Here is a 132051-nt window from a genome sequence, read left to right on the forward strand (position 1 = left end):
AGTAATATGTGACACATCAAATTCAAACCAGTCATTCAACAGTGAGGACAGCTTCCTCATCTTGCTGTATCCTGGACACCAGCCATGGTTTTCAGCACCAGGATAAGGGAGATATTCTCCATGCTAACATGGAGAATATTTGCAGTGGGTTTAAAGTACCAATCCCTTTCCACATTAAAGATACATACATCTCTACTGACTGACAGGCATTTAGTCCAGTGGCTGTTTGTCTTATCTCTGCTTCTTATTTACTTATATCCCAGCTCAGTCACTTAGATAATTTTCTTACAAATTTAAAACACCAGGGGTGCCTGAAATATCGAACTTTTATTGTCTGTCCTTTGTTGTTGAATTTATGAGAGATAAAATAAAAAAAGCAAACTCAGTCAAGCCATGAAGCAAAGAGAGACATCAGTTACAAAGATTACATCACTGGCTGATTTTGTCTTCCCAAAACCAGAGCATATTCTATTGAGTTTGATGTGCCAGGACCAGAAATTGGGAAACATATCAAAACAAATATTTAAAAAGCAAATACACAATGTTGCACTGAGATAGGATTGTTTAAAATATAAACAGCTATGCAAATAGGAAACACATTGCCTGGAATACATGACATGCAATGCACAGTAACCAGCAAAAGGAAAATTGGGGAGTTGGGTCCGCAGTTGCTGCTTTGGCATCGTGCAGCTGTACCCTTTCCACATGAACTAAAGGTCTGGCCCAGATGTGAGAACAGATAAGGTGTGACTGTTCTTGGGCAGTATTGGAAACCTACAGTGCCCAAGGAAAACTGCTGGTCTGCATTTGCTGTTTCTTTCTTGCCTTGTTTATTTATTTTTTTTTCATTAATTATGATTTCTTCTCTCTGCCCAACAAGATTCCCTGGGCTCCAGCTGAAGCACAGGCTGAGTTCCACAGTGCATCCATCCAGCCAGTCAGAACAACAGGACCTGCCATCATTACATTAACCCTGACTTCAGGCTAGTGGCATTGCTGTTCTCCTGGAAAAATTGGCACATGAAAAGAGCTGGAAAAGTTAAAGCTACACAACCCTTCTCTCTGTGCCATTCCTTTGGATTTAACGCTCTCTACTGTGTCGGTGGAAAGCTCCAAAAGAAAGTAAACACAATTCTTTAGGCTCTATAAATAAGGAAGGTGTTGGGCATTGTGGAATGAACAGGAGGAAACCAGGAGGAAAAATTACAGGGTGTTTTCAGCTGCAGCTTCGCTGGAACTATGGCTTGTGAGCACAGCACAGGTGACTGTCTCAGACAGAAATGTGGATGTTCAAGCCTGATTTGACTGGATTATCACTGAGAGCCCAAGACAAGAGCTGCTATAAAGCCACTGTGCTCCTTTCCTGTGCTGCCTACCTCTGTAGCTGCTCCCAGCTGCCAGGCTGAAAGCGGATTCACAACCGTGGTCAACCTCACTCTGTAGTGAGGTTTTATATCTGCATATACCAAAGTCAGCTCAAGAAATGAACACTGCTTCTCTGACTGTGTGAACAACGTGGTACATGTGCATTAAAGGAAGTTGACAAGTTGATGTCACTAAGCTCTTTGAATTATGTTGGTGCCAAGAAAAGGGCAGCACAAAGTTAAACATGAGGCTGTAGCAAGGATCAGACAAAATTCATCCACCCCTCGCACAGCTGAGTTGAGCAACAAATGAACACACTCAGCAAGGAGAGTAAACAACGATAGTCAGTTCAAAGGAGACTTGGATCCATGTTTGTGGAAGAAACCAGAAGCTGCAGCCACCAATTGAACTTGTTAGTTCACAGTGGTGATGGATTGGTGGATTAGATTTTTTCCGGGTTAATAAGGGCAGGCCTCAATGGGTCAGTAAGTTTCTCACTTGTATATTCTAGTGTTAAGTAAACTAACATTAGACAGTCAAAGCAGGGAAAAAAAAAAACAAAAACAAAATTAAAAAAAAACCACCAAAAAACAACCAAAAAATGTGATTAGGATCTTTTGTTCCTTAATACCTGCTTTCCCTTGCCATGAGGTTGATGTGCTGAAGTGTGGATTCTGCAGCAAAGCCTGAATGTAAAACAGTGAAAGGGTGAAGCATTTAGTTTTGACCTAAGCACATTTGGGTGGTATAATGATGAAAGACAAGAAGTGAAAGTTTAAATGAAAAGCAAGGGAACAACTGAGAAATGTGAAAGCCCAAGGTCTCCACCTTTCTCCCTTCTTTTCTGAGTAATGATAAAACAAGTCACAAAGAACATGACACCATTCAAAAGAAACATGTCCCCCCGTGCATCAGGGGAATCCATTTATTTTACTGGAATCTTGCCTGACTGTAAATGGACAGAGTGTGAAATCAAAGCAGAACTGCAGCAGAAGATTCTCAAGAGAGACCAAAAAGGGAGAACATGCAGAAATAATATACCCAAGAGTGTTGGAGCACCCCAAAATTCAGACCTCAAGACATACATCCTTGCATCCTCCTCGGAGACAGGCCAGCAGTAAGTGTGGAAAGGAGGAGAATGAGGAAAGCAGCTTTCAGGTAGGCAAAAACCAGCAGAAGGTGCATCCTCTGGCACAGGGAGTGAAGAGAAAATAGGCACAAAAGGGGAAGGGCTGAAATTTCTCTCTGGTACAGAAGGAATAGCAGGTGGTAGACAGTAGCCAGAGACTTAGATGATGAAAAAGTAAGTCCAGGCTGATTTTCAGGGAGAGGGGCGCTGTGTTTGGTTCTTCAGTGGCAGAATCTGCCCCTAAATTGAAGATTGACACCCAGTAAAGGTAAACAAAACTTTTGTAACTGAAACCAGCTGCAGTCCTGTGTAACACAAATGGACAAAACAGAGTGCATGGCTCACAGCAGTGTGAAACTGAAGGGATTTTCAGAGCTCCACCCAGAGCCAACACTTATCTAATCTGTTCTTAAAAGATTCCAGAGAAGAATTTTCTTAAAATTTTCTCTTAGCAGAACTGCCCCTCATATTGGGAAGGCTTTCAGAACATGAAATTTTTTTCTATTAAAATCAGAGAGCAATGATACTTTACTTTCAAAGTAGTCCAGAATTTTACAACTACAATCTAATCACCCAATCAGCTTTATTTTAAAGACTTTGTATTACAGGAGGAAGCTCTGTCTTAAAAAAAAAAAAAAAAAAACACTCTGTAAAAAGTAACTAGATTCAGTAACCACGCTTCCACAGTTGATTCCAATTTTCTGTAACAAGGAAAGTGTTCCTGGAAATATGATTCTTATTGTTACTTAATGTTGATGAGTTACTCAACCAAAACTAATTAGTTTGAGAATGGAAAAGTTGTACATGTGAGTTAGGCACGGTCTCTGGAAAAAACGCTGTTGTACATTAGCCCTCCTTTATGGAATAAATGCAGGAAAGGCAAATAATCTATTTCTGGAGTCTGCAAAATGCAGCCAGGTACTACTGTGCCTTTACCTTTGCACCCTCTATTAATACAAGGAGAGAAGTGTAATTGCAGTGATTTTTTAAAGAGCAGACAGCAAGAACAAAATAATTACTTCCCAGTTTCAGAGAGGCCTTTGAAAGGTTTATGAAATGTAGGTAATTTCCAACTTGTCTTTCTTCAGTCTAGGCACCACAGGGCTGATCTATTCAAGTGATTTATGTCAGCAGGTAGCAACAGCCAATTCAGACTGTTACCTGCTCTGGCCTTGATCACACCATTGACTCAGTTCTATTTCAACAAAACAGGTAATCACCTCAGGATATTCTGCAGTTTGTCAAATTATGGTGAAGAGGCATGAAACTAGGCAACAGCTACTAGATATTTAGTAAACTATACTCCTGTAGTAAAGATGCATTGTCAGCCCTCAAAAACAAACCAGTGATCCACATCTCAGAACAGAAAAGCAGAATAATTCCCCAAGTAATTGATGTATCTATTCAGTTTAGTGTATAAAGAATTATGATTATGAAGAAATCTTAGACAAAAATAATCTGCTCTTCTAAGTGTTACATACTACTGCTTGATCTTTCATATGTAAAATTCCTTCCTATTAAGTTGATAAAGTGAAGTAAATAAATGTCAGCCTGCCTGGACAGTGGGCAGAGATGCACCAGGATCTGATACAGCAATCTTAAAATAAATTTTTATATAACTGAGTATAAATGCACTCGGGAAGGCCTTTATTTCACTTCATTAACCACAGAGGGTGCCTAACCTGAGCAGTTTTAAATGAACTGCTAAGTGTAGAGTGAAGGACCCATCTAAATTTACCAAAGTAGAAAAAAAAAATAATTAGGGAGAAAAAAACCCCAAAACACCACCAACAAAACCACACTTAGTGGGAAAGTTTTGTGGAAAACCCAAAAGCTGTAGTTAGGTCATCAAGACTGATCAGGTTAATTCCTGTACAGTGCCAGCAATGAAGAGATGGTTTAACTCAGAACAGTTTATTGAATGTAAAAACATCATGGGAACTGCAAGGAGACGTTTTATAAACGGCAAAACTTGCCACAGGCAAAGTCATCAATCGGCAGCCTGACCCCATCCAGGGACAGCTACACCCCAGAGGGAGACGTGATTCAATAAGTTCTGAGTCACCAAACTATTGTTACAGCTATTCCTGCTGGACCAAAGATTTTCCATTTGTGGGTTTTCCATGTTTCAGCAGGTTTGAAAGGTATTGTTTTCATGGCAACATTCTACAAGGGCCAAGGGGAGCAGCACTCCTATCCGCTCTCGCTGCAAGGAAGGAGAGAAGAGAATTTTAAAAAAAAAGAAAAAAAATCCCAAAAAGATCTGGACTGGTTTGGCTAAATGTAAGCATGGTTGAATTATATTACATCACTGAATCATTGGGAATTGTTAATCAAAGCACAGCTTCCCCCAAACAAGCAAGAGAGATCCCTGAAGCCACAGCTCTGTCTCTTCGAACACCAACTCCAACATGAAGCACCAGCACTGCTTGAGGTAGGAGTGAACACAAATTTAAAGTCCCTGAGATTAGCATTTCATCCAGCAATAACAGTAATAGAGGAACACCAGGTCTGAAACATGTAAACAAGGGTAATGTCCAAGCAGGGAAAACTGGTGAGGATCAAAAGTCACAGAAATGAATCCTTTTGCATCAGAAACTAATAGGATACAGGCAGAGAAAGAGGCCTGCACATCCAACTGGCACTGAACTTGGAATCTGGAGACTTTTGAAAATGCTGAGTGTCCAAACCCAAGCTCAAAATGAATTGAAGAAATTTAATTCAAGAACTTCAAACAAACAAAGTACAGATTCTCATATTTTTAATTTGTGCAAATGCAGAAAAACACCGTGAAATTAATCTGTTCTGCACTGGGTGGTACCCAAGTCCCCAGAGCTTTAAGCACTTTATGACCAGTCTTTCTGTAAATTATAGAAATTCAGCTCACAGTTGGCTGACAGGTGTCCTATTTTCTGACTGAAAAATTAATTAGGGATGAAGGAAAGAAGGAAGAGTTGAGACTCAAAATAAAATAAAAGAAGTAAATAAGCAAATAAATTGTTTTTGCAGAAATTTACAGAAAAATAGAAGTAAATCACAAAAACAATATCCAATGTTTGCCTTTTCTTTCCTTCCACAAGGGCCACATAGAGTTTAGAGTATAAACTCACCTATGCTAACAAAATAGTAAACTCAATGGAAGTGAAGGAAATGTCCTACAAAAATAAACAGCACTGGACACATCCTCAGCTGGTGTGAATTGAGGATGCAATGCTGGCTTCAGGAAAGGTTCTGATTTGCAGTAGATGTGAGTGTGTGCAAGAGGGAGATCCCAACTAAAATAATAATGGCCATAGTGGACCTCTAAAATTTTTTACTATTCCTCTAGTAGGTATGTATAAAGGATGGCATTTTTGGTCTATGCTGATGCAAAACTAATGGTCAGCAACAGAACTGATAGATTCAAAACTAAAACTCACAGATCAAATTCCTCCCTCAGTTACACTCCATTAACTGAAATGATAAATGTTCTGGGTTTGAAATCCTCATGCTGTCTGGCACACATAATCCTGCTCATTGTCCCTCTGAAAAGTACCAAGCATTGCAGAAAAATATACCAAAAAAAAGACCAAATTTCTGCTAAATGCAGCATAAGAGGGTGAGACAGAGATAACCTCTCCTGAGGCCACACTGGCAGTTCCAATAGAAAATTTGAAAGCTTAAATTGAAAGTGGGGAAAAAAAATCAAAGTGTTTTATCAGACAAAAAAGCAAACTAAATGAGCCCAATTACCTCTTGATTTTCACATGGCTGCATCATGTGCAGCAAAGCCTGTCAAGTAACCAGGTGACAATAAGAAATCAGGATAATCAAATCCAGTGAATTGAATAATCAAGATAACCAGTCCAAGCTCCATCACACTTGAGCAGGTGAAGAGGTGGCAGTGAGGGCTCAGAGTGCTGCACTGGGGTTTCCCACGAGCTGCTCAGTGCACAAGGAGGATGGAGGACCAGGGTTTAAACATGCACAGGGAAGCCAAAGGAGCAACACAATCAGCTCTGGCACAAATAACCAATGTTTCCCAAGATCTCTTCATTCCAGAAAAGGACCTGAAGCAACTCAGATCTGAGAAAAGAGGACTAACCAGTAGAACTGTGGAAGCACAAAACTGTGAAGTCCCATGGTCACACACAAAGAGGCAAAAGTCTCATCCAGTCAAAACACCTCTTCTTTACAGTGTGTATAAGTTTTAATCACAAGTCATGCCAGGACATAAACACACAACTGAAAGAGAAATCTGTTGTTTAAACAGCTCTTGAAAGTGGCTGAGAATATGATTAGAAGTGTTGGGATGTTTACACTTTCTTCCAGTGCAATTGTGCAGTCAGACACAAACCATGGGTGATACCTGTGTGACACCTCCCATTCATCCTATCCAGCTCATTCTCTTCTGCTAAAGGAAATTTGTTTTCTGCATGGCACAATGGTGTAATTCAGAGCTGGCACAACATTCTGACTATGGGTTTTGCTGATAAGTTTAAAACACAAAACACGCTCCAATTAACACATCAGTGCTTCAAATATGCCCTTCTGAGATGGGGAGCATTTAATTTTGACTGCAGTCAGTTTCAAGAATGAACAGCTGGAAAACTTGTATTCCCTGAGATTCTTTTAATGCAGAGTTGCTTGTTTGCCTTTTTTATTAAACTCATTGATTTACATTTTTTTATATAGTTGTATAGTAGCTGTGCATAACAAAGCAACTAAAAGCTTGTCAGATGGTGCAGGATACAGATAAATTTTGAAGTATTATATTGGAATTTATTACAAATATTTCTATTTATTATATTATTTATATGGTTTTATTATTTTTATTATTTATATAATTTAATATTTTATTTTTATTTTATTTCTTTATTTTTATTTTTAATCATTTTTTAAAATAATTATTGAAATGCTGATATAAATAAAGATTTATGAAAGAAAAGCTCTACTCATCTACCAGGAGAGATATATTTAAGTTTAGGTCCCACCTAGAGATGTGAATTTGGATTTAGTGTGTTTATCATATAGGGCCACCAAGAAAGAAGAGCAGGTGAGAACTGCAGCCTTGCCCCTCACCAACCCGCTCTGCTCAAGGCCTAAAGTTGGTCACTATGAGTAACCTCCCTGTGCCAAATTTAAAGGACTTTCACCCTCCTCAGATGAGGTGCATCTGAACTGACACCAATACCAAGCTGGAGAAAAAAGCTGGCTAATATCCTCCACATCCTGATCTTGCAGCAATGAAACAAATGTACACACAGAAGGGTACAGGATCAAGGCATACAGCTGAAAGTTAGAAAAACACATTTTTCTTTTTCCCCTCCTTTCCTAAAAATAAAATAAAATAAAAAAATCAGTACTTCAGTGTACTGAGAGGACTGTTAGGGGTAAACATTCCCATTTTGCTCACAGTTTCAAGACTGGAACCAAACTTCTCCATCCAACGGGGGAGTTTTCTTCCAATGACCACAAAATGAGAAGTGTTATTTTGTAGAGAGCTCCTGTGGAAGCCAGGAGCCCTGCCAGGCTGGCAGGCTCAGTGCTGAGGACAGATTACACTCCCTCTCCTCCAGCCCATCGGGATCAGCACTGATAAGCAAACATGAGAGGACCCATGCCAGGCTCTGACAGAACCACTCCACTGCAATTAACTCCTTCCCTCAATACACAGCAGTTTGGATGAATCAGCAAATACCAGGGAGGGAGAAGAAAGAAGAGACAGAAAATGTTTTGACAGAACTTCTGTATATAAGTAAAACCACATGACACTGCATGACCAAGCTATTTATGTGATTATCTAATGATCCTGTGCATCAAAAAGTTTCAAAGACTCCTTCAGGAAAAATGCTCTGCTGTAAATAAAACGAATACAGCTTTACTTAAAGCTATTTTATTTAGAGGGGCAGAAAAGATACCTAGAGTCTTTGCATTATGTCAAACCAATTTATTTTTCCCCTTCCCCTAAAAAAAATACTGTAGAACTAATTGGTTCATCAAGGTTGCTGTGGACCACACAGCATTTACATTTTTTGCAGGAGCACATTACCCCTCATGGGATGCCCTTTCCAAACCACAGATTTGTGTCTGTCTGTAAAGCCCTCAGTGTCCAAACTCCTCACTGTGAGCCTGGGGAGCCACACCATGAATTCAACACAGGTTGGACTCTGTTACCACTCTGAGACACCTCAGTGACCCAAGGCAAAGGACAAAGTGATCATTGTAAGCTTTTGACACTTATGCCTACAAACCTGCACCCAAGTTTAGTCCTCTTCAGACACAGAGGTCAGAATTATGTCATCAGCATACAACTACAAGGTAAGGAGCATTTTGCCAGGGCAGAAAACAAGCTACCCCAGCAAATATATTGGGCCTGAACACAGGCTTCTAAATGAGCCAGAAGAAAGTAAAATTTTCCTTTGACTTATTGAATTGATCATTTTCTTGTACACACAAGGACAAGACATGACAAGGACAAGACAAGCCACGTAACCTCAATTGACAGAATAATTTATCCATGTGTTAATTTCATGGCCCCTTTGGTTGCCCTTTGTCTTGGGGGATGAAAGCAAATATATGGCAGGGAGGGGGCACTGCCATCAATATTCACTGCAGTTTCATGTGCTAGGTCACATAGCATTCCCAGGCTGAAAAGAAGGCTCTGCTGCTAAGAATTCATAAAACAAGTTGAAGATAGTGTGCAGTTATAATACAAGAAGTTGTCAGTCAAAACTTACAGTGTGTTCCAATTTTATTTTTTCTTTTAGAATAACCAAAAAAGCTGGAAGGTCTCCAACTGTGTCATTCTGTTATGGAGGAAAAGAGTTTTTGCAGGGCTCACATTCATTTGATTCAAAACAAGCCCCCAGAATTTACTTTCTCCCAGGAGTATGAGCTCTTTTAATTTACTAAGCTTACTTACATGGCAAAGGATTTGCTATTACACATCCCACACAAAAAAAGAAAAAAACTATCAGCCTATCTCAGCTGCTTAGGTTTGTAGTACAGATTGCTGCACTTATTGAGTTCCCAAGCTTGGGAAGCAGGCTTGCTCAGGAAAACGTGGCAGCACGTGTTTCATTCCAAGCATGTGCTCCCCAAGTCCCCCTGCACTCATACACAGGACTGACAGAAGATTTCAGGGTAGACTTGTGTGCTCCTCTGAATCCAGGCCAGAGGTACTTGAACAGTTCCATAAAGTCATTTTATGTGCTCCTGTGATGAGAAAAGTATTTCCTTACTAAGTATCAGGCTGTCTTTGTCTATGCCTACAGGTATGCTGCAGATGAAGTGACAAAATTTGCAGCAACTGCCATGTTAACTAAGGCAGAGACATGTAGTGCCAGGCATATTTAATGTTTTCTGGAATGCAGCAGCAGTTTTCCATGCATTCGTAACTAGAGCAGAAGAATGCTCAATGTCCACAGGCTGCAGGAACACCCAGTCACCCAGTATGGATTTTAGGCTCCACATGGGTACAGAGAGCTTCACTTGTGGAGTTCAGGGCTGTAAGTAATCAAAATATACCAATAAGATTCTAGATGTAACTCACATACCAGCAAACCCCAGAATTTACACAGCCAAATCGACTCACTCCAGATTTACACCAGTATGAGGGCAGTACAAAATATCTGCCATTCTAGCTGATCCTGCTTATTTGTCAGAATTTTGGCATTCAGAGGAAGACAAACCCTAATACACTAAAACACATGTGCTGCATGGGCATACACATAGGCAAATAAAATTAGAGAAGAACCTAATATTTCTCAGCAGGAGTTTAATCAGATGTAGACGTTCTTGCAAACCAATCTGAAAGAGCTGCAGTACTAATTCACAAAGGCTGAGTGGAAACTGCAACATGCCTGCCTTTCAGTGAAGCCTTTCACAGAATATCTCAAAATGCTCAGGCTAAATTCAAAGTGGACGCCTCCCCAAAAGCAGCCCACACACATCAGCTGCAATGTGTTACAGAGGGCCACAAGAAATAGCAAAAAGTAGGGGAACTAAAGCAAGACCCATGATCTAATTGGTTTTAGCATGTTTCTTACTAGCAAGGAAGAAGGAACAAGAAGGTTCTTAGTGAGATCACCAGATGAGTGATGTTAATTCAGAACACCAGTAAGCAGAGAGAAAAAAAATACTAACCAAAGACAATTAATGAATCCCTCTCTTCTTGCAATGCTAAAACTTTTAAAGTTCAAGGCACTTACTAGCATGTAGAGCTGAGTTGCTGCCACAAACAGCCTCTCCAACTCCATTTCCCTCCTTTCCCCATCCCCCTTCCTTCTCCTGTGCTTAGCCTGGAGCATTCTGGTTATCTCAGCGGTGTAAATCATACTGCACAGCCCAGGACTCACCATGAATGGAGTTATTTTGGCTCTCCTATTCCTGTTTCACACCCCACACACAGAAAACCAGAGGTGGCTGTGAAGGAGACTGACAAGGTTACACATCAGAGCTTCTGGGAGCTCTGGGAGCCTGCACTCACACTGGTTTCATATCCAGAGCACAGAATGAGGTGAATAATTCTCACCTCATAGGCAGAGTGTTTACTGCCTCAGAAATTCGCATCATGGTATGTGTGATGTTTATCCCTGCCCTTGCCACCCTCACCACCTTCTGTTCCGGGAGCAGGCAGCCAACACCTCATTCTGTGGAGGCACCAAAATTGCAGTGCCTTGTCATGTTTCCTTCTGCTGAGGGAGGGACATGGACCTCTTATCCCTCCTTCTCTATGCACACCACTGCTCAGAGAGAGCTCTTGCTCGTCCTGCAAAGATGGCATTCAACTCCCAAGGCTGCACAAGGCCTTGTGCCACACTTCCAAACCTAAAACTTCTCCAGCTCCAGCTAGTTCTGGGTAGTCAGGAGGGCAGAGGGACGTGGCTGCCTTGGAGATTCAGAAACACTGTCGTGGCTGGGGATCTGCCTGTGGAATTGTCCTCCCTCGTTTCTTACTCATAAGAGCACCTGGGCAGGGATGAGCAGGCTTTGACACACAAAGGAAAATAGGCCAACAATGCCACCAACCTGTCTTACATTGGCAAACATCGTGGCTAACATTGACAAAGAGACATTTTTACTACTGCACAGAGACAGGACAGCAAAAAACCTCATCTTGTTGGCACACACAAACACAAACCCCCACACACACAAACACACAAACACCCACACACACACAAACACACAAACACCCACACACACACACACAAACACACAAACACAAACACGCTCACAAGCACACGCAAGAACGATGAAAAATTTTTTGAAGAACATGAGGTCTTGTTGTTAAGCGAGCTGTGAATGTTTCCAAAAAGCCTAAACTCCAGAAAATAGCAGCACATTGCTGAAGAATTTTTAAGGGATTTAGGCTGATCTGATAATTGCTTGGTAAGACAAAAGCAGAAACAGCTTACAGAAATAAAGGACATGGGTCTGAAGGAAGTTTCAAAGAATTATCTTTAATTTTTAAGATAATATGGCATACACTACAAAGAATAAAAAAACACTGACTGCAAGATAAAAACAGCAAAAGATCTTCTGTCAGGAAAGCACATTTACACAGCCTTTCAAAGCACAAAAAGAAGCCAGAATTCTGTGTTTCAAAGAGTCGGTCTGCACGTTTGTTCCAAGCTCTAACAAGCCACCCAACTCAGAGTGATTTCAATTTCACATACTCCAAAGTCAGGAGCATGATGTGAACACAGATAACTTGAACTTTCATTTTTCCACTCCAAACTCTGTAGATGAAGCAGCCAGGACACGCATAACATAGACGAAACACTGATTTGTGCAAGAACTGCAGCTCTGGTCCTGTCAATATAGTCAAAACCATTTAAATCGGAGTTGGATGAATCGAGCAAAAGTACATCTGTGAACATTTTCTGGCCTGTTGAAAAGCTTGTGCTCATCCCTTCCACATCAGTGTTCTGCACATATCCCACCCCCACATTCAGGCAGCAGGAGTGGCCTCTGCCTCAGATGGCCCCGTTTGACCAACAAATCCCTGAAGGCTGAGCGAGTACAACTGAGAAAGCATCACCTTATGCCTATTATCTTCCTTTGGCACAGCTGTCAGGGACAGAGCACTCTGAGCTGAGCCAACCTACTTCTACACACAGTCATGCTGGTAAGAGGGAAGCAAGTATTAGTTTTATGAGAAGGGGTTATGCATAGCATCAAGCTCCCTGCTTGCACACACACCAGAACACATCCCAGCAGGAAACAGGAACAACATCTGATCCTTTATCCCAGACTGAATAGATACAAAATCTTCCTCTGAATATGGACAGAATTAAAAATCTACGCATCCCTAAAACAGTCCATACGCAAACATGAACTCTACACACTTCAGAAAACCCAAATCCTTAACCTTGTGATTCCACTAACAGGAAATGTTAATGCATATATGGAAATTTATTTGCCCCGCTTTGGCTTTGTATGCACGGTAAGGAAAAATCAGAGCCTGAGAATGATTAGTGTGCTCAGAGAGCCCTGTGAGCAGCCAGGGGCTCTGTCATGCAGCCCTGTGTGCAATGTACCCAGGCACTTACACACAGGATACACGTGGGCAGCGTTAATGGGAGACCCTGGCTGAGGTTAAAGGCTGGGAAGATGAACACGTGTGCTACCCCAGAGCACTGTGTCACAGCACATGCAGGGCATCACTGAGCACTTCAGCACTGCTCTTTTTTATTAACCACAGCAATATGTTCTACGTCAGAACTCTTATTTTTTCAATACTTATTAAGCAGGAGAAAAATTAATAAATCAGATGGTAGACTAATGTGTTCAGTAAAACTCTGAGCAAAGCTTGTGCAATATTTTAGCAAATATTTACTGCGGACATAGAGAATCCCACATTAGGTTTGTGATCAGCTGTATTCACCATTCTCTATAAATGAAACGTACACTTCAATTAGAAACTGGTGAAGAATAAATACATACAAAACATGGACAAGGCAAGGACTCTAAACTCATTGAACACACAACCTGTTTTTCCACTAGAAGCATTTTAATTACATTTTGCAGATGTTTTTTTCAATCTTTTGCCATAGCATATGAAATTAATTTTTGAGGGGAGGGAATGCAAGAGGAGCTTTTCTATATTTACATGTTAAATAGTATTTGCTGGTCTAGGCAAAATGCATTCTGCTATTCCAGGGAGGCACTTCCCAGGGATACTATACTCCAGTTCCCAGGTCTGAAGGATTCAGAAGCAACAGCATTCCACTAGGGTGGGTATATGCATACACAAATTAGTCCTTTGTCTTAAATTCAGGGTCTCTGTGTAGGATGAATTCCCATTCTTGTTGCACCAAAGCAGAAGCAAAAGCCAAAAATGTTCATTTTTCACTCTCATTTTAAAGTTTATAAGATTTCTCCAAAATTTAGAAAATATATATTCCAGCAACAAATGGATTAGAAGAAAACAAAAGAAAGAAAATTCTTTTTTCTTTACCTATTTTAAGCAATACTCTGATTTATTGTGAAGGTAACGGTTGAACAAGATAAATGTGTAGATCTTCACTTGAGATCTTGGCAGCAGAGACAGTCCGGTTCATTTTGCAGAGTATTTTGGTTTAAAGAGTTCAAAGAACACTTTCTTCTTCAAAGTCAAATTTCACCACCACTGGCCGGGTCATGTTCAACTTCTTATTTCGATTCCTATCCTCGATGAACTCCTGGTAAGGATCTTGCTTTGAAACTGCTTTCTTCGAGCGTACATAACCAAAAAAGACAGTTAATGCCAGGAAAGAGTAAAACAACATGACAAAGAGGATGAAGAAATAGGCGTTGTCATATGGTTTGTATTGTGGCTCTTTTTGTTCTGTAGCGTTTTTCCTTGTGTCCAGGTTCCTTTCCAGAAGTTGCAGAACACATTGCAAGATGAGAGAAGCTAAAGCTGTTTGGTTCATTTTGGGGAGTTAAAAAGCATGTCAGAAAATAGAGGGGAGTGAGCATCGAGGGGCCCCAAGTGATGCTTCATTGAAGTGGGACTCTGTCCACCAGCTCTGGCAGGGTTGGATCTGGCCTGGAACCATTTCCTCTTTTGGTAAGGAATGCTGTTAAGCACTTATTGGGTCTCAGTCATTTGATAATGAGGCATTTGGCTGATAAGCCTGCCTTGTCTGTGAAGTCTGTGAATAATAACAATAATAGAACAATAACAAATCCCTGAGACACACATCTGCCAGGCAGTTTAGAATGTGTGATTTTATTTTTTATTCCCCTACCCTCACAATATTTGGACAACAAATCTGCTCAGGTTACTAGGTGAAATGACTTCAAAAGCACCAGCGTGATGTGATGGAGGGTTAGGGGGAAGAAGAAAAAAACCACGGTGTTTCAGTCAGCTGTTATCTACAAGCTGAGCATGAAAACTTAAATTTGAACTCAAATTTGACAGCCCTGGAGCTTCAGCATAAAGTTGAAACTTTTAATGTGTTTGCATTAAGCATTAGGACTGGTGGTCTGTAGCTGTGTGCTGCCAAAAATACGTGCCACACTGGAAATATGCAATATCCAAACAGAAAAGAATTGCTTATAAAGTCATTCTGGAATATGAAACCTTTGACTGCCACTGACAAGTGGACTATACTGAATATTTTCAGACAAGGAGCAGGGAGGTTAAGTCTTCTCCAGTGTGGTTTGTCACAGGTCATGTCTACTTGCATAATAATAGCAGAGCAGTGCTCCGTGGATTCCTGCTTCCTATTGTGTTTTACAGGCTGGGTCACTCTAAAGTAAATTGTTGTTTTACAAAGTAGTGAAACCTTATCTTGCTACAAAAAAAAAACGTCCTTACTGCCACAAACGACAATACCAGCTGTTTCTTTCTGTGATCTGAATTCTGGGGAATAAGCACCATGACTTTGAAGTGGAGAGCACATCACCAGACTAGCAGTTTGCCAACTCTGCACTGTTTCTTTAGGCCTGACCCCCTGAACTGATTGTATGATGACTAATTCACATGCTAAGATTGCAGTATATCGGTATCACTAAACAGCCTGCATTTGTCATTAAGGGTTTCTTGTAAAAAGGAAGATGAAAGTGAAGTCTGTAATTTTATATGAGCAGCAGACTACGGTATAAGTGCATTTAGAATATGCAACTTCTAGAAGAAATGCTCTGCTCCACATTTTAACTATTTGTTTTAAAATCAGCCTTAAAAAAAAAACAAAAAAAAAAAAAAACCAGAAAGAAAAAAGATTTAAAATTCCAATAAAGAGCAATGCCAAATCCTGTTCTGGGGCCAAGTTATAGGAGAGATCTCATTTACCTATTCTTCTGGCTAAAGGAGAAGAGATTCAGGGGACTTAATCTTGCTTTGAGGGGACAGAAGAAAATTTTTATCAGCAGTCTAACTACAAAGAAAATACATGCATTAAACTAGTATAAAATCTTCAGGGGAACTATGCCCAATATATATTCATGTAACTGGAAAATGATTTTTATTTAGGTTTTGCAACTTTTCCACGACTCTGTAAATTCTTATTGTTTGTTTGATTTTTAAAAAATTTGCCTCAGTAAAAGAAGCCTGCAATTCTACATAAATTAAGTTGGACACATGCTAATCCATGTAAATTTCTTGCCTGCTTGAGAAACACATGACCTCTGTCGGCCAGTTTCTGGGGCTTTTGAGATTGGAAAAATAAAATTTAAAAAAAAATTAAAGGAGGTTTTGAGAAGTAGGACACCACAAGCAAGTCAAGAATTGAGTGACAAAAATCACACCAGTGAAGTCACAGTGGCAGTTTTGGGTGTGCAATGAACAAGGAATGCTGTGCTTCACCTTGCCTGTATTAAAATGTAACTTCAGCCTGATTCTTGACATGCAGACTCATTATCTCCTAGAAATAAGTGTTTTAGCTCATCTTATGCTATGCAGTGTGCTGGCATCCTCACATGTCTAAGCAGTTTTTTAGTGCTCAATGAAAGGCACAAAAAACCTTCTTTCTCCAGCATTCAGTCAGAGCCACATCAGCCTAAGCCTGGAAGATAAATTACTGTGTTAACACTGGGCCATGCTTGTGTGGGCTTCATCCCACAGGTACCTCACAAACCCAGAATCCTGGCCCAACAAGCTCAGTGTGACACATTTCCTTTCAGACACACTGTGACATGCCCAGGTCACCCAGGGGAGAGGCACTCGAGGCCAGAGCACTCCATCCTTAGCAAAACTGATGCTGCATTTCAGCAGCTCCCACGTGGCTGCTCACAGAGCTCTCTCCACACCGCCTGAGAGAGGCTGATGCACCGAGGAAGACTTACTTGGGGCAGGAATGGTGTCCTTGCAGGAAAGGTTTAAAGGGTTTGCATCCACACAGCACAGCTCATCCCCTCATGGGCTCATGGGCAAAGCACAGAGCTCACCTGTGCTGCCCTGCTTGGCCCCTCCTGAAGTGTTCTTGCCCAAACACACCTCCACCAGGAGTCAGAGGACGTGATCCAACCCCTGCCAAAGGCAGATGTTTGTTCATCCTCCTGCTCATCTAAAGTAGATGAGTAGATGAGTAGTAGTCTGGTCTCATTTTAACTTGGGGTGTTCCCAGACACAGCGTTGAACACATCAGTGTTCTGCTAGGTTACACAAACAAACATTGCTTCTAAAGTTGCTTTTTCTCTCCTTTTTTTCACCCTCCCCCAAACAGTTAAAAGTACATAATGGTGCTTTGAACAAGATCCTAAAGACCTATTTCCATAAAGTGGTCCAATTCTTTTTAGAGATGTAAGTACATGAAATTCTTCAAATGCAGGGGGACAATGAGTGAAGATTAAAAAGAAAGTAAAAGATTAAAAGGAAAAGACCATAAGAAAAACTCAAAGGGAGGGAAAAGATCAAAAAAGGGGATTAACCATGTTACTTGTTGTTTTTCAGAAATTAAAGAAGTATGGAGGATAAGGCATTTGTTTCCTTTTGGCCCTAGAAAAATGCCAATTATGGTAGCTAAATTGCCAGGATCACATATCAGTATGCTTTGGAAATGTGAGAAATGGATGGGAAATATAAACACAGGGCAATAGCTTACAGTTATGTTATGAATTAAGCCACAAAAATATCAAGATTTAGTCACTGAACAAGCTGCCAAAGTTAATCTTTCCTGATGAACTTGAGCAGAATCAGAATAGAAGTAACAGAACTGTAGTTTCACAGATCAAAATTGCCTTGTTCACTCATCTTTGCTATCTCTGGATCCTCACACACCTAAAATTTCCACTAAAAATCAAAGGAAAATGGGTGCACATGGGCATAAGATTGAGTTCCTTATCTATTTTGTATATTCTTTTTAGGAGTTTTTATTTTTTATACTTAACAGTAAAAAAAATTAAATACTCCAAGTTCTTCTTTGGCAAGAGCACTTGTGATATTATCCACACTAGTAGAGATTATATTTTCCTGTAGATGGGAGGTGGAGAAAATGCTTCCTTCCAGATCCTTCAAATATCTGGCATTTATATAGCCCTTTATGAATAAGGATTACAAAATTCCACAAGACTGATGCATGCCTAAACCCCAGAAATTATTTACCAGAATCTACAGGGTTATTTTAGCCAAACCAAGTAACTCAAAGGTTTTGGTCCTCAGTGAGGCAGAGCAGGCCAGCCCTGCACCCTGTGCCTGTCCCCAGGGTCAGCAGCTGGCTGGGACAGCCTGGCCACCAGCACGATGGGCACACCTCCCACCTGAGCCTCCTTCAGGATGGGCACACACCTCCCACCTGAGCCTCCTTCAGGATGGGCACACACCTCCCAGCTGAGCCTCCTTCAGGATGGGCACAGGCCTCCCACCTGATGATCCTTCAGGATGGGCACACACCTCCCACCTGAGCCTCCTTCAGGATGGGCACACACCTCCCACCTGATGATCCTTCAGGATGGGCACACACCTCCCACCTGATGATCCTTCAGGATGGGCACACACCTCCCACCTGATGATCCTTCAGGATGGGCACACACCTCCCACCAGAGCCTCCTTCGCTGCCTCAGCACTGGCAGGCACAGTCTGGATCATGAGTGGGTCAGATAAAATGCTCTGAAGCCAAAGCCAGCCTAAGGTGAAGGCTCACAGGAGCTGTCTGCCCTGGCAAGTGCTGTGACCAAGCAAATCCCCAGGAGATGCTGTTCCCCACCATATCCCATGGCTGCTCACATGCAGATCACCTGGGACCTCTGCAGCACTGGCACAGCCCTGCCATGGCTCAGGGGCACTAAAGGGAGGGGGATTTAATTTTGCACAGTGCTCCATGCACCAGGAGCCAACTCCAGAAATGGCACATGCTGTTCCCAACCATTCTCAAAGGATAGACTGAGCTCCAGCCAAAGGCAGCACCTCTGGGAAATCCTCTGCCCTGGCTGCTTCCCTCTGCCACCCCTTGCTGACCCCACACATGAGAAAAACGCACTTTTAGGGGTACTGAGGTGCCACAGCACCATGTCCCCTCCCACCCACCCTACACCTTCCCTGGAACAGCAACACCATGTGGAAAACTGTTTGAGCCTAACCCTCAGCAGAAAGAATCCCTCAGGTCTGTCAGAGGATTCCCAGCACGGTTCCTGCTGTCTCCCCACCCAGCCAGAGGGAAAGCTGTGCTGTTTCCTCTGCACATGGCATCTGGACATCCTGGCACCAGAGACAGCAGATGGCTCACACACCAGCGAGCCCGGCCCTCCACCAGCACCTCCTGGTCGAGTGCTGTCCCCTTGATGTTCCCCAGACCCAGCAGGTCAGAAGCTGCTGCTGGCAGAGGCTCTGTGCTCTCCCCAGCCGTGTCCTCTCAGCTGGTGAGGACCACGCTTTGGCTGCTCCTCACAAACTCTGCAGTTGCCCCCCTGGCCCCCCACCGTCCCCACCCCATGTATGGTCACACACACTGCACTCAGAAGGGTTTCTGGCTCTAAAGGAAAAGCTGGACTCCACCTTAGCTTTTCACACACATTCATTGTCCCCTCTTCAAATCAGGCAGCCCTGACTGCAAATATTTCCCTGAGGTTTCAGTGCCAGGTGAAAGAGCGATGTGATGTTCTGGGTGTGCTGCAGTTGGTGCTGGTGCTGCCGGTCAGTCTTTGGGAAGAGCGAGTGAAGGAGAAATTCTACTGAGCTGACACAGGCACTGGGATAAAAGGTGTGGCTGTTGGACACCTGCAGAGTGGCAGGACCCAGGTTTGTTGGAGAGCCACAAGGGAAAGGGAGTCAATGAGGAGAAGCCATGACATTGAGGGCAAAGTGTGTCTTCCACCAGCTGGAGGCTTCAGATGGGGACGATGGAAAAGGGGTTCAGTCAAACTCTGTGCCATGAGCTCCACAGAGGGGCAAGACCCCAGTGCTGCCCTGTGGCTCATGTAGTGCAGACCCAGATGGTTCCTGCAAGCCACACCACCCCCAGACCCCACAGACCCCTCCCCAGGATAAGTGTGGCCAGAACAGCATTTCAAAAAACTCAGGAGATTTGTACCCTTAGCTAATTATTCTGGCACTGACCATGGGGACACTCACACAACAGTGGCTCCAAAGACATTTTTTCCATCTCAGAATTCCTGAATTCTGAAGTATCATGGTTTGAGCATGCAGAGTACCTGTAACAATCACCCTTTTAAAGATAACATTTTAGAGGTATGTACATTTGAGATCATTATGAATAAATGCATATGTATGGGGAGAAAAATGTTTGTGTAAATAAAACTGAATCTGTGAGAAAAGAAAAAGGATAATTGTACACAGACATGAGAAGGACGGACACCGTAATTGTGTACAGCATAAGCAAAGATACTGGTGTGAGTGCTGAAAGGAGGGGAGTGTGGGGAGGAACAAGTAGTTTAACATTTGGTTATGGCCTAAGGGACAAACTTTGCTGAAGATGAAGACACCAAATGGTTAATAAAGCTTCTGAACTGTTTCCAATTCTCAGACAAGGAAGCAATAGTTCCGCTCCTACCAGCAACTGCTCTTTCACATTTGTGTAGCAAGCTCGCTTTATTAAATTATTCAGCAAAGGTCAAATGTGATGTGTCTTCCTAGTTTTATTATGATTTTTCATGACATTGCCTGAGTAGCTGAATAATAAACAGTGCATGTCAAAGCACTGTAGTGCCCGAGCTGCCCACAGCCACCCTGGCTTAATCAGTGACCGGTTGTGAGGCGATGGAAATGCACTAAACAAAGATTTAAACTGTGTGTGAACACTGCAAAGTGGTGTTTGTGGGAACCATGATGGCAAAACAGAGCCAAGTGCCAGCACTATGTACACATCCTGATTTTGAGTTTGTATGATAAATACCTGAACTGGAGTTTTTGAACCAGACTAATCCCCCTGCTGTAGCATTTTTCTCCCTGAGGCTGATGAGAATTTCCCAGCCTGTGATGAGCTGCCCAGAAGTGCTGGGAGAGAATAAGGAGTGAAAATCTGACAGCTCAAATGGTCTCTTACCTGCAACAACCACAGAAGCAGACTACAAGTTTTATTATTTTGCAATAGACAAATATCTTGAACAGATTCAAATCAACTCATGTGTTTCTTTAAATAACCCTAGGACTCTCCAGTTGCTCTAGGGAATATCTAGATGTCAGTGGAAAAGTGAAAATAAATTAAAAATGGGATCTCCTAATCAGGATTCAGGTTTTCTCGCAATTAAGCAGAAGATTGAAGTGAACAATACAAAGAAGTTTATAAATTCAAGCTGTTCCAGGTTTCTGATGGCTCCACTGATATTGCCTTAAATTAATTTCTTCTTATTTCATCCAAAGCTATCTTCTAGTAGTCCACTTTATAGACTTTAAGGATAGTAAGAAGACTTTATGGAAGACTTTAAGAAGACTTTATGGATAGCAAATGTTGAGAATATTCATGGTTACCAACACAGCAAAAATGTATGCTTTCCTCAGCAGTAACCAGAGACAATGCATTTCTTATATATTCTGTAAGAATATATCACAAATTCAGACATAACAAATAGTTTACATGCTGTTCTCTGCCATACTTCTGAGAAAATGCAGACATCCTTGCTCCCAAAAAAATATTAGTAGCATGTGATAATTTGGGGTGGGCTTTGGAATTGCAAAGTTAAGTAGCTTTGTATTTTTTCATTACATTTGGAGATACATGTTACAGAACTGTAACCAGATATTTTGTGTTTTAATGTGCACAGACCGTAACCTAGGTATTAAAAACCTAACTCTAGGTTAGGTGCACATAGGTGCAGAAACAGATTTCTGAGGACACAGAACATGTTTGAACATCATCTATTTTCACTGCAGGTTTGTAGATTGGGATAGACATTTTGTGCCTTTCAAAATAGCCCAGAAAGGTACACTGCAACAGCATCTGTTATTTGGATAGAGACTTTTGAGCAATACTGAGTAGAAAATCCTGTGTGATTATTGGAGAAAAATGTTTATTTCTAGCTTTTGTTTAAATGAGAAACACTGAAATAACTCAGGAAAAGGATAATAGCTGTCATTAAAAATTATTCTTTTCCTAGCTCATTCCTTAATGCTTGGATTAAGGAATAGTGATACATACTGAAGTATGCCAATATATTGGCAGTATGGCAGTATGAAGTATGCATATACTGGGTATTGTGATGGGAGTAGAGGTCATTTCTAGATAAAGTAAGACTTAATTTAAAAATCATGGTTGTGACACAAAGAAAAAAAATTTATGAAAACCTGTCTCTCAACATCTCCCAGTTCTAATGAGATGACAGATAGTCAGTTAAGCAGCTCTGGTGATTTATTTCCATCTTGTAAAACATGCACACTCACATACAGAAAAAGGAAAATGAGAGGAGGGACCCTGAGACCTGCCCTTTCTGCACTCATGAGTGGGGTTTGGACTCCATTGCTGTGAGCACATTCCTCCCAGCTATTGCGTGGCTTTTCTGTCAAAGGCAATATCCATGGCAGGCTCATTCCTCTTGGACTTTCTGAGCATTCAGAATTCATATCCCAGAAAAACATGTGGTTCCCAAGAACCTCTTCAGTCTTGTCAGTGATAACAAGAAGGGGTCAACAGTATCCCAACTTATCCTTGTAGCTCTGTCAAAGATCTCTACAGCACATGATAAATTCAGATACTGCTTAGTCCCTCTGCACCAGGCTCCTCCCTTCCCATGACAAGAGCTCATCCCAGTTCTTCACTGCATGGCTTGACTGTGAGAAGAATGGATGATTTTCAAAGAATCATAAAATGGTTGAGGTTGGAAGGGACCTTAAAGACCATCCAGTTCCAACCCCCCACCACAGGCAGGACAGAGCCTTCTCTATCTGTCTTGTTTCCAGTCTCTCTCTCTGCACAAGAAAGTGCTTGGGACACCCTTGAGAAGAAGATGGAGCAGCCGAAATTCCCATTCCCTAATGTGAGGTCAGTAAAGCACCTGAGTGGGATTGAGGGGACAGGAGAAACACAGGTCTCCCACCCCTGCAGTTGCTGGAACACAAAAGGAAAGTGACATTTTTCAATCACCCTGTGACAAGGGTACACTCCTGGGAAGGAGCACCCATCACCCAGTTCCAAACTGTGTAAGCGAACAGGATTCTACCCAGCAGTTTACAGAAAAGGGATTGCAAGTGGGAAATAGAAGTTTCCATGGCCTTTGCAGCAAGCCCAGGACATGAGACAATTGCCAAGGGACAAGTCCTTAGAAGCAGCGTTGAAAAAAATCAGAAAAAATAGCAGTTTAGAGCAGAGAATGGGTGTTAATAAGAGAGTTTCAAATTTTAGTTGCCTCAGAAATTAAAAAGTGTATCAGAGAAACTGGAAAGGAAAAAAGAAATCTCCTTTCCCCCTTTTTTCAGAATTTTTAATATCCTCTTTTCAAGAAATGTTTTCCTTCCTTTTCCAATGGAAGAGAGCTAGACTTAAAAGAACAAAATAAAAATAAAATGTACATAGGAAAAATGCAGAAAGAAATTCAAGGTGGTTACATCCCCTACAAAACAGTGAGGAAATTAAATGTTCACCAAACAGGGTGAAGCAAAATTCCCTTGCACACTGATATGGCAGTAAAATTTACTCCACCCATTCTGAAGGGTCTTCCCCATGTTACAATCAGTTTGTGTGCAGGCCTATTAAAAAATTCTTGAGGTTTCTTAGGAAAAAATTATAATTCAGGACAGATACCACCCATTACAAAGTCCCTGCATTTTCTGAAGCCATCCCAGTTGCCCTGCTTGTGCTGAGTTTAAACCTACGTTATTTTCTTTTGTATGCATGGCAAGGGCTTTTCCCTTGTTGAGAAGTTTTACTCCTGGTACCCCCAGCACTGGAGCAAAACTCACTGTCTCACACACACCCAGACACACCCAGAGCTCCATGTGGCATCCCACAGCCCAGGATGTGTGCAGAATACACTCATATAATGAACACAGTCTGCATCGAAGATAACATGGTTTATTTCTTCATGATATTCAGATTAAAATGTATCAATGTATTTATCACAATACTACATTTTAGGACAAAATCATCAGTGCTTTGCAAGTCTTCATAATGTTTATTCATTATAAATAGTAAATATTTACTGAACTTTTTACATGAAAGACATTTGTTTTTTTTGTTTTCTTTTTTTTGTTGTTTTTTTTGTTTGGGTTTTTCTTTTTTTTACAACACATTCTGTTGTAGAGGCTGCAACACAAAGATTTTTCCATCACCCTTAAGACCATTGTGTGAACTAACCTCTGTACTGAACCTAGTCTAACTCACTACTTCATAGTCCTTAACTCTAAAAGGAATGTATTTGTGTTCTGCCTCCCTCTTTGTTCCAATAGAGAGAAATAAATAATCCCACCTTCCATCATCCTCTTCCTCTCAACATCACAAAACACAAATTTATTGACATTCTAAAATGTCACGATGCAAACTTCTTGTAAACCTTGGTTCCTATAATTATATTTTCTATATTGGATATCACTGTATAATTTAAACAGGTGTGTCAAATACAGGTCCATCTCTGTCTATGTCCTGTACATCACTAAAAAACATGTAAACGTAATAATTTCTTCGTATTGTTTCCTGAAGATGACTTTTAAATCATGATTAACAAGCTGGATTTCAGTAATCCAGTAGACTGTAATATTTCTGTATTCTATCATCAGGAATTATGCACTGCAAAAATAAAAGTACCTGCAAAAATATAGTTCTGATTCTATATCTATGACTTTGGATGATCCCAAAGTTTGTGTGAGGTACACGGTATTGCACATTGCTAGGCAGTTATGAAAAATCAGTCGCATTGTTGGTGGGGGTTTTGTCTCCCATGTTTGTTTAAAAAGGTAAAACACACTGGGAAAACACATACAAAAAGGTAAAATCTGGATTTCATGTTACACAAGATCTCCTCTCTTGGTAAAGCAGAACCTGTGAGTGACATTTATTAACAAGGTGATTACAAAAGCATGGTAAGGTAACCAACGAGTTGCTCAGGAAGTCTTTCACTCTTATCCAGCTTCCTAGGGACTGTGACGTTTCCTCTTGATGACAATTTCCAGTGTGTACAGTGAGAGGCTCTCCCAACCTTGCTTCAGAAACTGAGCTGTTTTATAGTTAGACTAAAGTCAGCACTGGATGTCAGATGAGTCAGAGTATGCAGAGCTCAACTGCTCTAAGTTTTTAGTTTCAAAATGTTCCATTTGTCCCAATCAATGCACATTAATTTCAACAACAAAAAAATGGAATGTTTGCCAGGTTGTGATGTTAAATACTGCTCTGTTTTGTATACCCACTCATAATGAAGCATGTCACATTTATTCATTATTGCTTTTGGCCTTTGTCTTCTGTATAGCTCTGTGCAGCCTTCAAAAGTCTACTAAAAGCTATGACTGGAGAGAACATAACAAGCATGTTTCTCTCAGTGGGACTGCCCCAGTTTAGGCTGCACTGTGTTGAGAAGATCCCTCATATCCAAACCTTGGAGTGAGACCGGAAAACGAGACAAGCTTTAACTTGAAGTGGACAGTTCATTTACGCAATATCTGGCTTCAGATAATGAAAGGCACCTGCAAAAAAGCAAAAGAAGCTTTTTAAGTCATGCTGTGACAACCTCACAGCATGGGGCCATGCCAACTACAGGTTGACAATGTCATATTTAATAGTGCTGTATCAAAGGAAAGGGACTAATATTTTTATTCCTAGGACAAGTTTGACAAAACTCTATGTATCTGGGATTATATAGTGTAATGATTCTTGAGCTGACCTCATTAAGAACATGTGTTTCTAATAGTGGAATGCCAGCGGTTATTTCATTTTGGACAACCCTTATGTTTTACCTAATGGCAATCAGGTTTCATGTCTCAACAATTAATAACATCAAGATGTTGTTGACATCACTTAAGAAAATAATTATGCAGCAGAAACCCTGCTCGAACAATCAGCTATCTCACCAGTGCATGGCTTTGAGGAGAAGTAGCAGCGAGCCCTGAGGATCTCTGCTCAGAACTCCCTTCCTCACAGACAGACAGACAGACAGACAGACAGACAGAAGGAGAGCACAGGCTGTTGGTAGCTGGGTGTGTGTTCCATACTCACTTTGGCCGTACTGGCCGTACTGGTAGCCCGTGACGGGGTCCATGCTGTATCCCGTGGTGCTGTAGGTCGGCGGGCAGTAGGACTGGGATGTAGGCAGGCTGTCTAAGCTCTTCATGTGATCTAACCTCTGGCTGCAGCTGGCTGACACAGTGGTGGTGGGCTCCAGGCCCCCAGTTAGAGGGGACAGGGCATAATCAGTTTGGGGCTGGTGAGGCACGCCACCGTGGTTAGTCAAGAGTCCCATTACCTAAGAGGTAGAATAATAGAAAGAGTTAAAATATACGAAGAACTACATTGCTTACAGAACCACAGAAGTTCTCAAATCTATAATTTGATTTCCTAAACCAGGTAGACTTGATACTTGAATTGTGCTTTGAGTAGCTTCCAAGAGGAAGTAGAATTTGGTTACATCATCCACCAAAATAAAGTCTGATGGCTAACAAGCAATAAAAAGTGATACTGGGGCAAATAAAGAATAATATTTTTTAAAACTTTTATGGTTCTAGAGTGCTTGATCCCAACTCCAGCTGGGAGTTCTGCAGATGTTTATTCCTTGAGGGCTAAATTATAACAAAATTTTAAGAGAACAAAAAGCAAGTAGTGGCTGTGTAACCATGATGTCCTGCATGATCTACAAACATAAAAAAGCTGTGAAAAAGCTCACACAGTTTTCTTCTCCAAGATCAGCAGCTATTCCAATGAAATCAGTTGGGAGCAGATCCCAGTAGCACTACTGATGGAAGTCAGAAAAAACCCCACTGAATCCTGATGTTCTAGGTGCTGGGAAAGGGGCAGAGCAGTGATCCCCCCACTGCTGAATGCCCTGTGTGCTGTAAAGAAATTTATGTGCAAGAGTAAAATGCTGGTCATAGCACCACTTATTTATTCCAAAAACTGACTTGCAGAGCACAACAGAAAGGGTCAGGCACTCCAGAGCTCAAGTCAGCTGTGACTCCTTTATTAAGCTGCTTCTACAGGGACAGTTATGAAATCAGTAGCTGAAAAGAGTTTACTGGAAAATACATGTTTGTCCCTATAAAAGCCCAGCCCTCTAGGCCATAATTTCCAGTAAAGAGCAAGAAAAAATTTCAAAAGCATCTGTGTTTTCAAGCACAAAACTACAGTGAAAAGTTCTTGTTGTTCAAAAATCTCTCCCACTACAGGTTGGTGAACCTTTCCTTTCCTGGCACACCAGTATAGAACACTTTGAAAATAACTGTATGACTGAGATTTGCTTACTTTTGCTGAATAAATTGCACTTCAGAGCCTGATAAACAATCTGCAGCTTCTAACAGATGGGTGACATACAGCTGCTGCCAAAATTGCGTATTGTGATCATTTACAGGCTGTCCTTGCTCCAAAAAACCATTACAATTATCTGACTTTATATTTGATAATCACACTGCTTTGCAGCAATTCTTGTCATAAACTAAACAGAGTTTTTAAAAATTTGAGTCTCTTTTTTAAAGACTTAATTAAACCCCATAAGAACATATCTGTTTCCTAAAGTTCTGATGCTCCTCCTGGAATTGTACTTATTTTCCATCACAAACTAAAAGGTATTATTGCAGGGAGCTTGTTTTTGCAGCTCAGAGTTATTTGCTTTTTTGTTGGTTTGGGTTTTGTTTTTGATAAATAGATGAAACAAGATCCAGGGATAGTGATTTAGGTAGGAAAGAAGACCTACACAGTTTTTACATGTCTGATTAAGAAAACAGCAAGAGATAGAAACAATAATTCACAAAGGGAAACCCAGACCCCCGCATCAAGAACACAAAATATGTTTGCATCAAATGCACCCAAGATATCTCATTGAAAAAGAAAAAAGAATGCTAAGAAGCTCAGTTACTATATATAGCATTGGAATGTTCACTTCTGATTCTCTAAGCTGAAAAACATGACTTTAACCAGTGGTATTTGCTGAATGTTTCACAAACTGAAGCATTCATACAGAAAGAAATTCCAAAATATATGCAAAGTCTGCATTCAGATATTGAAATCTTACAACTTTTAATTTATAAAAACAAGATGAATTTGGATTCAGGATGTAAGATATTTTCTATTTAATTCAACAAATACATTAAATGCTGTTACAAATAATTTGTGTTTAATAATAAAAAAAACAACTCTGAAATCACTACAGACTGAAAAATCATGTTATCTGTACATCATTTTATTTGATGTACAGATATTATTTTATTTGACATCATTTTATGTCAAAACTCCCCAAAAGTTGAAAATACTGGGCTCTCAAGTTTTTGTTCTAAAAATTTATTCTGAAAACTATTAAAATTTCTATTATTTTAGCAAGTTTTTCAGAAATTCCAAGTATTTTTCTTATAACATTTGAATTTGATATTTGATATCCAAAATGTAGCATGCTCAATGACTGACACTGCATCAGCAGCACACAGTATTGGAACCTGTGTTCATTCGGGTTATATTAATCCTTGTCCTTTGAAATTAACACTAATAGAATTAAAAGAAGAGAAAGAACTACAAAAAAAAAAGATAAAAGGGGATAACTTAAATATTTACATTGAAAATTACTACTTTGGGAAATATTTATGTTGGCAGGAGTATCATGGTTTTGACTATGGTTTAAAATGTGCAGGGGTTTATCAGAAATCTCAAGTGCACAAGCCTTTCCATCGCCATGTAGGGCCAGTGTGACAGCAATATTTACAGGACTGCCCCGTGTTTTGTTCTGAGTTCAAGAGCAGAGAGAAGGGGCTGGGCTGGGCTCATGTCACAGGGGAGCTCTTCTCTGCCTCAGGGCTTTCACATCACTCACTGCCTGCCAGCACTTCTTTTTAAACAAATTTAAAAAACAATTTTTTACCCAAATTTGCTAAATTTGTTAATTTAGGTAAATAACTATTTTATCACCAGCGTATTTTAACTAGAGGTTTGTTTGTTTGTTTGTTTGTTTGTTTCAATTTAACATTTTCAATAGAATAAAACCCAAGACAAAATTATTTGGACTTTGCCAGCAAAAAGAGTGAGCTCAAAAACTTTTGGATTGGAAGCTTTTTGTAAAATTGGAGATTTGTCTTGAAACTGAAACCTGGGTCCAGACAGAGTCGCAAACGCCACTCAAACATCAGTAGTAGCAACTCTATTTGGATAGAGATTTCATTTCTTTGACAAACTAAAATTAATGTTTGGTAAGATTAACTTTTTTAAATTAAAAAATAATTAAGCATCATTTTATTAAGTGGACGTGCACCTAGTAAATATTCTGGAGCAGAACTGACTGAGGCATCTGTCTCTGAGCTGGAGAAAACTGAAAAGTAACCAACTTCCCAGAAATATCTTCCTCAGAGGCCTTCAGAATCATCCTGCAGTTGATTAGTATCTAAATAATTCGATTTTTGGACATGTCAGTTTTGAAAGCTCTAAGGGAAGTAGCCTCAGGGCAGGAGTCTTTGCTGCGGTTTGTGCCATGACCTTCTCACCCATACAAGGAGTTACAGGAAGGGCATGGCTAACTTTCACCTAATCAATTAGAAATCCATTAACAGGCCAGTCTGCAAAATGCTCAGCACCCTCAGTTCCTCACTGAACTCGAGACACACAAGGATCTGGATTTTGCAGCTCAGAATTTCTGTTGGGTAATGAAGCAGTATAGTTCTAAGGAAGTAAACAGATATGATTGCTTTATAATAATTAAGGTATAAAATAAATTTATTCAATCTCTATACCATCCAAATTACTGGAAAAAATGTGCTCCCCTCTAAATCACTTTGGGAAAGGTAAATTAGTAATTATCAGCCTCACTAACCCAGAATCCAAGGGCTGAGTTAACACCACATTAAAGTGATATGATAATATCCAATTTATTTTAGAGCAGAACTCCTATAAATATGAAAAAAAAAATCAGATTTAAAATTTTTAGCTACATATATTTTGTTCTCACCTTTTGCAAAACACACATAGGAATGTTGATGCACAGCCTTTGTGTTTATACAATAAAATACAATATAACAGATAAAATCATTCTATTAGAAAGCAAAGGTGAAGTTATGAATAAGTAAACAGAACACAGTAGAGTGCAACAACCAAATTCTACAGAAAAGTTTTTCTGAGAGAACACATCTGAAGCAATCCAAAACATTCATTAGGACAAATCCCTTGCTGGTGGAGTCAGCAGAGAATCACCAGCTGAGGATATGATCGAGGAAGGGAGCTCGAGCGATGAAAGCCTTGAAGGCATGAACACAGTGTCTGGTCCATTATCAGCTGTTGGAAAATACTTCTATTATTGCCAAAATAAAGGATATTAAACTAAAAAAAAAAAGTTTATTTTATTGAAATGAAACATTCTGTCTGTTAACATGGTTAATATTCGAGGATGTAGGACCCTCCATAGGCACAATAAAATTCTCATATGTTTTAATTCATTTACGCATGCCTGTGTTTAATATGCTTTGTGACCATGCCTGCAATTAATATGATTTATGAGGAAAAGAACATGTGCAGTATTTTTTTGGGTACAGTGATACTATTTTCCCCTCCTGTGAATGAAAGATTTAATGAAACAGCTCAAGGAAAATGGTTGGCAGTTAACATATTAAGTTGAACTGACAGAACCATGAGTAAACTTTAGCGCAGTTAATGATATCCTCTTATCTGACCCTGACACATTTGCAGCATGTAATTTACAGAAGCTCTGTCCAGGGAATCTTGACAAATGCTCCTAACGATGTCAGGGCAATGTTCCATTCTAATGTAAAACAGATGTGGGTCAGATACCCTCATTCATCACTAACACTGAAAATTTCAAACTCCTTCCGAGATGAATGGCATTACCTGCTGTTAACTCTCTTCACTGTAGAGAAATCTCTGAAAAAAACCAAAATATTGTACAAGAAAGAACACCAAAAGGATTGTTATCATGCACTATAATGAGAGATTTTAGAGGATTAATTAATTAGCTATATGGATCTATATCTATAGGATCCTAGAACCACGTTGCTGATTCATTTTATATATATGAATATTTCTATTGAAAACCAGAAACCTGACAGAAAGCAATTTTTTTGCCAAATGGTAAGAGCTGGTAACCACATACTTGGCTGATGAAAATAAGAGCAACTGTACTGATTTTGGACATTGATGATCTGACCCTCTGCATACTCATACCAAATGAGACCTCATCCTGATTTCACACCACCAGGTATCACTGGTACCTGCACAGGAGTTAGAGAAGGTGCACTGGTGCACATTTAGGGTGATTAGTAGGATAAGTTAATTATTTCATTAAATACATTTTTTACTTACAGAGAATTTCCAAGCATTATTCAAAACATCATTACAGTCTGTCACAAAACTCATGTCTTTTTTAAAGTCCTATATCACAGAGTCCCAGCACTTAGTAACGTCACCAAAATAATTCTAAGATCAGCTAATTTTTGAGCCCTTGCTATGAAAAGCAACCAAAAATGACAGAAAGGTAAAACAAAAAAAGCTCAAGGATAAACATATAGTCATAATTTATGAATATATAAGCATATCTATACAATGAAACATCTCACAACTATTTCAGAAAGCCTCAGAAACTGGAGTCGCATAATTTTAAATGTTCAGCTATGGCAATATTACTCAAAAGAATTCATAACAAGCCTAAATTTGGTATTAGGTTGCTCTTTGCCTGTGAACTCTCCTCCTCCCACCTTCTGTTCAAACTCCAAACACAAAAGAAGGATTCTGGCCAGTATGAACACCAGCCCAGCTGTCACTAGCTCATCTCTCACACACCTTCCCTCAACAACAGGGATGTATGGATTTGTTACGGCTGAAAGCAAAACAAACCAAAAGAAAAAAGTTAAGGTGGACTTTCAAAATCCTACAGTCACCTGTTTATTTTTTTCTGCTATATTAATGTATTTAGTACATTTTTATATTATCTATATGTGTATACTTATATAAAATAGAGAATATTTTATATAAAATATTAGTATATTTACAAAAGAAATAATACATGTTATTTTTACACAGTAGCAATTACAAAACTATTGAATCTCATCTATTTTAGTCACAGAAACAAAAAATAATCAACCTCATTGTCTGAACTTCTGTTTTTAAATTAAAAAAATAAAAGAAGAACAAAAACTCGTGTTCATGAAAATTATATCATGTGATTTAACTTTCTTCCTCACAAAGAAATCCATGCCCTGTCTCATGTTCTTGGGTCATTAAGCAAAGAGCTCTCAAAGCCAAGTGCATTGTGATCATGATCTTCAGATCATGAGCTTCGCATTGCTGTGGGGCTTGAACCCAAAGGAAATGTTTCTGTAGGCAACCAGTTCAAGGTAATCCAACAGAATGGATAGGGAAAAGTATCATGAATTAATAGTTGCTTTTCTTCACTGCTCTTGTCCCTCTTAATGAGGGAATGAAAATTTTTAGCCCTGGTTCCAGTGTCTCCCTTAAAAACAGAATTAACAAGACAACATGAACATATCCAACTGATTCGACAGCTGCTATCAGTTCCATACGTCAGGTTAATGAAAACCAAGTGCTCTCAAAGACTTAAGAGAAGTGCATTGCCTAAGATCTATCTCACCAAAAGGAGTCACAGGGTAACTCTTAGAGTCAGGCAGTGAAATGTTTTGACAGTAGAAGAAAGAAACCCTGAAACAGCTTGCATCTTTACTACTGTTCATGGAAAAGTTTGGGATTTTCTTATCAAGATTATTCCTGAACTCCAGGTAATGGCATGAAACTGCAAACTTTGTTAAAGACTGTTATGATCTCCTACACAGACCACTCAATACTCAATCTACTTCTCATTTTAATACTGCAGCCTTAAAGCTATGGGTTTGATTCAATTAAGAAGGAGGAGGGGGAGAGGCAAGCAAGAGGAAAGAGTAGATCTGACAAGTTTCTAGAGGGCAAGGAGGAAAAAATATTATGCCTAGCAGGAGACAGGTTACACACATTTGTTCTACTCCCAGTAAAATCTTAAAACTGAAGTACTGTTTAAGCCTGGATTATCCTACAGGTTAAATATCCTACAGGTTAAATACAGGAAGCACATGGCCTCGTGGGCAGCAGAGTATTGCTGCTCCACCTGAATCCACAGCAGCCAGAACAACATTCTCCAAACCAGCAAACTGCCTGACCTGGTGTAGGGCAAGCTCTGCTGCTCTGACACTAATAAAAAGCACATGAGGAGGTCAGGGGATGCCGATGTACACCGGAAAAGACTTTTTCCTTATCTTAAATGAAGCAGTTCAAAATATTGATATCCTGTCTTTGAAACAATCTGCCCTTTACTAAGACCATACACCTGCAGTTGTGAGACAAGTGTTTCTGCAATCACTGTTCTGCTTCACAGCAAAAAGCCAGCCATGGCCACTAATCATAAAATGCCATGGCAATCCAAAAGCATGCCTAAGTCCTGTATACATACATTAATGTCCAGATATGCTATCCCCTCATAATTCTGAGTTAAAAAACATTTGTTAAAAGAAAATTCACTGAGCAACTAAAACCTAATTTGAAAAGGAAATACAATATTCCCATAAATGTATGCATGACAGGCAAGAATATGCATAATAGGCATAGAAAACATAAAAATATGCAATTTACATATATTACACACTAATAATCTCTTTTCTGACATTATATTCAAAGAGCTCTGGCTGAGATGGCATGCTTGCAGTTGAGTTGCTTTTTCATGAAATACAAACACTCCAGGCTGCAAGCTCCCCAAGACATTAATCCTTGACTTTTTCCAGCAAAAGTCAACCCATTGCATGCCTGCAAGACAGAGGTTCCCTCTATTCCCTTATATTTTTAAATAGGATCGACAACTTTTCATCACCCAGCTTGCAAAACAGGTATGTAATGGAGCATTCTGCTTCCTAGAACTGAGAAATACAGTCTCCTCTCACCCCGAAATTCAAGGCTAACACAATAAAAATGAAATTACATCACCCTAGGTATCTCTGCTTGTCCTCTGCCTTCACCAGTGCCTGCCTTAGACACCATATTTGTCAATCATATTCAATAAAAAAGTTAGAATTGTTTCATTCTACATAGAAAATAACTGTTCCCTGACAACTTTGTGTCAGACCATCATTTGCAACAAATCAATGACAAAGAGGAGAAAGGCTTAAGTCTGCTAAGAATATGATCCTGTGTATCTTAGATTTTGTTCTGTATGTTCTAAAGGTGTTTCTTTTTAAATCACAAAATATTATCTGGGCTTCAGACAAAGCCCCCCTTCCCCCTCCCTGCTACAGCCACCACAAATTCAGCTTTAGACTCAGTTTGTCAGGAGCACTTGCCTGCAAGAGACACATGGATGGGTGGAAACATTATGTTAATTGCACACACACACAGATTTATTGTGGTCAAAAATGCACTGGCTAGTAAATAGACCCTCTTTCTTTCTCATCTAAATTCCATGCACACAGGCAGGGCAGTGCAACATGCCCACTCAGCAGCAAAACTCCTGTTTCCCTTTCCCATGAAACCCCAAATGCAGAGCTGGCTTTCAACTTTACCTCACCTCAGCCTCTCTTTCAGGACCTCAGGACAAACCCTGAGGAAACATGGAGAGGGGATGCACAGTGGCACACCCCAAAGCTCAGGGACATTTCACACACCAACATTGTGACCAGCAGCTGAGGCTCCTTAGGGCATCAAGAGTTTCACTGGTCTGCTACACTCCCACAATTTGTTGCACATAATTTACATGTTTGAGGCTGTATTACTGCATCATATAACACAAAATCTGAGTGTCACTTTATACATCTCTACATTTTATACATGTCTCTAACTCATTGTTTAGGCACCAAAACTGATATAGAGGAGCTGTTGGTAATGGCACATGAATTTAAGTCTGGGTTTTTCATTTGTTTGTTTGATGGAAAGATTTTAAACATCTGTTGAAGGTAATCATTCAGTTGCCAAGAAGCTGTTTCAAATCTAATGGATATAAGTAATCTTCTCTGTGCACTGAGCTATGATAGCATGATATCAGCTTTAGAGGGATCAGCATCCCCCTAAACCTGTTGGTAGAGCTGCTGGACACAGACAGAAGCTAAACACTGAGTTAGAAAAAGGTTTCAGAAGTCTAAGGAAAACAAACAAACAAAATCACAACAGAAGTCTCCTAGTGTAAAGACTGGGCTGGTTGTAAAAAAGCACAGAATGTCCTTTTGATTACATCAAACCTCAAATCAGCAAGACTTTTACAGGAGGAGACCTGGCCTCACATTTTTGTCCCATTTTTCCCAGCCATCACAAGATTTCTTTACTGTTGTGCTCCACTTCTGTGTCACAGACAATAAAAGCTTTGTGAAGGGTGGAAAAAAAAAGATCACATTTTCCACAGCCAGAACCAACACACATTCAAATGGACACTAACAACTACTTTTTATGGATTAACATTGAAAACCAGATAGAAAATTATGTCAAAAATATGGAAGCCTTGCACACTATGAAACTAGCCATTAAAAAAAAAAAAAAAAAAAAAGAAAGAAACAACTTATATAATGTAATGGATTTTGTTGAAGTTTGCATTTAGAAATCAGAATTCTTTCAAACAAAATATATTCAAGTCTTGTTGGAAGTACATCCATTTGTTTTTCTGGTGGTATTTTTTTCATGGGGTTTCAAGCCATAAAGTTTTGTACCCCACTCTATGCTATAGGAATCTGTGAATCTTAATTACATTTACCGTTACAAAAAAGGGTTTATGAACTTTTGCCTTTGGGCAAAAATGTTTATTTCATTGCCTTTGTTATTCATTCTTTTCAACTCCAGTGCCTTTGAACTTTTCAGCTGCACAGAGTTATCACCGTTGCACAGGAACCAGGAACTGCACTCCCGAGATGCAAACCACAACTTGAAGAAAACGAAGGAGGCAAAGATATACGAGTCGTTATTTTGGCCACCCTTTGTGCCATTAAAATCTCATTTTCTGCCTATTAGAATGCCCTCTCCCTGCTTAGGCAGTGGTGATAGTCAGTGATTAGTGTGTAATTGAGTATAATTGTCTTTTCACTTTTCATTTGTGTCATTCTGAGCTTCTCTCTGTTTTTCTAACCACTGAGAGGAAAAAAGGGTAGAAAGCAGATAAAGCTGTTAAAACTCTCACTTTCAGCCCTGAAGAGATTCCTGATTGTAATTATAGATTGCATCCTCTTTGTGACTCCTCAGAATTTAGTGGACATCTCTTTCCAAGCACCTGGGCAGAGCTCTTGCTAATAAAATAAACTACCATCTATGCAAGCTTTAACTAATAATGTCAACTTCAGACAGATGCCATGTGTAGGAAAATTTAACCAATCTTTTGACACTCAATTATCGAGGCAATTTATTAACCTGATTTCCTTAAAAGAGCTCACGCAAATTAGAAAAACAATTATGGTATTCATGCATTTATATATTGCCAAAGAGCAGTAATACTGCTAATTTATGTATTTATAACTCGATTATAGCTCATCTCAATACACATTTCTCAGTCCTTGGAACCCTCTTCGTACAACTTGCCCATAATTTTCCTGGACCACTTGGTAAAATCTTGATGAGGTTATTTTAATGGGATATTTTATTCAGAGAAAAAAATACAAGATCTGTTTTCTGTACCTAGCCTTGGATCTTCAGGAGAAGAGTAGTACATTACAAATGCTTGATAACTGAATGCAAACACAAAGTCTGCATGATTGCATTATAAATCAGTTGAAATTAAATATAAGCTATGACTCTTCATTCAGCCAGTAGGAGGAAAAAAAATTAAGAAAAAAAAAAAAAGGAAACTAGCAAACTGAAATCATGTGGCTTATATAAAGAATACATTATGGTTTAAATTTGGCAATTCATTATACTGTGGCCTGAGGGAATAGACTCTTTGGTTCTGGTATACAGCAAATCCTCTGTCTGAAAACACAGGACTGACCTGAGGTGAGAGGCCATTGCCAATGGCAGGGTTCATGGGATTGGAGGGCCCGGACGGAGGCACAAAGCTGTCTGTATAGCTGGAAAATCCATGCCTGCTGCTGGGGAGGCAATAGGCAGAGCTGCTCTCTGGGTTCGAAGGGAGGCTGCTTTGGTGTACAGTGCTTGGAGGGAGAGGCTGAGGTCTATGGACGGTACTGCTTGGATCAGACACAGCTGGAAGCACAAGAAACATGTTGATATGTTTTCCTCCTTTACTTGTGGCATAATAAATTCATTATGTGAAGCTCAGCTTAAGAGAACTGCATCAGAACCTGCATCCAAATACTGGTTAAGTAGAAAAGTAAATCAATGATATTGCTGGATATTTACCTGGCCTGTGAGTTTACACAAAAAGTTTTTAAACAGACTATAAATATCATAACAACAGACATGTGGTTTTCAGACAACCTTTAATGAGCACATAAGGTCAGCAATATTTTTTTATATATGTCTATAGATAAAAATAAAAATAAATAAAAATTTATTTACTTGTAAGACCGGCTTTCACCTCCTGGTCACAGCTCAGAAATCCCACCATGGTTTGTATCAAGTCAAGCAATGGATGGGAGAAGCCCTGGGCTTTGAAAAATTCCCTCAATTAGAACCTCCACTAAGAGATAGGATCCAAATCTCAAAGGAGGAAGCAATAAGAGCACATAACTTTTATAACATAACATTTTATAAAATCTCACTCATAAGGTTTTTATTTAATAGTAAAACTTAACAAAGCCTAGATTTGAGGGTCTGTTCCCTCTCACTCAAATCCAAAGTTCACAGAATTTCTGATAACATTAAGAAAATGTTTACCCTACTGAGACTGGCTACCATCTGATGTGAAACAAACTGTTTTTTCCACCATCAAATAAATATTCAGAGTATTTACAGAAGTTCCAATGCTGATAGCCACAGCAAGGAGAGAGTGCACCTGTCTCCTACATCACACCAGACACTTCCAGCAATGCAGGCCAGTGCAGTGGCAGGGCAGGGATGAGTGTCCATCATTTCACCAAAGATGCATGTCTGCTGGGCAGAAGGTAATTATCTCTCTGCAGAGCAGCCTTCACATGGAACCACCCCATTGCTGTAGCAAAACAAACCTGAGTTCTTACATGCTTAAAGTAAGCAGGCTTGCAGATTCCTCCCTGAGTCAGGCCCTAAATTGGCCAATAAAGAAAATATTTCTACAATGGATGAGCACAGGAAACCCTCCCAAAAACACTGTTTTAACCAAGTACCTGTGGGCTACTGTACCTTGCGGTATGGAGGTGGGTTGGTAGGAGGGCTCAGAGAGCTGGTACGTTGGCAAAGTCGGCATGGCACTGGGTGGGAATCCTCCAGGGATCAGATGGTTGAAAGCCATCAGTTGGTTGGCTCCTGCCTGTTTCCTCCATCTGGCACGACGATTACTAAACCAGACCTGCAAATGTTTTAAATATGAACTTTTGATTTTTGCACATTTAACGCAGATGTATCAGAAATAATGGCATTGTATTTCAAACACACTCAGTGTCTGACATGAGACATGCAGAAGATGCACGCTGAACTCAGTGCTCCTAGACAAGAAAGGTGTCCTTGGCACACATTTCCATGGTCCAGCAGATTCAACACAGGAATTCTGATCCCTAGTTTCATCTCAAATACAGCCTCTCCTGAGGAAAAAACTGGCTATTCTTTCAAGCTTTAGTGTTTTAAATCACTATCATTACTGTGCCAGATTTAATGAGAAAAGGGAAACCTCTCCATTTAATCTAAGTGCCAGCCAAACCTATTTAGTCTGTACTGTACTGTCTTTAACTTGCTGACAAGTTAGTGGCATCGCTTAATGCACTGTTAGAAGTGCACATACTTAGATATTGGGATACTATATTGGTCTAATGACCAACAGAACTTCAAGCTTTTAATTAGAAAAATACAAGCCCCATGTACAAAATACACAAATCCCTCCCAGCAAGTTTTCATGTGTTCACATATGTACAAAACATCTCTTAATAAACTTACAACAGTAGGTCAGAACTTTAGTACTAGATTAGCATTTCAGAACCACTTTGAAATTCGTTCCCAGGGAAGCACAACAACCAGATGGGGTTTGGATTTGTGGGACATATTAGCTATAAATCTGCTTTTCTTCACGTCATTCTCAGTTCATGTTTTAAGTTTTCCAAGTCTTGGATGTTTCTTACTACATCCAAGTTAGGAAAATACAAGATATCACAAATGCAGGCATAATAGGAGTTGCAACACACATTTATTAATATTATAGGGATTCCACACATCACAAACTGGAAGGGAAGGAGTCAGTGCAGGGGTGCCTGGAGCAGGGTACAGGCACATTGCCTTGTTGCAGGGTCAGAGCAGGCTCCTGATTACAGCTCTCAGCTCCATGGGGGAGCACTGAGGGAAAGAATGGTTGGTTAAAGTAATAGAGACTGCACACATTTGTAAACAAGCAGCCAGTTGATCATAATCCTACATCCTGAAGCAGCTGCAGTGCTCATCTATAAATACAATTAATTAGATAAGACTTCAATTCTTCCCTCCAAGGAAGGATGAGTGTATTGTTAGCTGGCTCACTGTCCCCCACACTCAACTGAGTGCTAACATCTGATAAAGTAGATTTGCTCAGCCTGTAAGGCAGCCTGGCCTGAAAGCTGCTGAGGCAGGTTAGCTGAAGAGTCACATATAAATGTATTTGTATAAGATGGGGCTCAGATCTGTAACCCTTCCAGTAAGCAGCCCTTGCTGGCTTATCAATCAGGTATCACAGACTGGGACTGTATGTGTGACACCATTTATAAACCATGAGTGGCCCTCACACAGGAGGGTAACAACATTTTGGGCTGCACTGTGGGCTTTTCTTCTGCTTGCTGTTTCATGACAGGAGTAGGGGGACTCGCTGGGCCATCTGGTTTCTGACATAGGCCATCTGTCACCATGTAGTTTGTTCTGACTTCATCCTCTTTTCAGAATGAGATGCTCGGTTCACACAGCTGCCTCTTCCTTTGGCCGCAACATCTACTCCTCAATTATACACTCCCACTCCAGTTTAAGGTCTAGGACAGAGGGATAGGTGGAGCCTCTGTTCCATGTCACAAATCCCTCTCTTGATGTTTTGCTGTACATACTAACCCCCTCCTCTGTCTCCACATGAACCATTTCTGAAAGCAGCTGGCAGGGACAAGGCACCGGGGTGGAGAAGCAAAACCTGCAACGAGCAGTGGTTGAGGATGGGTCTAGATTCAGCCTGTAGAGCAAGAAAGAGACCTTGCTAAAGACCCAAAGCACACTTAGGAAGGGTAATGGAGGTCAGAGAGTGATCAGGGAACAGCAAACGATTGTTGTAATTAGCTGACCCGGGTCATTAGCTACGCCTTTTTTCCTTGACACTCTCTCTTCTTCAGGTCGAGAGGGTTATCTTATGATCTCCAAGTGCTTTGGGAACACGAACTGAACTACACTATGTGAATAGATTTCATTCAGGAAAGTGAGGTAACAAGATTTTGTTTTCTCTACAGATAAAGATTTGCCTTCAAACTCCAGGTCTTTATTAAAATGAGTCAGGTCCCAAACTTTAATTCAGCAGTAAGTGATTTACATAAATGCCAAGTTTTATATTTTTATCGACAGATAGATTTTTGGCTCATTTTGTAGATTTTCATTTTTTCCACAACTGCAGCCACGTATTAGACATCTCTGAAAGGGACACACTCAATGCTATCAAAAAGCCTGCAGCAGCCACACAATGGACACCCTTGCACAGAGCTTTGTTGCCACCTGGAGCCCCATTACATTAAGTGGGACTCTGCAGGAGTGCAGAAACCTGGCTGGGCTGTGCAGCATCAAGGCTGTGTATTGCCACCTCGGTCCTATGTGACTGGGATGGGCTAAATGAGTGCTGCTTTTCAGGCACCCATGTCACATGGCACTGGCCTCTTGCTTTCCCCAGTGGCAGGAAGGCAGATGACACCTGATTAGCACCAGAGTTAGTCCAAAATTATCTCACCAAAACCCCTTGAACAAGTTCAAAACTGCAGGAAGACTATTGCCACAAATTCCATACAAGTTCATCACTACAGAATGGTAGAGGCACATAAGAAAACAAAAGTAAAAAACCCACTAAATCAAGAAAACGTTACAAAACTAAATAACTGAAACCTAAATAACTCAAACCTAAGTATTTTATTTACATTTTATGTAATGCCTATTAAAATTAGTCAAATCCCAAGCTTTATTCAGAAGTTTGTTATTTTAACTGAAATTATTTGGGTTTTTAATCATAATATTTCCCTTAGACTACAATCAGTTGCCTTGATCTATTTCAAGAGTCCAGATTTTTTTTCATTTCTTAAATCCTCAAGTATCATGAACAATCCATGTACACTACTACCACTACAGAAATCTTGAAAAACTTTGCTAATCTCAAGCCAAGACTTAAAAATAAATCCAGTCACCACAAGCCAGTGTGCCTGCTTAGAAACATATTGTAAACACCTGGAGAAATATTTTCTTTTGTTTGTACATTTCCAATATGATTTAAATATAATGTCTCCTTATGAGCAACAGATTTCAACTTCCACCAACATGACAAAATCCTCATCTTATGAGTGGCCTCTTCAAATCTAGCAGGTCCCCATAGGATTCTCCTGCTCTCCCACAACCTCCTTCCAAGAGGCACAATCACCACTTGGCTGCAGGGATGCTTCCGGTACAAAGCAGCCCCTGGAGGAGATCCCAAGTGTCATCCTGTGAGAAAGCACCACCCTGCAGTAGGCACAACAGAAATCAAACTCTAAACTATCTAAACATGGACAGAGGAAACATGACTTGGCTGAGGGACCCAAGCATTCAAAAACGATGTCTGCACAGAAGCCAAGTTGCCCTCACCGTAGTAAGGCTTGGACTCCTTGGTTCCTGTGTCACTTTCAAAGCTGGAATGTAAATGATCCAGATGATTTGGAAACAAATTTGAATCCCAATGTCTGGCCAACATTTATATCTCAAAAATAGAACTGAAGAGGGTGAAATATAGACCAAACCGGGGGAAAGTAGCACTTTAAGTACTAGAGGCTCCAGTTTTTCAAGCACCTGGGACTGGACTGACCAAAAAAGAAATCACTCTGCAACAGAACATAAAAACTGCATTTTGCAGCAATGTAGATGGATAAGGTGAACAAATAGGTTTCTTCCATCTTTATTTCCTGATATTTGGATCCTGCCTCTTATTATCATTTTTTCTTAAAGCAGTTTGCAAATGATCATGCCAATATCTTATTTTGTTGATCTCAACAGGATATTCTTTAGAATATGCACTTATTCACTTGGGAACACACTAGTATAATTAGCCTTGACATTTCGACAGTCTGATCATAAACACAGAGTGTTCCATGTGCTTTTAAGGCAAAAAGATCTCTGATTCAACAGGGCAAAACATTCAAGATGTGAATGTTGCAAAAAACGCGTGTATATTTTGTTATACAAAGTTCTGACCGTTGCAAGCACGAGTGCCAGAAACACGAAAGTCGAAAGACTGATGAATTGTTAATGGCACTTCTAATTTTAGATGTATTTTAGGTGGGGGGAGGGAGGGGTTGGTTCGGTTTTTCCTCATGATATTTTTTATGGTAACTGCCTCCCCCACCCTACAATTCCCCACCTCTCCCTTCCCACAAAATTCACATGTTCAAAACAAAGTCTGACCATGCCGGAAGCCGGAGTTCTTGGCGGATGTTCCACCAGGGAAAGAATGTGGGCTGTGCCAGAAGCAGCAGGGGTGCCTCGGGAAGAGGGGAGGCTGAAGAAGCAAACTGCAAACAAAGCTGAGCTCCACCAGCCCAGGCAGAGCTGGTTCTGTCACCTTTGCAAAACATGGCAGCGTGTCTTCTACAGACACCCTCAGTGTCTGCTCCCGCAGTCCCTACAGATGCCAGACCTCGCTAATTTCAGCAGCCCTTCGAGGATGTGCACAGAAAATAACTTTATCTTTCCTTTTCTTCTTTTTTTTTGCAGCAGGTTGAGTTGCCATCCTGGCTCACCATGGTATCAGTACAATGAGCTGCAGGGAGAGTACTGCTGGGGAGCAGCCATAGGATGAAGAAAGAGTAGAAACAGAATTGCTTTTTATCGCAACTAGCTGAAAAATCAGCTTGACTGTGACATCTGCACACTCCCAGCCACGTAGGAATAAGGTCCACCACATCCAGATGCACACCATGTTCCCTCACAGCATCCCAAAGCTGTGCCCAAGCCTGCTGAGAGCAACCTGCCATGGCCAGCGCTGGGAATGTCACAATGCTGAGAGTTCCCTGCTTGCTGAAGCCTGCTCTTTATGGGCATGGGAAGTGATGTTGTTTAGGACACTACAAATTATCAGTGTGCTAGAAACCAGAGTTCTTTGAAAACATACTGGGGAGGAGGGAGGGAGTGAGAATAAAAGGGAAAAACATACCAAACAACACCCCCCTAAAAAGAAATAAAACAAAACAACAACAAAAAAAACAACAAAACAAACAAAACCAGAAAAAACAAACAAAAAAAACACCCCAAAATAAAAAAAAGTCAAAATAAAACCAAACACACCACACACAAAAGAAAACAAAAAAACAACACAGACCAAAAAGCCACTAGACTGTGCCAAAGGGAATAGGAACTTCCAACCACCTCCCAGTGTGATCCAACATACTCCCATCTCTTAGGTTTCTTTGAGAAGACTTTGACTCGGTCCTACAAAAATACTTCTAAAAAACTGCAGCTGAAGAGTTCTGAAAATTATTGAGTAATAAGCAAATTGAACTGCGTATTTATAAGTTAATGTGACACTAATTAGAGCCCTTAGGCAACAGGGACCAGAAAGAGACAATCAAAATCACATCCCTCTTTTGCTTTATATTTAAAAATGTCCTCTTGGCCCTGCATATGAATGCAGTTGGTTAATTTACCCATAAGAATTTCCACTTTGCAGGGGAGGGGGGACCTGCAATTACAGAGTAATCTACTGCAAGGATGCACATAGCATTTTCTTTCTTTAGCCCTTTTATGATGCAAGAAGTTCAGTCTCAAGAAAAGACATCAGAAATTCTCCATAAACCACATCAGGAATAACTATAAAGATCTGATGAAAGGTCTTGAGTGTTCTTGAATCCATCCTACATTCCTTTTCCCCATCTTCCCATAGGACTGGGCAGTTCAGTGTATATGCTCAAACCATTTCAGAGGAGCTGAAAAGCGAGACATTTTTTGGCACAGATTCCCCCTCCCCAGTGATTTCTCAGGGAGTGCTTTTCACTGTTTTCTACTGAGAAAAGACTATTAAAGCTGAGAAATTGGACTTCAGAGGCTTTAAACTTTACCACTAGCTCAGGAATTGTAACTTTGCTCACCTTTCCCCTCACTTCTCCCCAAACTCTTTCCCTGTACCACAGTGAAGCAAAGAAAATAATATGCAAGCACAACACTTAAAATATATTTTTTTAATAATTTTTCTTCTAGCTACTTAAGACATCTGAGCTCTTGGGACTTATTTGTTGAGGTTATAATAAGGTTTTTACAATAGCTTACAAGCTGATTACAAGTTTGACATGGGAACATTCAATTCCATGCTAGTAGCCTGGAGAGATCTGCCTAAATTTTCAGAAATGCTCTGTTGATAAACAAGTTTGAAGGTTTTTTTATGTCTTCAAGCAAATCAGTTTAAAACTGGGATTTGGCTGAGAAGAAACTCTTCAGGGTGGGAAATAGTCATGATTCAGAATTCTTCCTGACTTGCCCTTCTTTTTCACCATTATTCATGGATGAAAAAGAATCCAGACAATTTTTTTTCACATTGCATTCTGGAATTAAACAGGGAGGCCATGTGCCAGCTGCTTTTCACAGCAGGGCCTCCTGCCCCAAGGATCCATACAGCTGGGGCACTCCTTAACATGGTCCAGTACACAAGTCTCATACACCACATTTCTGGTAATTTGGGATGCCTGCCATCAACACACAGCCCCAAAAGATCTGCCTGCATGACCAGCTCCAGTTGGCCAAGGTGGGTTCCTGACCAGCCACAGGAAAAACCTGGACCTTATTTAAAAATCCTTTGCCAAAAGATTGACGTAAACACTCCCCACCATCAATCTGAAACAGGCCCCAAGCTGCTGCCAAAGCTTGCCCAGTTCATCTAGGTCTAAAAACAAGGAATCAGAGGTGGCCAGAAAAGATACTACACTTCATTCCTGATGTACCATTTGTTACAGAAACCATAATTCCACAGCTCTGAAGCTCAGAAAGAGTCCTTGATCCATACTGGAGATAAATTCACTTTCCAAACTTGCCTTCTGACTGTCAGTAAAAACAGGCTTAACACAGAACTTAAGAGCTTGCACTGCAACATAATTATGGTTTTAATGAGGTTCTAAGCTGGACAGGTAAAGTACTGCAGGGTTGCAATTTTTACTCAAAATATGCAAATCTTTAACTGCACATTCCCAGAGTATCACTTTTTTTTTTAATTTTAAAGGAAGGGTCCTCTTTTGGAACTGTGCTTATTTTTATGCATTTTATATGATAAACTCACAAGACCAAAGAACTCTCCTCTTCCTTCTGCATCTAATATGCAGACAAGAGCAAGTGCCTTTAGAAGAGGCAGTAGAAGATGTTGTCCTGGCTCCACATCACATCTAGGTTCAAACACTGGTGGAAAGGACACAACAGTCCTTGAGTGGAAAGGTGCTGCAGGAGGAACTGCAAGAAGCATTTTAACCCTTTATTCTACCCAGTGTTGAAATATTTGCCATGATTATAGTTACACATCTTGTGACTCCTACAATGTGGAGTTTGTTGGAACACTTCTTTCCCCAAAAGCCTTTCCTGTTCCCATGATTAGGTACACAAATAACATTCACAGTGTAAAGTCTGTTTTCAGTTGCTTGTAGCTCTCAAAAAATTCCCCTTAGGGGCTGACATGTTCTACACTTGATCCCAGACCAGAGGCAAGTTTTTTTCCCCACCTCCAAGCAACCAGGTTAGGAACATGTTTTTGGCTACCCTTCAGCAGTGGGAAAGTGAGAAAAAAATATGGTTCAGTGGCATAAAACTCTTCCTTTCATGAGAGTAATAGACGGTCTCAGGGAACAGAAGGAAAGGGTGGCAGGGTAGAAAAAACAAAACATGAGGTGCAAGTACTACACAGAGAGACTGAGGGAATAGCAAGGTTGACCCAGTTGTAACCAACTAAATAACTACCTAGACAATATAAAACAACTGTACAAAATTGGACTTTACATCTCCAAAGAAAAAAAATAAATTTCTGGGCTTAGTTGGATTCAGGCTGCAAGAGCCAGCTCTTTTAGATAATGCTTTATTGGGAAGCAGTCAAAGAGATCTTTGTGTATATATCCATATAAAATTTGGTATCTCTGATCTCTGTCATAATGTTACCAGAAAAGAAGTGTGACTAAGAAAGCTTGAATGCTACTTCAGTATGGCTATCCAGCCCTCTCAGCCTCAAGTCTCTTAGGGTTATTTTCTTTTCACAGGTCATCTTTTATTTCATGCCCATCATACGTGGCTATTTTAAGGGGCTACAGAGAGGTGCTGAATGCTGATAAGGCAAATCCTGTATCCCTTAATCCACTGCTAAATCATTCTGCCAGCCTTCAAGTGTACCAGACAGATGGAGTGCACTAGGAAACTGCCCACAGGCTGGTTACTTCAACCCCAGCTCATCTTTAATCCAGAAAGGTTTTGTTCTGGTATTTTAATCACTGATTGACTGGGAACTCTCTTCCATGCTGGGTTAGGTAAAATATCCATGTCAGAGGTACTGGGGAATTCATGAGGCTGTAGATCATACGAGTGGTGTGAGACAGGATGCGTCTCAAGGGAACCAAGGAAGCCATGAGGAATGTAAAAAGTCACAGGGTTAAAGCCACATTAAGACAGCTGTTATGTTAATGAGAGTTCTGCTTTTCTTCTAGCTGTGGGTCATTGATTTAGAAAAACATGAACAAGGTCTTTTTCATTTTATCGTATTTTGCCACTGAAGCTAACATAGACCAAAACATCATCTCCTAGATCCCATTCATCTTGCTAACAACACTTGTGAAGCAAGTTATCTTTGTTATGTTTGTGTGCAAATGATTCCTGAGGCTTGATTTGGTCTTACCTGGCCCAAATCTATCTGTGGAGCTGTTTTGCAAGGATTTCACTTAGTAAACATGTTAAGAAAGGAGTCATGCACAACTGAGTTTGCCTTCCAGACAAATTCATCCACGCATCTGATTTTCTCCTACAGTCATAAGTCATAACAAACACTTACAAGAAATGTGGCATGAAGTCTTCTGCAAAAACATTTAGTAGGTAAAACGTCTGAGCCTTTCAAGACAGATGCTCAATAATACAGCCATGCTGCAATAGGCATGATTGTCCTAAACATTAGAGAAGGGTGGTTTTGTATTGCTTATTTCAGTTTGCACAGCCTGAATGCCTCAGGCTGAGTTTTAAAGGTCAAAACATAATAGAGTTTCACCAAAAAAACCAAATTCACCTGTATCCTTGGTCAGACCACAAGTCACCACTCATTTCTCTTCCTTTGTTAGATCACAAGCTTCAATATTTTGCTTGTCACCCAACCACACATTTGCTTAGTAACACTTGCAACTCAGACCGATTTAAATGAGGTGTACTTTTCCCAGCAATTCGTAGATGTCAAGTGGAAAAAGAGCAGCTAAAGATTCTGCCTGCAGTATTAAACTTTTCACAGCATGTGTTTCTTTGCCATTAAACAGGATAAGTCCTAATCAAAACTTGAATTCTGGGGTGCAGTTTATTCCAGGGTAATTTGGCTGCTATTTTCCTGGGTTTAGACAGATAAAAATCCAGGTTCAAGCTTTTTTTTTAAAAAAAATTAATCTACTCCAAGGTACTGCTCTGGTACACTAGCTTGTTTTAGACAACCCAGATCTACATGAGGCTGTGAAGACTTAGAAGTTATTTGAGCACTTATTTTCTTTTGGATTAAACTGAGAGTGGGGATAAAAGAGATATTACAGAGTTTATACCAAGTCAACTTCAAAATCTAACCTAAAAGTGAACTGTAGATACTGCACCAGCCACCTTGCTCACTTGCATGGCTCTGTAGACACACTGTCCTATAAAAAATGTTTTTCTCTCAATTTTTAATGCCTGGAAGACCCAGACAACAACAGATGAAATCAGTTAAGTAACCATAAACTGGGCCAACATCTGACCTGATTACATGCAGAGTGCTGTCAAATGCATAAAAAAAGAAAATGGAAATATCAGACCTTCTTCTTCTTCAAAGATTCTGTATTGTATTCATGGTAGGTATGGAACAATTAATGGGAAAGACACAAAAGTTTTTTCAAAGCAGTTCTCTTAAACAGTTGTAAAACCAACATCCATGTACAGATGTAAAAACTCTACAACTGTAAACAATGTTGTTTCACATTTTACTTCTACTCCAGAGCAGGATCACGTAAGAGTATAAAAGGACTCACATGCTAACCGAAAAAGAAACTCCTTTCATTAGGCAGCTTATACTGTACATACCTGGACACGAGCCTCTGTGAGTTTGGCTCTTTGTGCAAGTTCTTCCCTGGTGTAAATGTCAGGGTAGTGTGTCCTCTCAAAAGCTCTTTCCAGCTCTTCCAGTTGTTCTGCTGTGAAGGTTGTCCTGCTGCGACGCTGCTTTCTTTTTAAAGGTAAATCTGGTTCAGAATCAATGTCAGAGCCTTCATCAGACTGAGGTGCTGATGCTCAAAAAAAGAAAAAAGAAAAATAAATAAATAAAAAGGCAAAAATTAGCTATTAGCTTTAGTTAAGGAGAAAGAATGGCAAAATATTGAATCAATCAATTACATCCTTTCATATGGAGGCTGTCGTGGACCAAAGGCCCCTCACAAACCCTGAGTCAGAACTTGAGAAAAATCAGCAAGAAACAAACCACGTACAGCGTGACCATGACCCAGGAAGGGGCTACCAACTCTTACAATCAGCAGTTTATAGAGAATTCAATATGGAAACTCCTTCTGGACGTCACAAACATGGAGATAAGTGAGGTCACAGGCAAGGCCAGCCAGGTCCTGGCAGCATTGCATGTTTCCCCTGGCCATCAAGTGAACTCCAGCTACAGCTGAACCCAGGGCTCTAACTGTGAAGGCAGCAGAACCTCTTCCACTACCCAACCACACTCACTTTCTCCATCAAACCATAATGAACCAAAAACATAGATTTTCAAAGCCAGTCTTCACTTGCATCAGCTGCTGTCCAGGCAACCAGCATTCCTTCTTGCCTGAGTCTTCAAGGGAAACCACCTAAAGAGGGCAGACACTCCCCAGCGATGCTGAAACTGCTTGTTCAGTGGAAATACAAGCATTGCTGCTACTACTTCAACAATGCCAAAGAAATTATTGATATAGACATTGATTTAATATAACCCTTTTATTGCACTTTATTTGGAAGCAAACAGTTTCTCAAGCTCCAGCTAAAACCCCCCACTAGGTTAATTTCTAGCTATGTTACATTTCCAATTTCACTCAAGCTGTTTCAGCTAATAAATACACCTAATCTATTTACTTAGAGCATGAGAAATACAAAGTGCTTTTTCAGACAATTCAGCTGAAAAGTTTATTAATTTCTGCACACACAAAAAAAAAAAAGAACAATTACTGCTAGACCAGTGACTCTTTTGTGAAAGGTGTCTTCATTTTCCAGACAGCATCAGTATCTCGGACCCAGCATACACAGACAGAAGGAGAAACTCCTGTGCATCTCTGTGTCAATATACTGAACAAACATCAACTCCCAGAGTCTCTTACTTGCAGAGAAGGTTTGTCCCAAGAAAGACTGGACTAAGAGTCCATTCTCATTCTTGAGAATATTGTTCTCTAGAACAAAGGAGAATCACCACAAGCATCCTATCCTAAGCAGTTCAAGTTCAGTCCTTATTAAACAATCTAGAGTATCCCAAAATTAACATAATACATTATCTGAATTAGTGACAAATCTCAAATCTTCTCATCCAGGATCCCAAGTGATACCTGTCTTCCCCAGCAACTGCCAAGTTACAACCCTCCAGGATGGCTCCATGCTGTCATTCAAGAGCAAAAAGAAATATAGGATATTTTATATATGGCTCCCCAATGTCACTCTTGGATACAAATCACCCACCTTAAGCAGAACAGCTCTTATTGGCCAAGTAGGCTGGAGGACAGCACATCAGCCACACTGCCAGGGTCATACTGGCTACCACTGCACTCTGCCTTACCTGTGTGGTGAGGTCTGAAATACAGTTCAGAAATGGCCCTTTTGGAGACAACTTCTATGACAAAAGCTGCCTTTAATCGTGTACAATGAGTTTAAAAGAAAAGGAAGTCAAACCCCAAGATGTCAGGAACTCTTTCTATGTCCTTTTAGGATCCACATGTGTAGAACTTCTTCAAACATCTATGTATATGCCTATAAAAAGCCAGCTTAAACTGGGATAAAGGGGATATTTATTGATAAATTTCTGAAGTGAACTCCCTCACCAACTGAGTGGGAAGTATCAGGAGAAATATCCTTATCTTTTTTTAAAATGTTTTATAAAGACAGCAAAATCTTGAGCTTCCCTATGTTCTCATTCCTTTCTGCAAAAGAATGTAGAACTGAAACCCTGACTTCATTTCATTTTCACTTTATATTTCATTAAGCAGTACATGAAAGGCACAAAGGTAAACCAATTTAAAAAACCCCAAACTCTATAGTATCTAAGTGTCTGGAACAATATGTGTAATCAAGGGCAAGAATTTAAAGAGAAAGTAATAAAATTAAAGTAGGGAGAAAATTAATATCACATGAAATGACTTTCATATCTATCTGCTTTCATTGGCATTACTTTTTGCCAGCCCTGACTGCTATGTGCAGCTTTATTGAAAACATTGGCTTCTTTTGTCTTATTTGCCCCGTGATATTAAAGTCAGACAAATGTAATCTCAAGGGATAACTACATGTCTGTACTACAAAGTGTACTGTTTTTATTTTTACAAAGTATTTGTAAATATTATCATCAAGGAAGATTTTATTCTTATTTTTTTTCCTATTAAAATACCATTATTAGATTCTTCTATAGATGAGAAGGCAGACAGAGTACTGCTAAGCACAAAAATTGGATACAGCTCATCCTTTAGACAAGCAATATGTATTTTATATATGTTCAATAGTCACAGTGAGTTGCCCTCTCTCTAAGCAGTATCTCAGTAACATGTCTACTGACTTCCATGATACACAAAGATATTATTCAGTACCGGCGAAGCTGGTGAGATTTTAGCTGGGTTATTTCTACATCCATCACCTCCACAGACACAAAACATGCATATCACTAACCTTTACATGTTTCCTAATGATCCTAATTTTCCAGCCCCTCAAGTTATAAATAGAAGGAGACTCACTGCCGTGGGAGATTCCCTGACTGGCTTCCTTGGGATCACTGGAAACCCTCTTATTATACAGCTCAAAATGGGAAAGGCAGCCAACAGCGCTACCAGTTGTTGAGTCACAAAGAGTAATTAAAAAATAAATTGCAGAATTAAAGAGAAATTATTTGTCCCTTAACTGCTCATGACCTATGTGGTGGCCTAAGGAAATTCTGCATGCAGATTACCACCACAAATGCAAAACCCCAGTGCCCAATGTCACAGCATTTGGTCACCTGGAGTTCTGCAACCATCCCTTTTCCAAACACTGTAAATAGACACATTGGGGCAAAAACCAAACAACAAAATGACACACAAGAGGTCATTCCATGGGCTGTTCTTCCTCTCAGCAAGACATTTCATTTAAATAATTAAATAACAATAACATGACAACCATTTAAAGCCCATGCATAAGGGCTGCAACACAGTGCACCTGACAGAGGCAGGCAGAGGGGTTATCATGGAGAGGTTATCATCTGTGACCCAGGAAAGCAGAACTACTCTCACAGCTCTTCACACACCACAACATTTTAATAACATTTAATTTAATTTAATAACATATTACACTGTCTCTTCCTCCTAGCGTGGCGGTCAGAATGAATTCTGTCTAGCCATAGATCTCACTATAATAAGGCCAATGAAAAAAAATTACAAATCGCAAAGGCAAGGGAGGGTTCTGGTAGTGGTTTATTAGCTAGCTACCCTCCACACATCCATCTTCTCAGTTCTTTATTTAAGCAAGATTAATTTCACAGGGTGTCCCCCTTGCACGACTGCAGCTCTGGAGCTCTCTGGGTGTTCATTCTCTCAGCCCTGGGGCTCTCTGGGTGTTCATTCTGCCTGCCCTGGGGCTCTTTGGGATGTTCATTCTGTCAGCCCTGGGCCTCTTTGGGGTGTTCATTCTCCCTGCCCCGGCGCTCTCTGGGTGTTCATTCTCCCTGCCCTGGGGCTCATTGGGGTGTTCATTCTGCTGGCTCTGGAGCTCTCCGAGTGTTCATTCTGTCAGCCCTGGGGCTCTCTGGGTGTTCATTCTGTCAGCCCTGGGACTCTCTGGGTGTTCATTCTGTCAGCCCTGGGGCTCTCTGGGTGTTCATTCTGTCAGCCCAGGGGCTCTCTGGGTGTTCATTCTCCCTGCCCTGGGGCTCACCGGGCAGCAGTGGCTGCTGGCTCCCGTCTGATCCCCTCAGCCATCCAGGCCGAGGCGAGGGGAGTGACCTCCTCGTGTTTGCTCGGGTGCAGGCAAGGGGAGTGCAGCAGGGCCGCCACCCCCACACAAACCCACAGCAAATGACAAATGACACTTTCTCTTTGTGATCTTTGGGATTTTTGTTGACTTATTTGGAGGCTTTTGTTGGGTCCTAAGAAATGGCCTGTGGCTGAGGCCTATTGGGCCGATTTCCACGCTCCATCTGTGGTATCCATCAGTGGGGCCTTTGCCCGCATTCAGGGCTCTGACACCTGCCTGGCAGGATGCGGGAGGCACAAAAGCGGCTGCCGTGGAGGCGGGGGCGGCGGGCCGGGGGGCTGGGGAGGGCAGCCGGGTGAAGGGGATGCACAGCAGGGGTTAATCCAGCTCCCCCTCCCCAAACCTCCGCACCTGGAGGCGTCCCTCCAACGCTGCCTCTCCCCACCAGAGGTGAGGGGCTCCAGCGCGGCCCTCCACCACTCTGAGGGGGAATGACGGAGAGCAGCAGAAGTGCCCCAGGCTGAGGGTGTCAGAGGATCCGAGGCGCTCCCCAAACACACCTCTGGTGTCCCCAAACACACCTCTGGTGTCCCCAAACACACCTCTGGTGCTGGCTCCCTGTGACAGCCCGGAGCAGCAGTAGGTGGCCAGCAGGGCATTCCTGCCTGGATCCTTGTTTGTGTTGGGGTAGGCTTTCAGCAGCTGGCTTTCTAACAGTCGACAAGATAGAAATGCATCGAGCATCCTTTTCTTCTTCAAAGTACAGTCCACAGGAAGCTAAACCAGCATCCTTATTTCGTGCTAACAGCCCCCCTCTCAGCAGTCCTGTTTAGGGGCAGGCTCTTGTATCCATACAAAATATAATGAAGACTCTAGAGCACCTCTCTCCCTCCCAGCACATCAGCCCTTCATTTTTCTGTGTTTGCCTGGGGAAACATGACGCCAGGCTCCCCCCTCTCCTCCTCCTCCTCCTCCCAAAACCTCACTGTCACAGCGAGGAGCCATTAAAAAGAAAATACGCCCTGCCAGGTCTGTGCTAATCAAACCAGGACAAATAAACTCTGACACTCAACAACTCCCCGAGTGCCTGCAGCCCGGGGAGGAGACTACAGATTAGTTATGAATATGGCAGGCAGCAGGGGACGGGCTCAGGGGTCCCGAGTCACCCCACAGCCACCTGTGAGCTCTTCAGATGCTGCAACTGAATGCCGTGTTTATCAAAGATAAAGCATGCTGCAAGGAACATGGAAGGAGCACCCCTCAAGTTTAGATTCTCCCACCAAAGCGCTTTTGGGCAAGGTTACTGATACTCCGTCGCAATTTTACCCAACTCAACATTCATTTTCTGCGCTTCAACATCTGTGAGGTTAAGAGGACAGAAGGGAGATTTGGACACCCCAAGTCTCACCTTATGAAGTCACAGCCCAAAACTTGTTATCAACTGGACTCTTTTTTTTTTTTTTTGAGAGGAAAAGCAAAATCAAATTTCAGGAAACAAAGAATGAAACAAGCAGCCACAAAAGTTTTCTCAGATGGGTTATGATAAAACATGCTAGTGCTTCTACATGCTTCCTATTTTCCTATTAAAAATTTAGGAATCAGCAAATATATAAAGAAATTCTCAACCTTGCTAGAAAGCAGCAGAGTACCTGGTACAATGTGAAATACCCACAAGTAGTAAAACTGCTTTTAACCAGTTCTACTGGCATTTTGACTATGATATATCAAAGAAGGAGAAACTAAACCAAAAAGAAAGCCTCTGTTCCAGACAGGAATATCGTTCATCTAACAAGGATTAAGTCACACTTCAATTACTCCTTTGAAAACTGCTGCTATTTGTAAAGGGCATACTTAGAAAAAAAATTGTGAATTACTTTTTTTAGGTTCACAGGCACATTAAAAAATCTGCAGTGGGAGAATGAGAGAAATGTTGAGAAAATATGTTGCTACTTAAGTAAACTCATTAATAAGAGCAATTAATCCGTTGCTGGAATTGGAAAAGAGCAAACCCATATCCTGTGAGCTCTAAGCTGGAAAGTCAGCACAGAAAGGAAGCAATCATCACAGCAGTGATAAAAGTGATCTTCTTGAGAGAAATGGATGGTATTTTTGTTTTGTTTGGGCTGATTCACATAGAGAAATGTGCTTTGTACGGCAAAGTGAAAAGGAAAACAGTAGCTGCAGTAAAAGGAAATGGCCAACAGTGACTTTTATTTACAATTACCAAGAGACAGGCTATTATTGACCATATGTGCCACAATCGCCCTCCTTATCATGGGTTGGCCATCATGTCCACTGGGAGCTGTTAATGAACTGGGTAATTGAGCTGCTGACATGTGTTACCAAAACAAAACAATAGGAAGAAGAGACAAATGAACATTTTATTTGCCAATCAGAGTAGGTTCCGCTTTTCAGAGAACTGTGCCTAAGTAAGTGGCTGAATACATAAAACAGTGCATTGAAGGCAAGCAGATGCATGCACAATAATGGTTAACTGACAGCCTATGGCCCATCTGTGCTTAACATTTTGTTAAAGAAATTACTTGACTTGCTAAAGAGACAAATCATACAGCTGCCCCAAGTGCTGCATTATAAGAGATAAATCATTAGCTAAACTGTTTCATGCTTAAAATGACAATGCATATTAACAGTTATGCAGGGACATTTTGTCAGCACAGCTTGATGCAGTTATAAGTGACAAAAAATGTGACAGCTCATAGCTATTCAATGATTTCAACTTAGAAGAGAATGACAACACTGTGAAAACAATTTCACCGCATAAACAATAGACAATTCACAGGCTCTTCTTTTAAAAAAATATATCTAATTTTTTTTGCAATGATGAAATAATATGGAAAGGAAAAAAAATGCTCAGTGTCTAACTGTTCTGCACCATTAATCTGCTAGCATGTACTTCATTCAAAACCACAGAGCATCACATTCCATTTTAAATATCAAAGACTGCATCGCCAGCACTAAGAATAAATGGCTAATTCTCAGCTGTGCATGAAAGGATAAAGAATTTCTAGAGTGAAAGGAAGGGAAAAGGAAACTGCAAATACAACTACAAAAATCTCTTCTTATTCCCCCACCTCCTTTGCCAAAAAGAGATTTGCTTTGTTGATACAAGTAACGCTCAAGTACTTAACAGCTTTGCATGTGGGTCTGATCCCAACTTTCGCTGCTGTAAATTTGCACTAGGGGATTACTATTATTATTACTATTACTGACATTATTATAATTATTATTATTATTAATAATAATTATTATTATTATTATTTTACATTGAAACTAAATATAAAGGAACTGAAGTTAGCACTTGAATTCTATGCTCCAGGGAGTACACACACATGTGTGTGTATTGTAAAAATAAAGTTTAAAAAAAATAAAAATGAAGCCAAATAAATAATGTGATCTGGTAAAAGCCGTGTAGCCTGTGGGAGGTTTCCCTGTGGTTTCAGAAGTTGGTATTCACATAAGGGTTAGCTCACGTTTAATGGCTAAATAAAATTTAAGTTGCTACAGTTTTCCCCACGAAGCCAAGACTTCCTCGCTGACCGTGTTTCCATTCACTGGCTTCGAAAGGCTGCTCTGCTGATTCTGCTGGTACACGAGCAAAGCTGGATCCAGGCAAGCTGTGACCCTTGCTCAGTCTCCCTCCTTCCGCAGCAAACGGGAGCGAGCCGAGCCGGCGCTGCGGTGCGGAGAGCACACCGGGCTGGCCCCGAACACAGCCCGGCCCCCGAGCACAGCCCGGCCCCAGGAGCACAGCCCGGCCCCAGGAGCACAGCCCGGCCCCAGGAGCACAGCCCGGCCCCAGGGACACAGCCCGGACCCCGAGCACAGCCCGGCCCCAGGAGCACAGCTCTGCCCCAGGAGCACAGCCCGGCCCCAGGGGCACAGCCCGGCCCCAGGAGCACAGCCCAGACCCCCGAGCACAGCCCGGCCCCAGGAGCACAGCCCGGCCCCAGGGGCACAGCTCTGCCCCAGGAGCACAGCCCGGCCCCAGGAGCACAGCCCGGCCCCAGGAGCACAGCCCGGCCCCAGGGGCACAGCCCTGTCCCAGGGGCACAGCCCGGCCCCAGGGGCACAGCCCGGCCCCAGGAGCACAGCCCTGTCCCAGGAGCACAGCCCTGTCCCAGGAGCACAGCTCTGCCCCAGGAGCACAGCCCTGTCCCAGGAGCACAGCCCTGTCCCAGGAGCACAGCTCTGCCCCAGGGGCACAGCCCGGACCCCCGAGCACAGCCCGGCCCCAGGGGCACAGCCCGGCCCCAGGGGCACAGCCCTGTCCCAGGGGCACAGCCCGGCCCCAGGGGCACAGCCCTGTCCCAGGGGCACAGCCCGGCCCCAGGGGCACAGCCCGGCCCCAGGGGCACAGCCCGGCCCCAGGGGCACAGCCCGGCCCCAGGAGCACAGCCCTGTCCCAGGGGCACAGCCCGGCCCCAGGGGCACAGCTCTGCCCCAGGAGCAGCTCCGCTAAAGCGACGAGGCAAAAGCAAAGCTCGCTGTTTTTCTCCAAGAGCTCCGAGTGCCCGCGTCTGGGGATTTTTCTAGCCCTTCCCTAAGGGAGCATCCCTGGTAACGCTGAGAGCACGAGTACTGTATTTAAGCATTGCAACATCTTGTCCTTTCACTTTCAAATACTAGGACTTTTCAAGGAAAAACTTGCAGAGGATTAAAGAATTTTGTCTCCTAAATTTAAAAATAAAAAAAGGGGAAGGAAACTAAATACGCAAATCCAAATGTGGTTTTCTCCCAAGAAACTTAAGGAATTTGATATTTTAGGTGATATTTTAATATAAGACAGGGAGACCTAGGAGGAAAGTGAGATCCCTCTTGCAGAAATGCCAGATCTTAAGAAAAGATTGGTGTCGTGTCTTCAAGCCGGTATCAGGTGATGGAAGAGCTGATTGATAACCAATTAAGACTGAAAACATTGGGTATCCTGGGAGATGGAATTTGTCAGCTGAGAAATTAAATAAAGCAAATGAAGGAGTCTCTGGATAAATAACGAGACTGTATTAGTGAGTTAAAACGCTGCAAATAATTGAGCTGTCAGCAATCTGTCAATTGTGTATGGCAATGTGGATTTTTCAGAACAAAAAAAAATCTATAAATTGTATTTGCTTCAATCCTTTGCAATAACACCATGCTGACAGAACTCCTAAAGTTATATGAGCTGATCAAAGTACTGGGCACACCAAGATGGAAAAGGCTTACAACCATTTTTCAGCAACACGTGTATTTCTTTACTGATTCCACTTGTAGAATTGTTAAAACATTTTTGAAGAAAACAGAAACTGTACAGATGGCTAAAGTAAAAACAAACAAACAAAAAAAAATTAGAATGTTTTAATAAACTTCCTATTTGTCTCAATTAGTTCTATCACCTAAATTAATAACATCCTTGATTCCAAACAAACACTAGCAGAGCAAGCTGTTATAGATAGCTTCATCTCCATGACATGATTATAGTCCTCAGAGTCTCAGTGGGAAATCAAGTTTATCATCTCTTCTTAAACCCACAGCTGTAGCCAGACCACCCTTCAGGCCACTTTTACCCACTGCAGAGGTACACTGGCTTATATGACCATCTCAATTTATAACTTTTAGGACTTGCAATGGCCAAAATATTTCTAGACCTTTTTTTTCCTTAAAAAAAATATTGGACTTTGTCGTTGAATACAACTCCATTTCCTCTAGAAATCACTTAACTTTGCAGAGGACTTTTGTGAAAGAGAACTAAAAGTACTGACTTTTTTCCTCCACTTTTCAGATTTGAGTCAATAAAAATAGCTTATCTTTTGCATCAAATGTTTTTCCTGTGATTGATTTTTGAAGACACTACCTATTCCTGCCAACTACTTCTTTTCCAGCCAAAGCTGTTAGTAACTCTAGGTCACTTCCATCACAAGCACATAAGAATTGGGGTGCTGACCTCAAAATCCATCATCTTCTGTCATGAAACCTGGTCCTTCTGGGCTTTGAGCCCTCCAGTCCCGCTGGTCAAAGACAGCCCCTGCCTTTATGGTTGTTCCAGTGTTTGGGATAAAAGGACCCTACAACAGGATAGCAGCAGGGTGCTCAGTACCTCTTTGTGTTACTTCCTGTGGGGTTTCTCATTCCAGCCCCTACCTTAGGTGCCAGCATGAGGGGGAGGGGGTGTGCAGGACTCTGTGCCCAAGACTCCCTGAAGCACACAATGATGTTCCATTCATTGCAGCGCCTGTGATGATGTTCCAGTAATTACCTTGAGTCCATCCAAGAACTGGTCACCTGCAGATGCTCCTTGTTCCTCACCCTGTGAGGTTTGCATGCCCATGAGGCTCCTGGCATCATCCTTTAATTACACTTCCCGGGGACTGTCTCCTACCAACCTCACAAAAGCTGTTGGAGCTCACAGATGTCACCTGACCAGAGCACTGCCATAACACAGACATAAAACAAACATGAGAAAATACAGCACACACACAGTGCTCTGAGGACATGGACCTTGCTATTAATTAGCAAGGTATACAGCTTGCTACCTATTCCAAAGAAACAGGGGGAGATTCATTTCCAAAGAAACCTCACAATTTTTCAGTCCAATAAAAAAAATCAGGACCAAGCCCCTCACCAGCTGACCTCAGAGCTGTCAGTGAAAGGGGTGATGGGCTGTGCTGGGCTGCAGCCAGCCCCGCAGCACCTTTATAGCATGGAAAATGTGCCAGCTGGGAGTCACTCTGGATCCAGTCTCTACACCACAGACATGTGTAATTCCCATACATTTGCTCTCATTTACTACTTGTTGACAGACGTTGATAAATGTTCTTGAAAACTTACAGGAATGATGGTTGCTGGTGAATGCCTAATGGTAGAGATGTCAAAAATTATTTGACTAAATATACACATACTTAATATCACCAAGCTTTGAAACCTCTACATATATTAACCAATTTATAACTGTCTCTCTGAATTATTAGCAGTCCCAGAAACTGAAAAGTAACTCTGCACCAAATTTAGTTCAATAAACACAGTGGTTTCTCTTAACTATTCACCATACCCATAGAACAGAAGTGGCAGGATGCTTTTTGATGAGTCCTGTAGGCTTTGCTTGGACACTTAACATTATAGAATGTATTTCTGCTCTTTTCCTTTTTTTCCCCTCCCACAGTGTCCCTACAACATAAGCATCTAAAATTTCAATGACTTAAAGTGACGTGATTGTCTAAACAGAGAGTATTTAAGTGATATATAAGGTACAACTCATTTGCTCCTTGCTATTCCCAAAGAAAGAGACTCTGAAGACTCTAGTTCTACATTCCCAGTATTAAATGCAAGTCACATTGTGCCAGTGGTCTTTGGATCCAGCCTCTAGACTCAGATGTGGCCCTCACCCACCCTCAGGCATCAGGAATGTTCACACTCAGAAGACACAAGGTTTTTTAAAGAAACTTTAGTTTCTTTTACCCAAATGGGGAACCCAATGAAAGTTCCTGTGGGTTTTTTTGGACCATGAAGAGAAGCTTACTTTTAGATGATCTCTCACACACTGAAAATCAATGGTTTCATTAAAACTGTTAGTTTTACCCTCCAGAAATAGGGCAAATTCTCAAAAATAACAGCAAAAGTGGCCCCAAATCAGATTTGCAGTGTTTAAAATTAGGGAGAGAAATTGCCAAAATACAAACAGATGAATCTAGAAAAGTTAAAATGCCTAGTTTCTTAGCTACAGTCTTTCATCTCAGTAAAATCAGCTATCTCAAATTGTTAGGCTGTAGGGTTAATTGATAGCATCTATTTAAAGGTTCTCTCTGTTTCCCCAGAGGTCCTCAACATTTCAGCAGGAAGCAGGAGATCTGGAAGAAGCTTTATGTCAGCTATAAAAATCTTGGCTCCTGCTTCATCTTTCCTTACAGTGCTCTGGCACCACTCAGAGCTCTTTTTTTCTTCCACTGTACTCTACTAAGAGGACCACAGCCTGCAAAGGCTCATACATGCACTGCTGGGTACCCAAGGAACATCACAAGTGAGAGTCCTAATAGCTCCATCACAAAACATGCACCAAGAGAGCTTTCTTAGGTGGGAATAAAAGTAGTTCTTGTTTCTAATTTCTCCTGAACACATCATATTATAGCACATTCAAAACCAAGAGGGCTTCTCAAAAGCAGACTCTCCAGAGTGCTTGGCATTTTCCTGCCACCATATGAAAACATAACAGGTCCTAAAATGGAAGCTTGAGTATCTGATCTTGTAAATCCAGCCTGAAAGAGAAATACATCTGTGATGAGTACTGGAAGAATAGCAACTACTAACACACAGCCTGCCTTCACTGCCTATGCAAACAAGTAGCACATATTTTGCTGAGCTTTTCTAGGAAGCTTAGAAAAGTCAAGCATTTAAAACCAACTGAACTTCAGCAAAAATCATGTTCTTTCTTTTTTTATCTGACAGCAAATTTTTAAAATGCTAATTTTTTTCTTCAATTCATACCCTACGGAATGTGAGTTGTGATTCTCTGCCTGCTTTAGGTCAAACCCTGCTGAAAGCCACATCAAAGTGGTTAATCCAGATTAGGAAGTCAAAACCTGGCCTGCAACCCAGCCGGACAGAGCCCCTGACAGATGCCCCAGATGCATCCAGGGGGAGCCTACCAGAGTGAACTCTGCACAACAGCAGAGAGACAGAAAAGAATAAAATCTGCCTGCTGCCAGCCAGCCTCCTGTGTCTGCAAAGGGAAACTGAGATCAACAGAGAAACCAGCTCTTGGCAGCTTTTCTAAGTGGCTTCCTTTTTATTGTTCAACAAGCAGGACAGGGAGATCCAGGGTCCCAGGTTTAATCCTGCTCAAGGGGATCACAAACCACAGAAACAGAGGCAAGAGGTCTACCTTGTGAGGGTAGTGACCTTTTGCCTTCTTCTAACTGTTGGCCAAGTAATCAGTGTTCCTCTGTGCCTGGTGGCACATAAATGTTGTGCCTTTGGGCTCACAGCAGAAGCCTAGAACATTTGTTGCCTCAATAGATGTCAAATGAGACAGGAATTCTAGAGGGGCTTTGCTACTGTGACAGCTTGTCAACATCTGCTGCAGTTTGGGTACCAGCGAGCTGAAACCATGCCCATCACAGAGCTCTGTAGTCTCCATCTTTACTTAAAAGTCTAAACAAATCTGTGCACCTTCATGTGCTTAAATCATTAGTTCCTTTTCACAGAGATATCCCAAGATCTGTGTTGGTACAGCTCCCAGCACAGTGGCAGTCCATGAGCAGGGCTCCTGTTTACCATAGAAATACAAATAACAACAAGTGGCTGAGTGACAGATGGCCTGGAAACATTTCTGATGTTTTCAGTGACAATTACCTATTCAGACACTCCAGTCAGACTTTCCAAATCAGAGTCTAAGGGCAGCTGCCAAACAATATTTTACAAACAAACTTTGACCCAGGCTGTGTTCTAATGAACACTCAGTTCTAACATATATGATCACATATAAATGGATTAATTAATATGTGCAGTGGATAACTTCACAGTGAATGCTCAAACTGGGATCTTCAAAGAGAAGTCTGCACCTGTTATTAAAATTAAATAACAGTTATACTGCTCTGCTCAGGTACTAGATTTATATTGCCAAAATCCTTGCAGTTTTTGAAAGTCTCCTTCAACTCGAAAATTGTTTTGCAAAATTCAAATATCCAGAGTTGTTTTTTTTTCCAATCCAACTGCTGAGGAAAAGAGTTTGCAAAAAGTGTTTCAATCAAAACAAAATCTCATCCAAGCTTCCATGCTTTGTTTTGCATTTTTAATCCCATATCACTTGGAATTATTCCTGTACTGTTCTATATAAGACACAAAACCACTAGAAGTGCCACTAAGATTTTTTGGAGCAGGATCTAACCCAAGAAACTTAATTACAACCAGGGTCTGTGTAAGGAAGGGTCTAGACCTTCTTCTGTCCAACTTGCAGCAAGTGGGACATCATTGCCTGACTTTGAACAGTAACACATTTAACTAGAAAGACAAAAATCAAGAACCTTTGCCTCCAGGAATGTTATTGCATTGGAGTCTTCAATTTTCATTATAATCTGGGACCATCAAGGTTCAGTAGGAGGTTTGTGATCTTTCTAAGCAAACCTGGACTTCGTTTTGAATAAAAAATGGGCCTATTTATGGTTTTGCATCAAAGTCATGTGAAATGTCTGGTTTTGCATGGATTCAATTAGACACAAGCCTAAGGCACAAAAAGTTCAGATCCTGATCAGGATCCAGACCCGCCCAAAGCTGAGGGACATTTAGACTGAGTGACTTGGTTCTTGTCCATCTCTGATTCCAGCATGAAAACCAGGTGGGACTCACTTTCAGCAAACCCCTGGTCCTCCCCACATTTTTGCAGCTTTTCCAGCTTGGCATGTCAGCAGCAAGCAGAGGGTTCCTATGACTTGTGATGGGATCTGAAACCCATAAGACGCTGAGTCCCTGCAAACCAAAACCATGGCATCTTCCCAGCTCTCACAATTAAGCTTTAAGCCATAAGAAAAAAAGAAAAGCCAAATTAACAGCCGTATTGACAGTTTTATAGGCCCCTGAGGGCTCTGCCTACATCCAAAGACAGTGGGGCTTTTCTAAATTAAAGTGAATTAGCAATCAAGTTCCTAAGAAGGATTCATTTAATAAATTAAAGGGCAGAATTCAAAACAATTTCAAAAGTAATCCCTTGGATGAAAATCATTCTCTGTACAGTGGAAAAATGGAACACTGTCATTCTGATGCTTGTCTTAATTGACATTCAGTTGTTTTCCTCTTTTAAAAGTAATTGTTTATTATTTTAGTGGTCACCATCTTGTAGTAAACTAATGCTGTCATAAGCTTTGCTAGGAACATGATAAACTCCTAATTTTGTCTGATAAACTCATGTTATTTGGTTAATTTTTGCAGCCAGAATTAGGGAGAAAGAATTAGAAGCAAATTTGATCCTGCTGAGCCTCTGAGGGAGCCAAGATTCCCACAGTCCTCCTTAGCCTCAGAGTTCACGAAGACACTGAACAAACTTTTGGCTTTCTGAATTCTGCACCGCACGTACAACATGGTTTCAGGAATCTGTTCCCATGATGCAGCTCACATTTTTTAGCAGAACTCTGTCAGGACCAGGCTCTAGCATGAAGTATTTTACAGAGGTTTCAACTCTCAGTTTAACAATACAGATATTCTCACAAAGCTGAAGTCAACCCCACGAATCTCCTGAGAGCTTATATCAAACTCAATGCAGCTACCATTAAAAGTGACGACTTACAGACTCCCAAAATGCCGTTCCCTTTAATACGATTTCCTATGGTAACACACAAGTCACTGGAAGGCCTTTGCACCTATTTAGGAAAGGCAGACTTTCAAATTAACTTCGGTGGAGCCATGACAGATTATAGCAGCAAAGGTTCAGCTGCTCTGCTGTTTGGGTATGTTTCCAATTGATGCCATTTCATGCTTTCAGACCATGGTTGCAACTTGGTGAGAAAGGGAATATTCGCCCTTCTCTTTATTTCACATTTCTCCTTGCAAGGTTTCCAATTTTTTTTTTTCTCCCCGCCTTCCTGATTCTGTGCTAGTGGAAAAAACCCAAAATCTAGTTAAAGTCTTTTGTGAAAAATGGAAAGAGAGAAGAAATAATCTGTCTTGTAGAGGGAGAGGCATGTGGCCATGGCACTCACTCAGGATGCTTTAGAGTGGAGACTAACTGAACAGTCTATGAGACCTGCAGCTCCTGCTCTATTTCCATTCTTCAGAAGGTCCAATGAGAACTTGAAAAAAGACAGATCAAAAAACCCACCAAACCAAAACCCAACACACACCCCAAAATAAGCCCCAAACACTTGAGTTTGACTCTCCCACACTCCTAATACCTAATACAGTGTAGCTACCCAGATGAAGTGGAGGAACTCAGAAGATCTAGAGAGGTCTGGTTACAGCTTTTACCTCAGTGCCAGGGAGACACATTCCCTTCCTAATGCAGGGACATGCCCTGCTTACAGCAGACAGAACAGGCACTTTCTCCTGTACTCCCAACCAGGAATTCCATCTAAAGTCAGGAAACTTCTCCTAGCAAATATGATGTGCTCCCAAAAGAGTTTTGTCTGACTGCCAGGGTCCAACAGGAAAAGCATTTTGTCTAGAAAACATCAAAGTTTGACTCTTACAGCTCAAGGGTTTTTCTTAAGACTTTCCTCATATATTTTACCAACACAAAATCCAGAAAAATTTACTGAAAAACTTCATTAAGAGGCTGGAAGTCTTCTGTTATAACTGAAAAGAAGCAAACACATGAGTATTTTCCTGAGCATGCCAAGGCTCTCCATTATGCTGATGTCTCTAGAGCTCAGGACTTCCCAGTGCACAACGTATGTACTAAATGCACAATTCAGGTCTACGATATTGACACTATACAAGTTAAAGTCCAGCAGATAATCTCTTTTCTGTCACCTCTTGTCACACTGGTTCCCAGAAATACTCAGTTATCATTGCACAGTATATTTTAATCGCCATTCAATGCAAACATAATGGGCTTTAGTGAACAGTCATATTTATTATTCCTACAACTATGCCCTTCTCTTCCCTTCCAAAGCATAAGCAAAGTTGCACCGTTCAAACACATCTCTTTAGAAAGTCAGGCAAAGTGCCTCCTAAAGGCATCAGAATAACAGTTTTTAAAAGAACCGTATTCCATTTTTTCTTTTTTTTTTGGCTTGTTTCAATGGGGAGCATCTTAGCGTGGAACTAAAATAAGTCAACACCACGAAGCACAAAAGATTGCAAGGATTTTCTGCAGCATGGGCTTGTCAAAGCAAGTAGGCAGCCTTTGTGTGCTCCGGCACAGCAGGAGCATTCCTCCAGGTCTGAGTGGCGGAGTGCCCCCGGCCACGGCTGCCCTGGGCGCCAGGGTTCCCACACCCAAGGCGGTGGGAAGAGGAGAAAGCAGAGCTGCAGAAGTAGCGTTGTAAATGGGATGAACTGGTCAACGCGCTTCTTAGGAAATCCATGGCTTCCAGGAAGGATCACGTGGAAAGATTTACAATACCTCCACATCAAAGGGTTTGACATTGGCTATACTGGTCCTTTCAAAAGAAAGACATGTCTGTCCCCTATAGCATCAACTCTGACTCAGGCAAGAGCGCAAAGACATTGCTGAGAATCCTGCATGTCCATACAAAAATAAGTTTTATCTTTGGATTTAAAAAGGAATTGAACAAAAAACACTACCAACAGTAATTGAAAGAAAATTTCTGTTTTCCTTTTCTCCATTAAGGAGGTTCAATTTAAGTCTTAGTCTTGCAAAGCGTTCAGATAAATCACCAAGTTTTTCAGTTAAAACTTCATTTTTCTATTTTCCCTTTGCACCTTGCGCCAAGGCAGCTTTAAGGATAACGCCTGTGTTAGGAGCATGAATGGATGACCCTCCCATACACACTGACCCAAAGATAAACTTTGACCTGATGTTTGCTAATAACACTTCTTCTTAAGATGCCTTGTTTCTTTTATGAACTACTGCTTGACTCTAGGATCTAGAAGCTGACACGCATTAATATACATCTCTGGGTGCCCTTTGACTTGGCCATCAAGACCCTTTGACCCCAGACTTGATTCCTAAACCCTGTCAATTGTTTGCAAGTGGAAAAAACTTATTTTCTAGTAATAATTAATTTTAGACATGTTTTATTAAGCATTTCTCGCCTCTTTTTAACTTCTTGTTTGAATTTGAGTACAATTGATGTTTTCTTCATTTAATGGGTTTCTAGATTTTAAAAAAAACAAACCTAAAGATACTCCTTTAGAGTGTAATCTTTTGTTTCCAAGCTTTGTAAAACTCCCAGTAACAGTCAAGCTCTTTGATATCACAAAAAACCTCCCCATGAATGATAATATATTCTAAAAAGCCTCCTTTCGTGCTTTTCAGATTTGTCTGTGTATTTCTGCAGCTTCACAACGTTTTTCAGATTATTTTACGACATTTTTCAGCTGCAGTCCCACAGCCATAAAAACCAAAGGCAAAACTTCCACTGATTCCCATGTCAGCATGATCCAGCCTTTTGGCTGAGGCACTCACAACCACTTTCTAGCTAACACTTGGTGTTATTAGACTTAGTTCTTGGAAGAAGTTTCAGAGTCCACAAAAAAAACAGATACATTTATACTGATATATATTCCTCCCCTCTGTGTCCTCTGTTCTTGCAGCCATACACACACACTGCGCACTAAAGGGAGAGGGTGAGGAGCCCACCGCCAGCCCATCCCCGCCGGCACGGGGCGTGCTGCCGCTTCCTGGTACATTCAGAGTTGGACATTTCTAATTCCTGGAATCATGTTACATTACGGCAGGAATTGCTGCACTTCTGCCTGTTTTACATCAGGCCTGAGAGACTGCACAAAGGGAAGGAACGATTTCCAGTGCTTAGATGATGTATCGAGTGTACGCTGCACACACAGCACTGCAGCAATCAGCGTCTGGGAAGGAACACCAGCAAATAAAAGACCTCCAGTCTCAAGGAGAAGCACTGGGACTCAGCAAATGAAGGGTTTTAGCAAAGCAAAGAGACTACCCTTTATTTTTGTTCAGAAAATACAGTATAGCCTCAGCAATTATGATGTTATATTCTAAGAGCTGGCTCTGCTTTCTTGCTAGGCAAAAATATTTCCCAAAAGCTCTGAGAGAAAAGCACCTTAAAATTAAGTTTTGCATTTATAAAGCTAAATCCACATAGCACAAACCAACACACACTGAAGAAATCAAAGATGACAGACACATCAGGTATTTGCACCAACAAGGAAAAACAGGTGCCAGTTTCATGGAAAAGATGCTCAGGTTCTACCTCTTGCTGCACAGCTAAATTAGACTTTAGTTTAGTTGGGTGGGGGAATAGCCAGACAAGAAATTTTGTTCTTTCATATATCCCACTACCCCCTGAGAGTTGCATCCCAAGCACTCACCCCACATCTCAAGTCCCCTGGCTGACAATCAGGAGTGGCCCAGGGCAGTGTCCAGCCTCAAAGCACACTCATCTCATGGACAGAGGGGACTCAGTCTCACACACAGCATCTAGGAAACTCTACGGGCAAGCAGCAATAATCAAGGATTGGAGTTTTTATTAAATCTTTATACGTCTGAGAAAACCTAAAATGTTCTTTTCTCTTCCCAAAAGAGAATATACCCTAAACAATGTGGGGTTTGAAGTAGTCTTTTTTAAGGGTTTGGGGTTTGATGGCTCCCTTGGATAAGGCAATTGGACAGATTTCTGTAAGACAAAACCATGAGTAGAGACAACTGCAACAAAGAAAGAAAACCTGTTCCAAGCAAGTCCCTGGCTGCAGCATCTGTCCCACCAATGCATGTTGCAGCCAGGGCTCACTTGGTTTGAAACCAAAATCTAAGGAGGAAACAAAGCTCTCCAAAATTCATGTGAATGAGATTTGGGCAGATATCCCAACACTCGAGTTTCCACAGAACAGGGTGCTCAAACCCCAAGTGGTTTGCTGTATGTTCAGATAATAGATAACACACGTCATGGGACTTCAGTGCTTTCTATTTTCTCTGTCAGCTCAGCTGACTCCATCCAGCCATCCATCTTTTGCCCTGGTCATAACATGAAGACTATTGCACCCTTTTGCAGTGCTACTCTCCCAGTTCTACCTTGGCAGAGCCTATTAAACTGGTATGCTATCCAGCAGGAGAGGGAACCACCCCTCTGGCACATGTGCTGACCTTCCTCGCCCCAGGCAAATACAGCTACCCCAGGGGGTGAGAACAGCTCACTCTCCATTTGCAGCAGGAGAAAGAAATTTAGATAATATTGGAAACAGCTTAAAAGCAAAGGAGGGAGATGATGCAAACAACAGAGCTAGCCAATTACACCAAACAGGACTGCCACTGCCACAGATCCTGGCCCAAGCCCAGCTGGAGATACAGGCAAGGCAGCTTGCACCAGTGAAGGCTCTATGCTCCTCGTGAAAATCCTCTCGGTTTTCAGCTGATGAAATGACACTTTGTCAGTCTTGATATATTCAGAGGGATCCTTATAAAGCCTTATCCCTCCTGTAAGACGAGAACCTTTTAAAACCAAACTAATTTAATTTATGGCTTTGACTCCAATAGACTACAGATAAAACTCTATGGACATCAGGAGGGACCCATACAAAACAAAGGTCACTGGTTCTGTACAGTTATTCCAGCGGGAATTCTTAGACAGTGAAGTGTTCACACAATGCCATTTTTTCTATTACTACGTAACTTCAAAACTGTGCTATGCCTAACATATACAAGAATTCCTCTTTTTTCTGCTTCTAAAAAAGAAAATACAGTGGCCACTTTAAAGGAAAAGATGATATTTCTTCTTGTATGATGGCAGAACCCTTCACACAAGCACAACCACACTGAATAGCCTTTTAGATTATTTGTTAGACTGAAGTTCAAAGGAGGGTGCAATGTAGCCAGGAAAAAAAAAAATAGTCCCTCTGGTTAAAATTTAGCATGCAAGATCTCAACAAAAGTGATTTTTTTGACTGTGCCAATGCTTTTGTTTTCTCAACAACAGCAACAAAAAATTGTTTCTTCCTTCTCCTCCACAGTAAACCATTACCAGCTGTTGATGGAGTATTTTTTTAACATGCGTTAAGTCATATTGTATATTGTCCATTTCATGTGTGTAGAGTATTTTTTGCTAAATTCTTTACCATGTTAAACCGAGTGTGCCACCCAATCTTGCTACACTGCTTAGGGCTTGTTACCACAAGTGGGATCCCACCAAATGCTGGACACTGAAGTTACATTTACACAAAGGTGGTCACAGCAGCATCCACAGACTGATGCAAACCTGTGCAGCAGATTTAACCAGTACAAAGCAACTGCCACTCTTTCCAATTAAAATCCATTCACATTAAAAACAGACAAAAAGAAAAAGGAAAGAAAAGAAAAAATATCAAGACCAAAAAAACACCTCCTAGATGCAAGTAGCTCAGTAATGTTACAAAACTTCACATATTTCAAGATGGCTCTTGCCACACACTTCTGCTCATGTCTTATTATACAATCTTCTTCGTCATCTGGATCAAGGCCAGATCACTTTTCTCACATTGCAAATTCATTGTTATTTCCTTGTTTCAATAATTTGACAATTTACTGCAACTATGAAGATAAGTTCAGGAATCTTTTCTTATGCCAGGACTTTAAAATATGCCTGTTTTTGGGGACATCCATTTAGGCAAATAAAATCATGTATTTGTTTTTCATGTGCAAATTCGGGCCAGTGGAAAATCAAGCCCCATGGGGATAATTTAACCAACAATACAAAAAAACTGTGAGGCAAATGTGAAACTTTGTCCTTAATTTACCCTGTTAGGGCAAAATAAGGCAGGAATCTCGTACCATGTGTGCTACATCACTTAGGTACAACAGCATATGCTAAGTAAGAAGAGTTGCAGTTTTGGCTCTTAATCTCATTGTTTATTGTGGTTTAAAGTCTGACCCTTAACATTATATGTGGTTTAAAACTACATTTGGAGGAAAGATCGAAAACAACGCTCCAAGGTTTGTAAATGTGTTTGTCTTTAAGGTTTGTTCCAGAGGAAACCATGCGTGTCTTAGCTCGCTCCATAAGCAAACCCTTACACGATTTTTAAACATGCTAATGCTCACATTCTGCATCTCAGGTTAATCGAGAAGGGTTTTTTGTTGGTTTTCTACTAGCAGCTTGCCTACAATCCACCAACCCACCACTCTTTATGTATATATGTTGAATAATTATGAAGCTGTGAGTATTTATCACCTTTTCTGAGCAGTAAGCAGAAAGAAATACAATACTATTACTTCCAGCTACTGGCTTTCCCAAGATAATTAGATAACACAGTGGACTGAAGCCTTGGTTAGCCCAATGCTGTTCAAGTTAAGTGATTGACATGCCTCTGTCTGGCTGCTCTATTAACTGTTTCATTTTGTTGCTATTTGCAGTTTGCTTGGCTAATACTTCGAACAAATACAGACTGTTTCTTTAGCCCCTTTTTTCTCTTTGACCTTCTCCTGCCCATTTTCTTTGAGTCACTTCAAACTGCCTTGAAAAGGCCTGTTGAATGTGCACAGTCCATCAGAGTCCCAGGTTCATCCCATTCCTTGCCCTGAATGCTCTACTTCAAAGATGGGCCGCATTCTTTAATTGCCCTTTGAATTAATATCAAAGGGTCACAATGCGAGTGCCAGAAGAGAAAGAGGCTTTAATGAAGCAAAGAGCTGCCATTCATTTGCAGATAAGCACGTTTTTATGCCTGACTGGTCACCATGGCTAAATGCTGGGTGAAGAGGAGGCAGGGCAGGCAGAGAGGCTTTTACTTAAGTGGTGATTAGTTCAAACAAACAAGAGTAAACAAATAAAAAAACAACCCAAACATCCCCACGACAGAAAATAAGCTAATATGGCTGAATGTGTTAAAAAAGCATCAACATCCCATTGTGTTCATAAGGCCTTAACCCTTGGCAAAATGCTGGGGTCCAGCTCAGCTGCTGCTTGCTCCCCTTACCCTCCACAAAAAACACTTTGGGGTTTAAACTTTCACCCTTACACTCAGAGGAAAGAAACAAATAGTTTTCATACGGTTCTTTCCAGGGTTATAAAGGAAAGGAATCAGCAAGCTAACTTTGCTTATTTTTTTCTGAGACAAAGCACGTTCAGTAGTTTGCATTTTAGTGCCTAGGGAATAAAAAACTCTTTACGTAAGTGATTATCTATTTACATTTTCCTAATGAATTCAATACTGCGTTAAAATGTGTGGGTGTTCAACTTTCTTAATTGCCTTAAGGCCTCTAATATTTTGTTTTAAATTACAATACTTTGGGATCTTGCAAGGTTGACTTGCTAGTTTTAATTGCTTGAGACTTATGAAGCTGCACTACGAAAACTTATTGAACTTCTTAATTCTGCCTATGAAGTCTTCTATTTTCTCTTTAAAATAGCAAGAATATAAAACTGAAATGAGAAGCTTCAACATAAAATATAACATAATATAATTACAGCCACAATGCAAGTACACAGAAACAAGAAGTTTCCAGGTGTCCTCTTTATAAATTCTGACTTATTATTTATAGACTCAGACTTCTCTTTACACAGAAATAATTTACTTAACAAATACAAGGTTGTTTCCTTGCAGAAGAATTACTCCTGCATGAAAGAGGATTAGCTATACTCATAACAGTGTAAAAGTGACTTATGAGTGCATTCACACCAGGAATTGTGCTGGTATCTCCCATAACTAAGAAGGTTGTAGGAGTACAAACAACCTGGAAAAACACAGACCACATATTTAGCCTCACTTCTTCAAAAAGGGTTTCTCATTAATATTGCATCCACTCAAGCCTAATTCTGTGTGCGACCTGTCACAAGACTTTCCCTCACCAACACTTCCTGGGATTTATTTTTTTTTTTTTACTCCTCCATTGCTACCCTATCCCTGCCTTGCTTAGAAAGAGTGTTCACCATCCCAGTCCTGGATCAAAATCTTTATTACTCACCAGAACATGAAGAACTTTGACCTTAAACATCCAGCTGGAAACTCAGTACTGGCAAACTCTGGAAAAGCATCTTGCATTTGTGGAGAGAAGCAGCACAGTAATGAAAAACATGCAGCAGAAGGAAAGGTCTCAGCTGCAGAAGAGGGACGGAAGAGACTTGGAGGTCTCAGTGCCAGCACCAGCATGGTTAAATTGTTTTTTTCAGAATACAAAGCCATATGTTGAGCAGCCTGCTAGAAAACTGCTCAACTGTACTGCATTAAATTAATGGTACTACTGAAATTTGCATGGGGTTTTTTTTGGGCTACCCTGGTTTGCAATCTTGCTTTAACACTAGTCAAGACCCTCAAAACTCTGGATTAACACTGAGATTTATTTCATTTAATGTCAAACCCCACTGCTGCGGTGCTTCTCTAACACCTGTTGCTCTTCTGTTTCAGAAGTGTTATATTTTCTAACATGTTTTTCAAAAAATTTTAGCTGGCTTATTTTCCCTATATTTTCCATACTTCACATTATTAATTTCACTCTTCTTCATATATTCACAAGCAGCTCTGTACATTAGGCTAGATTACACTATTATAGCTGTCAACATAAAACATTCTGCCTCACTCGAATTCCTCTTGTAGAAGTCACAGTCTCGGAAGGGCACTGGAAGTAAAACTGCGTCACAGTACGTTTAGAAATAGTCATTTACATGCCACCTCCACTCGTAGAGCAGGGATGTTTCCCAGATGCAGCGCACTTCAGAGCAAGGCTGCAGGGACAGTGGGGACAGCCAGCTGAGCAGCAGCCTGGCACATGGCAGGAGCTCAGGGCTGGAGATGGAGAAGCTGTTCTCAAGGGCTTGCTCCAGGCTGGGGGGCTGCTCAGCCAGCTCCCAGCACTGAGCCACACACCCAGCAGCCTCCTGCGTGCCACAGCCTCACACAGGGCCAGGTTTGTTTGCTTCACAAGGCAAGGGTGAGGCTCAGATACAGACAGCAGGGGACCCCAGGGCTGGCACAGCCCCAGCCTCACCAGCAGCAGGGGTGAGGGATCTCACCCATGACAGACACTACGATGTCATTACAGGAGATGAGAGCTGCATTTTGACCCCCATCAGGTCACACTAATAAGTCAAATCTACTCACCAATTACCACAATTATTTCACTGGTGAATCGAGCACCAAACATACAGACTGTCCTTGACTAGCAGTACAGCAGGGTTTGCAGCCTGTAGAGATCTTCTTTGATACAAACTGTTCTTATTCATTATATACAGTCTAGAAATACAGCAAAGTGTCCAAATAATTCATGACTATAATGTACAGATTACACATGCAATGCTAAGGCACAAGTCTCCAACAAGGATACCTAAACTTTCCATTTGGAACATGTTAAGAATCAACCCAATAAAACGAAACAAATAGCTTAGATGCTTTCCATCTTTCAAATTTTGGTAAATTGCTTTACCCTTATACATTAACCCACCACCACCCAAATGCTAAAATGGGGAAAAAATGGATTTCCCAATTAAATTTATGCTGGATATCTGGATCTGTCCCTCCAGCCCCTAGCAGTACATAAAACATATGTAGTGTTATGATAATAAGGGTTCTAGAATAGTCTAATGCTGGGCAAACCAAAAAAATATTAGCCAAGCCATCTTACATATTCACTACCATAAAAACAGATAAATCGCTCTGTTTTGTGAACCAAAGGGACCATTTATTATTGTCATTATCATTATTGAATTATCAAGAACCACCATAAAATTTGAAACATAAGCAAATGGATTTCTTAGTGTTTTGTATTACATCAGTTCTTTGCTGATACAAAGCAGAACAGAGCCATTCATAGAGACAAACCACTTCACGCTGGACAGGGGCAGGCACACAACCAGCCCTACTCCCCTACAATTAGCAGTCCTTCCAGCACTGCCTGGGGCGTGCGTGCTCCTGGACAATATTTGCCTCAAAATTTTGTGACAAACACCACAAGACCGTTTTGTGATAACTGGATTCAGCTATTCTCTGCTTTTCGTCATTTTTTAATATTATTTCTGGTTTTGGTTTTCATTTAAATAGCTTCACCACCACTCTTGAAAGTCTGATTATCCAGGTTTTTTTACTATCTTCAATTTCAGTAGTAAATCCTATGCAAAGTAATTTAATACTGGCAGTGAGTTTATTACTGTTACTAAACAAAAAAAAAAACGGGGGGGGGGGGTGAGAAATTAAATACAAAAACTGAAAAAAATAAGCTAAAAATACTTTAGAGCTTAATAATCACCATCTAATCTTATCATCAGTGAATTGACTGAAAGTAGACAAATTAAACTTTGAAGAACAGCATTCCCCTACCACCTATGTCCTGTGGGTGGAAATACAGTCCCAAAAGTCAGACAATCTGCTCTTTGTTACCAAGGGTGCCACAATTTCTGGGGTTTATGAAGGGCTTGATGCAGATGGGCACATCCTCCTTCATCTCCTGCCCAACCCCAACCTGCTGCCAGACATTTTATCAAAACTTTTTGGTTGACTTTAAGAGCCCAGGATGTTTCTGGACAGAGGAGCAATGAAACCAAGTCTGGCTTTTTTTTGTTTGTTTGTTTGTTTGTTTTAAGAAAGAAAGAGAAAGAAAAATCTTAAAAGATCACTGAAGATGAAAATCAAATCAAATCTTAGAAAACATATAAACTCAAAGTCAAATTTGAATTTCCAGTAAAACTCCAGTCTATGGGAAAACACCCAGATAAACTGAAGTGTGCTGTCAGCATTCCAGCTCCTCTGCAGGACAGCTGCTCTCCCAAAGCTGCTAGTTCTAACTGCAGAGTCCTAGGAAGCACCAAAAGATTTTGGACACATTTTATGAAGCTTTCTGTACTGATTTTTTTTTTTCATAAATTTCAGTCTTCCCATTTAATTTCAAGGCATTCTAAAGTTCTGAAGAAAGGGATTTATATGTGTTTAATTTTTTTTTTCCCCCCTACAAGTTTCATACTACATCTGATTAACCTTAAGACTAAATTAACAAAAGGGTTTGGAGGTTTTTGATCTGGAAATGTTCACTGACAAACTTTTCAGAAAACAGACACCTCAGACAGTTACAGAACAGGAATGTCTAGTTTTCACACATACAACACAACCTAATTTTCGTAAGGAAAATTAAAAGCTATACAAGAGAATAAAAATGTGACCATATGTTAATTCTTTAATCTTAAAAGATCACTTGTATGGCCCCAAAGCACATGTTCTGATATAATCTGTCCTGTGCTCAGCCCTGAGGGGCCAATCCTACTCCCACTAAGGCAGCAAGAAGCTCACATTGACTTAGGCAAGAGGAGGATTCTCCAGAAGCAGCTCCCAGACAAGGATGGCAGTGCTGAGATGGTCTAATCGAGCTACCATGTGTGAATCCAGAGAATATTTCATTTGTCCCTGCACCAAACACAACCATCACTTGAATCACCATCATTTGATGAGCTAAAGGAGAAGCAGGAGAAACCCACCTGAAAAGCTCTTCTCCACTTACTACCACAGCACAGGCACTTTACATAAGCCCTACTCTTGTTTCCATAATTAGACCCCAGCAGATCCCAAAACCTTGAGGTCACTTTTTCTTATCCACCATAAAGAGCAAGCAGCAAGTACTGTGCAAGCTAACAGGATTTAAATAGCAAAATAAACAAGATCCAAAGAAGATTTCCAGACAGTTATCTGCTGAAGGTCTCAATAGAAAACATTTGCTATGAAGTAATAAGAATTTGCATAATTTTGGGGAATACTTTGTTTTCAAAGTAATTCTCTTTTTCACCTGCTTAGGACTTGACCATGTATGGCTTTAGTTAAGTTTTGTTGATGGCAGCTCATGTTTAACCAACTGTTTTTAATTTACAAATTAAACTTGTCAGAAGTAGAAATCCTTCCCTTGGAACCCTTCCAATATGTCAAGAATTAATTCTAATGAAAACGGCATTGCCTAAATGCAGGATGGCCAGTTACTTACTTTATTTACACAAAGTCCTTCTCAGTTTCTTTGATAAAAGCAGCTAAATCTTTTTCCTCTTTCATGTTTTGTCAGCACTTGATTCCTTTTGTCCCCTGGCTATTTGCCTAGCTGTGGACAATAAGGCAGGAAGAATAGAAGCAGATTGTTGGAATGGCCCTCAATAAACCTAATTATGACATGTTGACTGCACTCACCATGACATATTCAGGAGATCCAGGCTTATTCAATTACCCTTGCCAGGTTTCTCTTTCAGACCTAAAGTTATCCTTTGACTGTTTGTATTTCTGAACAGTATTCATGTTCATTGTGAAAGAAAATCCCCTGGACTTTGAGGGGCTTCTAAGTTGATGCTGTTATTGTAGCTAATTTTTATTAACTGAATGATAACATGATAAAGAAATAGACTTTTGTTATGTAATAAGAACAAATCAGTGTGTGCTTAAAGTTACACCTTTCTTTCCTTCTTTTTCCCCCCTGCAGAAGACTGACAGCACCCATAACTTGAGTTAATAAACAAAACTCTTTTCTCAACCTGTATTTAAATTTCAAAGGCACTGAATATAACCTCACCGAAAACTTACAGCCCCAGAAATCTTCCAAAAGCAAAAAAAAACAAAAAACAAACAAAACAAACTCCACATCCTTTTCCCCACAAACCTTTTTATCCCCAACATCCAAAAGCCACAGAAGTGCTCAGTACTTTCAGCACCAGACCATCTTTCCACCCACACCTTCACACCAGCAGATATTTCTTCATCTGTTTGAAACAGCGTAGACAAATCTTTTAATTAAAAGTCAGGCTATACTTTAGGGGAGCAATTTACTCCAAGGAAAAACTGTTCAGGGATCATGCCAACAGTTTCTGCAAAACCACTTTAGAGAGGCTGTGTGTCAAGTGGACAAAAGAATGAAAAAATGAAGGAATGCTAAAAGGGAGAGAGAGAAAGAAGCAGCCCAAATCAAACTCAGCTTATACATCAAGCAGCTTTAAAAGAATTAATATTCATGTCTCTATTTCAAACCACTGCACAGTTCTGCTTTGCTCCTAAGTTGTCTGCTATTTCCCTCAACAGCCCCTGTGATTTTAAATTAATAAAACTCTGCTAAACAAACAAAAAAAAAAAAAAAATCACAATTGTTGCGTAAATCGCTTCTTTCTAAGCTAAGTGCAAACCAAATTTGCTCAACACTAACACTGCTCGGGTGGGGAAAATGTGTTGCTCTGGTGCAAATGAGTACTCCTACTGTTTGCTGTGACAGCCTCTGTTTTCCTGGGAGAGACAGTCCCAGCCGGGGAAGCCAGAGCTCACAGTCCGGCTCCTTCCTGCGGGCTCTGGTGCTGCTCAAGGCTCACCCAGCGCTCTCAGCTCACCCTGCCAGCGGCTCCAGCTCCTCCTGCCCATCCCAGAGCCTGGCTCTGCTGCCAAAAGCACAGGCTGCATGGCAGAGAAAAGCCAAAATATTGGTTCTGCCATTTCTTCCCAGTCAGCCCTCTAAAGGACACCACGGAGCGAGAAACGGTCCCCAGAGAATCTGAGGATCTCAGCATTTGTTTAAGAGAAATCTGAATATGTCTCAACAGTAGAAAACTGCAGAGGAAAATTATTTTTAAATACATTAATTTTGTCTCAAAACAAAATAATAATCAAGTCTTTAATCATCATTTTCTAAGAACAAAAAATCTAAAAATTACAAAAAAAAATTTAAAATTAACAAACAAAAATATTTAGCTCTGCCAGAAAAGAGTGATTTTATGTAGCCTGAATTCTTCTTTTTGTTTTCTTTAGAACAAAATGTTGCCATAATTGTCATGATTTGACAGAGTTTCGTGTTCAATGGACTGATATCTTCCCAGCAGAAAAAAACAGTTCTGAGATCTCCAGAGCAGCACAACCTCCAAATAGTATTTAGAAAGACAATAGCACAAAGTAACTCAAAGGATATTAGCAGTGTTCACATGGAGGGGTGCCAGAAGATGTCTTGAGGATAAAACCTACTTTACTAAATTATCTACCACACAGAGCATATTTGTAGGATTGATTTTGTTTGAAATTCAAGGGTTGGTGGGGGTTGTTTGTTGTTCCATTTGTTTGTTTTATTTTTATTTTAATTTAGAGACTTTAATGGGTGCTGACAGCAAGCCCTCTGAGCAGTAAAAGAAACGTTTCTTAATATGCATAAAATCCTCCATTTGCATTCTTTTACTAATAAAAAGAGGTACAGCTTTGCTTAAATAGTTACAAACTCATCATTTGTACCAAGTACATTAATTTCTTCTGGCTGCACAAACAATGTGCCTGGTCAGACCTAGCTCTGCTCCAGCTCCACAGTTTCTGTGTATCTGCAGAATGTGTGTGAAATGTGACACACACATAGAACAAGCAGAAGTGACTGAGCATCATTCCTCAAAATCTGCAATATTCTTTAACAACACATTGAGGAGGCTGATATCAATAGGCACATACATCACATTGAAGTGTGCTTTACCACCTTTTTACAGAAGATGTATTAAAAGGGACCAGAAATCATTCAAATTTTCCCCAAAATACGGTATTGTTGATTCAATAACTTGTTTCATATTATTAAATAGAACGAGATTCTTTATAAAGAGCAAATATTATCCCCAAAGAAAAATTAGAACAATAACTTGACCTTACAACACAACTAAAACAATATCTGGCAGTACATCCTACATGCCCCTGCTCAGGAAAGAGTTCTCATTTATTTAAACTGCAGAATGATCTGTTAGCCATATTGAGATCTCTCTTGAAATCAAGGAACTTCAACAAAGGAACCACTCTCATTTGATGCCAGTAGGGTCCAGAAACTGATCTGAAAACAATTCTATACTGTAACACTATTTCCTGTTTGTTTCAGTTTATTGGAAAATCTACCTGAAAGTATAAATTTGTAATTCCTCAATCCATTATTGCTTGTTCTACAAGTCACCAAGACAGTATCTCAGATTATGTTGGTTTACTCTTTGTAACCTATCAAAATAAACAAAGGGAGATTAAAAAATATTCGTTTACTAAAATTCAGTTTAGGAATACATAGCAACTACAGAAATATACAGGAACAAGGAGATAATGGCTGAATGTATGTGTACTGAAATGAGCTCTTTAGCCAGCTCTCCTCCCCATGCAATCAAGGGCAGAGACAGACAAATGTCCAAACATCTCCTGAACATTTGTGTAACAGAAACTTGTCAGACAAATTTTCAAGTTTGCATTCTATTTTGATACTTGTAAAGACTCAATCTACAAATGCCTGTGGCACTCCATGACTGATGAACATCTGATGAAAAGTGGCAGCAAAATAAGAATCTCTCCTGGTCCTGAACACTGCCCATCTCAATCTCTAGCAAAGAGAGAATACTTTAAACTTGGAGAAGGAATAGGGTAAAAGTAACACCCTGAATTTGTCTAGAACTTTTCCAGCAGGGAACTCAAAGGACATTTATAATTTTATAAAAACAAACACTTTGGAGATAAGAATACAGGGACATTATCATGGTGAAAAATGTTCCATTCACATTGCAAGAGTTTAAAATTGTTCCAGGAAAGTGGGAACCAAATTCTTTCATTTCCCAAGTATGTTTTAGGCACTGTACAGCTGATGCAAACCAGGACTATTACCTGATTTCCACAAATGGTCTAAGACTGTCAGCCCACAACACAACAAAAAGCCAGAATGATCCTCTTTTCCTTACTTTTGAAAAACTAAAATCCTGCTGACAACACCCTACCAAATTCAGGACTATTGTCCAGCTCTAAATCCTGTTCATTCTTTCGCCCTTTTATCAAAATGAAAGATAAAATTCATTGTAAGTGAATGTTCATAGACTTGATTTTTCAGGGAGATAGATGGCATTGGGTTATGCTGAAAGTAAAAAAAAAAAAAAAAAAAAAAAAAAAAAAAAAAAAAAATCAGTTGCAGGATTGCACATTTGAAATTTATTATAAAGTGCCATTGTTTCAAACGACCATTTTCCACAACTGCACATCCTCATTGTGTGAAACACCCCTTTGCTTTGCTAAATGAAATTTTCTCAGCAGTGAAGCTGAACTCACCTGAAGTCATTAATGCAGCAGGAACCCAACTTTTTTTCACTTAAAGAATTTCTCCTCAGTATGTGTGCAAATACTTACACAGAAAATCTAAGCCAGCCAACACTAATCTGGCTTTTCTGTCACCTTCCACTGATGGCTTCAAAGCAGCCCATAGACTGTGTCTAGATAAGTCATGCAATGCACTCCTAGCAAATATCACAATTGCTGCTGCTGTGGGCAAATCATTTTTTTTTTAACCTAGCCCTCAGAGAAACCCATTTCTTTCAAACAGCCTGACTGAAGCCAAGGATGCCCGAGCACGTACGGCAGGCTCGAGCCAAGACAGAGCATGCAAACACAGATCTTCCACATCATCCCAAAGACTCATTTTCCATTCTTGCAGCCATCAACTCCAACACACCATGAAACAGTTACTGGAACACAGTATTGCCAGCTTGCTCATAATTACTGGTTCTTCTTCCCTGCTGAATGCATAGCTAAATGAATGAGGGCTGTCATGGAAAGGGACTCAAATGTTAAGTCTGGCAGAGCTGGATGATCAGGATAGGAACACAGAGAAAGCACACAAAAATCCCACAGCCTCATCTCTGCAGCAATGAAGTCCAAATCCAGGCTTGCACCACAGACACTTTGAGAACATTCTACGTGGCCCTTCCCTGAACCTCAGAAAAGCTGCTACAAATATCCTGGGAAGGGACCCCCAGCGCTCTGCTCCCGCAGCTTTGCTCAGCCCCGGGCTCTGTGGCAGCACAAGTGGCACTCACCGATGCTCACACACTGCTCGTGGCCACAGGCTGGCAGAGGGGTTACCTGCTCACCTGTACAAGCATTTCTCAGGTATTAGAGACAGGATGCTGCAGGGTTTCTTTTGTTGCAAAAGGGGCTTGCCCTTCCCTACCCCACCCCTCAGAAAGTGAATAGCCCTATGTGCATCAGCAGGAGCATCAGCCCTGTTTGGGCTTGCAGTACAGACTGCTCTGCTTTGTGCTCTTGGGAGCTCAAAAGAGCTGCTTTCTCCATCAGACATCCTCTGGTTACTCTGTTGTGTCTCTGCCTTTAACAAAGACTGTTGTGACACACACAGTTCTCTAAAGTAGTGCCTCCAGAGCACAACCTCATGGCTAACACTAACACTGCTCCTTAAACTCATTTTAAAATGAGATAAATTACCCTAAACTTTATTTAGCATAAATAAATTTCTAACCAAAAGAAAATATTTTAAATTTCATAAAATGAAATTCTTATATAAGGCCAAGTTGAATAGATTTTTCTGGATGCTATTTGGAGTTTCTCTTTCCTGTATCAGAGAAGCATCTCCTTTACCACTGACACTCTCCATACATACTTGCAGATATGAAGCTTCAGTTGCTGTTTTAATGCACAGCAGTTATAACTTTGGACCACTTATATTAAAACACATTGGGGCTGGTTTTCCACCTTAAAGGCAAATTACAGTGTATGAATAATGAGTATTTTTTGGAGGCAGAGAAATGGGTCATCTTCCCCCTCCATCTGGCACGGTGCCTTTCCAGCAAGGCAGAAGTGGAATTCAAAACCTCTTTATGAATAAGCAATAAAAGACTCATGAAATGGGATGGTTTAGTAACTTCCAAAAAGGCAAATCAACTGGAGACAGAGATAGCTGAGGCTGGGTACCTCAGTTTGCACATGATTTATTACCTCCCCTGCTACAGGAGGCGAGCTCCAGTTCCCAGCACAAACAGCTCTCCCCATCTTACCTCAAGAAGAACCTGTCAGGAAAGAAAGAGCCTAGCAAGTTTTCACATTGGCCTTTGAAGTTCTTCCTTGGCTGACTGATGCTCGTCCATACATAACTGGAAGAAAAGACTTCCATTGTGCTGCTCTTTACTCCAAGCGTATTATTCTCCAGACAAAAGCTTTCGAGTCTTAACTTTTAAACACACCTCTCTTTAGGGTGCACTGTTTCTAACCCATAAAATCTCTTTTCTGTTCATTAAAAAAACAACAAAATAGCTTTCTCCCCCTCAGGCAAACTACTCTGCTTGTTAGTTTTTTGCATTATTTTTTGCAAAGAGATACCACAGAGCAGCAGAACAGCCAGCTCTCCTTCCCAGAAATACAGTATTTTCCCTCAACACTGTCCCAAATGGCTTACCCAGCCCAGCTTTAAACATGAAATCCAGCCATTGTAGGAACTCCTCGGTTTTAGACGAGACCTGGTGAATAATCACCCTACTGAAAACATCTCCAACATCTGGCAACTTGCTGCTATTTGCAGGGGCTGAGCGCCGGGTCAGGCAGGGATGCAGGAGCGGGGCAGGGGGTTAAGCAATGAACATGCTCAGCACCTGCTTGCTCTCTGCCTGATTCTAATCAGTATTCTCCTCTCATGCCCAGGAATGCTAGAATTCCTCAGTTTCCTCAGAAAAAACTCCAAACTTTTTCTGCCTCAAGGAAAGGAGAGGAGGGGGGAAAAAAAGAAAAAACAAAGAGAGAGAAGGAAAAAAACCCTTTCTGTTTAGGGTCTGACCAAATTTCATTAAAGACAATGCAAGTCTTGCTATTAAATTCAATAGGCCTTTTTTCAGATTTATGAGAAATCTCACATGCTTGACACTATTAATTAGAGGAATTAGTGGTGCTAAGAAAGAAGAAAAAAACACAAAACCGAACCCATAAATTTACTGTTCAAGGAATAGACTTTAACAATATCATTTTCCTTGAAATTTTAGAAATCAGTAAAAGATATTTGTTTCACCAGCTCTAGAAATCAAATCTTGCCTTACTGCAAGTTGTACTGCAATTTTAAATCTAGAAACTTTTTTTTCTTTAAGATCTGTTGACAAATTTAAGCCAGTCTATCCATTACAACTGGCTCTCCAGTTTTTTGGCTCATAACTTCATGTCCAAGTTGCTGGATTATTTCTCTTTGTCAAGAAGAACGCATATAAAATAAATTACAGATTTAATTTAATAAAAGTTTAAAATTAAACCAAAGTAGTTCATCTCTAGTCAGCCTGTGTAACAACAAAATCCCACCACTGAAAAATGCATTCTCTTGCATAAGGATGAAAAGCTACAGTTTTAAACTATAAATACTGGCAATGTACAAAAAAGAATGTTTAAAGCATGATTTTGTCTCCTTTTTCTGCTCAGTGCATGTTTCTGTTTTAATAAGTACAATAGCAAAAAATAAATATCATTTAAAAATAAGAAAAAACGTTTTAACAGTTATCCAGAAAATACACATTTTTAGTGACTGCAGGAGCAGTTGTAGAAGAGAAACCAGTGCAAGCCCTGGGTACCCAGTCACAACCACATAAATTTCAAGCATTGAATATTTTCTTAGAACCAATGACTATTTTTATGTATTATTGAATAGATTTTTCACAACACATATTTGAGAGAATTGCAGGGTATTCATGGGAGACTCAGCAAAACCAGCAAAAAATATGCATCAATTACTGCTGTACTCCAGAAAATACATGGTGTCTGAGAGCCTCAGTGTAAATTGAGGTAACACCTCTGGGTTCATGGACTTCATCCCAGACCACACTACCTACTGACCTGCTGTAGCTTTAAAAAATAGTAATAAAGCTAACAAAAATAAAGGTGCAGAGTCTTTATCACTTCACCAAAGCACACCCTTGCTGCTCTGTTGCAGGGCTTGCTGCATCTGGTGAGTTAAGTGGTCCATACCGTGGGCCACTGGACCAGAGGGTACCCACTGACCCCTCTACAAACAACCCCTGGTGTTCCCAACTCTGCAAACCCAAAAGCTGAAAGCCCAACTACTCTTCCAAGGGCAGGCTGCAATCCTATCTAGCCACAAACATTCATTCTAAAGTATCATTCCATCTGGATTTGCAGCTTCAGCAGATGAATGATGACAGCTGAACCTATGGAACACTTTTGATTCCTGCACACCAGACATTTGGAAATACCATTGAGGGAGGAAAATATCATTGGTCCCATTTCTTTAGGGAAAAAAAAAACAAAAAAACAAACCAAAATACAAAAAAACCCACAAAAATAAAAAAAACCACCACAGATACAAGGAGAAAATTTAACCACAGAGGAGCAGCAGAGCCCAGTGACTGGGAAGGAAGAGCAAGCAGTCCTATCTCAGCTGGCTCCAGGCACAAGCAATGCAGAAAGTCACTGCAAGAAAAACACAGCAAATTGTACCAACTCTAACCAGTTCCCCTTCAAACTAAAGCCAACTCTTCCAGCACCAATTCTGCCATAACCACTTTTTTCTTGTTTGTTTGTATAGAGGTATCAGTTACTTATAAACATATTAGTCACCGAGATCGCTCCCTCCTACTCAAAAGGGGTTTTAAAAAAGATCCCCTAGGCCAATCCAAAGATGCAGAACCACACTCACCACAGCCCTGCCAGAAGAGAGTTAAAGCCTATGGAAAGGTGCCCTGGGCATGCCCTTTCCCACAGCAGCAAACCAACCCCAGCAGTGCAAGGCTGGGAGAAAGTCCTTCAGCACAAATCCCAGGGACCTGAGGCACCCACTCCAACAGCTCAATGTCACCAAGGGCAAAGCACCACCTACAAAGCACAGCTGGGACCCCCCTGTCTCCACCTGGAGAACACAACGGTCCTGTGGAAGCTTTAAACCTCACAATAAATATAAAGAAACCACTTGCAAGCCTCACAGAAGGAAAAGGGCAGAGTGGGGAGCTTCCTGGGCTGGAAACAGGGTAGCCCCAGCTCCCACCTGGGCTGGGAGCCAGCCCTGCACCCAGCCCTGAATTGCAAAGCTCTGCTCACTGCTTCAAGCTCTAACTCAGAGAAGCACAATGGGTCTTTCAACCAAAGGATCCGGCTCTGAAAAAGGGCCCAAGGCACCCTAAGGGCACGGCACTCCACAAAATCCCCGAGGTTAAACCAGGAAACATCACAGAAATGCATCCAAAGGGGTTCCTCCTTTGCCATCCTGGGAAACCCAGGGCTCCACAAGCCAACCAGCAGCCAAACATGTAGCACCAGGTGGCCCATTTCTTTAAGAGTGGTCACTTTTCTGCATGGTAGCACTCAAGAATAGAAACAGGTGAGTCCCTCCTATGCTTTTTGATCACCTGGAAGATCTTTTTATCCTCCCATACCACTTTTCTAGGGTGTTTTATTTTTTATTTATAACTATCATTACCAGGATTCAGATACTAGCTATGATTAGGACTTTTTTAATATTCACCTTAAATTTCTGTCTGATTTACTCTTCCCAGGCTGACAAGTCTGTTTCTGATGTCAGATTAACAAAAATATTTATGCCATCAATCATCATTCCATCTTTTCCACTGCCAATACGGGAGAAGCACAGTAACATTGAATTCTGATTTAATTTCTTTCTTGGCCAAGTGACCTCTTACAGCCTGGGGACAAACTGTCTTTACACCCATCATAGTATAAGGTTTGACAACCATTCAAATTACGTGGTGTCCTTCCAAAAGTTTAATTTGCTGGGTTGATTAGGACCAAAGGTTGAGGACTGGAATGTTGTATATGGGGACAGAGTGTGCCTCTCCTCCTGATACCCTTCATCCAGGGAGGAGCCAGAAACCAGAGGGAGTGAGCAGCACTGCCTCCCACCCTGCCAGTCCGATGGAGCAGATTGGTTACAGAGCTCCTTACAGCAGAGTTGGGGGGGGGTGGCTGTTTGCCTTTTTTTGCTAAATCATATGTTAGAAAAATTAAGTGCCATTCTCTAAAGCAGCTTTTTTTAATTTGCTCTGCTTGGAGCATTTTTACTATGCTTACTGGCTGTGTCTGTCTCTTCTTCACCAGCAAAAATAGATGTTTAGCACTATACGGTCTTGTTAAGTCTGAGAAAGTGAAGGTGTTCCCTCAAATCTGGAATGTGATTAAACTTCCATGCAGTGAATATTCAATGCTAAGAAACCTGCACAGCCCTGCTGAGAGCACAGGACTGTTCTGATGGGAATGCCAACACAATTTGGTCTCAAGAAACTTTTAAAACACAGAGATGGAAATAACAAAAAGATTAAAAATTCGTCTGCTGTATGCAGCCATTTTGCATTTTCACCAGGACTTGTGGGCATCCTGAGACCCTGCAATACTTCTGGATGCTTCAGTCCCTGCCCCAGTACACACAACATGCAGCTCACAGCACTGCCAGTGCTGTTCAGAAGAGGTGGACAAGCAGTTAGTTTTAAGGGGTTTTCAAAAGACAACACTGTATTTGTTGGAAAACAAGTTGTGGGTACTGAAGCAACAGGGGTTTGTGTGGTTTTCTATGTAGCTGCCAAATATTCGAGCATTTTTGCTTGAGCCTGTTGATTTAAAAGAGAGCAGGTCAAATCAACTGTGCTAAAGCAGGGATGAACCCACAGGGCTTTTTCCTAACTGTGACATCTATTGTATAATCTCCTAAACAGATTCCTAAATGTTTTCTTCTATTATTTTCCAGTTCCACAGACAAAGAACGCAGTGAAGCCGTACAGCGTACGGGGAACAGCCACCACACGCAGCAAGGGAGGTACACACGATGCCTTTCTCTGCACCACATGTCTTAAAATTCTACAGAAAAAAATCGTAGACCTCCATCTAAAACATCACACCATAATGATTTGCTGATTGATCACTTAAACCATCACTCCTTAGCTAGCAGTTGTTTGGAAGTATCTCTTCTTCTATCTAAATACTGATAATTTAATTCAGTGCTCTCTCACACAACAGCATCAGTTCACCATCTGCAGTGGGGTTACTTGATTTATCCCTTGGTAAATCGAATTCCAGATTTTTTTTATTTTTTTTCCAAAATCTGTACTTTTCAGGATTTCTTTGTGAAACTGTGTATTTCACTTCCCATTTTCTTTAGCTGAATTCCTTCCACTTCCTTTTTTTCTTTTAAAACACTTTCCTTCTGAAAAGAACTTATTTTACTGTTCATGAAACCAGCTGAGTCCTGACTTCCAGCTAATTCTGTGCAAGCTTTTTTCTCACCACTCAGCCTGACAGGAGGGGCTGGGTAGGTGTCAGAGTATTTACTGGGGCACAGATCCCCCCACCTCAGCCCTGACCCTTCAGCACTTCACACCAGATCAAACAGCCAGCCCTGAGGTCAAAATGAAAAGGAAGTCCTGCCACAGCATCTTCAGCAAAGACGGATTTTCTGTGGAAGCATTCCCTGCTGCTCCGCTAGCCTGCTTTCTCCACAGCATGTCCATGCTCATCTCCATCCTCCCCGGGACAGTCAAAAACAGAGGTGGAAAACAATTTTAAGTACAATTTGGTTACACTGAGTATGGTTGGTGCTACTGCCTCGCAGGGGGTAGATGGGCTACATTTTTAACAAAGTGCAGAGTAATTTCGCCAGAAGAGCTGTGGTTGCTGTTGTTTTTCTGGGCTAGTACGTGGAAGAGATTCTGATTATATTGGCATGAACAGTCCTGCTCATTTAAGTAAGGTGAATAAGACTTGACAGGGGCTGAATAAGCTGTCTGCTTGCAGAATTGTCAGGCACAGACAGTTTATTCCTCATACTATTCAAACCACAGTGACAATATATCTGATGGAAAAATGACTACATAGTCATTTTTAGATCAGACATCCAATATGAGGCATATCATAAATATAAAAATCCTTAAGACTGGTCCATATATGGGCTTGTGCATGATGTAAACATTGATAATGTTTGGCAGAAAGTCTACAACCAGGCAAATATTTGTTAAAAAAAAAAAATCCAAAGGTAGCATGGATATCGCTGTGCTCACCACGGCTCTCTATGGAAACAGAAAAGTCGAGTTCATGCACTTCGATGAAAATTTGTATCTAAAGTGCTTCCAGAGTGTTAGCTCTTACTCTGGGACAAAATGTGTCCTGAAGCAGCTGAGTACTTGCAAAGCATGCACAGACTGATATTTTAATCAGTGATGACCAGAGAGAATGGAAGAAGAGTGTATTTAAGAAATTGAATGAGAAAATGATGATTAAAAGACTTTTTCTTATCCTCTACTCTGATGCTTTTCAAAACAGCAGGAGACCCACACACCCTAAAAACCTAAAAATCAGTACAGCATCAGGAGAGGCTTTCTGGTTCCATCAGGCTCCTTACCACTGTTTGTAGCTAAGCTAAATTTCTGTGTCCAGCGGGTGAGGTGGGACCTGGATCTAACACTCCCAGATCTCACAATTCAGAGGGAAATTCGTATCATAATGACAAGAAAGCACATCCAGAGTGCACAGCTTCTCCTACTGAGGATGTGGTGGGATACATTTTACTATCTGAAATAAATAGCTTTCTGCCATGCTACAAGGAACTGATTGTTCTCAAGGGCTCTGGCTGGTTTTTTGCGCAGCCTCGTTGATCCAACTTCCCTTTTTTCTGGGAGAGGGGACAGCACAACTATCCTAGCTGAGGCAGGTAACATCCATAAAATCCAAACTGAAGAAAATGACCAAACAAATGTTGCAAGCTTGTTTGTGTCCCCTGTATTCTGAGAGCCCAGTCTGGAGAATGGGCTGGCTTCTCAAGCTCCTTTTCTTTTATTAGCAGCCCTGGACTATTTATCTCCTACGTGATTTGGTATACAAAGAAAACTTTTTTCCCTTTAGGCTACACTTATCAAAAAGATTACATGCAAAAATATTAGTTTTAGTAAAATTCAGTAAAATACACTGTATTTTACCTGCGAGAATAGTAACATTTTAATGCATTGTATACTACAAATAAAGTTATTAAAACAAAATCAAATCCAGTAATGCTAAAGAAAAAAAAAAACAAAAAGAAAAACTGTAAGAGCATACAGTGTATACATTCAACAGACCATGCAAAATAAGGATTCCATTCAAATTTCACATCTCATTAAAGACAATTTGGCCATTAATCCATACGGGTTTAGGAGCAAAGAAGGATTTTCCAAGACAGATAAACTGAAATGATCCTCCTTTGATCTCCGAGGTTAAGAATCAGCAACAATGGAAGATGAACAACAAGGGGCAGAACCACTGGCCTTTTTATGTGCCACAATGGCATCAGCAAACAACTACTTAATCAATATTTGGCCAGGAACACTGAAAACTTTCTTTTCAAATTTTAATTCCTAGTTGTAAAACAACTGTAGGGCAACCAGCAAGATAAGACATTAAACTGACTGCTTAATTGCCTTTTAGCAATTACTAGTTATATATGCACATTCTTAATAGTTCGTGAATCTTTATTTACAAGGATGAATGAACGACCTGTCAACAATTACATCAAACTCCCCTAACTAAATAATCTCAGCACATGACACACTTTAACTCTAATGTGTCCTCAGTGAGTTTTAATTTCATTAAGCTTCACTTTTTTTCTAGGCAGAGTGATTTAAAGTGAATTAGTTTAACAGCATGGGGCAGGAGTACTCCAGGGCAAGTGAAGTAAAATGCTGCACTCACACTAGGCTAAACAAGGTCTTGTGGTGAATTACATTACTGTACATCATTTTTATTAGCCAGGGAGCTCAGCGTTCAGGGACCACTTGGAAGTATCCTGCATTTTTATTTCTATATTTTGTTCTTTCTCTGGCCATTTATGTTTGCTACACAGGATTTAAAGTGACATTTACATGGAGAAATTCACATTGCCTGGCTCGCTCTGATTTATTGCTTTGTGTTTCACTCAATTTCTTCTTAAATTAACCAGAGAGCACTTTGTAGTTCTGCTTCATTTCCCAATGCAGTTTTATTACACAGCTCTGGGGACCCATGATAATTTATCACTATCAGCTTTATTGGCTTCCCTCTCCTAAACCCTGTTCCAACCCTTATCAATAAGTAAACCCAACCCGAACTAAACGTTCCCCAAATAAGTATTAAAGTGTTGTCTTCAGAGAATCACCATTCAAAATCACACACGGGAAATTATTTGTTTTAAGCATTTTATCGGTATTGGCTTTTACTTACAGCATTAATTGCTAATTAGCTTTTTATCTAATTAAAACTTCTGTCTGTCTTCTGATTCCACTGCTACCTCTGTGTAAACTGAGACACAAAGATCCTCTCCCTCAGCGAGAGTTTTTGCCAGAGTTTCACTCGGGATTAAAGTCACACTCTTGTGCAGTGGGTACTTTTCACGAGCAGAATAGAACAAATTTGGGCCCCATCCCTGCGTGCCCCAGCCCCCGTGAGCAGTGTTACACACATGAATGGGCCCTTTGAGTGGGACTCCTCGCTGTTGCCCACATCTGCAGGACTGCAGGTCTGATGCCCGATGGAGTAAACCCCTCTTACATCCTAAACCCGAGGATTTCCCCCAGAGCTGCAGCTCCTCAGCACGTTACAGAGCTGGTTCCAAGAAAAGCCTGATGTCTCTTATGGTAAATTCCTACTGACATCACAGATTCTGCAATCATAGGAGAATCTGGAAAGCCAAATACATAAATGACATTCTCAGAGGAAATTCTAGCCGTACCAAAATCAAACAACTGTTTCTTGCCTCTGCCTTTCTGGAATGACACCCCTTCTAAGACTAATAAATGAAGATTTTCAAAGCAACCAAATAAGGTGCTAACTTGGATACAAATTCAAGTTAATCGACTGCTGTGTGTGAGGCAATTCTGACATTTGCTAAAATAACATTCAGCTTTGTTCTAGATATATGCAATTAGAAAACTGGAAAGGATGCCCACAGCAATTCTGCTTGAACAGGCACTGACTCTTAAGTGGAAGAAAGCATCCCTAAGATGGCAAAACATGCAAAGCCATTAATAAAATCATGATTTCAAGCCATGGATATAAAGTGTATATATATTACTTCAGAGAGTCGTTGCTAGATTAACACCCTTTCTTCCCACAGCTGGAAATATTACTGGTGCTTTTGTCAGACGATTAGCCTGCAGTTAGTCTGACAATTAGCACCCTCCCCAAAATCCCCCACTTCAGGACAGGAGGGAATGGGCTGCCCTCCGCAGCTCTGGAAGAGCAAACTCCACTTTGAAGTCACCCTAAAGTCAAACATTTAGCACCTTTCTAGAAATGCTCATCAGGCTGGGACATCACACTCTCACTTGATGGTGAGGTCATTATTAATTGTTGAGGTCATTATTATTATTATTATATTATTATATATTTTATTATTATAATCATTATCTCAGAATAATTATTTGGAAGCAGAAGCCTGGCCCAGAGCCCCACAGTGATGATGGGTCAGGCAGAAGAAACAAAAGCTGTGCTGGATTTGTATGGAATCACCTGCACCAATTTGTACTTGTGCAACACCTGGCTTTTCTACCCAGGCCTGGACTCTCACTATTAAGATGTGAGGGAAGAGAAGGGGAAAAAGACAGACAGAAAATATAGTTGGCACTGTGTCCCTTGAGCCAAATTCTGGACTCACTAGGGAGTTTGTCTTAATTAAGTACTACTTTCTTGTCAGCTCTGAGAGCCGCGGAAATGACACTGCTCAGGTGACACGAGTTGATTTCTTGGAGCTGCTAGTGACCAAATATACAGAGTACTGCATGAAATTTCAGGCTCAAGGAGATAACTGCCTGCAGCCACAGCCATCACACCTCAGTAAGTGAATCTTTACCATGAACACCGAGCAGGGAAACAAACTGTGCTTCTCAGCCCACAACAGCATTTCACACAGCACCTAAGTCCTCCTACTGCTGCACCTTTGGACAGGACACTGGAGCAAAACCAGGGCAGCCCCTGCAACCAAAATCTAACTCAGCATCTGCATCATCCCATGCTCCAGCCACTGATCCAATAGTCTGCTTTGTAGAAATGAATGGCTCAAACTGATATCTGGTGCCTCCATGTTAATCTTCTCCCTTAATAAAGTGTCTTTATTAGTTTAGCAATCTAAAAATAGCTGTCTGTATGATACTCACCAGCCCTAATCTAAACATCTGCCAGCCCATCTAGCTCGAGCTACCCTTTAGATCATGTGCCACCACTTCAAAGCCTCCTGCATCAAGTCAGTAATTGTAACATTGCATCTAAATATTTAAGCTAGGGGCTGGTAGTCGCGTGTCCCATTTACAGTCAGCATCTGTCCTCTAATTCCATTACAGTACAAAGCAAAAATGTTTCCCAAAACTCACAAACAGGAAAAGCATCACACAGCTAGAGAGGCAGCAGCAGCTTGAACTTTCGAGCTGCTGAGCAGGGCTTTTGTGCTAAGGTCCTTTTTTTTTTCCTACCCCTTCAAACTCCCCACATACACACACTAAAATAGGGGTGGTGCCGAAATTGTATTAATGTGAGCCTCAGGCACACAGAAAAAAAAAAAAGAAAAGAGGAAGGGGAGGGAGAGGGGGAAGGGTTTGGTCCAAGATGAAAGTAAGAAGAAAATAAAGGAGGCAATTTAGTCTGCTGTAGCCTGAATTGCTCTCAGTACAGCCAAGGGTAGAGGCTGGGGATGAGTAGGGCCCTTTTTGGACGGGTGCGCATGACTGGGGGAGGATCCGCCAGGACAGGGCCCGGGGGCCAATTCCGCTGGCTGGGAACAGAGGCTCCCTTTGAGGCCAGCCGGGGGTCCCGGCCCCAGCCCCCGCCCCAGCCCGGGGAACAGCTCTGCCCCATCGCTGCAGTGCTGAAAGCCGCTGCTCCTGCCAGAAAACAACAGCTATTTTATGGAGGGGGGAGTTATCAGATTAGTCAGCAAACCATGCCTCGCATAACTCCCACCAAAGGTACAAGCAACTCCCTCTTCTGTAGTGGTTGTGCTAAAAATAAGCCCTGATGTGCCACATAAAGGCACAAAACTTTCTCGTGGTCTTTATTTATGGCTCGTGCCTTTAAGGACAAATTATCACACGTGCAGAATGCAGATGTGCTGTTATAGAGCTATCAGCCTCCTGATACGCGCTCCGACAATCAAGTTTTCTTTAAATATATACCCAGAATCAGGGCTGAGGGTGACTCTGGCAGAAACACTGAAATACAGCATGTACAGGACTGCACATGTGGCATCTGTAAACAGTGTGAGAATCACGTGTAACTGTCCAGAAGAGAGGCTGAAACAGAATCACAACAGGCATACAAAAGTTTACCTACACCCATATATGTGGTGGGAGAGATCCCAATGATACACTGCCTCTATCACACATTTTAAAAAAATATCATGTTTCCATTCTCTCTTAATCCTACTCTGCTGTAAATACTCCCTAAATCTTGAATTAGATGCCATTAAAATGACAGCTCTCACCCTTGGAAAAAATGCCACTCTTTGAGCAACCCAAAGGCCGATGGCGAGGAGGGGATTTCAGGCAAATGTCCAGCACTAATGTGTGCTCCCGAGCAGAAGAGCCGTACTTTGCTTCGTGATCAGCCTCAGGAGTCACTTTCTGACCTATCCCACAGCCTTTCCTGGCACTCAGGCTCTGGGATACCTCAAGCCCCCAAGAACAGAGCTACAGAAACTCCTCACATTGCCCAAAACCCCGCACTGTTTTCCCCTCCGCAACACGGAGCACTCAGCGCTGAGCTAGCACCGAGGCTTTTGCTGCACGGCGCATGGACACCCTTTGGACATTCCACAAGCAACCCCAGTGTCAGAAAGGGCATCTGAGATGTACTGCCAGCAGGCAGCCCCTGCCACACCAGGCCTTGTAGCCAAGATGCTGCGTGCTGGCAAATATGATCCTGTGGCATCAAAATCCTTAGGAACGCTGCCAGTTATTTCAGTAACAGGACGGGATTGTTTTTATAGATGAAGTGAAATCAAAGCTCCTTGGCTGGCAGTGGGAGTTGAAGCAGAACTTTTTTGTTGTTGGTCAGATACAGAAAGTAGTGGTGGGCTTCTTTTATGGTTATTCCTTTCTTGTAAGGGTCCCAGCGGTGTGCTGTCCCTTTGGTGTCACACTCTGTGCATGGCACGAGTATGGCAACCAATGTTTCCTGGAGCAGCAGCGCGCTCGCACTGCAGCATCCCAGCCACTCCAGTAAGGAGATTAAGCAACAGCTTGCTAGTCAGGGAGGGGGAGCAGGCGTTGCTGTGGGGAAGAGCACACTCTCCCTCACACTGCCAAGCCTTCCCAGCCACTGTCACAGAGCAGATGGGATTACCAAAGCTGCCGCTTCCACAGAACTGTCCGGTCACGTTCACGCAGCAAAAACCTGCATGCCTAGGGCAGGAGAGGACCACACCACCCCATGTAATCAAGGGGAAAATTGCTACTGATTGAAGTCAAAACAAATAAAGTTAGACACTCACATCCACAGGAAGTGAAAGAGAGGGTACGGTACGTCGGGAGGTGGAACGCAGCCTCCTCATATAACTGTGCTGGGAGGCACGAGTGAGCCCCTCTTGCAGCAAGGCATCACCAGCCCCAGGGGTTTTCCTGCAAGAGTTTTGGGGCTCCTCTGGGCTGGTGAAAGGCAGCCATGCAGCCAGACACTGATTTATAATAAATCAGGAGCCCCACTTTAAAGGGAAAACAGTCAAAGAACAGGAAGACTGTTTCAAAGAGAAACAGAAGGATGGGTTATATTGATAACAATACTTTTTCTCTTGCTGTCTCTATTAACCACTCTTTGTTCCATAAAGCAGTGATATTATCAAGGCTTACTATCTTCTGTTTCTAATCTCTGTCAAGAAATTCAAGAAGGCAGCAAAGCTAGTTATTTAACAACTAGGGCACTGAATTCAGCTATTTTTTCCCTTGGTGTACATCCCTCTTGGAAAAATCCTCTGGTGAAGGAGATGCTGGAGGAAACTCTGGGTCCGTCATATGGGGGCAACTAGACCAGGCAATCAAACTGTGCCTTCTGCCCTTAAAATCTCTAATATTTTTAGCGTCTTCTGCATGTCTGTGTTACACACCTCCTTGCAAACACAAACATGCAGAATATGAGGCTTCCCTGAAAGTTTTAATAACAGTTGAAAACTAAGTTTTAAGAGGTTTCAGGGGTTTGTTTCAACAAAACAAGGACATGTCCTGCTGTTAAAGAATGGATATCTGTTGTCCTTGCATGGCACCAGCATCCCTTGATGCTTAGAAATGCTATAAACACTTTTTCTCTAAAAACAGCTACTTTTTCCCCGATGGAGAGTCCATAAAACTGCGTGGAGCATCAGCTATTAGGGGCTCATTGAATAATTCATCCCTCATTGCAAGCCCATAATGTCTTTTCTCAGCCTTTTGTGGGGCTGTTTTCTCTTCTTTTCTCCTTGAATTATAAAAAGGTTGCCTTCTTTTGTTCACATCAAGCTGCTGCTAGCTGAAGCTTTGTCTGTGCAAAGCCAAAGTGTGAGTTTCAATGGACTCCCCCCTCTTTGTTTTCCAAGTTCATCTCCAAGTGTAGATTGTGTATAGAAGGCCTTCTTTGTAAAAGCTGGAAAAGTTGTACAAATGTTTGACCAGCTCATTTGGTACTTTTGTCTCGCCTTCTCCAGTGCCTGTGCATGTGCTGGGCAGCGACTTCCACACACAGGCGGCCGGGCCGGGCCCTCGCCTGCCCCTGCCCCCTGGCCCAGCCGGGAGCCAGGCACGGCTGCACCGGGAGCAGCAGCTGTCCCCCCCAGCAGCCCTTCACCTCCGCCTTGTTCAGGTTGCAACCTCCTCGCAGTGCCGGGCCAAACACCAACACATGCTCTTCCCAGCAGTTTTAAGTGCAGAAGAAGCAAAGCGTGTGTCTCCCTGCCCCGTTCAGACTGTAAAGACAGGAGGCTCAGCAGCCTTTTGCTACAACTGCCCCTTCCATGCAGCTGCAGCCTCCCCCGCTTGCCCTGGGAAAGGAGCCCCTGCACGGCTGTGATGAGGGGCTCTCTGGGGGCTCCAACCCTCCCTGCTCCCTGCTTATCGAAAGCCAAATTAGCGGTGATTCCCATCTTTGTTCCAACCTCTGCGCCGTTCCTGCACACCGCAGGATCGCTCCAGAGAGGAGCGGGATACCCTGGGATGCGGCAGCCAGGCTGGCAGGGCTCACTCCCTGCCCTACAGCTCCCGCTGCGCTGGCCCCAGCACAGCCCCTGGGGACGGGAGATAGCCACCAGCGCCTGGGACTGCCCCTGGCCCGTCGCAGGGAGAGCAGGGACAAACAGGATTTTACCTCTTTCGCTGAGGATGCCATCAATGCTGTGCTTGGCCTTCTTGTCGCCTTCCTCCACTTCTTTTCTTTCCAGCTCAGCCTCCTCTTCCTCGCCTTTCCCAAACTTGCTCCGCAGGATGCGGCTGATGGAGCTCACTTCAGGGGGGGAGTGCAGAGCTGTGACCGGCTCGTCCCCAGCAGCCCCCCGCGGCTCTGGGGCCGGCCCGGGGAGCCGAGTCCCCCCTCAGTGCCACTGCTCTGTGTCCCCCGGTCACTGCCAGTCGGGATTTAGGGAAGGCAGCCTCCCGCTCCCGTCCCCGCGGGGCTTTCACGGGGCACCGTCCCTCAGCGGACTCCAGCACGGGCACGGCGGCACCCGAGAATCTTTCTTTCCCCCGAGCCCTTACGGCGGGTGAGAAAGACCCTCGGACACCTCACGAATGGAGCTCCGGCTCCGTGTGCCCCCCGCCCCACCCGCAGACAGCCCGCCGGCACAGGGAGCTGCTCCCCATCTCCCGCTCCCCAGCTCCGGCTCTCCGGCAAGCCCCGAGCCTCCCGCGGCAGCGGCCCGGAGGGGATGGCGGGGAAGCGTGGGGAGGAGGAGGAGAGGGGGATGCAGTTGCGATTTAATTGAAAACACCCTCCGAGAGCAGGAATCCTCCCGGGACGCGCCAGAGGCTCCGCGTGCTATTGCCGGCAGCTCCGTGGGCACCGGCCCGGCCCGGGGCTCCGATCCCTCGGGAACGGGGCTCGCCCGGGTACGGCGCTGCTCGCCCGGGTACCGCGCTGCTCGCCCGGGTACCGCGCTGCTCGCCCGGGTACCGCGCTGCTCGCCCGGGTACCGCGCTGCTCGCCCGGGTACCGCGCTGCTCGCCCGGGTACCGCGCTGCTCGCCCGGGTACCGCGCTGCCCTCCCCGGCCCGCCGGGACCCTCGGAACGCCCCGCTCCGTACCTGACGGCACCGAGTTGCGGTCACACACGCCGTCCTTCAGCAGCTTGTCCCGGATCTCCCAGCTGAACATGCCCGCGTTTTCCCGCTTGTATTCCTCGATTTTCTTCTCAACATCCGGCGTCGTCACCTGCTTCAGTAAAGACAAGGCGAGCGGGCACAGTGTGCAGGGCCGGGGGAGCCGGGGCTGGAGCCGCCTGCAGAGCCGCACCGGCCCCGCTCACCAGCGCCCATCAAAACAGCCGAACGCGGGCACGGTGAAGAGCGGATTCACAAGGTAAAAATGGGCCGCATAAGACGAGCACGCTCCGCTTTAAACCAGAAAATCCACCGGGAAGGTGGGACAGAGCCCTCGGCACGGAAAAAAGCCGAATCAGGCAGCACCGGCGGCAGAGAAAATGCCAAGTCGAGACCAGCGGAGGACTCCGGGCAACGAAGCTCCAGGTCAGTAAAGTTTAGGCTGAACAAAGTTTGCAGTCCCGAACAGAAATCAGCGTAATAAAAACGGGCAGAGGTTCGAGTACCGGCATTTTTCTTCGGTATCCTCGTGATTTTAAAATAAATCTAAAAATCCAACAAAAAGAACGATCTCCCGGCCGGCAATAGCCTTACGTTGGAGTTGCACGCTTGTAAAAAATTACCTCTACTCCTAACACAGAAAGGAAAAGTTCGGGCATCGCTTTGCTACTTCAGAAGAATCAAAGAAGCCGGGGGAGGGTGGGGGGGAATCTTGCAACAACTTCCTATAAAAACTCAAGCCTTTACTTCCCTTTAGTGGGAAAGAAAAGCTAGAGAGGGAGAAGCCTGATCTTGGGAAAATATTTCGTCTCCGTTATTGTTAGCGCAAACTTTTCGGTGGCGTAGCCAAAAATACACGCGGCTCTAGAGCGGAGAGAAAAAGCAAAGAGAGAAGGAGAAGGAGCAGTAAAGAGACAGAAATTCAGGTGGTTTTGTTGCGCTTTAGACGAAAGCGGGAAGGGCCCGATCCAGCCGTGCTGGGTGAGCTCCAGCAGCGGAGCGATGGCGTCCGGTCCGTCCCGCAGCCCTGAGCCCGCCTGCGCTCCTGCGCCAAAAACGAGCGTGGGGCACGCAGGGCTCTGGAAAGCCAAGCGTTCAAAAAAGCAGCCTTTTCGCTCTATTTTCGTTTGAGTTTCTATTTTTTTTTTTTTTTTTTTTTTTTTTATTGCGTCTTCTTAATTAAAAGTATATTATTGACAAGAACTCCAACAACAGCATTTTCTAAAACCTCGGGAAGATTGAGAGCAACACGGCAGGGTGCTGTGCCCCATAAGTGTCTGCGCCCAACCCCGGCCTCGCATGGTCTCCCCGGCCCTCCCGAGTGCCGCCGTCCCGACTGGAAACCCCGGTGCCGGCCAGCCTGGGCCGTGTCCCGCTCGGAACTCGCTCCCCGCCACCGCCACCGGGGTTTGTCCCGTTCCGGGCGGGCGGGAGGGGCTCACCTTGGGCTTGCTGCCGCCGATGGCCCCCGGCCGGATGGAGCCCGTCTCCTGGTACCTGCAGAGAATTTTGGAGACGCAGCCGTGGGACACTCGCAGCTGGCGGGAGATGACACAGGGCCTTATGCCATGGTGGGCCATCTCCACTATCTTGTGCCGGATATGGTTGGGTAAAGGCCTGCCATTGATAAACACTCCTCCGAGCTGATTGACTCTGCCCTGGCCTAGAGGGGTAGAGACTAGAAAAGGAGGGAAGGGAGGCAGGAGGGTAAATGGCGTTAACGTCTCCTTCGGATCCTGCTGAGTCTTTTGTTGTTGTTGTTGTTACTAGTTTTTTGTCGTTGCTTTTCTATAAGGCAACTCACCCCCGCCCGCCCCTCCGATGGCGCAGGGCCCGCAGCTCCCGCGGAGACCCCGCCGCCGGCCCGGCGGGCAGGGCAGGGCAGGGCACGGAGCTGCCGCGGGCTTCACCTGTTGCACTCAGCCGGAGCCGGCTTTCAGAGCCCGCCCGGCTCCGGCGGACAAGGGGGCAGCGGTGCGGGAAGGCCGCAGTGTCCCCGGCTCGGCTGTCCCGGGAAGCCCCGGCCGCAGCCGCCCGTCCTCGCTCGGGCAGGGCCCGGCAGCCCCGGCACTCGGGCCCCCGCACCGCCGTGATCGGGAGCGGCCGCTGGCAGCGCCCGGTGCCGACCCGCGGCTCCAAGCTTCCTTTCGATCCGCGGTGTTTTTATTCGGGTAGAACTTTTTCCTAACTTTTCCCCGAAGTTTGGGCTCCCCAAATCACCACCCTTCGCTGCACCGAGAGAACCGGGGCCGGTCGGTTCCTCCCGCTACCGGGACGGGCCGCTCGCAGGGTGCGAGGCCGGAGCGGGCGCTGCGCTGGTCAGAGCCGTGCCCGTCCCGGGACAAACCCTGCTGTGCCAGCCCAGGGGGAGCCGGGCGGCTGCGCTGGTCAGAGCCGTGCCCGTCCCGGGACAAACCCTGCTGTGCCAGCCCAGGGGGAGCCGGGCGGCTGCGCTGGTCAGAGCCGTGCCCGTCCCGGGACAAACCCTGCTGTGCCAGCCCAGGGGGAGCCGGGGGCTGTCCTGGAGTCTGCCGTGCGCCAGTTCTGGCGGGCCGGGGGCGCCGCTTTGTTCCGGCGTCCCGGCACGGAATGATTATCCCTTTCCCGACCGGGAGCGGCACAGGCGCGGCCTTACCTTCCAGCGGGAACCCGCTGCGGGGATAGTTCTGCCCGGCCCCGGGGCGCATCATCCTGGGGACAGCTCCGGCCAGAGTTGTCATCGCGGCGGCAGCGGCCGGCAGGGTTATATCCAGGTGAGGGCTGATCTAGGGGAGACCCGCGCTGTCAGCGGGCCCCGCCGAATCAGGAGCGGTCCCGGAGGGGGTGGGGGATGCCGCCGAGGGGCGGGGAGGAGGCAGCTCCGCCGCTGCCCCTTTGTCAGTGACCCGCGCTGCCCCGCACCGGGAGGGCAGGGGCCGGGCCGGAGCCCCGCCGGGCGGCGCGGCTGGGCGCGGGGCGGGCGGGCGGGCGGCGGGGCGGGGGGCGGCGGCGGTGTCCCCGGTGCGGCGGCCGCGGGGCCGGGAGCATTTATCGGCTCCGTGCCCGGCGCGGCCCGGCGGCGGCACCGCCGCGATTGGCCACCGCCGTCCGGCCCGGCCTCGCCGCCCCCGCTGATTGGGCGAGCGGGCGGCTCTCGAGCATCCCCCGGCCGGCGCGGCCGGACCGGCACCGCGCGGCTCGGACCGGACCGGCACCGTGCGGCTCGGACCGGCACCGCGCGGCTCGGACCGGACCGGCACCGCGCGGCTCGGACCGGACCGGCACCGCGCGGCTCGGACCGGCACCGTGCGGCTCGGACCGGCACCGTGCGGCTCGGACCGGACCGGCACCGTGCGGCTCGGACCAGACCGGCACCGTGCGGCTCGGACCGGACCGGCACCGCGCGGCTCGGCCCGGCAGGACACGGCACGGCCCCGCGCTGACCCCGCGGGCAGAGCCCCGCTGGGCCCTTTCCCCGCGAGCAGCGGGCGGCCGGCGATGGGGACCCACTCGCTACCCCGACAGCCGCCCCAGCCCGGGAGAGAAGCACCGACCCGACCGGACATCGCACCCCTCAGGACCCCCTGTCACTGCGGGGCTCCACGGGACAGCCCCCGCCTGTGCCTGCCATGAAGAGTTTTTTTCTCTTGGCTCCGCTCTCCGAGCACCAGAGGAGGGGTGGGGGCAACAACCTTTTTCATTTTAAAGAAAAAATGCTCCTTCCTTCATTCTTTCCTTTTACTTATTTACTTTGAACCGAAGTATCTCTCCGTCCAGAAGAAACACCTCTGGAACAAATGGTGCTCACGGTTTTGAAAGCAAGGGCTGCCAGTGAGGTCTCCGTGGGGATGTCTGCTTTTAAAAACCGGTGGGACAAGGGTGTCCCTGCGTTTCACGCGTGTGCGTGAGGGTTTATATATGTATGGGTGCGAGGCGGTGCGTGTTAAAGCCTTACTAACAAGCGTTTGTTCCCAGGAATTTATTGTAGTATTCAAACTAAACTGCTGGAAAAATAAAAGAGGTAAAGTCTGCCTCGGAGCTGGAGTGCCCACAGCAGGATATGACGCCAGGAGTGTTGTAAAGACTGTCTGTCCTTAGAGAAGGTACCATTGTGCACGGCCTTTTATTTATAACTTGGTAAGTGCCAGCAAACTCGCCTCCTTTACACTCCGAAGTGCCAGCCCGGCTTTCCACAGGGCTCTTTATTTGCAATCGTCTATTCAGGAACTGTCACTCCCGAGCTTCAAGTTATTCAAGACCTTAATCAATCAAAAGGATGAGAATCGCTCAGGTTTCCTCCTTTGAAATGAAGGGCAAAAATGTTTTCTGGGCTCCCAGTCCGCGTTCCCTTTACGAGCCGGACGATGGTTGCGGGGCCGGGGCCGGCCCCAGGGTGGGCGGGGGTTCCCGTTATTTAGGTAGAAATCCACAACCCTAATAATAATAATAATAATAATAAGCGGACCGGCAGCAGCACGGCGCGGCCCCCGGGGGAACTCGGAGTTTGCGTGGGACTCCGCTCCGCAGAAGAACCGGCACCCACCGCACACCGGGGTGGCTCTGGCCCCTGGTCCCTCTCTCCAGCCCCGAGAGCCGGCCACCAAACCCAGCGGTTTCCCTCGCTTTCAAATGCACTCAAACAGACCCAAACACCGCCTGCTACCCCAGAACTGAGGCTCCCGCATCCCGAGGAAGAGGCTGGCAGGAAAAGTTCGCACTCAGTGAAAGTCAGCGTGTATTTCACAAAGCGTTTGTGTTCTACAAGCAGCCCGGTGCTCGGAGCTCTGGACACCCGTTAGCGATCCCTGTGGAAACCCAGTTCCGTGAGAGCCGGGCCGGGCCGGGCGGTGGAGCGGCTGCGGCGGCCGGGGAGCGCCCGGGCCCCGGTGCGGCCGTGCCGGGGCTGCAGGAGCCGTGCGGCCCGAGCCGGCGCTCCACAAAGCACGCCGAGCCACTCGCCACGAGCCTTTTACTGGAGGGAGGAAGTCGGTAGAAGTGTTATTTTAAAAAAAAAAAAAGAGATGGAACTCCTTCGGGTTTAATTCTGGCTTGGGAAGCCCGGGGCGGGGAGCAGGGCCGCACCGAGCGCTAAGAGCTAGCAGCATCCCCGCGGCCACCTCACTCCCCACCGCTACCACTGCGGCCCCGAGCACCCTACCCACCGCGACGGGTGCCACTGTGATGCTGTGGGCAGTAATCATCCTCCACGCGAGGAGGGGTGGGAATTGGGGCTTTCTCGACCCCTCACCCGCGGAGGAGGAGGAGCGGAGTCCCTCATCCCGAGCTGGGCAGTGTTTTTCAGCTGCCTGCCCCCCTCCCTTAACGCGATGTGCCCTCGTGTGCGTGCCGTGGGTTTTTGCGTGGGGCCGGTGTGGCTCCCGGGGCCGCCCCGGCAGGCCCAGCCCGTGCCGGCCCCGCCACAAACGCTCTCGGGAGCTCCGGCCATCATCGCCGGCCCAGGGCCGGGGCAGGGGCCGGGACGCTTCCCCCGACAGGGCTGGCGGCTCCCGCAGCTCCAGCTCCGCGTTCCGCTCCCGGCCCCGTGGGGCTGCCCTGGCCCCGCCGCCCCAGCGCCTCCCGCAGCCCCAAAGGCGAGCGGCGCCTCCCCAGGACGGGCTCCCGGGCCGGGCTCCCGTGCATGGCCCGGGAAAGCCGGGGGAAACCCACCTAGTCTGGCCCTCGCCGTCCTGCGCTACCAGCCACCAGTGCCCCGCGATGACACAGCCTCATCCTCCCGCACGGCAACTGGGAAAAATTCAAGGCAAAAAGATTAGGCACGAATGCCTGGCCCTGCTCCTCCCTCCCCTCCTCGCCCCCACCCCCATATTACAGTCCTTTAGGCCAGCAGAGATGATTTCACGGTTTTCCAGTGGAAATAGCTAAAAACGCTCCTGCTAATTACAGAGCTCTTCCAGGCCAGGTGCACTTTTAATTGGATTAGTAAATGCTCTATATTAAACCTGCAGCACATCAAATGGACAGTGAAAATTAGAGCTATTAAGAACACAGGCAATCATTTCTGAACGATAAACAGTGTTGGTCTCCCCTCTATTAGAAATAAATCAATTACACTGTTTCCGGTTTTGCGTGCACAAATTCATTTCTCATATGGGTTTCGAAGTGAAGTCCCCGGCTATTTCCAAGGGACGTGGAGAGGAGATTACAGTTTGATACACAGAAATGTGTGCTTGGAGAGGAAAGGAAAGGAAAGGAAAGGAAAGGAAAGGAAAGGAAAGGAAAGGAAAGGAAAGGAAAGGAAAGGAAAGGAAAGGAAAGGAAAGGAAAGGAAAGGAAAGGAAAGGAAAGGAAAGGAAAGGAAAGGAAAGGAAAGGAAAGGAAAGGAAAGGAAAGGAAAGGAAAGGAAAGGAAAGGAAAGGAAAGGAAAGGAAAGGAAAGGAAAGGAAAGGAAAGGAAAGGAAAGGAAAGGAAAGGAAAGGAAAGGAAAGGAAAGGAAAGGAAAGGAAAGGAAAGGAAAGGAAAGGAAAGGAAAGGAAAGGGACAGACAGAGAAAGCGGAGGAGGAGGGAGTAGGAGAGAAAGAGAAAAAGGGAGAGAGGAGAGAAAGAAAATCGAAAAACACTAACACTAAAAACCACGAGGAAGAACGAAGGAAGTAAAGACTGGCATAACTGTTGAGTACGGACTGTAACTTCTGTTTTGTACTCCACGCTGTTCTCGCCATAAACACCTCAGAAGTGTCTCAGATGAGACTCTCGGGGTTGCCCTGTTCAGCTTTACCCGCTGCCTCATGTCTTTCCCTTCACACAGGTTTCCCTCTTTCCCCGTCTCCCACGGAGCGAGAGCTGTGTGTTTGGGGAACCTCCCGGGCCGGGCAGAGGGCTGGGGGCACAGCAGCGTGTGCCCGGCGGGATGTGGAGCTGGCCTTGCGGGGCTGGGGCTCTCCAGGGGCCGCTGTCCTTTCCAGGGGCCGCTGTCCTTTCCAGGGGCCGCTGTCCTTTCCAGGGGCCGCTGTCCTTTCCAGGGGCCGCTGTCCTTTCCAGGGCCCTTCCCCACCGCCGGCCGGCCCTGGGGGGATGCGAGAGCTGCCACGGAGCCGAGGCGCGTTAAGGCAAAGGCATCGACGTGTTCGGACGAGAGCAGCCCTCGTAGGACGGCGAGCTGGAAAATGCCACAGAAGAGAAATTTCAATAGCAACCAAGTGATTTGGTCGGTGTAATACGAACGGTTATTGAACCCCCTGCTCGAGAGCAGACGCCATGGGGAGTGTCGGGGCTGGTGGGACGGAGAAGAGGGACAGGTAGGGGGACAGCAGGTGGTGGCACCCCGCGCTGGCCACAGCTCCGAACAGCCCAGGCTCTCAGAAATAAGCTCAGCCACAGCCTCCTCCGAGGAAAGCCGCCCCGCGCCCTGTTTATGGACCCAGAGGTGTGCGGGGACATGACTCGTCGAGCCGGGGGCTGGGAGAGAGGGAGGGAGGAAGGAAGGAGGAAGGAGGGAGGAAGGAGGGAGGAAGGAGGGAGGAAGGAGGGAGGAAGGAGGGAGGAAGGAGGGAAGGAGGGAAGGAGGGAGGAAGGAGGGAGGAAGGAGGGAGGAAGGAGGGAGCCCCGCCGCCGCGCTCCGGGACAGCCGCCCGGGAAGCGCTGCGGGATCCCGGGATCAGCGGGATCAGCGGGAATCAGCCCGGCCGCCGGGCTGTAAGGCTGGGAGAGAATCAGTCTTAGCTTACAAGGGAAAAGTACCCTCTCGGACACCTTCCCACAGAGCACGGCGTGCGGGGACAGCGGGCGGCCCGGGCCCGCAGACTCCTCCGCCCAGGACAAACCCTGGATGCCCTGGGAAGGGCCGGGCTGGAGTGCAGCGGGCAGGAGGGGCCGGCTCCTGGGCTGGCACCTGGGTCCTAGCCTTAGCAATAAACCGAGACAAGCAGCCTAAAGACTAATTATTTTTACTGAGGTGTATTTTTTTTTTTAATTTTTTAATTTTTTTTGTGGCAGAAACATAATACTATTTGGCAAAAAAAAAAAGAAATTACCAGCAAAGGGCCGGGGAGATTAACATTTGGAAACTTATGAAATGTAATCTGCATATCCAATTGATTCCCAGCATATCAGTTGAAAGGATAAAGATGCGTATCTCCATGATGGATATTGCATTAATAGGCACATAAATAAAGGTTGAAAAGTCATCACTGAAAGCTTTGAACCTTTTTCCATCGCTTTTATGTCCCGTCCGCACGTTTCAGCACCATTTTTTTTTTTTTTAATTTATTTTTTTTTCCTTGTTTGAGTTGTTACGTTTTCATTAATTTCCAGCCACAGTGCGCCTGGCGGAGAAGGGGCAGCTCAGTACGGCAGGAGGCTCTGCAGAAGGCCAGGAATAGGGGACAGAACACCTCGGATCCCCGAACCGAGTCCGAGACATTCTGGAGTTCTGCTGGCGAGGCCGAGGGGAAAGGAGGGCACCCTGCCTCTGGCACTCCCAAGGAAGGGTTTCCTCCGAGGGTTACATCCCCGGGGGTCGCTTGTGCCGGCACCAGGGAGGAAGAGGAACCTGGAGGGTAATGGCAAAGCATTCCCGTGGTGGGAAGATCCGAGGTAGAGCTCATCACACGGGCCCCGCAGGGAGCCGGGAGGGGGAGCAAACAAACACCCAGGGGGTGGGAGGTGGTCCCGGCAAGGGCCAAAATCCATCTTCCCGTAACCGGGGAGGCTGCCCGTGGGCGAAGGCTGGAACACTTAACCCTACAAATGGCTCACTTTGCGGCACCGGCCGCCCTCTGTCTCCCTGTAAACTGGCAATAAATACAACATGGGTTTCACTAACTCCTCACCTTTCTGATTACTACCAGATCCTGCAGTAAGCGATACTACAGCTGCCACTCCGCACTGCCACGTGTCCTCCGAGGCAGGACAGGGATCCATCTGCACCCCTGGGGCGGGCAGCGGCTGCGGGCCCGGGGGCTCCTTCCAGCGGGCCCCGGCGGCCGGGAAGGGACGGTCCTTCCCTGCCAAGAGACGGGAGGAAAAGGCGGTGTTACTCATTTCTTCATGACTTTAAAGTCATAACTCGGTGGAGTTTGGGGTGCACGTCAGCGAGCGGCGGCAGTGCCCCGCCGTGTCCCCAGCGGGACGGGAATCGCCCGTCTGCCTTCCCCACCTTCCCCCGCAGTTACCGGCCCCACTGCGAAACGAGGCGTCTGATCCTCCTTAATTACCAGTAAAAACACCAGAGATTATTCATCCCAGCAGTGCCACAATGGATTTCCGCCGGGAGTTTTACTGCAGCAGAGCCCGTGGGGCTTTAGGAACCCGAGTCTCGGAACATGAGATACATTTGCCTGCGGAACAAGGGGTTTGGAGAAGCGAGCATCACCCACTCCGGGTCTGCCAGCGCAGAGGCACCGGCAGGCACCCAGCACTCCATCCCAACTGTCCCAAATGTCCTTAGGACATTCTTACTTCTCTCCCCGCTCCCTCGCCCTCCGTCCAACACGATGGAGCCAGGAATTAACGATATTAAGGGAGAAGCGACCCTTCTAGCACAGATATTGAATTCATTAATCCCTGTTTCGCCCACAGCTATATGATTTCATGGCTTATTCTTGTAAAGATGAACTGAATTAAAATTATCCTTGGGAAAGGATAAGCAGAAAGAGGGTGAAAAAGAGAGAAAATGAGAAAGAGCAAAGGAAAGAAGGAAAGAGAACAAGAAGGGAAGAAGGAAAGAATGAAAGAAGGAAAGAAGAAGGAAGGAAAGGAGAAAAGAGGAAGAAAGCACGAAGGAGGAAAGGACTGGAGAAAGGTCTTGCCGGTGCCGGGGCTGTGGTCGTGCCCTCCGCAACGTGAGCGGGCGAGTCCCGGGCCTGCGGCAGCTGGCAGGAGGCAGCCAGCTCCAGCTCCGGTTCCTTCCCGCAGCTCCAGCTCCGGTTCCATCCCGCAGCTCCAGCTCCGGTTCCTTCCCGCAGCTCCAGCTCCGGTTCCTTCCCGCAGCTCCAGCTCCGGTTCCATCCCGCAGCTCCAGCTCCGGTTCCTTCCCGCAGCTCCAGCTCCGGTTCCTTCCCGCAGCTCCAGCTCCGGTTCCATCTCCCGCAGCTCCAGCTCCGGTTCCTTACCGCAGCTCCAGCTCCGGTTCCATCCCGCAGCTCCAGCTCCGGTTCCTTACCGCAGCTCCAGTCCTGTTCCATCTCCCGCAGCTCCCGGCTCCATCCCCCAGCTCCAGCTCCCGGTTCCAGCCCCCGCTCCCCGCAGCGGGCACTGCCCATCCCTAAGCGGGGCCGTGAGCCGGCTGATGCCGTCTCCTTCCCATCCACCCATCCCAGGCTGGAACACAGAGATCCCACTTCACAGCTCCCGTTGGTGCCAAGCGCTCACTTTCAGCGTCAGAGCATCACTGGGTTAAGCAAAGCACAGCGGGGCTGGCACAGCTCGGGATGCGGGGCTGGCACAGCTCGGGATGCGGGGCTGGCACAGCTCGGGATGCGGGGCTGGCACAGCTCGGGATGCGGGACAGGCACAGCTCGGGATGCGGGGCTGGCACACGGGGGGATGCGGGGCTGGCACAGAGGCGAGGCACACGGGGGGATGCGGGACAGGCACAGCTCGGGATGCGGGACAGACACAGAGGGACAGGCACAGCTCGGGATGCGGGACAGACACAGAGGGACAGGCACAGCTCGGGATGCGGGGCTGGCACACGGGGGGATGCGGGGCTGGCACACGGGGCGAGGCACACGGGGGGATGCGGGGCAGGCACAGCTCGGGATGCGGGGCTGGCACACGGGGGGATGCGGGGCTGGCACACGGGGCGAGGCACACGGGGGGATGCGGGGCAGGCACAGCTCGGGATGCGGGGCGAGGCACACGGGGGGATGCGGGGCTGGCACACGGGGCGAGGCACACGGGGGGATGCGGGGCTGGCACAGAGGGGAGGCACACGGGGGGATGCGGGGCTGGCACAGAGGGGAGGCACACGGGGGGATGCGGGGCTAGCACACGGGGCTGGCACACGGGGGGATGCGGGGCTGGCACAGAGGGGAGGCACACGGGGGGATGCGGGGCTGGCACAGAGGGGAGGCACACGGGGGGATGCGGGGCTGGCACAGAGGGGAGGCACACGGCAGGATGCGGGGCTGGCACACGGGGCTGGCACACGGGGGGATGCGGGGCCCCGGCCGCTCCCGCACGGCCCCCGGGCACCCCCCGGGGCAGCAGCTCCGCGGTGCGGGCCCTGCGCTGTCCCCGGTCACAGCTCCCGGAGCCAGGGGAGAGCTGGTGCTCGGCCTCTGGCCAAAATGAAACAACTGCCCACAAAAAATTAATGAACTAACCGTATTCGTTTGGTGGGGCTTTTTTTTTTTTTTTTTTTTTTTTTTTTTTTCAGAGGCAACAGACCTAGCTAATATCTGAACTAACAGTATTAGTGATCATTACCGAAAACTAACTTTTCTCTCCCGTTCAGAAAAAAAGCAGAAGGAACTCTCAAACTAGAATGTCACCTATTTTCCAAGAAAGTGTGCGTTTTTATTTTATGGTTTCATTTAATTTACTTCAGAGCTTCCAACAATTTCAGATTTTTTATTTTTTATTTTTTTTTCCACAGAAGAATACTTTCTTTCTCCTAACATTAACTGTCCAACTAACAAGTCCTTATTTTCCACATGGAAACCAAGCTGGCATTATTGTTCACCATCACTTTTCCTAAGTCATAAAAAGATTCGTTTTCCCATTTTAAAGGAAAGCAATTTTTGATCTTTATCTCTCTCTTTATTCCTCAAATTTCACCCACAAAAACACACAATTAAACAAACGACCTCAGCCTCAAGCAAAATCCAAATGCTGTTGTTGCTATTTATTACTAATAGCACGATTACTAATAGCACTACTAAAAGTATCACAAAGTATGACTAAAATGGATTTGTTAGATTTTGCTAAACGATTAAACAGCTTAGAAATAGGATGGGGAAACATAGCTTGCATCTAGATTTTTAATGAGCTGAAGTCTAAAATTTATATTTCCTGATGAATCAGAAGTGGGTTTGGGGGAGAAAAAAAGTAAGAATAATTCAAGCTATTCCCCTCAAATTTCATAATCCAATGAGACTAATCGACCTCATGATATTTGATTACTGTAAAAATCTTCTTTAAACAGCTGAAATATTTCTCATTTGAAGCTATTTGTAGGAGATTATGATCACCTTGATGCCAAATCTCTCCATCTGCATGACATGTGAACAGCACGCCTGAGACAGTTCAGATGCTGAGCTGTGAAGGCAGTTCCAGACCCAGGTGTTTTCAGTAAGGCCAGCACTGCTCCTTCCCTGCACACAAGCAAGAGTATTTTATGCTGCATTGATCAAAGATCAACGTAGTTGAATATGTCTAGTATGACTGTATGCTTCCCCCATGATACAATCCATATTTTGTTAATGCAGCCGAGGCATTTCTTCCAGCTATCTCCGTTTCTACATGCACCTGGATAAAATGTGAAAGCAGGGTAAGCTGCAGGATTTTCTAGCTTTAATAAGAGTGAACCACCAAATTTAAATACCCTGCAGAAACATTAGGAACCATTGCCATGAAAAACCTGTTGTTTCCTTGACCCATTTGTACTGTGAAGGGAACGCTTGTACTATTTGTGTGAAGATTTTGCAGACAACTGTCAGGGAGCTGCCTCTCATGTGCTTTAAATGAGATGATCACAAGCAAATATAAACATTTATCCTTTTATCTTTGTTTCTTTATATTTTATTTTTTTTTTAGATTCCTTAGCAATATAACATGATAAATAAATCAACTAACCTCCAGTCAGAAAAGCTTCTCCTCTAGACTGGTAGAAGAGATGAGGACAGAATGGCTATAAAACATCCATAACACAGGGACAGGGCCATTGAGCTCAGGAGAGTTTAAGTGCACACAGACAGCTCTGACAAAGTCAGATACATTCAGTGAGCTACCTGGAGATCTAAGGCTTGAAAACAAACCCTGTGAGTGATGATTTGAGCTACAAAGAATAAGCATTATGGTAAGAAGCAACAATATTGCCATTGCACTTGTCCTTCACCATATTTTAAAAATATCTTTTTACCCACAAGTACAAGGAAAAAATAACAGAAATTTATTCTTTTCTGTTCTCTGAAGTATAAATGCCAACAGAAACTCACTTTTCAGAGTAAGATGGTTGAGGTTCTCAGACCACAGTGCTATGATTAATCAAGATTTTCAAAACTTGCTTCCAAAATGTTGTATCAGCCCAGACAAAGCTAGATGGGAAGCCAACTACCAGTCACTTCAGGAAATACAGGTCACTGCTCTAATTGGAGGGATATACAACCCGGTACCCACTGCTGCTAGCTACTTTTTTATTATTTGGCTTTATGCTAAATTACAAATTATCATAAACATGAGAGTAACTGCTATGTTGCTTTTTGCATGATAAAGCAGAAAATTCTATCCATAAGCAGACCTTTTAACCAACCAACTAGATAATATTCCTTCCATGCATTTATGGAACACTTAAGTGTTTTTCTATCAAGATGAATACCCACCACTATATAAATGAACATTATGTGATTATTTACTACTTGTGGGCTAGTAGTAAAAAAAGGAATATAATTTCTTCTCTGCAACCACAGGATTTATGAGAGACAGTTTCAAAGGAGAGGGCTGAAATAACTGTGTCACTGAAGGTACAGGATTAATATTAAAAACATAATTATTTTTTAAAAAATTGAGCTCTTAGGCACAAGTTATACAGCAGGGCAAGATTAAAGAAGTTGTGGTAGTGATCACTTTAATGAATCCCCACATACTGTCAAAGGCAGAAGCTGCCCACAAATAGCACATATTGATCTTTGCCCTGTAGCTGCTGCATGGTGCAGTGAGAATTGTCCTCCAGCAGAAGTTTCCACCTGTCCCAGGTGAGACAGGAAATCCCAGTTTGCAGTACATGACTACTAATCCAGATTGTGCATTGATTATCTGGCTTCTGCCCTCCAGATTTTCTTTCCTTCCCTTGGTCTAACATGACTGACATCTGGCAGCCTATTCCAAATCTCAAACTTCACATTTGATCTTCCCATTTGGAGACCAGTACACTCCAGTTAGGCAGAAGAACTGGGGATTATTGCCACAAAAACGCTAAGATCTTTAGGCACAACAGGAAACTATGGATCTTTCAGAGTTCACCCAGACTGTGATCACAGAGAGGTCAAAAATTTCTGAGAAAGCATCAGGCCATTGTTTCTTCTCTTGGTGTTTCCATTCCTTGTGCCTCAGACTGGGTAACACAGGAAAACATTGCACAGTAGAAAAAAGAAAAAAATACCAAAAAAACAGGGGCAAGGAAGAAACCCAGCCAGCAGCTTGTATTTCCCCCACAGTGTTGTGGATTATCCTGTCTTCCCTGTTTTCCCACAGAGTGCCCCAAAGTGACACTTCTTCTGCAAGATGTGTGGATTGTGTGACTGATGCACACCCCTTCTGCTGCATATCTCTGTGTGGTTTTAAACAACCAGAACACACAAGTGTTGTGACTGAAATAGCTACAATAACAAAACACCACCAGCCACGCAGATTTTATCTTTCTGTATTTTTACTTAACTTTTTTTTACTGAAACTTGAGCAAGGTTTGGCTTTGGACAAGCGATCTATACACTCAAAGTAACCCAAAACACAAATATAATACTGGGATTCTACAGTAGCCAGAGATGTATACAATGCATGATTTTTTTTCTGACTGGTACTGTGATGTGGATCCAGACTAACGCTCCTGAAACCAGTGGAGTTTCCCAAAATTTGTGTAAGCAGAGAGAAGGATTTGGCATAAGATCAGACTGTCCATTTTAATTTGGCTCTGATATATTCTCAAATATATGGGTAAGAACCTGATATGTAATATGATCGTTCAATGTGAATAAGCCTGAAAATCCTGTTTAGGCCTGTGATCTTCAACTTTTTGTAACGTGCCAACCTCTAAATGCTTTAAAGTCAACCCTCACACAACAGATTTAAGTTTCGGATGATCAATTTGCTGTTCTTACTTACCTTGCGCAGCTCTTTTAGTAGTCCATGGATCCCAGTTGAAACCATTGGTTTAGTCAAAATGGCAAATACTGTTTACAGAGAAAAGGCAAGAATAAAACTGTGACGTGGAAAGTAAAGAAAACGATGGAGTATACACTTCTTACTGTAATCAGTATTTCAGCTCCCTAACAGCTCCCGTGGGACAGCAGCTCCTGCACACATCCCCACGTGGGAGGGAGCTCACTGCTGTGCCCCGAGCGCTGGCAGCACCCCTGGCACAGCTCAGCAGCTCCCTGCAGCCAAAGCCCGCAGGACCGAGGCACAGGAAAGATCGGAACTACGCAGGGAGCTCCAGCTGAGCTCCACGAGCACTCAGAGCTGCCTCTGGATGTCTACAAGACAGAGGTGGAGCAGCGACGGCTGCCTGGGCTCACCTGAACTGCGAGGTGCTGGAGCTTACCTGGCTGAACAGAAATGCAGATACACACACTGCATTTGCAGGAGAAGCACAAAAAGGTAAATCCTGTATTGGTGTATATGATGTACACATGTACATATTTTATATATTTATTTTTCTTAGAAAACATTGCTGCTGTTTATGTCCATTAATTTACATATATTTATTCCTACTACAGTATCATTTACAATAATACTTTCACTTCTATAGCACCTCCTCTTCAAGGATCTCCAATTGCTTAAAAACATTAATAAATAAAGCCTCACATCTTGCCTGTGAGGTAGGTCAAGGCTATTATCAAACTTTACAGATGCATTAACTGAAGAACACAGAGGTTAAGGCCCAAATTTTCAAATATTTGTACCTGAAGTCAAACACCTAAATTCTCATTTAGATGCTTAAATAAAAGTCTTGTGATTTTCTTTGGTGCAGAACATCTACAACTACTGCTGAAGTCAACAGGGGCTAATGGTCAGGCCTGATTTTAGGAGGCATAACCTTTTAGACAGCTAACGAGCAACTCCAAGTTGGAAAACACTGGTCTAAATACACAAATCTCGGTCAGAGCCACAGTTGATCCCAGTAATTTATCTCCTCAGGGCCTTTATATCGTGATACACAACTTCAAAAGGCTGGTGCGGATCTTTTCCAATAGACATAAGTGACACAAAAATCATCTACCGTTTCCACAAACCGCGTCCATCATCGGAGTCTGTACAAACACCGCTTGGTTTGTGGGGTTTCTTGGGTGTCAGGGGCTTGTTTTTCACACATTTGTGATAATCAAGACATTGCGCAGCACACATCACTTGTGCAGTCATAAAACACATCACACATCTTCACCTGCCGTCTTTACATTTCTACAGAGTCAATTTCTTTGCACTTGTGATAAACAGAAGTGGTCAAGTAAAGGTCTATTAAGAGGATATTTGTCAGAATTATCATGCAGACAGCTTGCAAAATACACATACTAAAAGATCACTTTTAAAATTCTTGAATTGTTAAGCACGAAAATAATTACCTCATTCCATTACAGTACTGTGTAGAAACACGGAATAAGCAGCATTATCTTATTCCCGATAGAATAGATTATAACAACTAATTAAGTTTAAAAAATTCAGGCACCAAATGAATTATCCTGCAACATAGAACAGTATCTATATAGAGCGCTCTCCTTAATATACTACAAAACCAGCTGGATGGCAATGTTCTTCCATTTCTTATCACCAACATCTCGTCACATTTCAAAGACACCTTTGATGTCCCAACCTCACAGAGCAAAACCGTTTTCTACTGTCTTTTACAGAAACTCCCAACACAGCAGATAAACTTACCAAGAGGGAAAACCACCGTCTTACTACAGCTACCTCGACCGAATTTTCAATCACAAATTACACTAGTGCATTCCACTTTTACAGTGATGCTGAAAGTCCATACTTTAATGTGGGCTCCTCTCAATGCATAAAAATTGAAATCAGTGGCCAGTGAAATATTAATCCCTATGACAGGAGTCTCTTAGCTCTATTTTAGAGCTCCATTAATGAAATAATCTTCCATATTTTTTTTTTAAGTGTTCAGTGTAGTGTTTTAGTCTCCCACATTAAATTAGAATTTCAAAGAATTAAATAATACAGCTTATTTTAAGCAACCATCAGAGGGCTTAACAGCCTTCTAATAAAATTATAAATGAAACCATACTCAGTACACCGTAGGAAACTTTGGCCGAGTCTCTTTTAAGATAATACACTTTTTTACAGCTTCTTCTATATGTTAACTTGTTAACGTCATAAAAGGGAAAAAAAAACAAAGCGCATTTAACATCGCGTTCCTGTTCTGCTCCTAACCACAGTGAACCTCTCCGATTATCTTCCAGGTGGGGGCAACAGTAAGCCAGTTTTCTTTAATCGCGATTGTGTCCTTCTTCCTCAGGAGCTCGGCGCCCGGGATGCGCTCCCGCAGAGGCGGGGACCGCGCACATCCCGAGCTCCAGCTCCCCGGGGAGGCCCTTCCAGCCATCTCTGCCGGCAAGGCGCGCCCTGCCCTCCCTCCTGAGCGGCCGGACCCTCCGTGACCCCTCTCCGGGTCACCCTGCAGCCCATCCCCAGCGCCTGGCACCTGGCACCGGCCCGCCCGTGCGCTCCCCCGCCCGGGGCTCCCGGAGCAGCGGCCGCGCTCGGCCCGGCCCGGCCCGGCCCCGCTCGGCTCGGCGGGGGCTACGTGTCGCTCCTGCGGGCGGCCCGGCCCCGCGCCGTGCCGTTGGCCGTGGCCCCGCCGGTGGCCGCCTCGGGCCGGTACTTGAGCCAGCAGATGAGCCATGTGACGACGACGGAGAAGAGGGCGAGGATGCTGGCGACCGACAGGCAGATGGGCCCCACCGGCGACGGCGATGCCGCGGCGCCGGGCGCGGCGTCCCCGCCGTACTGGTTGACGAAGATGAGGCCGGTGAAGAGCAGCACCACCATGGAGAGGAAGGAGACGACGACGCACACGCAGCCGGCGCTGAGCGCCGCCCGCTTGCAGCTCTGGCAGCTCTCGTAGCCGCCGCCCGAGGAGCGCGGCCCGGCGGGGGCGGGGGCCGGCGGGGCGAGGGCGGCCGCCGCCTCCCGGGCGCGGGGCGGGCGGCGGGGCGGCAGCGGCGGCAGCCGGTCCTGCGGCACCGGGTCGCGGGCCCGCAGCTGCGGCGGGCAGGCGGCGGCCAGCTTGGTGTTGACCGGGAGGCCGTGGACGCGGTGGTCGGGCAGCGCCGTGCGGTGGCGGCAGAGCGGGCAGGCCAGGGAGCCGCCGGGCGAGCGGCCCGGGCCCGGCTCGGCGCCGGCGGCGGGGGGATGCTGCGCGGCGCGCAGGTGCAGCTGGCTCAGGCACTCCTGGCAGAAGGTGTGCAGGCACTCCAGCAGCTTGGGCGCCCGCCGCTCCAGGTCGAAGTAGTTGTAGCAGATCTTGCACTCGTAGTCCTCCGAGCTGGGGGCGGCGGCGGCCGCCGGCGCCGCCGCCACCGCCGCCTCATCCTCCCGCCGCCCGCCCTGCCCTACTCCGCCCGTCTGCGCCGGCTCGGCCATAACATCTCGCCGGAGGGGGACGGAGAGCCGCGGAAAGGCGGGGAGCGCCGGGCCGCCCCGCGCCTGGCAGGCGGGCGGGAGCCGGGGCAGCCGCGACCCCGCCGCCTCCTGGCCGCGCCCGGGGGCTGCGGCGGGGCCCGGCGGGGAGGGCGGGGGATGGAGGGAGGGCCGCCGCCCGCCCGCCCGCCTGCGTCGCCCGCCGCGCTGGCGGCTGCCGGGGGCTGCTGGCGGCTGCCGCGGGCGGGGGGCGGGATCGGCGCCGCCCGCCCCCGGGAGCGGCCGCCGGTGCGCGGCGGCGGCTGCGGGGCCTCTCCCCTGGCCGCGGTGCCGAGCGGTGCCGAGCGGTGCCGAGCGGTGCCGAGCGGTGCCGAGCGGAGCGGTGCCGAGCGGCAGGGCGCTCCGGAGAGCCGTGCCGGTGCCGCTTGCCAGCGCCTCGCCGCCTCCGCAGCACGACCCGGCGGGGCTCGGTGCTCTCCCGCAGTCCCTCCGCCCTGCAGCGCTGCGGGAAACGCGCCTGCCTGCCGGGAAGCCTTTTAATCCTGGAGTGCATTTTTTTAAAGCTTTCTGTTGATTTTAACAGCTGGCGAGGATTCCCCGGTGTCAGTACGCTTTGGGACCAGCAGTAACAGTGACACGACGCTCGTTAGGCACGAGCACGGCGGATGAAGGGTTAACATGGGAAAGCAGGGTGACATCTTTCATACACCGCAGTTCACAGGGTGCTTTACTGCTTTTCGGAAAGAACATTTTGTGCGCTGTGATTCTCGTTCATCGTGCACACTGAAAAATAAGAGGTATTTTATTCCGGAAGCTGGAGGCGAAAGGAGCTGCTGACGTTATTTACATCCTGACATCCCTACACAGTTGAGAGCTTTTGCCTAGTTTAATGAAAAACCGTCCAAACAGTGACATGTCCATAGCTGGTAATGTCATCTATTTATCAACCTGATAGATTTCACTACATCAAAGCCTGCACTGCCTCATCAGGGAGCTCTCTGGAGAAACTTTTATCTTCAGGTGTAGCAGAGGCCGTAGCAGTGATTATTTCTCTCTGTAGTTCTGAGGATAGCTCTAGGCAAGTAAGGCCTGTGTTTCAGCTACACTGCATTGCCCTGCTGTCTTGCTAAAGCTGCATCTTGGGCATATCAACTGTGGGCTGAGACTGTGTCATCTTGGATGCCTTCTCCCCTTCTCTGCCCTGGGACATGCTGGGTCAGCCGTGCTTCATGGCAAATGCTGAGGAAAGCGCTCTCCTGCTCGGTGCTGCCCCTGCTAGGACTTTGTTCTTGAGCTCTGAGCATTCTTGAAGAGCCAAATAAAGTGGGGGAACCATTGTTTAGAAAGACTGACTTGTTGGAAAGATGAAAAGCAACATATTTGTAAACTGTGATGACAGATCTGATGATTGTCCTAGCAAACAAAGGAACATGGCTTAGCTTAGCATAAACTGAAATCACGGGCTAAAGTCGAACACCAAAAAGTAGGAATGTTCTCTGTACAGGGAGACATTGTCTTTATAATTTATCCTAAGAGATATTTAAAAATCCTTTAAAAGTGTTGGTTGTGTCTTTAGAAAAAAAGAAAGAAGGTGACTTTTGCTGTCACTGTCCATAGTGTGCAGCTACTGGGCCTGTGGAGTCAAAAATTACCCTTTTTTAAAAGCCCACACTGGTTTGCAACCTCAGAGCTAATCTGCCTGATGAATTTCGACTTTCTAATCTAACTATGGTAACTTCTTTTTTTAAAATGAAATCTCAGTGTATTTACTCAGGCATTCTTATATTCTAAAATGTGTGTTTCTGGTAGTTTGTCTGTTTTGGTTTTGGTTTTTTTGGTGGGGGGTTTTATTTTGCATTGATTTGGTTTGGGTTTTTTTTTGTTTGCTACTCTTTCCCCGTTAGCATCATGTTCCTATTTAATTAGTTCACTGTTAAAAGATGTCAGATTATCCCAGGCACTGCCCCTTTCTTTAATATTACAGCCACTTTCATAACCCTATAACTTCTAACAATTTTCAAAACACATGAAAGTCCTCAGATCCACACAAGTATGAATTAATATTTCAAGTACATTTTTTTTTGAGGCACTGTATCAAATGCTTTAATAAGGTCCAGATACATCAGCTGCATTTCTGGTTCAAACTGCTTTGCCCCTGCCTTTTGTGTTCTGAATTTTCTTATCTGATATGTATCTGCCTTGAGGTCAACTGAAACTCCATCTAATAAGTATATGAAAGTCAGCATTTGGAAAGCTTCCTGTAATTCTGGCATGAAAACTACACAGAATAGATTGGGAAGTTGACCATAACTGAAAATAATAATAATCATTAAAAACAGCTATATGCAAAATTAGGATTAAATTTACTTTTTTTTTCCTTAAAACTAAGAATGAGGAAAAACTGGTGGGTAGTCACAGAAACTTCCTTGTTCACGATTACCCCTGTGAACACAATGCTGGGGAACTCGGTCCCACGCAGGCGAGGTTATCCCGTGCTGTGCTGTCCCTAGAGAACATTACTGAGCACAACATGGGAGGTGCACGGGCCTCACTCCTGGTGAGATGCTGCTTTGCTCTGGAGCAGCACAACTCCTCTTCACCTCTTTGTGTCTCTAGTGGCACTTGCAGGTTCTGTCCTTACCCTTCTGCTAGCACAGGGACTCGTCTGATGACACGGCCAGTCAGTTCTTGGACACAGTCCAGCTGAACACTTTTTAAATGAGTTTTTCTGCTGGAACAGCTCAGGAAAGCAGGTTGCTGCCTGGGTGCATGAGGTCTGCAGCCAGTGCAAGGGAAAATGCCAGAGGCTGTGTGGTCAGGAGAGGAAATGATGTGGGATCACGGCGTGGCTGATTTACGTACATTTACCTTACTATGGAACAAAGCCATTAATGATTTCAGCCCTCCTGTCCCAGCCCAGCATCCTGTCATGAGTGTATGACAGTTGTGTCATGGGATGGCCCAGTCCATGAGAGCCTGCTGTGACAAACTGAAGGATCAGCTGTGCTGTCCCCTGGCAGCTTTATCCTTCCCTGTGCAGGAGGGTGTCCTGGTGTGGCTCTCTGGGAGGCAGGGATGCACCAGGCAGGGGCTGTGCCACATCTGCTCCCTGTGACGTGGTGCTGCCCTGGCTCCTCAGTCACCTGGACAGGGAGTGTGCTCAGCCTGGAATTAAAGGTGACTTCTTACCTGGATCCTTCTGGTGACTGACCCTCACAAGCAGAGGAGCTGGGCCATAAGTACTGGAAAACACTTCTATGCTGAATTTAAGCACTTCCTAGGCAGGGAATTGAAGAGATGAAATATTTCTTCAGATTCTGGGAAAAGTTACCATATTTCTGGAGATCCAGATGTGTTCTCTCTCTTAGTCACTTTAATGACAATGAGCATTTATTATTTGGATTGTCAGCTTGTAGAGACTGTTTTTTAGGGGAAAACATGTATTAGTTATTGTAAGAAAACCCCAGAATGCAGCTGAGCTGATTCTGAGGGCTGACTTTTGTCTGAAAGACTACAGGAGACTACGGATGTTATTCAGCAGAAGTTCTGTTAGAAATTCAGAGCACAAGTGGCAAACAGCCCTTACAAAAGACACATTTTTCCACTTAATCATTCTGCAGCTGGTAAGAATTGATTTTTAGTGTGTTAAATATTGGGCCTGATTTATCCTGTGGAGTGTGCCAGTTTCATGCTGGTTCAGGACTTGGTCTAAGAAGAGTTGTAACAGTATAAATTAACTCATTGATGAGTCAAGCCCAAAACCTCATAGAAGAATCCTCCTGTTTTTCATAAGGGGCATATTGACACACACCCCTGCAGCAATAATGTCATGTTAAGCTAGTTTAATTCCCCAAAAAGTCTGTTTTCTTATACAATAGGTATGTTTTTTCACTTTTGATGGGTGGCAAAAGATATGTGTTATTTTTATGCCCTATCATTGCATAATAGGATGCTGCATCATCTTCTGCTTTCTTCACATTGATATTTTATTTCATATAAAGTATTTCTGAATAATTTATAATTAAAGTGCTTTTTTACCTTTTCTGTATTGGAACTTCTGTAAAAGCTATTGCATGTTGGTCTATTGCATTCAGTACTGAAAGGAACATTCATTTTCAATAATATTTGCAGGCCATTTCAGGGAGCTGAAAAAGAGAAAATGGATTACAATTGTGAGCAATTCTACATCAATCACAGCCATATAAAAATATGTTCATCTCTTAATGTATATAATAGGAAAGATGCAGAAGTAGATGCAGGAATGCAATGTTTGACACCACTCTCCCCCCAGGAAGAGTGTTGCATCTGCTAAATACTGTCCTATTTCAGTTGCCTCAGGAAATGAGAAATGTGTGAAGAACAGACCTTCCCTGACCACTCACCTCTGCTTGCGAGGTCTCTGCTTTCTCTTTTTTCCTGGGTTAAGCTTTAAGCTTCCCCTTCTCACGCAGTGTTGACCTGCAGCCCCAAGCACAGACACACCATCCTTGGCATCAGCCTGATGCCAAATTGTGAGACAGGTTTATTGGCAATAAAAGGGCGAGGGCTTAAACCCGGGGATGATGCATAATTCCTGATGGGAATAATTCCTTGCTGTTCCCATCCATTTCTTTTCCACAATGTATTTTCAGCACATCCCAAATAGGTAACTGAATTACAAGTTTTTTGTTAAGAAAAGGTGAAGAACCACTTGAAATTGTGAAGGCATGTCCAGTAGGTGCATCTCCTCAAACAGCTAAGCTTGAACAGCACAAAGAGTTCCCCACAGACATGCTACCCATAGGAGACCCAGCTCAGAACCATCTAAGCTGGTGGCAGATATGGGCTGGCCCTGCAGTTTGGGCACAGGTGACTCTGCTGTTCCCTGTGCACACCCAGGTTTGATCCAGCCCATGGGAATATTGGCTTGGATAATTTGGGCTCCAGAGCTATGCACCCCTTGTTTCCTCCTGCTGCAGGGCACTGACACACACCAAAGGAGCCCCCATCTCTTGTGGTGTGGCACATTATCAATGGCTCCTTGGGGCAGCAACTGTGTTGGGGCAGATCTGCCCTGGGTGTTTGCAGGGATTTTATTAATCTTTTAGGAGACAGTATTGAAAATGGTGCAGTCTTCCAGGTTGTCTGCAGCTTTTGGAACAAATGTAATTGTATAAAATTTACCTTCTCCTAAGCTAATGGTACTTCTTTAAACCCTGTGGTGATGCTATAACTGAATCAAGAATCCAGAATTTCATTCTTGAATTTAACTGTTGGGTTTTTTTCAAAAACAACCAAGCTAAAAAGAGAAAAAGAGGGAACCTCAGAGAAGTCTTTTGTTTTAGCCAGCACTGTGTTTTCCGCACTTCAGAGTAATAGTGAAAATTTAATCCAACACTGGATGCTGAATTAGGTGTCAGTGTGGGGCTGGCAGAGCCTGTTTGGGCTTGCTTGGAGCAGCAGCCTCTGCAAGGAGAGAGATTTCTGTGGAAATGAGCACACATGCAGAACTTCTGTGTCTGAGTGGCACCTTGGGGCTCAAAATTATGGTTATGTTTGCCACAGTAAAGCAGCTGAGTAGGAAAATTTATAAAAACAAGATTAATCATTATTATTAATTGTGATTAATTAGTGAATGCCAGCATGGCTATTAGCTCTTGGGCAGTTACATTTTGCTACCCAAATTGTCCTTGCACTGCAATGACATAGTCTATGGAATCACTTGAAAAGATTTCTTAGTGCTTTGGGAACTCTGTTTACAAGACACAGTACACATTCCAATGGCTGATTTTATTTCAGGGTATCATTGGTAACTTTGAGTTAAACTAGGGATGTTTATCTCTGAAGTGAAATCCCAAGCCAGTGAAGCTGGTTAAGGATTTTTGCCATCAGCTTCAAAGTGGCCAAGTTTTTGTCCTTGATAATGACAGGGACTTCTTTTTTTTTTTTTTTGTGACAGCTTGGAAACAACTACTATTGTTCAGCCCACAATATTATGTATATGTGCTTGAGTCAATTCAGAATGAGAAACAGATGAAGAATTTGGGAATTTTTGCATTCATTTTATTGCATGTATGCAGATATTAAAATTATAATTTGTTTGTTTGTTTTGAGCTGAAGTGAACACATGGAAGCTGGTTTGTTGAGGTTTTTTGTGATTTTTAAATAAACTTTAACATCTTCCCACAAGAAATAGCAAATTTAAACATCACTTGACATGAGCCTAAAACCTATCAGGGTCTTTACAATCCTGGAGAAGATCAACCTCTGCTTTTAAAAGAAGTATTAGCAGAAAAGCAAAAACCAAGTGTTAGGGGTGAATTAGGAACAATTCCAGATGACAATTGTTGCTGTATCAGCCACGTACTGAGCACTGTGTGTGCTTTGGTGCCTTTCCTTTAGGAAGGAAATGTCCAGGGAAGAGCAAGAAGGAGCAGGGGCTGGGAAGATCTTGCGTGTGAGAGAAGCCCAGCAGAGCAGGACTCCACAGCCTCTGGAGGAGGTGGCTTAGAGGGGATGCAGGAGCAGGCTAACTGGCTCTGCTAAACAAGCCAAGTGACTCAGACACAGTGAAGAGATCTCCAGCTTTACAGAGGGATGGAGACTGCCAAGGGGGATGCTGCCAACTTCAGAACTCGCCCTGCCAGGGGTGACCGTAACTCTAGAAGGAGAGGGATGGATATCTGATTTGTTACTTGGCATGCTCCTGCTGTATTGTCCCTGCTGCTGGCCCACTCAGCCTCACACTATTGATAAGGAAGTTGAGAAGCTGGATTCTAATGGGTTGATTAGATATTAAATATTTTGTAACAAAACCAACTAACAACTGGGATGTCTTTCTGATGGGGGTGAGAACTCAGGATGTAACCTTTGCAGAGAAAACTCTCCAATTAGCTAAAAATTCGGTCCTAGCTGAGTCAAGAAAGAGATTCCTTCATCCTAATTTAAAACCTAAATTACTTTAATTGAAGAATGTATGGTTCTTGAGTTCTATGAGAAAGAATAGCTGAAAATTGATTAAATTGCCATTTCTTATTCCCAGTTGTTTTCCCCTCAAAAATGTGGACTAAATTTGTAGAGCCGGTAGTAAATGCCAGTTTGGAAGAATTCCACTGGATTCATTGCAGTTATTCCAGTAGCACCTTCCTTAGTGAGTACAGAATCAGGCCCTGCATGCAGATGTTTTCTGCTTTTAGACCTGAGGGAATATAATCAGGATCCAGGCTGAGGTTCCATTCCAGATCAAGTCTTTCATATGCAGATTATAAAATCAGTAAAAAACAAGCTTAGTTTGGCAGGGACTTCATAAGAGACCTTTGGATGATTTTATCAACAGCAGAATAGGCAATTTATTCTTCATGCTAGAAATCAACATGTATCTCATTTTAGGAGATGTGATCTATACTGACTGGGGGGTTTTGTGTAGAGAGAAAAATACCATATTTGAGAGAATTTTTCTTAGGACCACTTCAGGTCTCTGTAAACACTTCTTCCCTCAAAAACCTTATCCCCTAATATCAGAGAAACATTTTTACCCAATGTATTTAGATCAATATTTTTGGTTTGTTTATTTATTTATCTTGTCTTGTCTTTTTGACTGCCTAAGGCATCAAATAAGATTTTTTAAGTTTATCCCAAGTTTCTGTATTAATTCTGCAGGAAGCTTGAACACTGACTTAAGAGTTGTGGTTTGGATTTGTAGATGCTAATGCAAGAAAGCTCCCAAGGAATGCAACTTCTCTCAACTCTTGCACTGTGAGAGACCTCATAACCACTAAGGAAGGGAGTTAAAACCTGTTTTTCTCTTCAGCCATTGCCAGGAAAGCTGCCAGCCAGATGGATGGTTTGTGGTGGATGGTCAACAATCGTTGTTAAAAGTTCTGTGTGCTGCCATTGCTTTTCAAAAGTGCATATTCCCCAAAAGAACACAAATAAATAGAGAGATAATGGGGTGGGCATGGGTGTCTCCTCTAAAACAGTCACTGGGTGTCTCAAACCTTGTTGGCTTGCCCAGTGTGTGTGCAAGAGCCATGGTAAATGCTGCCCAAACATCCACCCTCCTGGTCAGAGGGTGCAGCAGCTTCTCTCAGGTGTGGTTGAAAACCTCTCAGATGACATCTGATATTCAAAAGCCTGATGCAGAGAAAATATTTTACTAAGATAGTTAAAAATAATATTAAAATAAGCCTACATGCAGTTAATAGAGTTTGCATTTGAAAGGAGATAACAAAGTATGATAAAAGTATATATTTCTTTCCTGAAAAAAAAATAAAAATAAAGTTCAACCTCCCCTAGCCAGGCTGCCATTTGGTGATATTTAAATCCATTTTAACAGCTAAATGTTTGGTCTGGAATGAGGTATAATAGAAAATCACTCCTACTGTAAGTTATTAGAGGTGAAGGATCATTTATGATTCTATAGAATCATAATATATGGGCAGAATATAGAATTTATCCACATGTAACAATAGCAGGGCCCTGCTCCATCAGCAGCTGAGTTTCTACAATCAGGGCTGATTCACAGGTTATTAAAGGTTTTTCCCATTGCCCTGTACAGTTAATTTCACTGCCCACTATTTGAAGTGGATAACTTGTGTTATTTTTAATGAATCAAGGTAAATGCTGTCAGACCTCCTAATAGTGGTTTCTATCTACTATACCTTAAAAAATGTGCATATGTATCCTTCTTGGTTTACTGCCAGTCAATCAATGTTAAAACGTTGACATATGGATGTGGGATTTTTTGCTGCCTTTAAAATAGGATCAATGACATTAAGGTTTGTCGTGTAAATAGTAGAAATAAAGCAGAAAAACCCAAGAGCTATTTATGTTTTTTTTAGGATGACATCTGTAACGTGGGTGGCATAGAATGAAAAGTAGAATTTTTCAAAGCTGTTCGCAGTTGAATGAATTGACTGAGCATATATTTTTTAGCGGTTTAAAAGGCATTAGTTATGCAAAGTTCATGCATGCAAACTAAATAAATATATGAACTAAAGATAAACCTATGAACTGGCTGTATAAATCTCAATCTCTTTATTTGCTCATTTTCCACTCCCACCATTTTTTCTCTGGAGTGTTCACTCCTGAACAGACTTTTTGCTGAAATTCATAAAATGCCCCAAAAAAAATAATTTAAGAGGTCAGCAGCTCCCAGGAAAGCCTCTTTTGCTCTTCACAGGATGCTTTTTGTTGGCCCAGTCTCTGCAGGGACTAAACAATCCTGATGGCCAGGTTGACCTGCCCTGGCAGTGCCCAGCTCCATACTGCAAATAGATTTTAAATGAAAGACAAGAACCCTCCGTCTGTCTCTTGCATTCCAAACAAGTGTTTGGCAGCAGTGACTCATGCTGCCATAATGCAGGGATAAACATTGGGAAGGCACAAAGCAGCAGCTTCAGAGGTGATGGCAGGAAGTTTGATTCATGCATGTAAGGAGCGACAAAGGAGAAGCTATCGAGGGGCAGGGCAGAGAGGTACCTGGCTTTCAGATCCATCCTCTGCTCTGAACAGGAGCAAGAGCCGTGGAGAACATGCTGTGTACAGAGGGCATTTGGAAGTGCTCTCTGACAGGGCAAGGTAAACCACTGCTCCCCAGCACTGCTGAGTATCAATTACTTGTGCCCTGGAGAAGGAACAGGATTAACATCAGCAGCTCCTTTCCCACAGTTTTTGTTCAGTTTTGTGGGCAGCAGGGAGCTGTGCTCAGGCTTCCTCCTGTGCATGTGGGCTCCCAGCAAAACCGACTTTTCCAGAATAATGGCTTTCCTAAAGGAAAAGGCACTTGTAAAAAGTAGGGTATTACTCTGTATTTGATGGTGATTACTCGTGAGCTGTAATCTTGTCTCCATTTTTACACTTGCTGAATAAGGATTCACTGCAGAGCCGGTGCCAGGAGATGTCTCAGAATAAAGCAGGCAAAGGGAAAGGATGTTTGCTCAGCTGTGCCCTTCCAGCAGCGCTCTTGACTCTTCAGCAAAGGTGTATTACCAGCCTGACCATTTCCAGGGGAGCTGGTTGTAAGGATCTGGAGCTGGTCACCCTTAGCAAAGACCCCCCCAGGCCCTTTTACAGCAATGACTTACAGAACCTGTGGAATTCCCTTATTTTTGTGCCATCCCTTCAGTGCAGGCACTGAGTGCTGTAAGCAGATATCACCAGACAGCAGCATGGGAGCTGCTGCTGCTGCAAAAAAAAAAACATTAAAAACCCTTTCCACAGTTTCAACTACATTGAGGTAACACTCAGCCCAGAGCAAGAGAAGTTTTTACCATTTTAAGCTTAACCTGTTTTTGATAAAATCAGATTTTTTTCCAGAGAGCTGGCATATGGTATTTTAAATAAGATAATCAGACAGGTCAATTCTTATGATAGTTAAGTTTTTAAAAATTCTTAGGGGTTAAAAGTTCAACATTTCAGTACAACATTATAAATTCTTCTGCTGCTGTTTCCTAAAACTCTGCAATAGCAAAGGTCTGGCATAGCCTACAAATAACCAGAAACATTGTGAACACCTCTAGGAATTTCACAGTAGATATACTGCAGTTGAAGTCTCCAAGTGATATGGTGCAGAATAATTACTTAAATAACATGCTAATCTTCACTGGAAATTAGCAATACCATTTCAAGCAATGCAAATCATAAGCAATTACATGGAATTATCTGGTTACTTACACTGCAAACAGAAAAGTTAATTATTTCTACTCAAGACAGCAGCCACAGCTTCAGCGCATTCCCTTATTTGCAGTTTTTGGAGCTGCTTTCATCTTCCCAAGTTCTAAACTTTGCTTTGTTTTTGTACTTTCATTCTCTAAAGCTGAAAATACAATCACATGTATATAGAAAATAAGGATATTATAATAAAATTATGTGAGGAATTATTAACAAATGGGTCTACAGTTCCATTTTTCTCCATGTCTAAAGTTTGGTGAGCAGTTTGGAGCCCAAAGGACTGCTGTATTTAACACACTTTGTGCTGGAGCTTTACATTTTCCAACCATCTGTGCAATGACAATTGCTGTGTGTTCAGGGCACTGAAGGCTGCAGAGGTATCCCAGGTTCCAATCTTTCTGTATCATTCAGCTAAACTAATGAAGGTATTGGCACAGAAAATATTTTGTCTTAGAAAAGGCCGACAAAATGTGTGGACTCCTGTTGAGATTCTTTCTTTATTGACCTTTCCTGCAATTTTTTTTTTTCCTAAAAACAAACTGGATTTTATTTGACCTTTGATAGGCATTAAATCAAGAGCAAAAAACTCGAGTGCTGTGGAAACCATAGTCTCTCATGTGTTGGTTTCCAAGGGCACTTTCTACAGATTTTTTTACATATTTCAAAATTTTCAGTTCTTCCAGCTAATCTGAGAAAGCTCCATTTTGTTGCCTGCAAGGTTAGTGGGTGGTTGGGTCTGACATTCAGCACTGAAAGTCTCAGATCCAAAATAATGTGTTTCAGTAGCTTGCCAACTAAATATAATGAAAAAGTAAGTCTTATAAAAAGAGTACTTGTAACTTGCAGTATTAAAGCATCCACATTTTAATAGTTTCTTTCTCAGTATAAAGACTAAAAAATACAAATTGCCAAAAAATGGTGATGGGAGATGAAAGTAAGAGTTGGGCTCTAAATATGTTGAGAAAATGACTGAGGAAATGAAAACACGTGGGATGAAGCTGAAGAGAAAATTTGTTCAAACCTGTTTAAATACAATGCTGTGGTACTTGATGAGTTGGTGGGATTTGTGTCTTCACTTCATGGTCAAAGGAATGTCTAGGACTTCTGGCATGGCCCACATCTCACTGCCAAGTTCAGTGGTCCCAGGTCACAGTGTGCTGATGTTTGCAGCTCTGTCCTGCCCAATCTTCTCACCCCTCCAGGTATCACAGACACTGCCAAAACCTCTCCCTGGTACCACAGACATCTCATCATTCAATGGCTCTCTCCCTGCTGCAGCACTTTCAGCTTTCAGGGGCTTCAATTTGTTCCTGTTCCTGTCACTTCAGTGCCTTTTTTTTTGTTTGGAAAACTACAGCTCTGAGAGTTGTGTTTGTAACTAATAAACCACAGGCTCCTCAGAGGGATCTCAGCCGAAGTTACTCCGAGTGTGATGTTCCACAGTGAAACCTGGTTGTTGCCTTAGAGTGACAGTAAAAGGTGTGCTCGTATTTTGCTCCTCCATTCCCTCAATTTATGAGGGAAAACAAGGCTTGTCTGGCTGTCAGGACTGCAAACTCAGGCTGACATCTGAAAACTGAGCTGTGCTCTCCTAGCATCATCATCCACCCCCAGCCCTGGAATTTGTACTTCACCCTTAACTTTGTTGATGCTGAAGGCAAAATTATCCACCATCATGACAATGACACTCGTTGTTGTTAAGGAAATGCCTTCAGCACAAGGCACTATTCTCAGCTTTCTCAGAAGTTACCCTTTGTGTTCTCATCTTTCATGCTTTTCCTCAGCCCAGGGGTGATTTTCTTCCCTTGTGAAAATGTAGCTAAATACTGACCAGCTATTAGTGAGATATTTTGGCTCTGGATAAGGCCATTTCACTAGATAAAGCTTTGAAAGCTTTTTTTGCTACTGGACAGTTTATAAATAACTTCTTTTAAACACTCTCAGAATCCTACTCATCTAGTCTTTAGCAGAGACATTGATTCCACTGGTTTTGCAGAAAGTTGCCTTTCTTAATCTGTAAATCTGTATGGGCCACACAAAGTGTGGGACAGTTCTTGATTTTTTTTTTTTTTAATTGTTAAATTTGGGGAGTTTTTTCTACAGTAAATCTTTCAAGGAACCAAATCCTGAGTATTTTTCTTGCCCATCAGGAGTAATGGGGGTAAATCTCAGGAAAAGGGCATTAGAACATTGTTTCATAAAGGGAATAGATGATTGAGTCATACTCTTGCTTTGAGCAAGAGTAAACAAGTCATTCTGTGTGCAGTAGAAAAGGTAAAATAAGGTTCCTATAGATTTTTACATTTTCACATTACTAGATAGTTTCAGTCCTCTGCCCCTACTTCTGTCCTCAAATCCTCCATCCTCTCCATGGCCCAAACACCTCCCACTCCTGCGCTGTGGTCCTTTCTATGACCCTCTGTTCCATCCTGGAAGCATCTCTGTTTCCCTCTCCTGGTCCCCCCCAGCCAAGCTGCTGTATCCTGCAGCTGTGTCTGTATCTGTTCAGTACTGGATAGATGAGAGGTGGAGCTGCCTGGAAATAAGTGTGTATCCTGCCTGGGGTCATCAGGCTGCTCAGGTTGTGTCTCTGCTGCGCTGCCATTTCCCCCTACAACCACAGGAGCACAAGTCTGGGGAAACCTCTGCTCCTGTGATGAATGTGGTTTGTATTTGCAAGTTAGCTAAAAAATTGTTTGAAGGGAGGCATTAGAGGCAGTTTGATTAGATTGATCATCGTCTTCCTAAGAAAATGTCCAAAAGCCACCAGTGAGTTTCCTTTGTGACCTAAACTTATGAAGATGGTGAATGGTCTAGCAGAGAAGCCATGTGTGAAACAGTTGAGGTCACTTGGCTTATTCAGCCTGGAGAAAAGGAGAGTGAGGGGAGGTCTCAGCACAGGCTGCAGCTTCCTCACCAGGGGAAGCAGAGGGGCAGGCACTGATCTCTGCTCTCTGGTGCCCAGAGATGGGACCTGAAGGAACAGCATCAGGCCTCATGGGGAGACTAGGTAAGATACTGGGAAAGCATCTTTCACCCGGGGTGGTTGGGCACTGAGCAGAATCCCCAGGGAAGGGGTCACAGCACCAGCCTGACAGAGTTCAAGAAGCCTTTGGACATTGCTCTCAGGCACATGGTGTGACTCTTGGGGCTGTCCTGTGCTGGGCCAGGAGTTGGACTTGGATGATCCCTCTGAGTCCCTTCCAAGTCAGGATATTTTATAATTCTATGCAATGGTACCTGAAAAGTTTCCTTCACCCCAGAAATCAGTCCATATTAGGAATATAACTCCCACAAATCCCATCACTTTCCACAGCAAAAAAAGGCTCACAGGTCATGTAGTACTTGTAATTACTCATGTTGATTCCATAATATGCACAAGGCATATTAAAATTAACAATAAGTAGAAATTTCCCCCTTATTTTTTCTCTCTATTAGGTTTAGAGTAAGTTTGACTAATAAAACCTGAATTCTCATCAGCTGGGTGCTGACATCCTCAGTGAGACACACTCCCACTAACCTGAATGTGCACCTGAAGAGGAATTAGGGAGAAGCTGGCTGTGAATGCTTAGTTCTATTTTAATACCTGGGAAGTATTATAATGACATAACTATGTAGGCAGATCAGATAAATATTGACTTGTGGTTGACAAAGAGATGTTTTAAAATACCCACCGAGTGCTGGCCCCAGCCGTGCACTTTCATTCCTGCTTTCCACTGCATCTCTGGATGAGATCCTATCCCATTGGCATCAGTGGCAAGGCTCCCAGCTGCACCAGCAGGGCTGTAATTTTACTCTTCAAATTAACATGTTACAAATTTTTGTGCATATAGGTGGACAAAATAAGAATGAAATAGTTTTGAAGACTCTGCAACACAGTGAAAATAACCATGAAGGGACTATGATTTGAAGGCATCCAGCTTTAATGAAGTTAGTCTATGTAGAAAGAATTAAGCAATATAAATGCAATTTTTAATTAAAATTCCATGCCTGTGGATTTTTCACATATCCAAGGAAGAGGAAAAAGAAGACAAATGTTTCCCAGATACTTATGAGTGCACCTAGTAAGTTTTACAGCAATTAAAAAACAAACCCAGAGGCAAACAATAAATAATTCCCCCAAGTAAGAGAGTACAAACACATAACCTGCACAGGCTGCCTCCCTCCTCAGTCCCTGTGAGCTGGCTCTGCTGTCAGGAGAGCCCTGTCATCACGGCCAGGGCTGTGTCTGCATACACCTGATGTCACCTGGAGGCTGGGCAAACCTCTACTGATAGAAGACTGCATTTGGAGAAGACAGAAGGAAATGAATCACACAAACAATTAGATGAGATCTGTGAAGTCTGCCCTGGATTGTGGATGGGGGTGATGAAGACCTGTCCCTGGGATTCCTCACAGAGGCCATGTGGCCCATGGCCATGGGTGATGAGATGACTCTGCCATCTCGAGAGCAGTGGCACTCCTGGGGCCTGAGTGAGCATCACCTACAGACAGCCCAAACAGTGGCACAGGAACACACCAGCTTCCTAAAAAGCAAAGGAATGTGGCTTTGGTTTCCAAGTGCTCCGTAAAAAAAATCCTTGGTGCAATCTTGCATAATTTGGGGTATTTGAGAATGAAAAAAAAAAAAAAAGCAACAAACTTTAAATGAGTCTACACTGAGCAAATGATGATTGTGTAATCCTTGTACAAAATATATTTCTGGGAATAGAAATGGGCTGTTCTAAAAAGAAAAAAAAAATGTATTGATGGAACTAAGATGCTAAATGTTTCAAAAGTAGGAACCAGCAGGCAAGGTTTGCAGCCCCAGAACTTGAAGGGCATCTTCCAAGTGATTGCTCCTCTTTTTCTGTAGGAAACTCCATAGCTGTATTTAAGGGAGAAAATATTTGGAGATGTATCCTTATAGGGGTATGTGTACATGTGATGTATACAATGTAGATCTGCAAATATTTGGGAAAAGAAATAAAAGCTGATTCCAAAACCGGACAAAATGAAACCAGGGACAGCTCAGGGTGTATTTTATACCCATGAGATGAACTGACAGAAGATGAACCCATGTAGCATGGCATCCACGCCTAAGTGTTTTTCCCAAAGGTTTTGGTGTGATTCAGGGCATTCTCTCTTCACGTTAAGAAGATAACAGGAAAAACATCATGGCAGGAGAAAACACCAAAGAAAAGGACCACGCTGAATGTCCTGCCCTCACCGGGAGGTACCGCGGGGTTGAGAGCCGGGGAGGGGAAAAGCAGGGCCCGGCCGGCAAGGGGCGCTCCCGGGTGGGGCAGCGCACCTGTGCGGGAAGGGAGGGATATCGCACCTGTATGGGAAGGGAGGGATATCGCACCTGTGCGGGAGGGAGGGATATCGCACCTGTGCGGGAGGGAGGGATATCGCACCTGTGCGGGAGGGAGGGATATCGCACCTGTGCGGGGAGGGAGGGATATCGCACCTGTGCGGGGAGGGAGGGATATCGCACCTGTGCGGGACGGGAGGGATATCGCACCTGTGCGGGGAGGGAGGGATATCGCACCTGTGAGGGAAGGGAGGGATATCGCACCTGTGCGGGGGGGAGGGATATCGCACCTGTGCGGGAGGGGAGGGATATCGCACCTGTGAGGGAAGGGAGGGATATCGCACCTGTGAGGGAAGGGAGGGATATCGCACCTGTGCGGGAGGGAGGGATATCGCACCTGTATGGGAGGGAGGGATATCGCACCTGTATGGGAAGGGAGGGATATCGCACCTGTGCGGGAGGGGAGGGATATCGCACCTGTGCGGGAGGGAGGGATATCGCACCTGTATGGGAGGGAGGGATATCGC

At 43.6% G+C, this 132051-nt stretch overlaps 2 protein-coding genes and 2 long non-coding RNA genes across 7 annotated transcripts; 1 reads left to right on the top strand and 3 right to left on the bottom strand.

The window, feature by feature from the left end:
• Positions 1-24817: 24817 nt before the first annotated feature.
• Positions 24818-99935, bottom strand: PAX3 (paired box 3). 4 transcript variants are annotated; one of them, XM_086843462.1, is made up of 9 exons: positions 99745-99935; positions 98552-98787; positions 97095-97221; positions 96163-96297; positions 48499-48698; positions 38203-38368; positions 36911-37125; positions 25996-26242; positions 24818-25466 (listed from the first exon to the last, which is right to left on the bottom strand). In XM_086843462.1, the coding sequence occupies exons 1-9, from the start codon at positions 99827-99829 to the stop codon at positions 25432-25434; spliced, it is 1446 nt and encodes a 481-aa protein (XP_086699588.1). In that variant the 5' UTR covers positions 99830-99935; the 3' UTR covers positions 24818-25431. The 4 variants fall into 4 exon arrangements, with proteins under 4 accessions (XP_086699588.1, XP_086699586.1, XP_086699587.1 ...); XM_086843460.1 differs by having other exon boundaries at positions 48499-48704; XM_086843461.1 differs by having other exon boundaries at positions 97095-97224.
• On the bottom strand, positions 57088-84718 carry LOC111933563 (uncharacterized). The gene is made up of 3 exons (XR_002866791.2): positions 84536-84718; positions 58838-59009; positions 57088-58646 (listed from the first exon to the last, which is right to left on the bottom strand). It is a non-coding gene; the product is annotated as an uncharacterized LOC111933563 (long non-coding RNA).
• Positions 84839-88442, top strand: LOC147651275 (uncharacterized). Its single transcript, XR_015274320.1, has 2 exons — positions 84839-85213; positions 86591-88442. It is a non-coding gene; the product is annotated as an uncharacterized LOC147651275 (long non-coding RNA).
• A 12738-nt stretch (positions 99936-112673) lies between the features above and the next one.
• On the bottom strand, positions 112674-115708 carry RNF228 (ring finger protein 228). The gene has a single exon (XM_086843735.1). The coding sequence runs from the start codon at positions 115579-115581 to the stop codon at positions 114739-114741; it is 843 nt and encodes a 280-aa protein (XP_086699861.1). The 5' UTR covers positions 115582-115708; the 3' UTR covers positions 112674-114738.
• Positions 115709-132051: the final 16343 nt, after the last annotated feature.

The sequence above is a fragment of the Cyanistes caeruleus genome, chromosome 10 (genome assembly GCF_971803275.1).
Source record: "Cyanistes caeruleus chromosome 10, bCyaCae1.hap1.1, whole genome shotgun sequence".
Lineage (NCBI taxonomy): Eukaryota > Metazoa > Chordata > Aves > Passeriformes > Paridae > Cyanistes > Cyanistes caeruleus.

Coding starts and splice junctions, on each gene's coding strand:
- RNF228 (XM_086843735.1), bottom strand. CDS start 115,581: ATGGCCGAGCCGGCGCAGACGGGCGGAGTAGGGCAGGGCGGGCGGCGG.
- PAX3 (XM_086843459.1), bottom strand. CDS start 99,829: ATGACAACTCTGGCCGGAGCTGTCCCCAGGATGATGCGCCCCGGGGCC. Junction 98,788..99,744: donor CAGCGGGTTCCCGCTGGAAG/GTAAGGCCGCGC, acceptor CTCCTTTTCTAG/TCTCTACCCCTCTAGGCCAG. Junction 37,126..38,202: donor ACCCACCTCCATACCGCAAG/GTACAGTAGCCC, acceptor TTGTGCTTCCAG/CTGTGTCTGATCCAAGCAGT.